Here is a 142,999-nt window from a genome sequence, read left to right as displayed (position 1 = left end):
ATGCAACTTCACAGGCTCTTTGAACACTTTGAAAAAAAAAAGTTGGAAATGCCTTTTTCATTGTAACTTACAGTAGAGGCATCTGTTTTGGATCAACCTTGTTGTAGATGATGCTTGACATCCTTCCGGATCAAATGCAACAAGAATAATCCAAATCGGTTCAGTTTAGCAAATTATTGAAAAACACCTCTTTTTTCGTATGTTCAAAAATGAAAGGGGTCGTACCGCCCCTCCGTCACGAGATAAAAAAAAACGAACCTCGGATTTGTGATTAGTGACAAAAGTTACCCCTTAGGATAAATGTCATTTTATTATCCCGTTTCCCGGGAAGTTCAATACCCGGGAAAATTGGACGCCCTAAATTTAATCTTGAACAACGCAAATTTGACAATGATACCAATGAACAAGTTTCCCAACTTGCGTTGCCCTGCTGCTATTTGATGCTTTAAAAAACATTTTGAAATCCAAATTCATCTAAATTCTTGCTTGCTGTCATTTGTGAAATATCACCAGTCGCTGCCGGGGAAGCTCTAAATGCATTGTGATGCTGCTAAAAATGATGCCAGTTTGAAAAAAACGGCACATAAAGAATGACCATAAAACATTAGGGATTACCAATTTGTCGACAAATTTATTACGCTTTTTTGTGCGAGTGGATGAGGAGAAAAGTGAGACAAAGGTATAATCTCGCCAAAAGCGTTTGCTGCAGCAAATACGGAATCGGCAGACGTTTTAGCAGAACGATTTTTTGTTCATAGCTTAATTTTCCTTACAAACTACAAAAACTTTGACAAAAATAGGTGGGTCAAAAGATAAATTTGCAATAACTTGTTCGGAAAAGTAATACATTTCAATGTTGGTTCAATTTGAAAGGTGATTGCTTTAAAATCCTGTTTAGTACACGGAGAAAGAAAAGAACGAAATGTTTAAATCCCATGGTACATTTTTGGAAATCGTACCATGGGATTTGAACACTTTGTTCGTGGTTCCCATCAGGGGGGCGACATCTATATCTCACTACAGGCAGCTCGCCCGCAGCCAACACAAGTTGTCAACTTCGGCACCAGAACAAAAGGGAAATGTCAACTTCGGCTCCAGCACAAAAGAACAGCTGTTCGTTACGGAACCAAAACAAAGCAACTGCGCACTGTAAAAAAAGTGCAAAAACTGCAGGCATAAAATAGAAATAAAGTAATTATTGTTTCTATGTAAAATGTTACCGCAATGCACGTTTAAGAGTTAGTGTATGTATGTGAGGTGATTTTTATCATTTTTTTTTGCAAAATAAACTACTAAAGTTGGGATTATTAAGCACACATCGGGCCGATGACCTCATTTAAAGTTGTACTTTTATCACATGAAACGTTTAACTTAACTACTGTGTAATTTGACTTTTACTAAAGTAATTCTTATAACAAAAATTGAATTATTAAAAAAAAGAAATATTTTTGTTTTCACTGTGCGCAGTTTGCGCGCGTTATCAATCTCAATCACCCAAGATGGCTGCCGTTAGCATCCCCCTGGTTCCCATTTTCATGAACACTTATTCACGATTTTGGGAGCTTTTTTTTCTCCGTGGAGAAAAATGTTATTTTTAAGAATGTGTCAAAGTTGTAAAGCAGACTATTTAAAAAAATAAATGCATCTGCATAAAGGCTTGTAACAATAACGAGTTATCACCATTTAAAAAAGGTTAAAATCCATTTCTGCGCTTCTGTATTTTTTATCGTTCTCGTCGTTAGGATGAATTGAACGGCTATGATCGACAACGTCCAAAATTTTTGAATCTTTTTTTTTTTTAGAATCGTTATAGTTTCGTAAACCTCTTAGCAATTCGTCACCGCCATGCTAACTTGTCGTACGTGCATTTTGAGCCAAATTGAGTTAAGAACGCCATTTTGCGCAGCTTCACAAATCCCCAAAATTCGATTTCAATCCTGAGATATTCAACGAAATCCGAAAAAACTCCGTGCATTTTTGTCACTTCACATATGAAAGTAGTTTCAATCTTGTGCTATGTTTTCACTCCCTGAAAATTGAAGTAAGTGCACCAACTGGCCAAAGGGATTTCAGGTCAGAACGCGTTTGACGCACGTACAAGTAAGACTACCGTAAACATTTGTAATTATAACTTGGGACTTCAGCAACCAACTTCAACCAAACTTCGAGACAATGCACATAATGGTCAGTCAAACAAAACGGGTTTATTATTGTTTACATTGCGTGCTCTCGTATTTGTTTATTTAAGGTCAAACATTAAAACATCGAAATGGCGGGTGCGACAAGATAGCACGACGACGTTCAATTCCTCCCTAAAACAGCATCGGGTCAAAATTGGACAGCGGGTTGTCTGATAGAAATAATTAGACTCGTATTTTTTGTTGTTAGGGTGACCTACGCCTTGTTAGGGTGGTCAAAAAATATCGGCATCATTTTAAGCGATTTTAGCTGTCTTGAAGTTTTAGAAATGAAAAATCTAACCTAACATTTGATGATTTCGAATGAAACTTCTAAATGCCGTTTTGACTGTATCTGAACTCCAGAGCCTAGTCTGAAAATATTTTTATCGGAAAAAATATTAAAGATAACAAAAATATTTTTAGACATAGGCTGTCTGGTCCAAACAAAATCAAAACGGTGTTCTAAAGTGATGCTGGATTTTTCATTCATAAAACATCAAGATAGCTAAAATCGGCTAAAATGGCGCGGGGATATAATTTTATGGAAAATGAGTTTTGAAACCGCCTTTTTTGAACCACTCTAACACGGCGTAGGTCACCCTAAAGGCCAAACAAAAAATACGGCCAAAGAACCTGCAGTCCAATTTTGAAACCGATCTGAGCACTTTTGTATTCTGATGTGTCGTTTTTGTCGGGAATTGTTGTATACATCATTTTATTAGAATTGACTGACCAACAGCATTGTAGAGCATTAATACAGTCTCAGATAATAAGCCTTCAAAGTTACAGAAAAACACAAAAGTTTCAAATAAAAAAGAAAATGAATAAAACAATTCTACAACAAGGTCCGCCCATAACTTACAGTTTATTCATTGTGTCTGAATCACAATAAATTATCGTGGCAGCTCCCTACAACCCCCTACATACTTTTCAAAGCTGATTGACTTCAATGCGAACAATCTTAAAAGATCGTCTCAATCCAGCTGTGTAAACATCAATCAAACGGAGCATTCTCATCATCATCGTCCCCGGACCTAGTCCGTACCAGCAAGTTATCCAATATTCCCCAACACACCATCATCGATTATGAATCCTCACGCTTATTCCGCTTCGAGTGAGCCAACTCCGGTGTACACAACGTCAATCAATCGTCCTTATTGCTCTCTCCCTGTGATACCTCGGGTCGGTCCCCGGACGGCAGGTCTGACCAGCAGGTCGGCAGGTCCACCCCCATAGCGAAAGAAGGAAAAAAAACGGGCACGTAAATCTTGTGCGACCTTTTCTACCGATACCGATACCTACTTTGCTTCCAAATTGGCATCACAATTATTCGAATCGTTCCACCAGATGCCATCTCCCCAGCTCCTGGTTCCCCAGGTCCGATTCCCGGTGCCGGCGGACGCATAGCAAAACGTAGAGCGAACGGTAGCTTCCTCCGGAGGGGCTTGGACCTGGAAACAAGCTAATTCCAAAGTGTATCGTCCAAGGGGGCCTCAGTACACCGTATTCTGTTGTGCCTCCCAGTATATTTTTTTATTTTTTTCTTCTACTAGAGCGCACGCTTCATCCTCTTGTCTGCAATAAAATTCAATTACGCTTGAAATCACTGATTTAAATATTCCTTTCATGCTGCTGCCACTGGCTCGAAGCTGGATGCTGCGGGTTGGCCATGGCCACTGGATATCAGAGTGCTGGTTGGTCCCTATCAGGGGGGCGACATCTATATCTCACTACAGGCAGCTCGCCCGCAGCCAACACAAGTTGTCAACTTCGGCACCAGAACAAAAGGGAAATGTCAACTTCGGCTCCAGCACAAAAGAACAGCTGTTCGTTACGGAACCAAAACAAAGCAACTGCGCACTGTAAAAAAAGTGCAAAAACTGCAGGCATAAAATAGAAATAAAGTAATTATTGTTTCTATGTAAAATGTTACCGCAATGCACGTTTAAGAGTTAGTGTATGTATGTGAGGTGATTTTTATCATTTTTTTTTGCAAAATAAACTACTAAAGTTGGGATTATTAAGCACACATCGGGCCGATGACCTCATTTAAAGTTGTACTTTTATCACATGAAACGTTTAACTTAACTACTGTGTAATTTGACTTTTACTAAAGTAATTCTTATAACAAAAATTGAATTATTAAAAAAAAGAAATATTTTTGTTTTCACTGTGCGCAGTTTGCGCGCGTTATCAATCTCAATCACCCAAGATGGCTGCCGTTAGCATCCCCCTGGTCCCTATGGCGCTGATCTTGCTTTTTTTACCACAACATTTTGCTCTGCAATATCTGTCGTTTACAAAAGAATCAACAATGAGCTTGTTATCGAATATGCCAAGCGACAAAATTTGCATGATTGAATTACAACATACAACAGCTTTTTCTGTCTTGGTAAAACATCAAACCTCATTGTTTTTGTATAATTTTCTAAAACTGATACTGGTTTCTAATACTGATGGGCTAAATAGTTCTAATTGCAATATTACATAAAATTTTCTGAAATAATGCAAAATCTATTTTTGCAATTCCGTCGTGAAACTACTTACTTTTCCTGTCATTCTTTTTTTTCGGTTCGGTTTTATTTGTGAATAATCAAGTTACAATGAGTTCATTTAGGTACATAACAGAGTTTTGGTGTTCCTTTCAGCTGTGTTTTACATCGTAATTCAATCGAAAAATTATTACTTATAACTATGGAATAGACAAGAGTAAGAAAAAGTTTTCAAAAAAAACTTACAGAAAGAGCAATGGGAAAAGGATAGATAGAGAGAAAGCTTAAAACTAGATCACAGACAAAAATAATCAATTATAGATGTGCTTGATCATCAGCTCCCCGAGGGCCAGAAATTGCTCTGCCTTGTTACGGCAGTTCCGAAACCACGTCATCATCTCCCCCGTGAGAGCAAAGAACTCCGGCAGGGTAAAGAGATCTTCCCCGGTGACTCCTTGCTGGGCCGCATCGCCACTACCGCCAGCGACCACGCTGGCAAACGAATGCCCCCATCCAGGAGAGATCGCTGGGTTGCGCGACGCATCTGCGGTAATTGCCGGTATGGTTGCCGTCACAGTTCGCGCACTTTACGCGCGGCTTGGTTTGGTCTGTCTTGTCCCCCAAGTCCGCCTTTCGTGGTAGTGCGCACGCCTCCGAGAGGTGTGACTCACCGCACTTCACGCAACGGGGCCGGAGGTTGCAGTTCCGCGAGCCGTGGCCGAATTTCTGGCAACGGTGGCATTGCGCTACGTCCGTCGGGTTTTTGGTGTAAAACCGCCAGTTTACCCAAAAACCGTCCAACGTCTTAGTCCGCCGCAGGTCTTGGATCTTGACGGTGCCGCAGTCGAAATACAACAGGTACAGGGTGTGTGTACCTGTGACTGCAAGACGACCTTAATAGGGGGCTTCTCTGGGTCATATGTGTAAAAGTTGAAGTTGCTACGCTTCATTTCTTCAAGCACCAGGTCGAAATCTTTTCTTTTCAGTGTGATCACTTGCACTGCCGACTTATTGGGGGTGGTCTTCGTTCCGTTGGAAAATTGTTCTTTTTTGACGTCGGCACTTTTTCCGTGCACGACCATCATTGTCGTCGTCGTCGTCGGTGTTTTGTTGTTGTTGTTTTCTTCGTCGTCGCTCAGCATCTGGAACTTGTTCCTGATGGGGATGTTGGCGGATGTTGATGTGCCACTGGTCGTGGCACCGGAAGTACCGGAACGGGTTCGCACTGGTGATCTCGGAACGTATCCGGGATGTAGGTATCGATTCCATCTGCGCTCACGCTCCCCTGCGCGATGGCGGCCGACGAGGCATTGGTTTGTTTACCTTTTAGCACATGGCCGGTAGACGAACTTTGCGGGTTTTTCGAGGCCGCACTCGAACTGCCACGGCCACGGCCGGCCTTTGGCATGCTGCAGGAGCAAACTCGCGGCTAATCACGGTAAACTACGGCGAAAAAAATCGAAAAAAACGATGGAGCACTGGGCACTTGACTGCTGCTTGCTCTCGTGCGTACACGGAGGTCTTTCCTGTCATTCTTGAACGACGAAATAGCCTACTTTTCTGTACCAAAAATAACAGAATCGAATAGCAACACTATTCAAAATAAATTCTGAAAAGTTCTACTTTTCAGCACTCAAATGGGTGCTGAAAAGTTGAACTTTTCAGCACTTGTTTCGAAAAGTAACACTTTTCAACATTTTTTTTCACTCAGTGTGTGTTTTTTTGGAATTGCAAAAAATGTGGTATGGAACTCGTTGCAAAACTTAATTTTTCCAGCACTCTTCGTATTTATCCAACTCGGTGAACCTCGTTGGATAAATGTACGACTAGTGCTGAAAATATCCTCTTTTTACAACTTGTTGCATAAACTACTACACGCACTATAATTACTACTTTTTTGTGCTATGTGTAAATATTTTTCTCAAGACACAAATTTCAAAAACCAACGTGATTGCGACCGTCATTATACCGGTATTTTTGGAAATTAAATTCAAACATGTTTGATGAAATAATCAAAAAATAACACTGACATTCGTGTCGCTAAAACTTATAGATTTAAATGTTTAAATTTTTAAAATAAATTTTAATATTTTTTTCAATAAGCTCACTGACGTTTGAGCGTTTTACGATTGTAGATTGAATCATGCAAACGAGAGTCGTATTTTATAAGTGCATTATTTCACCAGTAAATCTCGTTGATGAATCATATAAAAAAATCTCTCTTGATTCAGAATAACGAAACCTTCAGTAACATCAATATATAGCGCTTCTAAAAAAGTTAGCAAATAAAAACTTCCAAGTGTGCAAATAATATTTCCAACTTCTAAATCTTTCACAAAACTTTTACGTTTTAAACATGGACCTCAATCAGATTGTAGTCCATCAGAAAAGAAGAACAAACTAAACATCGTGGCAAAAAAGTGCAACAAAAACAGCTCCTCTTCCGAAACCCAATAAGCCAGCAAGTTATAGACTAAGTTTCCGCGATCTTATCGGGCATAGTTGTTAAGGGTAGTCGACAAGTACGTTTGCCACCAATCTCTCCACCCCTCCTATAGGGTGGAAAAATAAATCGCTGACAAAGATGGAAATCTGCTTCCCGGATAAACAACCGTGTCAACGGTGGATCCCCTCGTGCAAGCCAAAAAAGAAAAACGCAAACGAGAATTTTCGCGCGCGCAAAACTGTCATTTGCACTGCCTGAGAGACAGCATAAATCCACTAAAAATGTGCTAACACCGATGCCAGAAGTGTACTTTCCACTTCATTACATTAATTTTCCGTTCCGCTTCCGCTTCGTCTCAACTTGCGAGGCTTTTTCGCTTTCCAGCCAAAACTGAGGAGAGGAGGTTTGCTTGTTCGATGTTCGACGACAACCAACAACGTCTCGGGGCGCTCCCCCTCACCCTCTTTGGGGAGTTTTTGTTTTCCGTTTCTGCGTAAGAGATTCATTTTGTTTTTGGCCTGAGTCTTGTTAATTTAAAAAGTTTTCCTTGTTTGCACAATAATGGGAAACGGACGACCGTATTTATGGTGAAAGATTTTCTACGGAAGGTACTTTATGCGACAGTCAGCATGTTAGAGGCATCAAACGATGTGTTTTGTTTCTCCGTAAGTCTTAAGTTTGAGGTTAAACTGACCACAAAACAAAAAAGGCAAACGATTCAAGTACTTTGTTGAAGCTTAGTCACCTCGATACAATTTACTGTAAATTGGTTAAACCAATCTTCATGAAACTCCCGTTGAACAAATAAAGTCGTTATAAAAAGAGATCCTCGGAAGATGAGAATATATATCAGAGTTTTCTGGATTTGTGAAATGATTGATATAAGAACTTTTCAACTCCTTTTTTTTAATCACGACAAAAAGCTATAAAGTTGGAACGGTCGTGTAAGTAATTGTGGTATTTTTAACTGATATTTTATGTGAAATTTTCTCTCACAAACATGTAACCTATTTGCAGTGTTGCAAATGAGTGATAAAAAAGCTATCAAATGATTATCTCTGCACCAAAAATATCCGAGAGTAAAGCGACCGTCACAGAGCTTGTGAGATCTCTTCTTGTGTCTTGTGATTCCTAGTGATGGCATTCTCTCTCTATCACTCCTTCCCTTTTCATCGATTTTGCGCTCTCACCGCTGAGTCTCTCAATCTCTCCGAAAACTGCAATAAAAGAACGCGAGATAGCGATTAGAAACCGACCACGCATGACGTCCCGTTAAACTGCGTTTGCAAAATTGGTTTTGTGGCGGCTTTTGTGATTAAACGCTGTTGCGGTAGCATGATCGTGGAAGCGGGAATGAGAGAGAAAAGGAAAATGTCAATCGCGAGCGAGTAAACATGAAAACGTGTTCGGCTATGTTCGGCGCTGAGAGTTTCAATGAAGAGAAAAGAGCAGTTGTATTTGAGGCATGAATATTCAGGCGGGATAGTTGTAATTGCTGAGAGCTGATATTTTGATATTTTAACAACCCTGCCTTGCAAATATATTTTGAAGATTATGTCCCTCGCCTTTGACCAATTTCGAGGGCGGGGGAAAAAATAAAAAAGTTAAAAATTGAATTTACGAGCCAACATTTGAATGATGTGTTTGAAAATGCATTATACACATGTCCAGTTGTTTTGCAATCATTAGTTTTCAAAATATCAAAATATTAATAAACATAATCTTATGAACAACTATAGAAATAAGTGAGTTAATACCCTTGTTCAATTATTAACATAGGGTAACTGATTTTTGATGATTTTGTGGTCGGCGTGAAATTAGTGAAATTTATCAATTTTCTCAAATCATGTTTGTTTTTAAATATTTCATCCATACAGACCATTTAGGCAAATTTTATTAGTTTTCAATTGAAAAGCTTGATATAAAACATTTGAAGAATTGTTCAAATTTTCCAGTGTTTTTAGAAACTTAGTAAGTAATATTTTCATTCACTGAATAACAATTTTACGGCTATTTTTTTGAAAGGTTTAGTTTGAAAAAAAAATTAAAAGAATCGTGATTTGTTTTATTAATAATAAAATGAAAGCTTTGAAATCAACTTTTAAAAACTTGACAGATTTTTTCTGAGTCCTATTGAATTTTAGCGATATTTGATTCTTTGGTTGGATAATTCCCGTGGAAGTAAAAAAAAATACTACTTTTTTTGTTTTCATTGTTGTATAAAAATTTTGATTTCGTTACAAATTATATTATTTTTTACTTTTGATTTAAAATTTAAATTTTGTAGAGGGAGATAATAAAAAATGTTAATTTGCTAAATGTCGCAAAAAATTCAAATGATTTCACTCATTTTTGTTGGACAAGATTGTTAAATCTTGCTTTGATATGAAATTCAATAAAATGAAGCAAATCAGCGAAAACTTTTTAACATGCCCTACATTTTATTTCAAAAAATATTTAGAGCCTATCCATAAACTAGGTGGAATCTTTTTGAAAATTAGGAGATATTTTTTTATGTCACGTTCAAATTTATGAAAGATATTTTTGTTTATTGAAGAATAATATATAATGAAGCATGAAAAGTAGTTTCAGTGATTCAAACATAAGATTTTCAGAGTTATTTTCACATTTTTCACGTTCCGCGAAATCTGCGTGAAATGTTGTGTTTTGAAATTGAGGTCTCCATGAAATTTGCAATTTTCGAGCGTGAAAAATCACTAATCCTATTTATTACCTGATGAAGATCAATTCAGTTGTGTTGATTTCGACACCGTCCGAACAATAATCTTGTTTTGTTTGTCAATCAATTCGAAATCTTGGAAAACGATACAGCTGCTGTCCACATGTATCAGAAGTGTATGGTTATGTTTTTGAAATTTAATGTACCAGAATTGAAAAAAATCATCAATTATTCAGATGAAACACAATATAAAAATCGGTTTAATATTATAAATCTTTCAAACCGTAAGGCAGATTTTGGGGTTTTGCTGAATGGCACTTTTTTGCTTCCGCACAGAGCAAAAGCATGAGAAATATTTCATCTACTACAACCAGCTCTATATTTGTTCTCGCTTTAAATAAAAGAAGAAATAAAAGAAATAATTTGATAAAGTGAGAAGAAATGTGGAATCAGGAAAAAAACAAAACTTTAAATTTCGATATCTCTGGAACGAAACATATTCCTTACTGTCGATAAGTGATTCTTATGTAAAATTAGCCGGGAAATACGATGGTGAGGTCAAATTTAAAAAATAAATAGGGCTGTTTTGAGATACGGCAATTTAAAGTTTTCAATTGCGCAATACAGGTAGATAAACTATTTTAATCTAAATTTTGATCAAGGAACTGGATTCTACGTTCAATTTCCTTTAAAATTGAGTATAGGACCGACCCTCTAAATTTGTGGTTCCTGAGTTATCGTCGTTTGAAGATAAGGGTTTCGCTTAAAAATCTCCGAAAAGTAGTTTTTTTTGGGAGGGTACAAAAATGGAGGGGGTGTTTGGATGAAATTCGGGATTTTTGCTCTGGCAAATTTGAGCAGAATCGGAGATGGTAATTTTCAAATGCTGTTCCGCTTCAGATGGAATGACCCGTATACCAAAAGATGCGCAAAAATCTGGCCTACACGCCAGTGATATTTTTGGTAAACGCATTGGTGGCCAAAGTGCCTCAAAAATAGACATTTAAAAAAAAAATTACGGGTTAAAACCCATTTTAAATTGAAGGGCGGAGAGCCAGACCCTGTTACGTCCAATCAAGCTCATATTTGGGATTTGGGCTCAGTATGCCCACCGGAACAAACCCCTGAATGCCCGCCAAAAAGTCAATTTTGTTTCACTCTAATGATTATCAATGCATTTTAGATTGTTTTCAGTTGATTTAACTTCTATTTTCGTTAAAATTTTGAAGTTTTATGAAAAAATATTTTTTTCCCTCTGATTTTTCGGACAAATTTTGAAGGACAAAATTTGGACAAATTTTGAAGGGGGGGGGGACATAAACTTTGAAAAATATTTGCAACGGCCTTACCAGTGGTTTAAATTAATATTTTAAACACTAAGATTGTAAAATGCCCATTAGATGAACATAAATGTTTTGCAAGGAAAGTCACCTATTAGCAAACAGAAGGACGACCCTTTCTCATTTCAAATGAGAAGCCCCAAGAAGACCCAAGGCTCTCATAAACGATCAACTGAGGACGCTTCCACACACAATTGTGGTCTGACAATTGGAAAGATAAATCTTCCAATTCAAATATGCTGCCAGTTATTCAAATTGTTTCTGTAATCTCACAATCCGTCATTGACTTCCGCCTGTGTGTAGACAACCACTTTGCCCACAGCAAAAGACAAAATTTATGCTACTTTACACAAAGCCATTAAGCAAATATTATTGCACACATGCTCATCTCCACACACACTAGAGCCTCTGGGAAAACTCGTGTGGTAGCCGAGCAATCTGTTATCTGTGCGAGATTCTCGAGTTTCTCGAGCCAAATAAGAGGGATCCCTGGGAAGGATAATGGTGGTGTGATGCAGGATAATCGTACCAAGAATGTCGTAATTACTGTTTCCACATTGGAAGAATATGAAGCCTATGAAGGCGTTCCTGGCTTTCCATGCTAAGCCGAAGCTATGCTGGGACATCATCGCATATAGGCCCGCACCTCCACGACGATCGAATAATGGTCGCTTGAGCGACGAAGATTACGGGCTGTTGGGGTACAGTTGAACTCAAGTAGGAAGGAGAAATAATATACTCTATTCAGGATTGTTGAATGTTTTCATAATTGAAAGAGTATGTTTACAAAAAAATACCCCGAAAAGGTTTGAATACTATGTGACTAGTCCTTCTTTTTAAAGCAGAAATGTTACAAAAAAGTAGAACAAGCGAAGATATAAAAAAAACCAGCATTCAGATTGGAACTAACTTTATACCCATCTTACTAAACCCACAAAAATCAAGCAATATTTTGCAGAGCCGCAGCCGATTTACGGTCTCTACCGCGCAAGTGTCGAACTAGCATTCTTATCCCTTCCCCGCGATCTTACCAGTGGTCGTGGCCGACGCCGGTATTGATTAGTATTATAAGGGTGCGAAGAGGTGATTATTGTTCCCAACTTTTCATCTGTGGTCCATGGAGCAATTTTTGGAGGTCTTTTAACTCTAACCTACCCTAAACCAGAGGGGCTAACCTCTTTCTGAATGGATGATGAATGCTCCCGACGACGATTTCCCATTCGGTTGAGGGTGTGATGATGGTGGTGGTGAATTCTGTTCGCAAACAAACCCCCCTTTGCAGTGCACAGCCAAGAAGTCTCGAGCCTGGAACAATTAAAATGGATTCATTTTCCGATCAATTGTGCTGCGGCAGCAAATAATCGTTGCACACGTTGGGCACAAGTGGGTGCCGTTTTCCGACGACGACAATTTTCCACATTTTTTGCATAACTTTTACCCAGCCATAAATTACACCGTAAAAGAGCATTGTCAGACCTTTTTCTCACAATCTGATACCGGCGACGTCGACTCTTTCGAATCGCTTGGTGGTTATGACAACCGACGATGATCATCATGGCGTAGCGGTGAAAAGTCGGCGTGGAAAATTTGCACATGCACCACAGACAAAGCTCAGGAACATATTGGACACCATGATGTGGGCAGGAAAAGCTAGCGTAAGAGCACGAATTAAGTCATCATTCAACCGGATTAATCCTTTATGTATGTTTTGCATAATTAAACTATCATTAGTGTAGCCATATTTTCATGAAATTTAATGTTTTATTCAACTTTTATGAGATTATTGTCGCCGGACCGAACAGTGAAGCGGACCGTACCGGATGTTCCCCCAATTCCAGGAGGCCCAGATCGACGGCTGGGACATTCCGGGAGGGGATTGGTCGTCGGTGGTTTGGTTCGGTTTGGCAGCATGCCTTATTTTAATCATCATGCCCGGCATGCTCGCGGTATTCGCCATCGAACGGAATTTAAACGAGTCCAGCAATGGGGGTATGAAAAGCCGCTGCCACCCACCGCACGTCGGTCCACACATAAGCCAAAGGCGATTGCATGACAGCGATGAACATTGTTTGCACGGTAGAAAAAAATTCGTGTAGTTTGAATTTTCATAAATTTTCATTAATGATCATTCGTAGGCCAATGCAAATTTCACTTCAAGTTGTCTTTTTTTAATTTATTTTCAAACTTTTTTGATATTTTGCAAATTTGTGGCAGTAGTATAACTGAAATTATGCATTAAGATTTTTTGATATTTTTTACTGTATTTTTTTTTAATTGGGCCTAAAATTTAGTAAAAAGATTGAAGATTTGACAACCCCTCAAGAGTTATGATCACTTTTAAGTGCAAAAAAGCAGACTGAACAAACTCCGCTGGACGTGTCCTACCGTGATGTCAACAGTTCGTCGCCCGAAGAGTCAGCCAGTTTTTTTGCTGATTTCTTCAAATCTGTATATAACACAAACTCTACGGTGTACCCGGACAGCCACCTGGAGGGGGCTCCTACCTCTAACATCTCAATCCCTCGCCCAACCCTTGCAGATGATGACATCCTCAAGGTTCTTTCGAGCGTCGATCCTAGCAAAGGTCCTGGTCCCGATGGTCTCGCACCAGTATTCGTGAAAAGCTGTGCAAACTCGCTTGTTGTGCCGGTCTCGGTGATCTTCAACAAATCGCTGGAACATGCAATCTTCCCCGACATCTGGAAACTTGCGTCGATTAGTCCAATCCATAAATCCGGTAACGTAAGCAAGGTCGAAAACTACCGGCCTATTTCTATCCTAAGCTGTTTAGCAAAAGTGCTAGAAAAGGTCGTTTACGACAGGCTGTTCCCAGCAGTGCGACGGATTATCTCGGCAAACCAACACGGGTTCATGCGGAACCGGTCAACTACCACGAACCTTCTTTCCTTCGTCTCACCTACCATCAACGTGTTGGAGAGTGGAGGCCAGGTGGACGCAGTGTATATCGATTTCGAGAAGGCGTTCGACAAGGTGCCGCACACGCTGACCATCAAGAAGCTGAAAAAACTGGGCCTCCCGGACTGGATCGTCGCTTGGCTTCACTCCTATTTGACGAGCAGGAAGGCTTTCGTTAATCTCCGGGTAACTCGTTCCGATATCTTCGATATACCTTCTGGCGTCCCGCAAGGTAGCCACCTGGGGCCGCTCATTTTCATACTGTTTGTGAATGAGCTCAACACTTTGACGGGTTCAAGTACGCTTATGTACGCCGACGATCTTAAACTCTACCGAACTGTAAAATCTCACGTCGACTGCCTCGCTCTACAAGCAGATGTGGACATCTTGCTGCACTGGTGCGACCGGAACGGGATGACAGCGCACGCAAAAAAGTGTAAGGTTCTGTCATTCAGCCGTTCGAGGAACCCTATAATCTCGGACTACAGCATGAATGGACAACAACTCGATCGTGTGGACACCTTCAAGGACCTGGGAGTAGTTGTTGACAGTAAGTTGAGGTTCAACCAGCACATTGCCCTAACGACCGCCAAAGCTTTTGCCATGTTGGGCTTCCTGAAAAGGAGTACCAAGCACTTCGACGATCCTTACTCGCTAAAATCGCTGTTTTGCTCGTTAGTAAGAAGTGTTTTGGAGTACGCAGTCGTTGTATGGGCCCCGTTCCACGAAACTCAAGTCACCAGAATCGAAAGAGTACAGCGGGCTTTCGTACGGTACGCCTTCCGGAAACTTCGCTGGAACGATCCCCTGCGGTTGCCACCGTATGAGCAACGTTGTGCGCTGTTCAACCTGCCTACGCTCGCCCGCCGCCGTGTTTTTATCCAGCGTCTACTGGTCTTCGACGTTCTTAGGGACAACATTGACTGTAGCAGCATCCGTGAACTGGTCCATTTCTACGTTCCAGCACGTCAAGGACTCAGGAACAACCCACCACTGCTTAGTGTCCCGTGGCACCGAACGGTTTATGGACATCACAACCCGTTAGATGTTTGTTTGAGAAAGTTTAATGACGTTCATTCATGTTTTGATTTTATTGTGTCTAAAAATGTGTTTAAATCTAGAATTAGTTCATAGTTTTTTAAGAAAGTAGCCTGTGCATCATATTGATGGAGGTGTCGACAAATAAATAAATAAATAAAAAGTGTTAATACATACATTAGGCTACAAACAGTTACTGTACAGATTTTTTCCTTGCCACACGGATTTTCGACCCTCTTCGCGGATTGTTATACTGATTTTTTTTTTCATATATTTATATTTTTCTAAAAAAAAATCAAACAATCCACATTAACGACCCCCAAGTCTTTTGTGGTCTCTATTGCAAGTTTCTGCTCGAACCTAGGAGTCCGAAGGCTTGAATGGGGAGAGCACCCAAACCTCTTTCTACTCCAAGGAACCTTCCACCCCAGTGTTTGAACTAACGACCTTCAGATTGCGAGTCCAACCGTCGCCAGCGATTCCACCGGAGTAGGTTTGGTTTGGTGTGTTGTTTGTACTTATGGCATGGAGACGACACTCCTACACCTGGAATGACTTAACGGCCTAACAACCAAGGCCGGGACCGACATTTTACTTCCTCATCCGATGGAAGGTTGCAGCAGATGGGAATCGAACCCAGAATCATCCGCTTACAAAGCGGACAGCGTAACCATTCGGCCACGCACTGCCATTTTCCTATATAAGATGTTAATACGACACAGTTGATTTATTTTTAAGTTACAAATTCCTAATTTATCTAAATAATTCCTCAACAGTTGTTGTTATACCATGAGGTCATAACGTCATGATTCGAATTCCCGGACGCTTCGAAACCCGGACACCTCATCTTATTTTATCAATTATTTAGATATAAGTTCTCATTATGAATAGGGTAGAGGACCCAGAAATCGCCCACTTTATAGTGGCAATCTAGGAAATTTGATGAGTATTTAATGACAATTTATGGTATTTGGTTCTATATGTTGTAGAACGTTGATAAACTATTTGATTTTAAGTTTCCACAAAGTTTTCATCATTTACATGTTCATTTTTGATGAAATTTTGCGTTTTAATAAAGTGCTCTGAAGAGCCTATTTTCGCCCCCCTAAATCCAATTTTCGCCCATCCTTGGAACCAGTTTTCGCCCACGACAAAAATCAAGATACCATATGAAGTTATGACACAAAGCTAAGCAAATATGGTCTCCTATTGATACACAACATGTTCCCGAAGCGCAATTTCATTGATTTGCACATATTTTGTCGTAAAATAAATTGAAGTTCAAAAAACCCTAGGAGCTTTCTATACAGATGTCCTAATATTTTTTAGGTTCTTTGTATATTCTAACTAAAACCAAAACATGTTCTCACTCTCACTAAAAAAAATATGACTAAATCAAAATTTGTGATAGAACTCATGTGTCCCTATTCACCCTAGATAAGAGCACACAGTTACAATTAGCTCCATGTTGTTGTTGATTTTGTTAGGGAGCTTTAACCCTATGGGGCATTCGCTCCCGAATTGACTCAATATAAAACTTCGAGTACCTCTTAATAAAAATATTAAAGCACATGTGTAACTACTTTCCCATCCTCTGCTTAATTTGTTTTCCTCTGTACCAGTAAACTTTTACTACATTTGAACTAGGTGTCCCATATCTTAGCTTAGGTCAATTTTTGAACTGATGTTTATACCAAAACCCCCTAATGAATGAAACTAATTAAAATGATTATTTAACCTATAAAAATAATCTAGAATGTTCCAAATATATTTTCAAGCACATTTCGCTGCGATTAGATAAGTTTTTATGGTAAACGAAAACTGGTTCTAGATAAAATCTGAAAACACAATAAAAGATTTCGCCCTGGACGAAAATTGGATCGCATGTTTTTCATGACCCCAGAAATCGCCCTCTTTATTTTATTGAAATAACCTTTGGAAAACGTTTAAAACAGGTAAATCACTAGATTTTCATGAAATTCACACATACAGTGAACTAATGAATTATTCATTTACATAATTTTCGGACAAAATGAGTTGTTTTCCTCATTAACATTATTACCCGCTGTAGTCTAAATTGACAAAAATATGGCGGCTGCAGTAAGGCTTTTTTGAAAAGCTTATAAAAACTTAATAAACAATAGAAATTCATAAGAAAAGTTTCAATTAGTACTAGAAATGAATGAATATGTAAACCTGCATAGTAAATTCAACCAAAAAATGGTATAAGTTTGCTAAATACAGATTAAATCCAGTAGGTGGGCGAAAACTGGAGCAGGGCGAAAACTGGGTCCTCTACCCTACCAAAACTGTGTTATTTGATGAATTCTAACATCAACTTTCATTTAAAGATTGTTTAAACGCTGTAGTTAATGCCAAAACAATTATATAAAATAAAATTATAAATTCAACAATTTTTTTTAAACATTTCACCGAAATATTTCATAGGCGTCCGATGCACCAGGAATTGTGGTTTTGATTTCCTTAAATTCCAGCAAATTTTTATAAAAAAAAATTCGATTGTTTTGATGTTAACAGCTTATTTGAGACCTAAAGAATGCCATTCACAAAGATTTCCGTCCAAATTTGTGCGGTTCTTAAGAAAAATCGAGTGTCCGGAATTCGAATCAGTTTTTATCAGTGTCCGGGATTCGATGCACAACAAGTTAATTTAATTTTAAAATTCTGATGAAAAATTGGTAGAAAAGACATATTTTGCATGCATTATCTTTAAACTGACTGAAATTTCTACATTTCCAACTTGTTACATAATTTTTGCCAGCAATAACACAACCCAAGTAGCAAGACAAATGCTTTGATTCTTAAGCATTTTTATAATAGTTTTATTAAATGCAATAAAGATTTGTTACATCTTTCACCAAATCCAACAGGTTTTACCATTCCACAAACTTAAACATATTTTAAAGAAGTTTTCAAGATATCATGAAGAATTTTGTTTAGAAGTTTTAATTAAGCTTTCAACTCTACACTTTAAGTACGCCTGAAGAATTCTTGATATAGCTTGATTAACTTAACAAATGCTGCTTTAAATCTGTTAAGTCTTCCGTAAGCATTTTATCAATCTTGTTAGATTTGTACTTTCACTTTGACATATTCAGTTGTACGTGAACAGCGCAGTGAAATACATTGAGAGGCGAGCTGATTTTTTGAAAAACGCTTCTGGGCATAATTACTAGTGAATTTTCGGTTAAAGTTTTAAAGTTACATATGACTTAATAACTATGTGTTGATAATAATAAAATATTTTTTAATTGGTGGTTTTTTATCGTGTTTGAATTGTGATAGAATTGTGAGAAATCGGAACATTTCACTGAACCAGAAATTCTTTTGCTTTGCAATTGTTGCATGTACTAGTGCTGTGCATTATCATTATTGTGTCAAAGTGGGTGTACCTCATGTTATTTTGCAATTTTGCGTTACTAAACGAGGCATTTTATCAAATTGTTTTCGTTTTAGTGTTCTTCGTCCTGCCCCTTTTATCAAAGCCTTTCAGCCTTGATTTGAACTTCTTTAAATACATATGGTTTTCGAAAAGTAGTTGATAAAACTTTTCATCCTTAGAGTTACCTTGTTCAAAACTATCAAGATTTTATTATCTGTATTGCTACGCGCTGTCATTTACAGTTTTGCTTGTGCTGATTGCAGCGGTTTTTTGTTCACTAATATGTTTAATTTGAAAAGAGAGTGATAATCGTTTTAAAATATCATTGTTTGTGGTGCGCAGTCTATATTGTGGTGGAGTTAAAGATTGTAATAGCAACAGAAGGTAAAAATAGTGAAAGTAGCTGCTTTTTAAGGCAGTGTCCAACCCACCTTCTCTGTTTAAAGTTTGGTCATTGAACTGTGTTGAGTGACCGAGTTTGTGCTTTTTTAGTTCTTATATAATAAATAAACCCCATGCAAACTAACAAAAATGTGTTTTTTATTGAATTATTGCCAAATTCAAATCCGTTGTCCAAGTCGATCTATTTGCAGTTGATGAAGCCCGCATGCGCTACGTTCCCAGCCGAGTGTAATTTAATCTTGGTTAAGACCACGATAAAGCATTGTGAGCCTGTTTTAAACCCTAATAAATCCTTTTTAAATCAAGTTATTCCTAGCGAGTTTTGGGAAAGAGTCTTTGAAGAAGCATTGAATTTGAAATAGACTTACAAAAGAATTTCAATATTTATAAATTTTCGCCATATTGCCAAACAAATCGAGGTGCTGGAAATCGTAGCCATGTTGAATTTTGGAGCAACAACCGGCGAAAAAGATTTTTTTTTCGATAAAAGTTTAGTTTTTTGTGATAATTTTAAAGGCGCGTTCTATTTTTTCGAGCTATCTTGAAAAAATGTTCGGTAATTTTTTTTTGGCACTACTGTAACGGTACATTTCATTGGAGAAATGCAAGTGCTTAAATATATTTATACAATTATTATCAAATGAATAATCAACTACCATAAGCCTTTTAGAATTCCATTTCGCATAAGAATATTTGTTTTTAATCAAGTAAATCAGCATGCTGTTCCCTTTTTGTACAGGCTTTTGGTTCTCTTTGAGAGAATATTCATAAATGCTTCGTGCTTTGTTATAACCTTTAGGAGTTCCTACAGGTTGCCACAAAAATCTTTTCTAAACTAGAAAGTTTTATTCGAGCATTGAAGAGCTTTATAAAGTATTTATTAGGTACACAATAAAATTATAATGTCTTATGATACTCTTAATTTTTACTCTGGCTAACCTCCTAAAGTAGTCCATTTTAGCTTTATTGCTGATTTAACACTTATTTAACACAGCATGTGGGACTAAAAGGCATCTCGCATACATTTTCTCAGGAATTCTACATAACTTCTCCAAAACTACAGTAAAACTAAAATTGTTACTTGGGAAATGATAGGCTACTTAGTATCCGGATTCAAATCATAACGTTATCGCAAATTGTACGGATTAATTGAGAAATTCTCTGAGATTTCGGTCATTCGATTGTTTTTTTTTTGTGTCTTTGGTATGGCCAAAGAAGCCATTTTACATCATTAGTTTGTCCATATAATTTTCCATACAAATTTGGCAGCTGTCCATACAAAAATGGTATATTAAAATAAAAAAATATGTATCTTTTGAAGAAATTTTTTGAGAGTCGTGTGGTGTTCGTTGGATCGATCAGAGGTGTGAATCGGCGCGCGAGAACCCGTTAAAAAGTGGTAGACAGGTCTAGAAATCATTGAAAAAAGGGGTCGCGGTGTGGTCAGAGACGTTGGACGGAGTGTGGATCGACGCGTAAGACCCGCGAGACGTAGTAGAAGTTTCGTGAATTCATTGAAATAGAGATTCGCATCGTCGTTTGTGAGATTAATTTCTGCTTACGAGCCGGTTGTTTGCGCTCTTGTCGGGAAAATTCGTCGTGAAGTTTTGTTTATTGAGCAGCACTATTTGACATTTTCATGATATTATAGTTTTTAAATTGTACGTCACCGAATAATACGTCAATTCAAATTTTAATTCGGTTTGAAAGCCCTTCCCAAAGCATCGTTGCTCGGATGGCACGCCGGCGGTAAGAAGTAAAAATACGCGATTGATAAGTCCTTCTCATAGCGTCGTAGCTCGGAAGGCAACGATTGTTTCACTTTCTGGTCATATCATCTACCAAGATGAATCCTGACCTTCCCTTTCCTTCCCCTACTAACACAATTCCCCCACTTCCCGTGATGCTTGAAGGAGATGCTGTGGATTCAACGGTCTCATGCGGTGTCAACAGGTATAAAGCGACAAATTCTATGTCTGATGAGTCTGCATGTCTGCAACTTCAACTATCGGACTAACATTCCTACCTTTGTTGAACTGCAACCTTGGGGGGGCGCCGGTATTGACTTAAAGCAGAGATCTTCAGGGGTTATACAGTGAGGATGATTAGCTCCCACTATTCATCTGTTGGTTCATTGTGTAACTTCAGCTGATCCGTCAATAACGGAGTAGCAGCTCATTGGCAGTCAACCATGCTCATGCTCATGCTCATCTTTTGAAGAAATTTTTTGATCGATTTAGTGTCTTTGTCAAAGTTGTAGGTATGACTAAGGACTACACTGAAAAAAATATACGCGAACAAAATTGGTGATTTTAATTTAATTTTTGTCACAAAAACTTGATTTGCAAAAAAAAACACTTGACACATTCTCCGGCAATGTACACCTTAGGATGAAATTTTGAAAAGCGTGTATGAGCTATTTGGATATTTTTCCTCGATTCTAGACTACTTGAAGCTTCAAAAATCATGGTTTTCATTAATTGATCATTTGAATATCATTTTGTACAAGTTGGTTAGGTTATGCATCAATTCGTGATAAAATCATCGTTTTAAAACATTTTTCTAAAAACTCCTGGTTTTCAGCGAAATAAAATCCAAAAATTTTCTTTTGATTGCATTTTGTAGGTTTTTAGTTGTACTAAACGGAAATGTCATGGGTTTGCAGTTTATTTTAAGTTAAGTATTTTTTCAAACTAGTGTAAGTTTACCATTTTATTGCGTTGCAACGTCACGAAAAAGGGACATTTGTTTATGTCAACAAAAAACTAAACATTCAATCATTTTGATATTTCGGATGCTCTTTGTACTTGGAAAGAGCTTTCAAATGCAATCTAGAGCGACTTAATTGGTTGTCTAGATCCAAAGTTACAACAGGTTTAAGTTTGCGTTGCAACGTCACGAAATTTTAAATCATATTGGTCAAATGGCAAAAAAGGTGTATGCGTAGTTGGTTGTTGAAGATAAAAGGGTACTAAATATTATATATTTGTTATATAATGTTTCCGAGCATATTTACAGAAGAATTTACATGGGTTATTCACAAATTCCGTCATTTAAGTTTGATGCAACCCGAAAAAAAAAGTATTTTATGAAACTTGTTGAACAAATCAAAATAGACCGATGTTCAGATGGGGGAAAAATGCTAAAACTTTCAAAAAAGTAATCACGTGGTTACTGGATGGCCCCTTTATGAACTGATTTACGTGAGGGTTCATTCTAATACAACGCAATGATTTTTTTTTATCCCACACCCTTATGTAAATCAAATAACAGTGAAATTCACTAAACAATAAAAATCACGTGATTCGATTGTTTTTTTTTCACAAACTTTTGTCACTCTGTTGTTGGACGAACCCTTACTTAAATAAGTTGTATGCAACGTTTTGTTGTTCACAATTAAAAATGTTATGTTGCGCAGTTAAACAGTTATATTATTTCCTCAAATTTAATTTAAAAAGCACAAAAGTCAACTAAATAAGTTACGTTGTTTGCAGATCACCCCTTAGGGGCCATGAACAAACGATATGGGCACTTTATTTATAAATTCAAAATAAGCCCTCCTGAAAACTTGAAGCTCCTCACCTCCCTTCTAAAACTTCCACGTGTTTTGTAAGTTGCCCAAAACCATTAAAATATTAAGGGAGCGTTCTTGCATTACGTAACAAAACATTTATATTTTTAGACCCCCTCCACCCCCTGGAAATACATTTCCGATACAGTTTTTTTGTATAAATCCTCGAACCCTCCTCCATCCCCCTTGATATTACGCCGTTACGTAATGCATGGACGTCCCGTTATATGGATAGAGGATGGGAGAGGGGGGGGGGGCTTTCCTTCGTGATAATGGAATAACACAAAAAAATATTTTGAAAACCCTTTGGAAAACTTTGTAAATCGTACTGCAACTGTGAAAGCAGAATAGGGGGAGGGGGTCTAACATGGGCAGGCCAATCAATTCACATGTCCTTGTACTGTCTATTAATGTCTTATAATCAAATCTTAACCTACAGTTGTTCAGCCTAACAAAAACTATGATTTATTTTGAAACTATAATTTCGTGACGTTGCAACGCAACGAAAAACCCTGTTTTCAAAAACAGAGCGTTGCAACGTCACGAAATGTAAGCGGTCTTCAAAAATCGAGGTTTAATTTTTTCGAAAAACTAACGATTGCATTCGATTTGTTGGCTAATTTTACACTAAAAATGGAAGAAGAACTCCAAATTTGCCGTTTAACAGAGCAGAGTTAATGGCGAAACATGAATTGGGTCAGGATTGAGAAAAAGTCACGCGTTGCAACGTCACGCTACATATCCCCCTCTCAAAAATAGAATATTCGCTTAAAATAATGTTTCAGCATTGGCTTAAAGGAAATTTAATGTACTTTCCGAATATGTAATAAAATATGTACCTTTTCAATGTAATTTTTGAGTTACAGCCGAGATACTGAAAAAAGAAAAGTCAAAGCGTTGCAACGTCACGGCGGAATGTGTCACTTATTTTAATTTTTATTATTTTCTGATAGGTTTGAGGGGACATCAAATGCCAACTTTTCTGAAATTTGCAGAATGTGCAAAAAATCTTTGACCTAGTTATGAATTTTTGGATCAGTTTTTTTTTCAAAAAATCGAAATATTTGTCGCAAAAAAAAATTCAGCTGCGTTTTTCGATGTAAAATTGAATTAGCAATCAAAAAGTACTTAAGTGAAATTTTGATAAAGTGAACCGTTTTCAAGTTAAGGCCATTTTTAGGATACTTTCTTGAAAATAGTCGCAGTTATTCATTTTTTAAATGTGTGCCCATGTTTGCACATTTTTGAAAAAATATTTTTGAAAGGCTGAAAAAATTCTCTATATTTTGCATTTTTGAACTTTGTTGATACGACCATTAGTTGCTTAGATATTGCCATGCAAAGATTCAAAAACACGAATATTTATGTTTTCTCACCCAAACAACCCACCACTTTCTAATGTCGATATCTCAGCAACTAATGGTCCGCTTTTCATTGTTTTAATGTAAAACATTTGTGAAATTTTCCAATCCTTTCGAAAACAATATTTGACATTTTTTTTAAATCAAGTCTAACATTTCAAAGGGCGTAATATTCAATGTTTGTTTCAACCAGATAAAAAATACAAAAATTAAAAAAAAAGACCGGTTTCATGAGACTAATCACGTTGGATGTGTAATCGAAAGATCTTTTTAATTATATGAATGTGAGAAAGGCATCAACCAACTAAAGGTGGATTAAGTAACGTTTTTTATTGTTGGCCTCCCCCTCGACCTTGACTGTAGCACTTCGTTCTTGGCCTTGGCGTTTTCGATTGCGAGATTCCTACTCGACACTAGATGTTGTAAGGCTTGATTGTTGAGGCAATAGCAAACCTCGTTTTACACCTGAGCTTCCATTCATCCCCGGGATTCGAACAGACGACCTTTGGATTGCCTACCAGCGACTCCACCGAGACAGGACCCAGGGAGACGACTCCTACCCCTGGACTGAGCTAACGACCTAACCTCTAAGTTAGGCCGGGGCAAACATTTACTTCCACGTCCGACGGAAGCTTAACCAGATAAATCCCGTCTCAAAAATGCCAGCGGGACCTTCTGGGATCGAACCCAGGCCGAAAAATAATTGAAATGAAAAATTGAATTTGTTCTGGAAATCAAAAAAATGGAAATGTTCTGGAGGTTGCATCGAAGCGCCCCGATTTGGATGAATGGCTTCTTTTGACGGGATTTGCAGGACTAGTTAATCTGAAATAAAAAAATATAATTTAATATTTAAATAAAAATATTCAGACATTTTTTACGAGTGCTTGTTTGTTCACCACGTGCAATCAATGAACACTGGCGAATTGTTGTTCAGCTGCCTGCATTCTATACGTACAAAGCCGCACACATATTTGAACCTTTCTGATCTTATGGAGTACATACGCACTTAAACACACACACACACCGTATAACATATGCATTTGATGCCAGCAATAAAGTCCGCCGAACAGCCGCATGAAAATGCGATCCGGTGATGTTGAAATAGTAATTAAAATCTCCTAATTATTATTTAATAGCACAATCAGGATTAAAACTCATGGCTTCCGAAACGGAGTCAGTTTACATGCAGTTTGCTCGAGGGTAACAATGCTATCGTTGGTAAATGAACTTGATTCTCATTCAAATGACCTACCTAAATGGAGATAAAATTTGATAACCAGCGAAACTGGTCTACGACACTCAGATTATTGAAAATAATATTTGAAAAAATATAATTTTCAATTAACGTGCTTCGTGTTCTGTCAACTACTCAAAAGAAATTGAATTACCTTTCAAATTATTTTATCAAGTTGCATGCTTCAACTGCCTCGAACGTCAATTAACCACACAAACAAAGAACCGGAAGTCTACCTTCGCGGCAGTGTGGCTGAGCAGTTGCGTTCAACAATTTCCATTCAGGCGACTCGGCACCTCCTGTTGCATTGTTCCGTTAACTGATAACATCAGGCTGAGAATTTCCCCGCTACGCTACACACATTCAACACGTTTGCACTAATTGAACAATTTAATTTCATAAAGTGGAGTACAATAGCAGATGGATTTTGTACTAATCCGTTCTCTTTTTAAACTTTTTTTGAAATTTGCAAACTTATTAAACACTCTAGCAAAATAGTAATTTTCAATCGTTCAATCAGTGTGAAATTTAATTGCTCCCTTTTCTACGAATCAGGTGATACTAAAAATATCAATCAAAGCTCCATTCGGTATACCCTCATTAGTAAAATGCCGTAAGCGCAAACAGAAAAAGTATCTTCAAATCAATGATAATCAAAAACCACCAAACGAAAAAAATATCCATAGCCGAAAGTCATATTACATCAGAAAAGGGCCCGTTCTCTGTTTGAGGATTAACAACATTTTTTTCGCGATACAAATTGGTCGCATCGTGGCTTTGAACATCAATTTCCAATTATAAATCAATCAACCTCCAGCGATCCTCTTATCATCACGACGCGTACATAAATCCACGTGCCAGTGGAATGGACGAAAGTCTTCAAGTCCAGTCGAAAGTCCGGGATACTAATTTACCTCATCGATTGGCTCCACCGGTACAGCTTTCGGCACAATTTGGGCATGCCGTACAGCATAGGCATTGGAAAAATATGAAAAGTCAATAAAAAGTAATGATGATCAAAAAGTTTTCCTGGACCGGGCGGGCCACCATCATCTCCAACCAAACCCGAAACGAGCACTTAGGTCATACGCTTCTTTTTGAGGGTGCTTCAACAAAGTTTGAGAAAAGGTATTGCGATGACGGTTATCTCGTATATTTTTTTTTTCTATATTTTCGCAGATATATGAAAATTACACATATTTAAATAAATTTTTAAAAGCCAAGTTTTCTTTAGGTTCAGTTGGTCAGAAGTTCTAAAACCCAGTTTTTAGCGTTAGAGGTAAATATTAACTCAATGCATGAATTAAAATTTTGGCGAAGTAGCCGGGGTTTAAGAGTATGTTTATCCCGGGGGGATGACAACCCTATTCTGACCAAAGCAAACCGACAGCAGTCAACATTTGCTCGGTTGTCAAATGAGAGCCCACAACAAAAGCACTAGCTGTCACATCAATGTTTGGGTTTTTAATTTTCAAATTTTTCGCATCTTAAACGATAAATTCCTAAAAAAAAAAAACCCGTGAATTTTGTTGCTGATGGCAAATTCTGTCATACTAGTGGAGATTCCATCCCAATATTGGCTGAAAATTCATTTCGAAAACAGTGATTTTTCTGTTTACCTTATTTTTGCTTTTTTTTCTTTTGGTTGGTCAAACAGTGCGCCGTGCACTGAGAATCGGCATTACACTTTTTTAATTTTGCTTTTACACATTTGCATGGGACTTTTGAGTTCAACCAGGATAACACACATCGTGTTACCATAGTAATGTGTATAATACTGATTCTCAGTTTTTGTTATCTAAACTTCCAAGATGGCGGCTTCTTCGATACCCCCTGGTTTATCTATAACGTCATGATTCGAAATCCGGACTCTTAGTACCATATTATTTTTGTTAAAGCTGGCAAAAAATCATGTACTTAGTTGGAAATGTAGAAATATCATCAGGATTTAATATAAACAGTCAGTTTTAAGCAGGGTTGCGAATGAGCGAGCGAGCCAGAATCCGTGCTCGCTCATTCATGAGCATGAGGACTTAACAGGTAGCTCGTGCTCGCTCATGCTCAACGCATGCGCTCGCGCTCAATGAGCGCTCATCAGCAAATCAGGTAGATTTTTAGTATTGTTTATGAATCTGGCCCAGGCCAATTGGATTGTCACTTTTGAAGATAATTTCATCGCGAAAAAGGGACATGAACTCATCAAAGTTGCATTGGTAATTTAATATTGGTTAACCGCGGTAAATTCATCAAATTATTCGTTGGCGTCGAACTGTCAAAAATTGATCGCGGTGGATTGCGGGGGATTACTTTTCTGGTAAATTTATGAAACTTTAATGTTGTCAGCCTATCGAGGTTTTTAAGCGAAGATGGCGTTCGAATGGTGAACGCCCGAAATGTCAAAATCACGCAATGGTACCAACATTACGGAAAAAGTGTGCCATGGCATGACAGCTACTTTTTTCTTACTAATTTTGGTGCTACTGCGCGAATTTGACATTTCGGGCGTTCACCATTCGAACGCCATTTTCGCTTAAAAACCTGGATATATTTTTTATTCAGAGTTTGATAATTTAGAAAACTAGTTTTGATTAATTTCCCGATAAATGAAAAATGGCTGACACACAAGTAAAATGTCTTAATTTGCTAAGAATACCAGACACTCTTTTGAGCTTATTTCACTTTCAAATTTATAGTAAACTGTCAAGGAACGGAATTTTGAGGTCTTAAATAAGCTGTAAATAGGATGGTAATCGATTTTTTTTATATTAAAACATGATTTTACTTGTGAGCACAATCATTTCTCATTTATTTATTTGGATCGACTCCAGCATATAAATAAGATAATTGATGTGAAAATTATCCAAGACACAGATTTGACATTTATTATGCAAAATTATTTACAAATAATTGACTAAACAAGATGAGGTGCCCAAGAATAAAAACATGACTAAACGGATTACCAAGAAAACATATTTGTATTCCTTAAAAGATACTTTTCAGCTTTATTAAATAGTTCACTTTCACGTGTCACTCTATTATCAACTTTTTTTTATTAATCGAATTATTTCTACACAGTAAAAAAGTGTACACTTGGAAGTTGTAATTTTGTAAGGTTGAATATTACCTCTTGAATGTTATAATTTTACCTCGATTTAGACTGAAAAAGTTGCATTACACTAGAAAAGTTACAAAATTACACATTTTCAGAAGTAAAATTACGCATTTTTCTAACATAAAAGACGTACTTCCCAGATGTAATATTTCTATGTTTTTTTTACTGTATACAGATCTTAATGTAACACCTTAACCCCTTAACTCTGACTCCAAAAGTTTCAAAACAATAAAAATAAGACAAATAATTTCATCCAATATTATTAAGATTAGCCTATTCAAGCCTCCATTAAAAAAACAACCTCGAAGCTCTGCTGAAAAAAAAAGTTATTATCGTTTACCAGTTACAGGTAAAAAAATACCGCTCATTTTGCTCAATGAGCAAAAATGAGCGCGAGCGCGAGCAATGAGCATTTTCGCTCATAAAATAAATGAGCAAACACGAGCACGAGCAAATGTGAGCTAGCTCGCGTCGCGCTCCTCCTCACGAATGAGCGAAAAATGCTCGCTCATGAGCGGATGAGCGCTCAAAATCGCAACACTGGTTTTAAGTGAATGCATGCAAAATATGTCTTTTCTATCAATTTTTCATCAGAATTTTAAAATTAAAATGATACTGACACTGATAAAAGCTGATTTGAAATCCGGACACTTTTGCTTCGAATTCCGGACACTCGATTTTGCTTATGAATCGCACAAATTTGGACTGACATGTTAGTGAATGGCATTCTTTAGGTCGCAAATAAGCTGTTAACATCAAAACGATCGATATTTTATAAAAAAAAAATACTAGAATTTAAGGAAATTAAAACCATAACTTCCTGCTCGACCTTCCCGGTGCTTCGGACGCCTATGAAATATTTCCATTGCAATGTTTCGTATTTTTGGTAAACTTATAATTTTATTTTATTTAATTGTTTTGGCATTAACTACAGCGTTCAAACAATTTTTAAATGAAAGTTGATGTTAGAATTCATCAAAAAACACAGTTTTGACATTCATAATGCGAACTTATATCCAAATAATTGATAAAACAAGTTGAAGTGTCCGGGTTTCGAAGCGTCCGGGAATTCGAATCATGACGTTAGTATCTCATGACAGTGTTGCTAATCGCCAAACATTTTAATTCATGCATTTTCAGCAGTTTATAATGCATTTTGGTAAAAATAATGTAAACTTTCATTATACGTACAATGGACACATTTTCCGGGGTGGTACACCAGTTGGATAATTTTGATTTGATTTCATGGCAAAATGGAATAAATTAAAAAAATAAACCTTTTAGATAGCGATTACATTGAGAAAATTTAATTTAAAAACCTTACTTAACCCACCCTTAGGTGGTTGGTGACTTCCTCACATTTAGAGGTAAATGCTATCCAAAATAGATACAAAAGGCATGATAGATCCGGACAACGTTTTCATCAAATTATCTGAGATCCTGCTTCTAAAAAGTTCATAAATAACACTTAAATGCTTATAACTTTCGATAGGTTTGTCAGATCTGCAATCTATTGAACTCGTTGGAAAGGCCTTTTAATTACCTATCCAAAGACATGTCGCATGATAGATCCGGACAACGTTTTCATCAAGTTATCTGAGATCCGGCCTCTAAAAAGTTCATAAATAGCACTTAAGTGCTTATAACTTTTGATAGGGTCGTCTGTTCTTCAATCTTTTGAACTCGTTGAAAAGGTCTTTCGAATACCTTTCTAAAAATATATAACATGACGGGTTTTCTTACAAAAACCACCCTTTTACAATCTTCCGGACTTTTTGTTAAAATCGTGTTTTTAGCCTAACTTTTGAAGTACTAAACTAAACTTTATAATTTTCAAACCGACTTATAGGACCCCAAGACGGATCAAATGAGACCAAAACAGTCTAAATCGGTCCAGCCACTACCGAGATAATCCAGTGCAATTTTTTTTTATCAACTTCCCACCACACACACAGACATTTGCTCAGAATTTGATTCTGAGTCGATAGGTATACGTGGACCCACCAGGAGGTCAAATTAAGAATTTCGTTTTTCGAGTGATTTTATAGCCTTTCCTCAATAAGGTGAGGAAGGCAAAAATCCGGAGAGAGTTCTATCTTGCTCCTATGAAAAGACACACACTGAAAAAATCGATTCCCATATTCGTGAATTGTTGTTCATGAATTGTTTCGTATAGTTCTCATTTTCATGAACACACAAATTACTATTTCGGGAATTGACTTTTTTCCTTGCAGCGTCCTTAAAACTGAATTAGGGACTATCCATAAACCACCTGTACCGAAGACACACAAAACAAAATCAGATTGTTGAAAAAAAAACTATTTTGCTTGGGTCAAGAATGGAATGGAATACCGATTCAGCATCAGGGATCAATGTTTTTCCCCAAAAAAACTCATACAGGGAAGGGTTCAGGTAGGACGCTCCAACCAGCTAAGTGAATTAAGCCATTTTTTTATTCAGTTGTTACCATTTCCATGATTGCCCCTATGTTTTATGCCTCTATTACGCACAACGAATTTGAACTTTTTTGTTATTCGCGGCGATTTTCGCTTTACATAATCTCGCTTCGGCGCATCCACCTTGAGCCCTTGGTCACGGATCGTGGTGGCCCTCAAGACGGACGGACCTTGTGGAAAGGGCGGGAGAGGGGGGGGGGGGGGAGAATCCTCTTCCTAATCCTTGGTAAATATTTACACGGCAGGAACCCGAAACTGTACACATCCAATAATAAAAACCCGGTCCACAACGGGGTGTTTGCAGAGGCTCTTTTGTCCGCCTGGTTGAGGTTTAACGAACCTTCCGCCAACTCACCAAACCTCGTCTTTTTTCCCGGTAGTGCTAGCCCCTCCGGTTGATAAGCAAACTCCGATACAATTTTCCAGAGTTTCCCACTGGGCAGTCACACGTGTGCACGTCTGTGAGTGTGTGTGTGTGTTGGTCCATCGGTCAACATAGCCGAACGTCATACACCTAATATGGTCTCTCTGACGAAATTTGAATATATGATTGCGAGAGGAACGCAAAAAGGCACTCTGTAAATATTTGAGTTTTGTTCTACAATCAAAACGCCACGCGAGCCTACAATTATTAGGAGAATTATTTTGCATTCGTGCATGAATAAACTCATTGAATAAACATATGCATAAACAATCCACGCAAATCGTGTTTAATTAGAAAGGACAGAAAAATAAATTTGATGTGACCAAAATCAGGTCAATATCTGCAATAAAACGTGGAAAAGTTCTAAATGTGTTTACATTTGTTGTGAAAAAAAAATCTACAAATTATTAAAAACACGGTAACATTAATTATAAAACCATTCTTGTGTAAAAAGAGGTTTGCAATTGCCTCAACAATCAAGCCTACACAGCAAAAAATATTTAAATTTGGAAGGTTTCATTTTAGAAGTCACGTAGTGGTAACGCTTCCGCCTCGTAAGCGGTGGATCGGGGTACAAATCCCGGCTCGGACCAACACAACTGGTGATCGTTTCTCTTCTTCACAAGCTGGACCTTACACGGAGAAAAAAAGAGCTCCCAAAATCGTGAACAAGCGTTGATGAAAATGTGGTGGTTCCCATTTTCATGAACGCTTGTTCACGATTTTGGGAACTCTTTTTTTTCGTGTAAAAATGATGCCTTAGTAAGACAACCAATGGAATGTTAACATTAAGTTGCCGGCAGACATGCATCGGCACTATGAGCTCTTTCTAACGGCACTCAGCTTGTTCTAGATGGCATTTTCGTTTAAAGCAATGTTATGCTTGTTGCTAGGTAAAAATCTCTTGGTTTTGGCTTGAATAATGTATAGAAAACATTGGTTCATTGGAAAACCCGATTTTAGCTATATTGTCATGTAACTGTTCTCTTAAGCTCTCAAGAAGAACTTCTTAAAAGCTCTTTGAGTGCAATTAAGAGTTCTTAACCTATATCTCAGTTGGGTTTCAAAATAATCTCTCAGGGTCTTCGAGAGCCTTGAAGACAAGCGTAATTAGCGTATTCTAATCACTGGCACAACATGCTGGGTATCTTCTAAGTGAAATGCCAAACAAGTTCTTCTAAAAGAGGAGTTAGAGCGGATGCATGTCTGGTTGCCGGCCCCGATACTCTTCAAGGATGTCCTCCTCAGGAACTGGGCGAGGAATTTGTTTCCCGTCTCCGTGCCTTCCGAGTGACAACGTTAGTGGAAGGACTTATTTAAGTGATAAGGGGATTTAAAATTATTTTTTTATTTCATCACTTGTACACTAGTTACTTTCAGCATATTTTTTAAATTTAGTAAATTTTGAAATAAATTCACCTCTAAAGTGAACAGAACAAGTTTTTCCTACTCTCCAGCTGCTTGCGCAGTGTACTGGCCGGAACGGTTTGCGAGTGCGTTGCAAACGGAACCAGCGGAATCTGGTCGATTTCTCCAAATAGAGCTAACAATGTTTTCAAATCGATTACATCGATCATTTCCCTGGAAGCTGTGGGTAATTGGCTGTTAAACAAATTGATTTCACGGTAATTAAAAGCTGGTACTTACCGTTTGACAAATATGGATTCCAGGAATAGAAAAATCGGTCACTGCATTTCAAACGCTTGAACTCCAAACAAGTTGACTGTGCCACCAGGTTTGGCAGTTGGGATCCTGGTGGATTTTGATTTTCAAAAATTGAAAACAGCAGATCAATGTCCTCGGGTGTTTCGTAATATGCTTTGAGGACTGCTATCAACTGATTGAGGGGGGAAAAATAAATATAAAATGTAGGTGAAGATTGTTATATCGACTACTTACCTGAGGATCAAACATATCGTCTAAATCTTCGAAATATCTGTAACACTTTCTTGATTTTATTCCATTTAGTTTGTCCATGTAATGTTTGTAGGAAAGCAATGGGCATGTCCCGGCATCTCTACCTCTCTCCAAATCTAGACATGGCAGGCAGTGACCACGTACTCCGTCTTTCGAGTAGAAAACGTTCATGATCTACAATTGGGAGGATTGTTACATTGCTTTATGATTCTGACTTTTAGAAGCTTACGCTGTCTGACAATCCCACAGTTCGGATAGGATCATTCAGGACACCTGCAAGCGCATTTGAACACACAAAATTCTCATATTCCTCAAAAAATTCAAACAACGGCTTTTGATAAGCTCTTCCATTCGCTACGTAGGTTAAATTCTCAGGAATCCAAATATGCTGGAATCGACCAGGTCCGTTGATATACGATGACGACACGACAGACTCCAGCGTTGGATCATACTCGCAGTTGAAATTACATTGCTCGTAGAATGAACTGCCAAACAGAATCGGCAACAATTCTTCGTAGATTATACGCTGATAAACGCCAATCGTTAGGGCACGACACTTTTCGACAGCATTCTCCAGCAGATCGTCCTGGCCACATGTCATAACCTGATCGACGCAATAGTTGTGAAGTTGCGAGAACAATCCTCCCACTATCAGAAACTGCAGTGCAACGACATGCAATTTAGCTGTCTTCACAGATGCTCCACAGTGTCCCGTCTGCAACTTGCCATGCTTATCAAACTTTCCATCCCCGTACACATGGGACAGGTCCAAATAGCTGGTCGCGGTATTTCGCTTCCTCGAGTAAGTCACCTCGCAGAAATCATTCGCACTCTCGATAGGATTGAAGTTCAAACACTCCACCCCCTGGGGACCGTAATTCGGATCGGCCCGTGAAATCGCCAACGGTTCGGTCAGCGCCGATTTGTGCCGACTAACGCCACGGCCATCAGCTCGGCACCCGCGGAGTCCCTCCGTGGCCGTACGAACCCGTTTCATCACCCGGCCCAGCATGTCTCCGTTGATGAACTCACAGAAAAATACTCCGAACATGTTGAACAGGCCCGGTGGGGGGGCTTCCGCACCCACGTTGACGTTCAGCGCTCCCTGCACCTGGGCCATTAGCTCGCGATTTTCGGGCAACGCTCTGCCGGATGCACTTCGTCGGTCCTTGCCGATGTAGTCATCGTAGCATGGGGCCATTTCAGATTTTAGGGGACTTCCCGGTTGTCCCCACTCAGCGTGCTGCAGATTGTTGCAAATGCCGTTGTACGAGCGGTACCTGTGGCGGAGTGTGAATGTTACTTTTCGATGCAGGCGTGAAAACTTCATGAAATATGAACATAATAGACTAGGGGAGAGTGGGGAGACTTGATCCCCGGGGACACTTGATCCCAAGCCTGTATCTCGTCAGCATGTGGGTAAAACAATTAGCTTTGTTCTAGAAAGTTGTGCGGAATTGACTAAAATTCATTGTAGAAATCAAAGAAAAAAAATAAAAAATGTTTAGATTGCGTTACACACATATTTCTAAAAAGTGCTGCAAAAAACTTCCAAGAGATCTTTTTTCTTTGTTTTGATAAGTATTGAAAACACTCAAAAATTATTAAAAAAAATATTTTTTTTATAGATGACATGTTTGATTAACTTTTTAACTCCAAAACCCTTACGCATTTGACGTTAAATTTATCGTCATACTATTTTTACAATCAATTGTCTAAAAAAGTGCGTTTAGGGAGACTTGATCCCTGCATTTTTACAGTCACTGGAATCAGCCTCAAGATTAAATAATTGGGCTGGGTTTTCGTACATAGTTTCCTTTAGTATAGTTGTACATAACTTACTGCAGTTTGAAACATTTTTCAAAAGTTTTGTAAATAAAAATTACCAGCTTTTGTAAATATGCTGAATTCTGGACTAAAAAAGAAAATTTTAAGTTTTTAAATATTTTGCATGCTAAACTTGTTATATTTTGAACACAAACGTACAGGTTTAATGTGAAATTGCTGTAACTTATAGAAAATTAAAAGTTTGGATGAATAAGAAACATTGTGCTTGAGATTTCTTCAAAATGTGGAAAGGGGTATCAAATTACCCCCAACATTTTGAAAATGCTGGTTTAAAATATTTTTTTAAAACGCTTGGCATGATTCGAAGAGTTTATCTGGTGAAATACCCTTATCAGCCAAACATAGTTGAATGTTTAAGCTTTCAAATTTATGCAAAAAGTTCATAGTTTTGTGAGAAATTGACAGAGTTATGTGCGATACAAAAAAAAGGGATCAAGTCTCCCCACTCTCCCCTAATAATAAATTGTTCAGTTTATTGTGGGCTAACAAAGAACTCCCCGCGAACTCAAGAAAAAAGTTTTTTTTTCATACAGAGTTGTTAAGGACACCACATAGAATTTTAAAATAGTTGTGTTCAATAAATTTGAACAACTTTTTTTTTCATGCAATCATATTACACCTTAATAGAAGGTGACAGAGAGTAAGGGACCAACACGTGGACACTTTTTTTTTTAGATCTCGACCCCTCCCCCCCTTGTCGTGGACATTGGAGCGTGGTCAACCGCCAATCTCCTGTAAGTCACTTTTATTAATTTTGGATTTTAACCGAAACAACATATTTTTGTGTGTTTTGGTTATAAAATGTACCTTTTTCATTATATTTTTACATTCTTATTAGTCTTATTTAAACTCACAGGAGATCTCATACTTATTTTGAGGTCACATGGTAATATTGTAATTAAAAAGAATAATTATTTTTGGTTTTGTTTGCCAAAACAATTTATTGTATTTTTCATTATTTCAAATATGGATGCCAGACTTTTTTACACATGTTCAGCTCAATTATTTGAGCTTAAATTAAAATTTTTAAATACATTTAAATGTTTTACTGATTTTTACACAACAGACCCCGTGGCGCGGTGGTTAGCGGCTTCGGCTGCCGATCCCTCATGTGTGCTAAGGGGCCCGGGTTCGATTCCCGCCCATCTCCTCTGGGTGTTCTGTGTTTGTCCCGTTTAGTTAGTAAATTCAGTCTGAAAAGACGGTGTGATGTCTATTATTATTAACATTTATGCAATAACTAATAATTGCAACTTCAACTTTGTAGTTTCAATAAAAATAATATAGTCCAAATGGATGTAACAAAAGCCAAAGAAATAGAAACCCTGTGATTGTATTTAAACTGCAGATCTCAATAAGATAAAAAAATATCATGTGGACCATGTACTCACAACAAAAAAAAGTGAAAAAATAATGAAAACGGTACATTTTATAACCAAAACACACAAAAATATGTTGATTCGTTCAAAATCCAAAATTAATAAAAGTGACTTAAAGTTAAGCATAAGCATGCAGTTGCTACTCCGTTATTGACCAGGACCTCCAGAAGTTACATCCACGAGCCGTGGAAGATGAGTGGGTGCTATCTTTCCTCGCTTCGCAACTTCTCAAAGGCCCCTATCATGCTGATCAATACCGGCGCCGGCCACGACCAGTGGTAGAGTCACGGGGAAGTGGATGGCAATGTTAGTCCGATACTTGAGTGATAGAGACCGCCCAATCGACTGCTTCTCCGACAAAGTTTCACATGAGTTTTGAGGGGGTTAGTAGATGGGTATGAGGTCAGGATTCACGAGTGGCAGTGATGTGACCATGAGCATTTTGTTTATCGGTTGAATTTTTTAAATCTTAGGCAGCCGGCTGCGGAAAGATAAATTAGTGATGATTTAGAAAGTTTTTTTAATCGAACGCGTGCCAACCGAGCATAAGTGCTATGGGCTGGACTTATCAGTATATTTTTACTGTTTCTACAATTTAGATAACGCGAGCAAATTTCAAATCTCTTCGCAGCACACAATACACGACAAAAATGCGAAACAAAAGGCACACACAAAAAAATCACTTTTCACTCTGAATATTTTTACGACCACGCGCTCCCTTTGTCAATTATGCACTCTAATAAAAGTGACTTAAAGTTGAGCATAAACCCAACCAATTACACTTTTCTGCAGTGATTTGTATACTCAATGGGCCCAGAAACATTTCTCAAAAAAAATTCAACAAAATAACGATCTGAATATTAAAAACATTGCGGTTTTGTGAAACTTTTTTCTCTTATTTCCAATCAATTTGCGTGCTTCAGGAAAAGTGTTCCCTGTATCATTTCGCATAAGAAAATACATATATGATCTGAACCATTAGTCATGTCCATGTGGGCTTATAGCAGTAATACATTGAAATAGGCGAAATTATGTCCCATAGGAAATATGTTCAAAAACTTCAAACGAGGACAACCTAAATTTTCCCCGACCAAAAATTTTCGTTCACCCCGCAAATGAACGGGGATGTTCCATACTTTCATATGTGTATGATAGTGTGGTTGCTATTTAAAAATATTTCGTCGATGAGTCTAGAGCAACTATTTTCAAGATTTTTTTCAATTTTATAGGATTATTATTCACTAAAATCGCTTAAAATCGATGGATTCATAGGTATATCTATCAAATTTCTTCTGGATAAACCTTATGAGCTATGATTACCAAAAGGGTGTAATGACCAAATTCCTGGACAACTTACAAAAAAATCCGGCAATTCGGAAGTAATTTGCAACGAATAATGTAAGGATTTTGTAGAACTGTTTTGTGTTGAAATAATTTCTGACAATGAATTTAAATAGTTGCTTTTAAATGGAAAATATATTTATTTATAACTAGGCTGTTCCATATATTTTGCAAAGTCTCCCACCTTCAAAATCGGCCTGAAAAATCAGGGGGCAAAATATATTTATTCAAAAAACTTAAAAATGAGCAATTATCTACCAAAACCGGAAATGGATTTTATTTGTATTTTTTTATTTGACTTAAACTTTGTGGGGCCGTCCCTATGACCAAATAAGCTATTTTGTGTGATTGGTTCATCCATACAAGTCTCCATACAATTTTGGCTGCTGTCCATACAAAAATGCTATGTAAATATTCAAGCAGCTGTAACTTTTGAGTAAATTTTATGATCAAGTTGTAGGTATTGTTGAGGACTTTTGAGAAAAAAATAGGTACACGGAAAAAAAATAATCAGATTTTTTAATCAACTTTTTTTCACTAAAACTCAATTTCCCAAAATATGTAATTTTTGATTTTCGAGATTTTTTTTAGATGTTTTAGGGGACAAAAATCCGCAACTTTTGAACCATAGAGAAACATGGTCAAAAAATCTGCCGCCGAGTTATGATTTTTTGAAAAAAAATAGTGATTTTAGGAAATAATCGAAGTTTTATGCAAAAACAAGTTTGACATTATTTTTTAATGCAAAATAATTGAATTTGCAATCGAAAAGTACTTTACAGATTTTTTGATAAAGGGCTCCGTTTTCAAGATATAGCCACCGAAAGTTTGATTTTAGCGAAATATTTCCAGTTTTTCAATTTTAAAAAATAGTGACCATGAGTGACCGTTTCTAAAAATATTTTTTTTAAGTTCAGAAAATTTGCTATGAAATTGTCTAAGAGACATTGAAGATTGGACCTCGGGTTGCTGAGATAGAGCCGCTTTAAGAAAAAGAAACACGAAAATTGAAGTTTTAAAATCTCACCAAAACAACCCACTATTTTCTAATGACCATATCTCAGCAAATAATGGTCCGATTTTTAATTTTAATACATGAAAAATTCGTGAAATTTTCCGATCCTTTTGAAAAAAATATTTTTTTTAAATTAAGACTAGCATTTTTAAATGGGCGTAATATTCAATTTTTGGCCCCTTTTGTTTCTCTTTGGCTCAAAAGTTGCGGATTTTTGTCCCCTAAAACATATCAAAAAATCTTGAAAGTCAAAAAATATGTATTTTGGGAAATTGAGTTTTAGTGAAAAAAAGTTAACTAAAAAATCTGCAATTTTTTCCGTATACCTATGTTTTTTCTCAAAAGTCCTCAACAATACCTACAACTTTGCCGAAGACACCAAATTGATCAGAAAATTCACTCAAAAGTTACAGCTGTTTGAATATTTACATACCATTTTTGTATGGACAGCAGCCAAAATTGTATGGAGACTTGTATGGGTTAACCAATGACGCAAAATAGCTTACTTGATCATAGGGAAGGCCCCAACAAAGTTTAAGTCAAATCAAAAAATACAAAAAATAAAAATGGTCGAAAACGGCCGATTTCGTAGAGAGTTGCTCAAATGTATAAATTCAAATTTCCTAGCTCAAATCATTTTTGCCCTAGCTGATGGCATTTATTGTCTCCTAATTATATCAATAAATAAAAAAAAAACCCCAAAAAAGAGAGAGCAAAAAATAATTATTGACTGAAATTTACATTTTATTGAAACAACTTGTAAAATCGATTGTAAGTTTATTAGAACACATTGGATAACCCTTTTATGCATTAAAATAAAAAAAAACTCTTTAATCTTTCAAAAAAAATTGAATTTTGGGACCACAAATCGTAACAAAACGCTAAAGTTCATGGGAAAAAAAGTATTTGCATAAATTCATTGATATTTTGAGAACTTCTGTATGTAGTTTATTTGTAATGAAGTGTAAAGCATTTTGTGATTCTGTTTGAAATTTTGAAAATCAGGCCTTGGTTTATATGCCAACTAATCAAACCAATTTGATATTATTTTAATAATTTAAAGGGTAGGTCAGTTTAAACATTGAAAATCGGAACATAAAAAATCGTTAATCTATTTTTTAATGGTAGCGTCAACAGGAGCGACAGACCCAATCTTACACATGATGACGGTACTAAATTTTGTATACTCACGGATAGTTCGGATTACACTTGTAGAATTTTCTCCGTTTACACTGCTCTAACGAAAGAGACTGGTTGACAGAGCATCGACCTTCCAAGAAGTTTTTAACAGCACACGTTCCTTGGTACGATAACTCTTCCAGGAAAATTTCCGTTGTTCTCGTGTTTTTGACTGCAATCTCCCCGTCACTATCCAAAGCTTCGGTGAAAAACATTTCAAAATCAAACTCTCCCTCCTGAATGAGGTGGCATTTATCCCTAGCCTGAGCCGAATTATCCTCAAATTCTATGCTCGCCATGACCTGAGCCGTCCGTTCCAGCTCCGACCAAGCGTGAACCCTCGGACACTTGGAATATCCGGCACACCTAACCGGAAGTCCGCACTGTTTTTGGTAGCCATCATATTGCACTGGAAAATCTGGCAACCGCAATTGATCTGCAATTAACACACTAGATAATTACGATTTGCGAACACTTTTGATTCGTGAGCGGTACCATTAAGGGCTGCCACCAAAGAAATCACCAATGTAACGAGCAACACTAGCATGTTGTGACTGCTGCGGCTAACGACCATGTTCTTTCATTAGACTTGTTGGACCGGATTGTTAGGGCTTTGATTGTTTATACGGCAACGAACAATAGTAAACAAAACTTGATAAGACCATGCAGACCTGTTTTTAAATGGAAAATTGCACGTGCTTAGTTTTACAAATATTTTAGGAAACTTAATGGAGTAAGTCGTTTAAAAGATAACAAAATGCGTTGGGACAATTTATAAACACACACAAAGTGGAGTTGAAAATTTGGTTTAGTCGTTATTTTAGTTTTTTTTATACAAATAAAAATGCACAAAAAAAATAGGCAATGGCATTGGGCAGAAATTTTCGTCACTTCTCGTCTTACTTTTTGATTTTTTTTTTTAACCAATTAGCTCAATTTTAAAACATTACCTCTGAAAAGAGTGAAGTATTTTTGATTGAATTTAAATTATTTGAATAGCAACACATGGGCAGTAGGGTGCGCCACAAAAGCAAAAAGTTGAGCTAGATTAGATAGGCGGGCAGAATATCATAGTTTTATATCCCTAGAAGCTCTCGTGAAAATTTCAGCCAATTCGGTTAAGAATTCGAGGTGCCCACTCGATTTCAATTTTGTATTGGATTTTGGATCCGTTAGTATGGGGAAAACGACACTTTTTACACTTTATTGTCCTAAAATTCCAAAATTGAACCAAATAAAATTCTGTGCGAGCTGTTTATAGATTTTTTTTATGGGGAACAACTTTGTAGAACATCGCGAAACGATCTGAGCAGAACTGGCTTAGTTATAAGTGGTTTAAGTCAAGTGGTTTTTCCAGGGTTAACCTCAGGATTAAAGTATAGCCTTTTTATCAAAACGGTCACTATGATCAAAGAAACAAAACTGTCTGACAGGTGAAAAACTTGTTTTCATTTGTTGGAAACACAAACTAAATTCGTGTCGAAATTGAGGTAAGTGTCGATAATTTCCGGAGGATTTTCAACGTTTTGACCATCAGTTCCTTCCTTCCTTTCTTTCTAGCCACGGTTATCACAGCAGGAACTTATGGAAATGGAACAGAGTGCCAATTTAGGAGCGGGTTGGCAGTATGGCGGGAGAGGAGATTCGTTTGAAACCAACCTGGGCGAAGGTTAGCCAAGACAACCGGTTCGCGAATACCGTTGGGGGCAAACAGATCAAACCATCTCCACACAATATGGGATCCGTGGCCCAAACTCAGAAATGTAACTCGGACAAATTTAGAGAAAAATCAGTAGTCAGGCAACTTTCAACGGATGTTCAATATGACCAATACGAACCCGACCCGAAGCCTCGAACTAACCGTGACCAACATCGAAGAAGCTCACGGGAACGAAGCCGTGATGGAACCGTGCGTTAATGACAGCAATCCTGTTTCATTTCGGTTTAGAGTTAAATACTCTTATTGTATTTGAAACTAAAAAAGAAATAAATAATTTTTTTCTCAGGTTGTGGTCATTTTTTTTAACAAATAAATATATGCAGCTTTAACCTTTTTTAATAAATAAATCTTATGCGAGGGCTTTCCGTTTTGTATTTTGCCAATTTTTCTGGATAAACACATATTTTTTGCAAACTTAAGCAAACTGGGCCCAGATATCGACAAAATACAAAGCGTGACGCCATCGCATTGTAAAAGTTTAATTTTAACATCTGGATCAAGGGGAAAACCACTCTGCTCATTGCCCTCGAGTAGGCTGTGCCCTGAAGTTGCCCAAACGTGCCCGAAGGTGCCCGAGTGAGCCCTGAAGCCAAGAAAAAAACTGGACGGTGCGTAGCAACCGTGTTACTTTGTTTGTTTATAAAGTTTGAACAATTCTGTCAGTGTGGGATTCGCTTAGATTAAATTAATTTTCAGTTTTGATTCACTGGAATAATTCTAATGTTGTAAAGTTTGCTCACTTCTTTTTTGGTAAGAAGCATTTAGTAAGCTATAGAATGTCATTTGATCAGATCTTTGCTCTTCCAGGAAAAAACTGAAGGAAATAATTCTAAACAAACCACTAAGAAGTGGTCCCGCCCAGCTCATTTTGTTGATGCGTATTTCAGCGATGACCCGAAGCTGGTTCCAGAACTGAACAGTTCGTGGTCGAACGTGGCCGAAAAGCTGTGTTTCGACAAAATCACCATCAGTTCAATAAAATTTAACGAAACATAAAGAAAAACGTTTTTAATTAGAGATAAAAAGGACATTGGATGAGTTTTACTTGAAACAACAGGTTGATTTTTCACCTTTTTGTAATGTTCAAGTGATAAAATATTGCAATCATCGGGGTTACATCTATTCCAACAACAACCACATCGAAAGCTTCCAAATGTACATAAATCAACGATCTCTTATGGCGTCATCCATAAAGTATGTCACGCTAAAATCGGCCAAAATTGACCCCGCCCTTCCCCCTATGACACACTTTGTCACGCTGGCTCCGACTCCCCTCGAAAAGTACGTCACATGTTGTAGCCCCTCCCCCCCTCACAATCTTGTTTTTTTGTACAATTGTTTCATGATTTACTCTGTTTCTTGAAGCCTTGTATCGTATTTGATTTCTGACTAAAGTTTATCAAACATTATGCCCCCCCCTCTAGTCACACTATGTCACGCTATGAAACGATTGACTCATACAAAACTATATTTTACACCTTACACCTCTTTAGAACATAGTTTGTTTTTTTTTATTTTGTACAATTGAAATACATTATAAAATATTGAAAAAATCAAGCCTTTCCCAAAGCCGGATTTGATTATTTTTATATTTTGCTTCACCAAATTCATCCTAGGAACGAGTTTTTCTTTCGACATCTAGAAAACAAAAGTGGGTTGAATATTTATAAAGTTATGATTAAGGAGCTACTTTCCATCTCACTTGAAAACAATTGGTTTCTATGGCTGGCCTATAAATTGAATTTTTATTGGTTACAAATCAGTTTAATTGAGTGCATTTTCGCAACCAGAAACAATTCTTCGTAGCAGTTAAAATGTCAGAGAAAGAAACTTGATTACTTTGATATTTTGAAATATGTTTTTCAATTGTCAAAGTCAGAAAGAAAGGTGCCCGAGCTTGTGCCTGAAGGTGCCTGAAGGTGCCCAGACGTGCCCCAGAACGTGCCCGATGGTGCCCAGGGCACTTTGATCAGAGTGGTTTTCCCCTTGATCTGGATTAATTAAAAATCAAAAGAGCTGTAGCAGAAAAAAAATTACATGAGCTTTGCTTTTTTTTTTTTTTCTACAAAGTTGTTCCCCATAAAAAAATCTATAAACAGCTCGCACAGAATTTTATTTGGTTCAATTTTGGAATTTTAGGACAATAAAGTGTAAAAAGTGTCGTTTTCCCCATACTAACGGATCCAAAATCCAATACAAAATTGAAATCGAGTGGGCACCTCGAATTCTTAACCGAATTGGCTGAAATTTTCAGGAGAGCTTCTAGGGATATAAAACTATGATATTCTGCCCGCCTATCTAATCTAGCTCAACTTTTTGCTTTTGTGGCGCACCCTATTGGGCAGTCAAGATTGCAGTGAGGACAAGTGTTTTGAATATTAACACGTGACGCTCACATAGCGTTTGTTTCGCACACATGCGTTATGCATCAGTCGTTCGATAAAGCCATTCCAGGAACATCTTAGGGAAGCAAGAATCTCACGTATTTGAAAATTATGCGTAAAGAATTTTATTCATTTATGAGTAAAATCGTAACTGTTGGAATTACACAAAAACAGTGTGTGTCTTTAATTACCATTTGAAACTCTTGGAAATTTTGGAGTATACTTTTAGAGTTTTTAAATTTTCCTAGCTCAAAGCGTTTTCAAAAACACTCATTTTGTTTATTGGACCTCTTCAAAAAAATCTAGATTTCATCAATAATGTAACACCTTTCCATTCCACCTTCTTGAGCAACCCCTATAAAACGATAACGGCCAAGGTGTAGTAAAGATCTCTAATGTTTCGTATGCTTTCTTTTGACAAATTTCCCCCCATCACATCAAGCTTTCGTCATCCACTTAACCGCCACCAGTCGAAAAATTCCTCAACTGAACCGCAGCTGCCGGGGTCTAACAGAAATACATTATTCATAAAGCAGGTGTGCGGTGTGTTTCGCAAAAATGAATTTAATAAAAAAAATATAACTTTTTTCAATTTCAACAATTGCTGCAGCCGCCATCCCGTTTACGACTTTCGCAAAGCACCAAGTTGAACGGGGTGTTCTTAATGGCGTTTTTTTTTTCTGGGGACAAACCTTAGTGTTTCGATGCCTGATGGTGGAGGCGAACTTATTTGCCGGGTGCGAAAAAAATGTTTGGTTCGAGAACACAATAAAGCTTATTAAAAATGACTGCCCGTTGTTGATATCTCAAGCAATTAGTTTTTTACATTGTTACCTTCAATTAGATCATATCTATGAAAAAACTAAATAAAGCTTGTCAGGATATTGATAGGGTACAAAATTATGCTATGTTCTAAAAGGTTGTGTAGAATTAACTTATCGGTCATTATTAAACCCAAAAAAAAAATCAAATATTGTGAGACACATTTTGACACAAGGTTCTTGCTTTAAAAAAACAAATTTCACAACATTGCACGTGACTTTCGAACGAAAGAACATTTCGTTGCGCTTGCAATTTCAATCATGAAATTGATTGTAGCTCATATACCGAACAGGTTCATCACGAACACAATGGTAGATCCAATTCCGGTGATGACCATCGGCATCGCTCTCCATCCCAAAATCAACAACCCAGCACGTGCTTCCATATGAAAGGTAATTTCATAACGCTTTTGCCACCGTGCTGCAACACTCTTCAAATTGTGCTGTGTGTTTGGCCACAAAAGAGCCTATTTACCTGGTCAGTTTAGCAGCCGGCCACTACTACGTGATTGGCAAAGAGCTAGCTTGGTACACAACAAACAGGTGAGAAGTAATCTGGAGCGAAGAAATCACCTCACGTTCTAAATATCTTTTCATTCGTGGGAAGGTTTTGGACTAAGAAGCATGCATTACTTGCAGTAAACCCCGTTGGAACACTTGTGTGACAGTTTAGTAAAAATATAAAAATAAAAACATTTAAGCCAAACATTATTAATTGCTCCAAAATGGTTTCATTCATATTAAATCGAGCCCGGTTGTTGCAAGTAACTCATCGTCAATATTTTTATTTATGGTGTTACATACGTCGCAGTTACAGCTGGTGCACGCGTAACAACATTGATAGGGTACAGGCAACATGGCTTGTTTTTTGCTTAAATTTCATTTGGATGGATTTATATTCCATTTTATTTGCTGTGGAATTTCGAATTGATTTATGAGCACATGGACACACACATTCTCCATTTAAGAAGAATACAACGCATATTCATTGCATGTACAACAACAACAGCGAAAAAAATGCAGTCCGCGTTGTTTTCAAACGCGGCGAATAAAACAAATTTGAATTCAAATTAAGGTATTTCGCGTTATTTTTATTGTCCGGCACTTGGCCATTTGTTCCGTTCGATTGGCTGCGGCGTGAACATGGAGTGCGTTTTCGATTTGGTTGTCAATTTACTGTTCTAGCCATTCCCACGCGACAATGATTTCCGATTCGCCGGTCAAATTTTTAACTAACATATGAGATTTTTTACAAGGCCCTATGAACTTGTTGCGATCCAATTTTCATGTGATATCTGTGATTGATTCGTAGCTCGCTAGCATAGGAAAATATGAGGGTATATTTTTTAAAATTAGGGTGTCCATGGAAGTGTCTTTTCAACTGAGGAGACAATAATGAAAGAAGACATTTTAAAGTTTAATTCATAACCCGAAAAATTACCTTCAGAAAGATTTACAACATAGTCTGACTTTTTACATTTAAATTGTTCTAGGATTGGGTCCATAAATGCAATAATTTCCTAAGTTTACACTTATAAGATAAATTTAACACTGTTTAGAGGTAAAGTTAAAACTTTTTGTCACGAAATTTGTCCATTTTTATTGTTCAAACATTAGTTTTGAACAGTGTAGGGTAATGTAAATGTTTGAATTAAAAAATCATATAAAAATGAGGATGGGATAATCCATAAACCACGTGGGCAATTATTTTGGATATCACAACTAAATTTCCCTAAAACATGTATTTTTGTTTATTTTCGAGATTTTTTGATATGTTTTAAATTTTTTAATGTAAAACTGAATTTTCAATCGAAAGGTACTTTACATTTTTTTGTTTAGGGCCCCGTTTTCAAGATATAGCCACCGAGAGTTGGGTTTCAACGAAATATTTGCAGTTTTTTTTTCAAAAAGTTCAAAAAAAATTGCTATAAAATTGTATAAGAGACATTTAAAAGTGGACCTCTGGTTGCTGAAATACAGCGGCTTAAATAAAAATAAACAGGAAAATTGGAAAATCATCGAAACAATCCTCCATTTTCTAATGTCGATATCTCCGCAACTGATGGTCCGATTTTCAATGTTAAAATATGAAACATTCGTGAAATTTTCCGATTTTTTCGGAAACATTTTTTTATTATTTTTTTCATTTATTTTTAAATCAAGACTAACATTTTAAAATGGCTTAATATTGAATGTTTGGACCTTTTGAAATGATACACTCAGCAATCAAAAGCCCAAAATGTCTCTTAGACAATTTTATATCAAATTTCAAAAAACTGCAAATATTTCGCTGAAATCCAACTTTCGGTGGCTAATAAAAAAAAATGTAAAGTACTTTTCGATTGAAAATTGATTGTGTTTTGTTTATTCAAAGTCAAACATTGAAACTTATTTGTCTTGTCAACGTGCGACAAGATAGTACGACAACGTTGAAATGTAATACCATATTAAGCTCTTTGCTTCAAAATATTAAAGATAGTTTTTTACTGCCTTTTAAAGAAAAAATAATTCAGTTTCTCATAATTCAAAAATACTGAACAAAGCAAAAGCTCCCCTCCCAGAAATATTTTCTAATTGCTGAGAAAATGTTCCACAAATTTTTATTTTTACATTAGGTCTTTTTCCGTACTTGCAGAATTGCAGAATTTCTGCAGAATTCTTCAGCAAACATAAGTCACTTTTTTGTAGCACTTTCCCGTACTTTTCAGCACGCTCTCTTCATCTCTCTCTCTCTTTTGCAGAAGTTCTGCAAGGAGAGAAGCGGCAAAACTTTTGCCTGGGTAGCACGTTCCAGTACTTTTTCTGCAATATTGTACACAGTTGAGTGTGTTTACTCAAATTGGGTATTAAAGTTTTTCATGTATTTCAAAATATAAAAAAAGGATAATTGAATGAAGTTAACCTCTAGAACGGGGGCAGCACAAAATTTTATTTAAAAAAATCAAGGATATATTATTTATTGAGTTACTAGAAATCAATTATGAAAAGGTAAAAATTATATATTAGAAACAACACAAAATTTTTATATGAAGTAGATAATTTTACAAATGTGAGTGGCAGGTACTGCCACTGCCATCTGACTTAAAAATGACAAACAAAGGTTTTATATAGAAGGGACCATAAATACATGTTTTAATAGCATAATCTTGCAAACGATTACTCGGGATAACATAAATAAATTATGACTGGATGTCACATGAAAGAACAATAGTGATGCAGCAAAATTGACAAATTTTAAAAAATAATCACAAACTCAAAAAAAATTAAACACGTTAATTAAGAAATGTGGAAATGAAAAAATTTATAAATAAAAATATAAAAAATAATATTTCAAATTGAGAAACATTAAAAAAATTAGATATTTGAAAAATTTAAAAATGCAAATATTTATAACAGAAAAAAAAAATAAATCACAAATTCAAAGCTTGCGGAATTGAAATAATTAAAAACTTTTTGTTTCAAAATGTTCAAAATTTTAAAAAATCAAAATTAAAAAATTTAAAGTTGAAGAAAAATCGAAATAAAAAAACAACAATTTTGATATTTATGAGTTCAAAACACCAAAAATTCAAAAGCTACAGTAAAAAATAATAATATAGAAAATTCAAGAAATTGTAATTCGAAAATAATTAAAATAAAAAAAAAATAAAAAATTTCAAAACTAAAATATAAAAAAAAATACAAACAGTCAAAATTCCCAATTTCTAAATCCTCTAAATTTGAGTTTCTAACCTAAAATATGACTCCAAAAAATGTGTTTTTTTTTATGATTCAAAATGGCACAGAAATTAAAAGTTCTTGAATTCAAGAATTTAAGAATTCAACAATTTAAGAATTCAGGAATTTAAAAATTTAATAGTTTCAGAGTTTGAGAATTTCGTCAAAATTACATTTTTTGTGGTTTATATAAGAATACAAATTGGTAGCACCGTTGAAGGTACAATTATTTTTTTGCCAATTAAATTTACCTATTATTTAAAAAAACATATTTAGTATATTCCGAGGTATATTAAAAAACTAACTTAATCCACCTATGTGGTTGTTGCCTTCCTCACTTTTCACCAACATTTGGTGATATGATGGGTTTGGACACAATTTCTATCTATCTTCTATCTATATATATAAAAAATTTCGACGGTTTTGTTCGAACGCGAATCAATTCAACACGGAACGTCGGATCGAGGTGATATTTGTTGCGTTGGGTTCGTATAAGTCCAAGATAGGTTCTTACGCCAAAAAGTTATAACTTTGGCCACTCTGGAACCGATTCCGGAAAATCTGCAGATTATATGGAGAAAGTTACGTAAAATCAAATTTAGATCACAGGAGGCTGAAGAAGCAAAAACGTTAAAAACGTCAACAAACGAAAAAAAGGCAGAACGAAGTTTTCGGGTAAGGCTTGTTTCTCAATAAAGAAATACACAAATCGACGGTAACATTTCAAAAGGCATCATGTACATTTTGACACTTTCTGAGTTATTGCATATTCTGCAAGTACTCCTAATAAGCTACCTCTCCACCAAAAATGAGCAAATGTTACTTCAGTAAAGTCTGTTAAATCATGATTTTAAATAAAGTAACATAAACAAAATCTCTGCCATCAGCAGTCCCTGTTTATATAGCCCTGTCAACCTGTCAAACAAAAGACTACATGAACCTCGTGACGAAAAAAAAGCAACATGAACAAAGCGCCATGTACATTCGGCGAAGAAAAACGAATCATAACAAAGCGTCCCCCTCAATGACAGCAGGGTGATATAGACGTTGGTGATTTCAAAAGAAGTTATGTTTGTTTTTCTCAAATAAAATTACGGAAATAATGTTTTATTGAATTTGGATGATCAAGTATCAATAAAAGCAACGTTTTTCATCGTTTGTTATCATTAGAACATCTTATTTTGCTTTTATATTAAAATGGGAATTGAAAATGGATGTTCAACATTCAAATGCGTTTTTCTCAAAACGCATGGTTTGTACATGACGCTTTTTGAAATGTTGGCGTCGAAATGTTACTTAAGCGGTCATAACTTGAGACTGAGCGTAGTCAGATCTTCAATGTTTTGGACTCATTAGAAAGTTCTTTTGATTACATAACCAACGATGGGTCGGATGATGGATCCGGACATTGTTTACATGCATTTAAGTGAGATCCGGCATCAAAAAAGTACATAAATATCACTTAAGTGATCATAACTTGAGACAGGGTTGCCAGATCTTCAATGTATTGGACTCATTGGAAAGGTCTTTCGATTACCTATCCAACGATGGGTTGGATGATGGATCCGGACATAGTTTACATACATTTAAGTGAGATCCGGCTTCAAAAAAGTATATAAATATCACTTAAGTGGTCATAACTTGAGACAGGGTTGCCAGATCTTCAATGTTTTGGACTCATTGGAAAGGTCTTTTGATGATCTATCCAACGATGGGTTGGATAGTGGAGCCGGACATAGTTTACATACATTTAATTGAGATCCGGCATCAAAAAAGTACATAAATATCACTTAAGTGGTCATAACTCGAGACAGGGTTGCCAGATCTTCAATGTATTGGACTCATTGGAAAATCTTTTGATTACCTATCCAACGATGCGTTGAGATGATGGATCCGGACATAGTTTACATACATTTAAGTGAGATCCGGCTTCAAAAAAGTACATAAATATCACTTATGTGGTCATAACTCGAGACAGGGTTGCCAGATCTTCAATGTTTTGGATTCATTGGAAAGGTCTTTTGATGATCTATCCAACGATGGGTTGGATGATGGATCCGGATATAGTTTACATACATTTAAGTGAGATCCGGCTTCAAAAAAGTACATAAATATCACTTATGTGGTCATAACTCGAGACAGGGTTGCCAGATCTTCAATGTTTTGGATTCATTGGAAAGGTCTTTTGATGATCTATCCAACGATGGGTTGGATGATGGATCCGGATATAGTTTACATACATTTAAGTGAGATCCGGCATCAAAAAAGTACATAAATATCTCTTAAGTGGTCATAACTCGAGACAGGGTTGCCAGATCTTCAATGTATTGGACTCATTGGAAAGGTCTTTCGATTACCTATCCAACGATGGGTTGGATGATGGATCCGGACATAGTTTACATACATTTAAGTGAGATCCGGCATCTAAAAAGTACATAAATATCACTTAAGTGGTCATAACTTGAGACAGGAATGCCAGATCTTCAATGTTTTGGACTCGTTGGATAGGTCTTTCGATTACCTATCCAACGATGGGTTGGATGATGGATCCGGACATAGTTTACATACATTTAAGTGAGATCCGGCTTCAAAAAAGTACATAAATATCACTTATGTGGTCATAACTCGAGACAGGGTTGCCAGATCTTCAATGTTTTGGATTCATTGGAAAGGTCTTTTGATGATCTATCCAACGATGGGTTGGATGATGGATCCGGATATAGTTTACATACATTTAAGTAAGATCCGGCATCAAAAAGTACATAAATATCTCTTAAGTGGTCATAACTCGAGACAGGGTTGCCAGATCTTCAATGTATTGGACTCATTGGAAAGGTCTTTCGATTACCTATCCAACGATGGGTTGGATGATGGATCCGGACATAGTTTACATACATTTAAGTGAGATCCGGCTTCAAAAAAGTACATAAATATCACTTATGTGGTCATAACTCGAGACAGGGTTGCCAGATCTTCAATGTATTGGACTCATTGGAAAGGTCTTTCGATTACCTATCCAACGATGGGTTGGATGATGGATCCGGACATAGTTTACATACATTTAAGTGAGATCCGGCTTCAAAAAAGTACATAAATATCACTTATGTGGTCATAACTCGAGACAGGGTTGCCAGATCTTCAATGTATTGGACTCATTGGAAAGGTCTTTCGATTACCTATCCAACGATGGGTTGGATGATGGATCCGGACATAGTTTACATACATTTAAGTGAGATCCGGCTTCAAAAAAGTACATAAATATCACTTATGTGGTCATAACTCGAGACAGGGTTGCCAGATCTTCAATGTTTTGGATTCATTGGAAAGGTCTTTTGATGATCCATCCAACGATGGGTTGGATGATGGATCCGGACATAGTTTACATACATTTAAGTGAGATCCGGCTTCAAAAAAGTACATAAATATCACTTATGTGGTCATAACTCGAGACAGGGTTGCCAGATCTTCAATGTTTTGGATTCATTGGAAAGGTCTTTTGATGATCTATCCAACGATGGGTTGGATGATGGATCCGGATATAGTTTACATACATTTAAGTAAGATCCGGCATCAAAAAAGTACATAAATATCTCTTAAGTGGTCATAACTCGAGACAGGGTTGCCAGATCTTCAATGTTTTGAACTCATTGGAAAGGTCTTTTGATGATCTATCCAACGATGGGTTGGATGATGGATCCGGATATAGTTTACATACATTTAAGTAAGATCCGGCATCAAAAAAGTACATAAATATCTCTTAAGTGGTCATAACTCGAGACAGGGTTGCCAGATCTTCAATGTATTGGACTCATTGGAAAGGTCTTTCGATTACCTATCCAACGATGGGTTGGATGATGGATCCGGACATAGTTTACATACATTTAAGTGAGATCCGGCTTCAAAAAAGTACATAAATATCACTTATGTGGTCATAACTCGAGACAGGGTTGCCAGATCTTCAATGTATTGGACTCATTGGAAAGGTCTTTCGATTACCTATCCAACGATGGGTTGGATGATGGATCCGGACATAGTTTACATACATTTAAGTGAGATCCGGCTTCAAAAAAGTACATAAATATCACTTATGTGGTCATAACTCGAGACAGGGTTGCCAGATCTTCAATGTTTTGGATTCATTGGAAAGGTCTTTTGATGATCCATCCAACGATGGGTTGGATGATGGATCCGGACATAGTTTACATACATTTAAGTGAGATCCGGCTTCAAAAAAGTACATAAATATCACTTATGTGGTCATAACTCGAGACAGGGTTGCCAGATCTTCAATGTTTTGGATTCATTGGAAAGGTCTTTTGATGATCTATCCAACGATGGGTTGGATGATGGATCCGGATATAGTTTACATACATTTAAGTAAGATCCGGCATCAAAAAAGTACATAAATATCTCTTAAGTGGTCATAACTCGAGACAGGGTTGCCAGATCTTCAATGTATTGGACTCATTGGAAAGGTCTTTCGATTACCTATCCAACGATGGGTTGGATGATGGATCCGGACATAGTTTACATACATTTAAGTGAGATCCGGCATCTAAAAGTACATAAATATCACTTAAGTGGTCATAACTTGAGACAGGGTTGCCAGATCTTCAATGTTTTGGACTCGTTGGATAGGTCTTTTGATAATCTAACCAACGATGGGTCGGGTGATGGGTCTGGACAAAGTTTACATGCATTTATGTGAGATCCGATTCGCAACTCTGGCACTTTTTATACGTAACTTTTGAACTACTTATCGGATCTTCAAACAATTCAATAGTGCAGTATGGGGCACCAAACCGGATCGAATGCAACTAGATTGGCTCAAATCGGATCAGCCAGGGCCGAGAAAACTTGGCAAGAATTTTGAGCACCAAGGGGAATACGCACACACATACACACACACACACAGACATTTGTTCAGTTTTCGATTCTGAGTCGATAGGTATACATGAATATAGGTCTACGAGCTGTTTTTCAAAAGTTCATTTTTCGAGCAGGATTATAGCCTTACCTCAGTGAGGAAGGCAAAACAATTGAAGATCAAAGATTATTCCTGAACAAATATTTATTTGAAATTATTAAACTCAAAAGAAATATGTCTTTTAAAAGTGTTTAAAAACAATTTTTTTAGCAGTACTTTTTTTTGTTGGGGTACTTGCCGTGCCTAAGTTATTAATTTTTTATCAGGTAAAAATATTAACACTAAAAAAATCGCTTTATCATTTACATGAATGAACTATGCCTGAAATCGTTAACATAGAAAAAAAATCGTTCTCAATAAAACCAGACATAAAAAAAACTACCCTACAATCATTTAATATTACAACTAATAATACAATGCTTGATTTCACCCAACTTGCAAATTTTATGTACCTAAGCGTGTACTCAACATCCATCACACCAAATTGCAGTAACTTTTCAACAAGAAAGAGAAGAGAGAGCTTGCAGAAAAGTACGGGAACGGGTTTGCTGCAACTTCTACCTCTCTCACTGCAAAAGTTCTGCCTGAGAAAAAAGTAACTTTTGTTGCAGAAAAGTACGGGAACTCTCTTCTGCCGTTTTGTGCAGAATTGCAGAATTCTGCAGTACGGAAATAGACCTATTGTTGACTGGATTGCTTGTTTCTGAGATACAGCCTCTTAAAATGTAGATTGAAAAAAGAGTTTTTCTCAGTGTCAACTGTTTGCCCTGATATTAGGCAAGTTTTGGAAATTTGATCCAACTTAAAGGTTGGATTAACTAATTTATAGTTTTTCAATTATTATTTTATTTTTTTTTGAATTTTTTTTTTTCATATGTACATAACTTTTCGTAATAAAAAATCAAATATCAAGGGAAGTCCTAATCATAAACTATAATTTTGCCGAAAACTCAAAATCGATCTGAAAACAACCCCTCCTCAAGATACACATTTTCGCCTATTTTGTATGACCAACCCTCAAAATTGATAAAGCTATTTATGGAAGTTTAATTATGCTAAATGGCTTCTTTTGAAATAGGGAATCCTTTGACAAAATGTCTTCCAAATAAAAAAAATACAAAATTAATCTTGATTTTTTTGTAAAACTCTAAAGAGTACTCTTATTGAATTTATTGATCAAACTAAAAGTACCATACTTATTTATAGAAACAAGTTCCCAGCATATTTTGCTTTAGACAAATGATCGATTACATAACATTACATTACATCGAAGTAGAAATTATATCAAACCGTCAAATTTTCTACCATTAAAAACATTTCTTTTTATTGTATATGAAAACCAATGCAGGTTGAGCTAAATTTAAAAAAAATATGTATGGTTGCAGAGAAAAACTAGGGGGAACTATGAGCATTAGAGAAGCTTAAAAGCTAAGATTGGAAGCACATGTGTCCATGGGTTCATTATACACACCAAAAAAAAGTAAGTTGCATTTTTCAATATCCGAGAACTAACTAAACAGGAAGTCACATTTTGTTCATTTTTAATAACTACTGATATCTAATCTAACACAAACTCAGCCTGTCCGATGAAAGCATGCTGGAAAGTCTTGTGATTAGATTACGCCCCAAGCACTTTGCTTGTTAATATTAATAATTGCAGTACATCCGAGAACACCCAAAAATGTATTACAAAAATTAAAGCGGCCAGCCCTACTGCGTTGTGTTTACTGCAGAAAGGATTCAGAGATCGGATCACATTTCATAGAATCTACAGGGAAGAGTGTAGGGCCTACACTAAAAAAAATTGAATACTTAGTTAAACCGGCTCGTTCATTGTGTTTAGTTTTATCATCTCTCTTATAGAAATAATCGCTTGTATAATATATAATCATCTGATTCTAATCCTGCAACGTGCACCTTCGCTTTACCTTGACCATTTCGTAGTTAATACAGCTTCGCACTAATTTCTCAAAGCAGCATTTTAATTAGTACCGCCATGGAATTTTTCGGCAAATGGAAATAAATGGCCCCAAATATGCAAATTATAAATTCATAAACTTCGGGTTACGGACCCTCTCCCTGTGGATATCTTCGACGGCCGTGGTGGCGGCGGTGGTGATGAGTTTACCGACCCGGTGAGGTTTTGTTACCTTTTCCATTTGGGTGCCCCACCGTTGAGACGTGTTGTTCAGCTCTGTATGTGTGTGTGCGCGTGTTTTGACATTTAATCCACGACGCACACTCACAAAACCAAACAAACTGTGAGAGTGTTTAATTAATCTTGAATGAAAAGTGACGGAGGCGTAAACAACATAAAACAATACCCGCGTAGCCACCCACACCAAGGCGCCACGTGGTCCCATCATGGTGCTTTCCTTTTTTTCCGGGATTGTTTGTGTGCGTCGGTGGGTTGAAAGCTTTCCATGCCTATCAAAATAAAATTCAAAAAGGCTTATAGTTTTCACTGTAATTTTAGAAATTTGCCGAAAAACAACTAGTTTAAAATTAGTTCGCCTAACAATTGTAGCTATCAACCAAAATTTAAAAAAATAGCGATTATAATTATGCTTTCAACCCTTTTGTTTTGTTGCACCCACAAGTGAAGCTTTTTTGGGGGTGCTCCTTGGCCGCCCGTTGACACTCGTTTTTAGGAGGTGGGAGAGAGGCTTTTTCCAAGCATTTTCCGGGACAAACCCGAGCAAGATTCATAGTCGCTCTAACGAGGCGCACCACCTGCGTCGGCAGGGCGAGCTGGCCTGCGGCATCCAACGGCATTAATTACAATTACCTAAAACATTAATTATGTCTCCTCCCTGCTCGAGCGCCCATTGCGACGGAAATCATAGTCCCTTTCGACGATATCAGATGTTTTCGCGCGAAAAATGTCGAGCTGCTATCAGCATGGACAAAGCTGGTTGATTGAGTGATGATTTTGTGGTTGGTGAATTTTTTTGTGGAATTTAGTATCATGAAATTTAAAAGCTAAATTGAATTTGTTAGATATTTTTTCAGAGAATCGCTGAATATCAATTACTTTTAATATATCTATGATTGGAAAAAAACTAAAACAAATGTTCAATTCCTGAATGATATTTCTGATAATATTTTTCAGGATGACAAAATTTGAGTAAAAGAACATTTAACTTTTAATTGATCATGCGTCTCCAACTCCATCCATCAATAATATTAGACAAACGCTCATCCTATTCCGAAAAAAAATAAAAGATTGTCAAGTCAATTCCAATTCGATTTACCGCCACACACCGGTGGATGCTCAATCGACAGTTGATAGACGCAAAACGTCAATCATTGTGTAAGCCAGAACAAAATGTTCTCCTGCTGCCGGCGCTATCTGGTTGGTTGATTTCCCTTATTGTGAAAAATTTGAATTTCTCAAGTGTCAAAAAGTCAGAGAATCCCACCACCAACACCCGACCCTCCCCGTCAGCTTCCGCTGGCTTGAAATGAATTTTTCCCTTTTCACGGCGACGTGCGGATGTCACTTCTTCCGACTTTCGTTACCTATCCAAATTCAGGGGCTTGGAGAGCGGCGTGCCGCAATCGCTCCCCATCAGCTTGACACAGGTCGGCAGCGGAACAAAACACATTCAATTGCTCCGAAAATCGTGGAAATTGATTTTATTCAAATCCATTTTCCGCTCGTTCCAGTTGACAGAAGCTTCCAGCATGATTTTTGTTGAGGTTTTTCCTGCCTGCCGCTTCAATCACAGATTGTCGCCACCTTTACCTGAACGTTATCTTTTGGGCATCAGTAAAAATATATTTCTAAATTGTCATCACTGTCATATTGTTTGGGAAATTTGTTTTGTCAGAAGTGTCAATCATTGCAAGTATTTTTTGTCTTAGAACAGATTGTAATTTATTTTCACACGACATTTTTAAAAAATGCAGCTAAAAATAGAAAATTATTTACTTTTAGAAAAATCTAAACCATAGGTCAAATAACCCTTTTCAAAATAATACTGTACTCAACTGCACTGGCCAACTACATCGTCGATTTTTTACAAACACTGACGCCTTCTAACACGGAAAAAGAAATGACACCCTCGAAAAGGGCAGTGAGTGGTACAAATAATTTATGTATAACTCCAAAAATTTCTTCAATGAAACAACATAATGCTAATTAAATTCTTATTTATTGTCAGAATTTCAATCGCATGAACTTACCAAATGCTGAAACAAATCTTTAGAGTGAGTCCACGAGCAAAGCATACCCATCTCGCATCAACCTCACCAATCTGTCTGAAATTTTTAGGAGTTGTTTGTACATATAAAACTAGCATCTGGTCAAAATATGAGCACGCTATGTCAACGGGTTTATGTTTTAAGTTTCATGACAAAGTTTTATGGCTTAAAAAGGTCATTTTTTCAAAAAGCTGTAACTTAAGCAAACCTTTACTAAATTTCAAAATTCAAAAAAAAAACGCAATTTCCAAACTCAAATAAAAAAAAGTGTTCCATCCAGATATCAACTCGATTCGAACTGGAGCTTGTAGGGGACATCAGGGACTACCATCTGTGACTGATAACTCGTTGGGTATGGCAGTTTTACATATGAATTTTGCTTAAGTTATAGCCTTCTTAAGATTTTTAACGTTTTTGAACCATAAAACTTTGTGTCCCGATTTGCTCCACTTCCCGTTGGACTAGAGTGCTCATATTTTGGTCAGATGCTAGTTTTAAATGTACAAAAAATCCCTGAAAATTTCAGGCAGATTGGTGAGGTCCAAATGACGTCCCATACAAAGGGGTATGTCCTGTTCGTGGACTCGCTCTTAAACTTACTTAATCCTTGGAACTGAATCTAACTGGGACGAAAGCGAAAGCGATTTTTTGGAAATAATTACATTGTATTCCTAGGCAATCCTTATTTAAGTCTAAGTCACCAAAAGTCAAGAAGCGGCATCCTCTTAGCCATCAAAGGCAATCTTAATCAAAAAGAAATTAATACCGAAAAATACTTCCAATTAGAACAAGTCAGGGCAAAACACATTTTTTCATCAGTCAAAACAAAGTAGAAGTCAAATGTAATGTTACAACAAAAATGGAACCGGAAGTAGAACTTCATATTTATGGCGATTTTAACAAAAGCATAGTTGAACACGGCGTGTTTTCTAGAGCAAACATTTCAAGAAAAAATAGTCATCGCTACTGTCAAATGTGTCTTATAGGAAATTTTCTCAGCTTCCCAATGCTTCTTAGAGCGAAATGTTTCGTCGGGAAATTTATGAGATATCTAATTTTTAAGTATTTTGTTTTAAATTTCTGTATTATTTATTTTAAACTTTGTAATAACTATTCTGGAAACTTGTCAAATGGTGTTTTTCATGTGTCATTAACTCATCAAAATGTGCAAAATAAGGCAAGAAACAACTTTGGATAAGGTTGTAAATCGCTAAATATTTTTAAAAATAAGTTTAACCGAGTTTTTGAATATACGAGATTTATTCAGAAATGAAAATCATAAAACCGTATTAAAAATATTTTTTTGCAATAATTAAAAGATAATAACATGATTTTTGTTTACGAATATCACATTTATGCTCGGATTTAGCTCGAATTAAGCTGATAAAACCAAATTTTTTATTAGTTAGGATATCACTAGATTTTTATGAAAAAAAAACAATCATATTTCCTTAACCAAACATTAATCAATTGCATTGATACAAAATATGTTATATACTCAAAATTGAACTATAAATTACTGTGGCGAGCTTCAGGAGAAAAACTTTTCATGAGTATGAAATGATTTTTATAATTTTTATATTGCATGAAATGATCAAGGAATCAGCAATATTATGGAAGTCTTATCTTGAGCAGTTCTCTAGGATTTCGGTCATTCGATTTTTTTTTGTATTTTTTAATCCGACTGAAACTTTTTTGGTGCCTTCGGTATGCCCAAAGAAGCCATTTTGCATCATTAGTTTGCCATATAATTTTCCATACAAATTTGGCAGCTGCCCATACAAAAATGATGTAAAACAATTCAAAAATCTGTATCTTTTGAAGGAATTTTTTGATCGATTTGGTGTCTTCGGCAAAGTTGTAGGTATGGATACGGACTACACTGGAAAAAAAAAATACACGGTAAAAAAAATTTGGTGATTTTTATATTTAACTTTTTAACACTAAAACTTGATTTGCAAAAAAAACACTATTTTTATTTTTTTTTTTTTTTTGATATGTTTTAGAGGACATAAAATGCCAACTTTTCAGAAATTTCCAGGTTGTGCAAAAAATCATTGACCGAGTTATGAATTTTTTAATCAATACTGATTTTTTCAAAAAATCGAAATTTTGGTCGCAAAAATTTTTCAACTTCATTTTTAGATGTAAAATCAAATTTGCAATCAAAAAGTACTTTAGTGAAATTTTGATAAAGTGCACCGTTTTCAAGTTATAGCCATTTTTATGTATCTTTTTTCAAAATAGTCGCAGTTTTTAATTTTTTTAAATTAGTGCACATGTTTGCCCACTTTTAAAAAAATATTTTTGAAAAGCTGAGAAAATTCTCTATATTTTGCTTATTCGGGCTTTTGTTGATACGACCTTTAGTTGCTGAGATATTGCCATGCAAAGGTTCAAAAAGAGTAGGTGAATGTTTCCAGCAATCAACGCTGTGAAGTGCGAAATTCGGTTTAAAAAAAAAAAAAAAAAAGGTTTGAAAACAGGAAAATTGATGTTTTCTAAGTCTCACCCAAACAGCCCACCATTTTTTAATGTCGATATCTCAGCAACTTATGGTTCGATTTTCAATGTTATAATATGAAACATTTGTGAAATTTTCCGATCTTTTCGAAAACAATATTTTCAAAATTTTCAAATCAAGACTAACATTTCAAAAAGGCCAAACATTCAATATTACGCTCTTTTAAAATGTTAGTCTTGATTTGAAAATTTCGAAAATATTTTTTTTGAAAAGATCGGAAAATTTCACAAATGTTTCATATTTCAACATTGAATATCGGACCATTAGTTGCTGAGATATCGACATTAAAAAATGGTGGGCTGTTTGGGTGAGACTTAGAAAACATCAATTTTCCTGTTTTTAAACCTTTGCATTGCAATATCTCAGCAACTTAAGGTCGTATCAACAAAGTCCGATGAAGCAAAATATAGAAAATTTTCTCAGCTTTTCTAAAATATTTTTTTCAATAGTAGACAAACATGTGCACTAATATTAAAAAATGAAAAACTGCGACTATTTCGAAAAAAGTTACATAAAAATGGCTATAACTTGAAAACGGTGCACTTTATCAAAATTTCACTAAAGTACTTTTTGATTGCAAATTCAATTTTACATCGAAAAATGAAGTTGAAAAATTTTTGCGACCAAAATTTCGATTTTTTGAAAAAATCAGTATTGATTAAAAAAATCATAACTCGGTCAATGATTTTTTGCACAACCTGGAAATTTCTGAGAAGTTGGCATTTTATGTCCTATAAAACATATCAAAAATTAAAAAAAATTAAAAATAGTGTTTTTTTGCAAATCAAGTTTTAGTGTTAAAAAGTTAAATAAAAAAATCACCAAATTTTTTTTACCGTGTATTATTTTTTTCCAGTGTAGTCCGTATCCATACCTACAACTTTGCCCAAGACACCAAATCGATCAAAAAATTCCTTCAAAAGATACAGATTTTTGAATTTTCATACAACATTTTTGTATGGACAGCTGCCAAATTTGTATGGAAAATTATATGGACAAACAAATGATGCAAAATGGCTTCTTTGGGCATACCGAAGGCACCAAAAAAGTTACAGTCGGATTAAAAAATACAAAAAAAAATCGAATGACCGAAATCCTAGAGAACTGCTCAAGATAAGACTTCCATAATATTGCTGATTCCTTGATCATTTCATGCAATATAAAAATTATAAAAATCATTTCATACTCATGAAAAGTTTTTCTCCTGAAGCTCGCCACAGTAATTTATAGTTCAATTTTGAGTATATAACATATTTTGTATCAATGCAATTGATTAATGTTTGGTTAAGTATTAAAATTAAAGAAAAAAGACCGATTTCGTAGAGAATTACTCTCTTATCTTTTTAAAACGTTTTAAAAATACTTTGATTTTTGTTTAAATAGTTAGTTTAAATAGACTCTGTTTGAATTTTTTTTGTTTAATAATATTTTATTTTTGTTTAAACCAAAAAATGTATGTGGCAGTGTTTTCAACATTCAGAGTTAAAACACACAAATTTTACTTCTACATTTAAATGCATTTTCAACAGTAATTTTTTATTGTTATTTCATACACATGGGAATATGACTTTTGAACCTTGCAACAGTAATTGGTACTACATTTTCGATGTTAAATCATCTTTTGGATCCATGTTCCCGGTTCATGTATGCTTTAAGAAGTATCATATTTATTCATAAAAATCCAATCGATTGTATCAGCTCAATAAGAGCAGACGCGTGTAATTTGTACACAAAAATTGTGTAGTTATCTTTTAATTCTTGTAAATAATATTTTTAAGACGGTTTTATGATTTTCATTTTTGAATAAATCCCATATATTCAAAAAAACTCGGTTTAAAAAATGTTTAGCGATTGGCAACCTTCTCCAAAGTTGTTTCTTCCCGAATAAAATTATATGATGATTTGTATTGTCAAAACCATGAAGTTACAATAAATATTATAATATTTATGGTAAGTTTATGGTTGATTTTTTTTAACTTCATTGGAATGACGATAAAGTTATCGTAGATTTCATGGTTACAGCAAATTTCATGGTTTTGTTATTGGAAATGTTATAAATTGAAACAATAAAAGTACTGTACCTTTCATGAATACAGCAAATATTATGGTTTTGTTATTGGAAATCTCATAACGCATTTTTTCCAATTTTTTGTTACAGTAAGTTTCATTGTAATGTTATAGTTGCATAGTGTGAACTTTTTTGAACGATTTTTTAAATAATGCGAATCATGTAATAAAAGTATTGAAAATATAAAAATATTAAAATACTAAAATATTAAAATACTAAAATATTAAAATATTAAAATATTAAAATATTAAAATATTAAAATATTAAAATATTAAAATATTAAAATATTAAAATATTAAAATATTAAAATATTAAAATATTAAAATATTAAAATATTAAAATATTAAAATATTAAAATATTAAAATATTAAAATATTAAAATATTAAAATATTAAAATATTAAAATATTAAAATATTAAAATATTAAAATATTAAAATATTAAAATATTAAAATATTAAAATATTAAAATATTAAAATATTAAAATATTAAAATATTAAAATATTAAAATATTAAAATATTAAAATATTAAAATATTAAAATATTAAAATATTAAAATATTAAAATATTAAAATATTAAAATATTAAAATATTAAAATATTAAAATATTAAAATATTAAAATATTAAAATATTAAATATTAAAATATTAAAATATTGAAATATTAAAATATTAAAATATTAAAATATTAAAACATTAAGGCTTTATCCCAAATCCCCAAATCCCGCTTTCACTAATCCCATATCCCCGATTAATCATTTCCCCGAAAATTCCACTACACTCAACCCCCGGTGGTTGGTCACTTTTTCGTTTGACACTTTTTTAGTTTGTACCCCGTTGGTTGGTCAAAGTCAAACTAAAAAGTGACGAACTGTCAATTTTACACGGCGCTCACGAACACTATCAAAACGAGCGTTTGGTAGTGTGTGTGAGATCCGTGTAAAAGGGGTGTCAAACTAAAAAGTGACCCCGTTTGTTTGACAACAGTTAGTGTCAAACCATCGGGGTTTGAGTGTACCCCGAAAATCATTCTCCCGCAAATTCCATATCCCCGAATGTCATTTACCCGAATGGCCATTTTACTGAACGGTTTAAACATTTAAACATTTAAACATTTAAACATTTAAACATTTAAACATTTAAACATTTAAACATTTAAACATTTAAACATTTAAACATTTAAACATTTAAACATTTAAACATTTAAACATTTAAACATTTAAACATTTAAACATTTAAACATTTAAACATTTAAATATTTAAACATTTAAACATTTAAACATTTAAACATTTAAATATTTAAACATTTAAACATTTAAACATTTAAACATTTAAACATTTAAACATTTAAACATTTAAACATTTAAACATTTAAACATTTAAACATTTAAACATTTAAACATTTAAACATTTAAACATTTAAACATTTAAACATTTAAACATTTAAACATTTAAACATTTAAACATTTAAACATTTAAACATTTAAACATTTAAACATTTAAACATTTAAACATTTAAACATTTAAACATTTAAACATTTAAACATTTAAACATTTAAACATTTAAACATTTAAACATTTAAACATTTAAACATTTAAACATTTAAACATTTAAACATTTAAACATTTAAACATTTAAACATTTAAACATTTAAACATTTAAACATTTAAACATTTAAACATTTAAACATTTAAACATTTAAACATTTAAACATTTAAACATTTAAACATTTAAACATTTAAACATTTAAACATTTAAACATTTAAACATTTAAACATTTAAACATTTAAACATTTAAACATTTAAACATTTAAACATTTAAACATTTAAACATTTAAACATTTAAACATTTAAACATTTAAACATTTAAACATTTAAACATTTAAACATTTAAACATTTAAACATTTAAACATTTAAACATTTAAACATTTAAACATTTAAACATTTAAACATTTAAACATTTAAACATTTAAACATTTAAACATTTAAACATTTAAACATTTAAACATTTAAACATTTAAACATTTAAACATTTAAACATTTAAACATTTAAACATTTAAACATTTAAACATTTAAACATTTAAACATTTAAACATTTAAACATTTAAACATTTAAACATTTAAACATTTAAACATTTAAACATTTAAACATTTAAACATTTAAACATTTAAACATTTAAACATTTAAACATTTAAACATTTAAACATTTAAACATTTAAACATTTAAACATTTAAACATTTAAACATTTAAACATTTAAACATTTAAACATTTAAACATTTAAACATTTAAACATTTAAACATTTAAACATTTAAACATTTAAACATTTAAACATTTAAACATTTAAACATTTAAACATTTAAACATTTAAACATTTAAACATTTAAACATTTAAATATTTAAACTTTTAAACATTTAAACATTTAAACATTTAAACATTTAAACATTTAAACATTTAAACATTTAAACTTTTAAACATTTAAACATTTAAACATTAAAACATTTAAACATTTAAACATTTAAACATTTAAACATTTAAACATTTAAACATTTAAACATTTAAACATTTAAACATTTAAACATTTAAACATTTAAACATTTTTATTCAATAATAGAAACGGCAAAAAATATTAAGGATCACAAAACGAACACGACGCTCCCCTAACGAACGCACCATGACACCTAATCTGGGCGACGCTCCCCTAACGAACACACCATAGTTGATCGAGCTGTCATCAAGGCTGTCATTTTTTTTTCACCCGCGCGCGTGTTTGATCCTGTTTGTGTGGCGCAGTTGAAATCAAAAATTCTCAAGTCGAATCGCGTGTGCTCGTGAAGGAACAACATCCGGCGTTCGGAACAAATACACCGGGTGACCGAATCGGAACGGCTCTGGGATGGCGGAATTTTCGCATATTTGGGTGAGTATTTGGAGTTTTGTTGAACTTGGAGAGGGCGGAATCGCACCCGCAACAGCAGCAGGCATTTTCAGGCAAATTTCCCAAGCTATTGGCTGATGCACAAAGTGATTTGTTTACCTTTTTTTGGTACCCTCCGCAAACTTCAAGCCATACAAAATTGTTGCCGGATCTTTTACGGGAGAGATCCGGAGAAAGATCCGGCAGCAATTTGTTTTGATTTGACGTTTGCTGAGGGTGCGGACAAGTTTGGTTATGTTCAAAAGAGAATGGTCAAGGTCAAGTTTGCGAGAACAGTGGTCTGAACAAACTGTGTGTGTTCCTCTTTTACAGGGACTTCTTCTACCAGGCCCGGCGCCTGCTGCGGACACTTCCGGCCGGATTTGTTCAGGATGGTCGTTTCGTCTGGAGGCGAAAATCGTTAGGTAAGTTGTGTGTTAATGCTCAACGGTGAACGTTCAAACAACGGTCAAGGAAAAGGTCACGAAAAGAATTGTGTTGAGTGGTACGCAACTGAAAATAACAGAAACAGAAAGTAGCGTTTGACGTTTATTGACACGGTGCCTGTGTTAAATTTGTTTTGATGAATAAATAAAATAATAGAATTTGCAAATTTGAATGCCACTGATAATTACAAATGTTTATATAATTTTGTTTTTAATGTAAACATATAGAGCTGCTCATCAGACCGAATCTCAAAATGCTGAATCTTGGAAGGAAATTAGGCAATTAGGATATTAGGAAATTAGGAAATTAGGGAATAAGAAAATTTGGAAATTAAAAATTAGGAAATAAGGAAATAAAGAAATTATGAAATAAGGAAATTTGGAAATATGGAAATTAGGCAATTAGGAAATTCGGAAATTAGGCAATTCGGAAATAAGGCAATTCGGAAATTAGGAAATTCGGAAATAAGGAAATTTGGAAATTAGGAAATTAGGAAATTCGGAAATCAGGAAATTAGGCAATTAGGAAATTAGGAAATTAGGAAATTAGGAAATTAGGAAATTAGGAAATTAGGCAATTAGGAAATTAGGGAAATAAGAAATTTGGAAATTTGGAAATTAGGAAATCAGGAAATTAGGAAATTAAGAAATTAAAAAAAATAACAATTAAGAAATTACAAAATTAGTAAATTCGGATACCAGAAAATTCAGAAATTCGGAAATTAGGCAATTAGGAAATTAGGAAATTAGGAAATTAGGAAATTAGGAAATAAGGAAATTAGAAAATCAGGAAATTAGGAAATTAGGAAATTAGGAAATTAGGAAATTAGGAAATTAGGAAATTAGGAAATTAGGAAATTAGGAAATTAGGAAATTAGGAAATTAGGAAATAAGGAAATTAGGAAATTAGGAAATTAGGCAATTAGGAAATTAGGAAATTAGGAAATCAGGAAATTAGGCAATTAGGTAATTAGGAAATTAGGAAATTAGGAAATTAGGAAATTAGGGAAATAAGAAATTTGGAAATTAGGAAATTTGGAAATTAGGAAATCAGGAAATTAGGAAATTAGGAAATTAAAAAATTAAAAACATAAAAAAAATAACAATTAAGAAATTCCAAATTAGTAAATTCGGATACTAGGAAATTCAGAAATTCGGAAATCAGGCAATTAGGAAATTAGGAAATTAGGAAATTAGGAAATTAGGAAATTAGGAAATTAGGAAATTAGGAAACTAGGAAATTAGGAAATTAGGAAATTAGGAAATTAGGAATTAAGGAAATTAGGAAATTAGGAAACTAGGAAATTAGGAAATTAGGAAATTAGGAAATTAGGAAATTAGGAAATTAGGCAATTAGGATATTAGGAAGTTCGGAAATTCGGAAATAAGAAAATTGAGATATAAAGAATTTTGTAATTTTGTAATTTTGTAATTTTAAAATTTTAGAATTTTAGAATTTTAGAATTTTAGAATTTTAGAATTTTAGAATTTTAGAATTTTAGAATTTTAGAATTTTAGAATTTTAGAATTTTAGAATTTTAGAATTTTAGAATTTTAGAATTTTAGAATTTTAGAATTTTAGAATTTTAGAATTTTAGAATTTTAGAATTTTAGAATTTTAGAATTTTAGAATTTTAGAATTTTAGAATTTTAGAATTTTAGAATTTTAGAATTTTAGAATTTAGAATTTTAGAATTTTAGAATTTTAGAATTTTAGAATTTTAGAATTTTAGAATTTTAGAATTTTAGAATTTTAGAATTTTAGAATTTTAGAATTTTAGAATTTTAGAATTTTAGAATTTTAGAATTTTAGAATTTTAGAATTTTAGAATTTTAGAATTTTAGAATTTTAGAATTTTAGAATTTTAGAATTTTAGAATTTTAGAATTTTAGAATTTTAGAATTTTAAATTTTAGAATTTTAGAATTTTAAATTTTAGAATTTTAGAATTTTAGAATTTTAGAATTTTAGAATTTTAGAATTTTAGAATTTTAGAATTTTAGAATTTTAGAATTTTAAATTTTAGAATTTTAGAATTTTAGAATTTTAGAATTTTAGAATTTTAGAATTTTAGAATTTTAGAATTTTAGAATTTTAGAATTTTAGAATTTTAGAATTTTAGAATTTTAGAATTTTAGAATTTTAGAATTTGAGAATTTGAGAATTTGAGAATTTGAGAATTTGAGAATTTGAGAATTTGAGAATTTGAGAATTTGAGAATTTGAGAATTTGAGAATTTGAGAATTTGAGAATTTGAGAATTTGAGAATTTGAGAATTTGAGAATTTTAGAATTTTAGAATTTTAGAATTTTAGAATTTTAGAATTTTAGAATTTTAGAATTTTAGAATTTTAGAATTTTAGAATTTTAAATTTTAGAATTTTAGAATTTTAGAATTTTAGAATTTTAGAATTTTAGAATTTTAGAATTTTAAATTTTAGAATTTTAGAATTTTAGAATTTTAGAATTTTAGAATTTTAGAATTTTAGAATTTTAGAATTTTAATTTTAGAATTTTAGAATTTTAGAATTTTAGAATTTTAGAATTTTAGAATTTTAGAATTTTAGAATTTTAGAATTTTAGAATTTTAGAATTTTAGAATTTTAGAATTTTAAATTTTAGAATTTTAGAATTTTAGAATTTTAGAATTTTAGAATTTTAGAATTTTAGAATTTTAAATTTTAGAATTTTAGAATTTTAAATTTTAGAATTTTAGAATTTTAGAATTTTAGAATTTTAAATTTTAGAATTTTAGAATTTTAGAATTTTAGAATTTTAGAATTTTAGAATTTTAGAATTTTAGAATTTTAGAATTTTAGAATTTTAGAATTTTAGAATTTTAGAATTTTAGAATTTTAGAATTTTAGAATTTTAGAATTTTAGAATTTTAGAATTTTAGAATTTTAGAATTTTAGAATTTTAGAATTTGAGAATTTGAGAATTTGAGAATTTGAGAATTTGAGAATTTGAGAATTTGAGAATTTGAGAATTTGAGAATTTGAGAATTTGAGAATTTTAGAATTTCAGAATTTCAGAATTTTAGAATTTTAGAATTTTAGAATTTTAGAATTTTAGAATTTTAGAATTTTAGAATTTTAGAATTTTAGAATTTTAGAATTTTAGAATTTTAGAATTTTAGAATTTTAGAATTTTAGAATTTTAGAATTTTAGAATTTTAGAATTTTAGAATTTTAGAATTTTACAATTTTAGAATTTTAGAATTTTAGAATTTTAGAATTTTAGAATTTTAGAATTTTAGAAACAGCTAATTTAATAGCATTTGTACCGAAACAAACATATGAAAATATTCCCTATGTCTAATTTAGTGTGTTTCTCTTTTACAGGGCCTATTCCACTGAGGATTGTGCTTCATAAATACGCGAGAGTTCATCCCAAGTACGAAGCAGTAGTTCTGGCACCGGCTACAAACATTTCGAACAACGTCAGAAAGTTCGGATTGAAGCAGAATATTAAAAGAAAACGACGCGGAAAAAAAGTACTATTTTTTTAAATCTGCGAAAAACTATAAAAATACAATAAAACTTACCATATTGACCATTAATTTTAATGTATAAATATATGTTTTACAGTACAATTTAGTGGAGAGAAAACAATAAATACAATGCAAATACAATGAATCATACTGTAGTTATTATTTATTTCAATGTACGAATATAGTTTAAACCGTACTATTTAGTATGGAAAAATCCATGAAGAACTGTGAATTTACTGTGCAAACCATTGTAATGGTTACTGTTTTTATTATAAATGTATGATGTTTTCTATGGTCAGGGTAATTTTTGGACGGAAAAGGCATCAATGAAAATACGATAGAATGTATAGTTTTTGGTTTTTTTTTGTATGGGGAAAAGTCGAAATTTTTATGGTGACTGTGCCTAACAATACCCCTTTTTTATAGTAAATTCCCGAATTAGGATATATTCTATGGTGAAAAAACATAAAGGCTACAGTAGAATCATGGTTAAAATAACCATAGAATTTATCGTGTGATAACCATAAAATCTACTGTTGGTTTATAGTAAATCTTTATGCGGGTTGCCTTATTTTGTACATTTTTATGAGTAAATGAAACATAAAAAACATAATTTGACAAGTTTCCAGAATAGTTATTAGAACGTTTATAATTAAAAATAAAGGAATTTAGAACAAAAAACTCAAAAATTAGATATCTCAGAAATTTCCCGACGAAACATTTCGCTCTAAGAAGCATTGGAAAGCTGAGAAAATTTCCTATAAGACACATTTGACAGTAGCGATGACTATTTTTTCTCCTTAAGGTTGCCCAGAAAACACGCCGTTTTGAAGTTATATCGGACCAAGAAAATGAAGAAATTGTTCAATTCTTTCATTGGGGAAAATGAACTTTGCCTTTTCTCTTTGATAACATTGCAAATTATGGACTTTTCCAAATCAATCACGTAAAAACCTGGGTGATGAATAGAGAGATTGCGTAACGTGATTTTCGAATGATCCCACTTTATTTACATCTACAAAGTAGGAGGCTGCTCAAGCACAAGAATGACTTTTTTCTTACTGGCTAATGAGCTGTATTAAAATCAGTAGTATTTGTTTTATTTTGTCTAGTTTTTGTCATCTTTTGCTGGAAAATTGTGTGTGTTTTGAGGTTTAGATCGGTTTGAAGATTATTTTCTTTTTTACGGGTGACAAGAACTGCGGTCATTCTGCAAAGTCGTGGATAAATTCCCTGGCTAATTTTGGAATCCTGCTGCTCTTCCTGGTCCAGCGAAAAAGTTCGCTAATTCTAGCGAAGCTTATCCAACAAACAGAGCAGATTTTCACTAAATCAGCAGGTTTTCAAATGGAATCAAACAATAAAGACAGCTTCTGGATGGATACAAGCTTTGGCCAGAGTCGAGGGACATAAACTTCAAAAAATATTTGCAACGGCCTAATATTTATTTAAAAAATACGATCTCGCCTACAATCTTCAATTCAAACTTTTTTCATTCTTGCAAAAAAAAAAAAAACAATTTTTAATGATCGATAACAATACTACCTAATTTTGGCGAACAGTAAATTGGTTCCACTTTGACAGTTCAAAATTGAGGCCGTTTTGCGAACGACTATTCAGCACCCAGGTAAAAACCAAAGAAATTCATTCTTAAACCTATATTGAAGACTTTCATATGCTTCATTCTCTGCCAACTCACACAACAGTTGCCCCGACCCCTCTTCGATTTTAGTGAAACTTTGCTCTAAGGGTCACGAATCCGAGGTCCATTTTCCAATTTAGTGTCTAAGGAACTTTTATGTAAAATTGAACGCCCAATTTGATATCGTACTCAGAATTTCGAAAAAAAAAATCATCGAAATGAGTTTCAAAAACTAGTTTTAAAATCGCGGCCATTTCCCATAACTCAACTGTACAACATCGTGAGACATGTCATTTTATGAGAAATTTAGTGTAAATTTCGAATCTGAAATAACCCAGACGGATAATTTATTCATTTAGAACACAAATTTTTATTTATGTTAAAATATGTGTTAAATATAGGTCAACAGAAAACATTATTTGCTGTTTTTTTAGATTTTGGGGCCATAGAGCCTTTTTAAAAATGTGTATAGGGACAGGGGCGGAATGGCCCGCCTAAGGAAAGTGCTTGCGCACATAGGGCTTCATCCATAAAGTACGTCACGCTAAAATCAGCCAAAATTTACCTTTGTCACGCTTTTCCTATACTTACAACACGCAATGTCACACTTGCTCAGACCCCCCCTCCCCCCTAGAGCGTGACATACTTTATGGATGACGCCTAGAAAGCATAGAAAAATATACAAATTTATGAATTCAGTGTAGTAGGCTTATGCTTTCGGATGTTTCCTTTGATGTTGTCTACTTGGTTGATGATTTTGAAGTTAAAAACTATTTTTGATGTAATTTAAAATCTTTTTTTTTTCGACTATTTTTCCAGGGTGCGGGCCAGAATGCACTATGGGGTATTTCCATATAAGCGAGCGGCCAAAAATATTTTTTTGCTTTTCTGTGACTTTTTTGTGTTGTTTGTACTTAGTATAATGAAAACAAATGAAATTTGATATTTTTCCAAAAAAAAGTTTAATTTTCGATTTTTTCATATGTTTGAGGCCACATGCCTTAAAGTGGTGAATTTTAATATTCTTGCTCTGTCTATTTGATGCATGGAATGGCGGTTTATGCTATGTTAAAGTTTCTGATTTACGTTCAATCTCCCTCCCCTTTGTCTTGAGTTAAAATCCACCTCTCTTTGAAGAACACAACAACGAACTGATATGAATATTCGACAAATCGTTTCTGTAAAATACTTAGAATAGGAATTTCTAATTTTATTAAACGTACCTAAGTACCAACAAAGTCATGAATATCAAATCAATTTCAAAACATACATAGCAGGTATGTCATTTCTGCCTCCGCAGGTAAATAATGTGATTTTAACCAAGCGTATACGCGAAATCATTAATTTCCTTGCATGAATCAAAATGTTCAAAATGGCATAACTCAAAAAGTGCACATAAGTGCACTTTGAAATTTGGAGACAAGTTAGGACATGGTTCAAGTTTTAAGCTGCAAAATTTTCAGATCGCACAAATGCACACAAAAAAAGTACTCCATTAACAAAGTTGAAAAAACTAAATTTTTGAATAAAAATCCATCTTTTTTGATTTTTATTATTTTTTTTAGCCTGTGTGTTTTGTAAAATATTATTGAAAAGTTGAATCAATTACCTTTCCAAACCAAAAAAATAATTAGAGTATGTCGGTTTTTCGATTTATGGCCGCCTGAAACCCCATAGTGGAATGGGCCACCTTAGAAAACAAGCCATTTCACCTAATACAACGTTGAAGGGAGATAAAAAGTGATCTAAGGGACCTTTCTAACATAGTTTCCACTTTTATAAAAATAGTCACTTACCAAAACTTAGTGTTAATATGTTGTAATAAGAACTATTTTTACAAATAAGCATCAAAACAAGTAAAAATCAACTAATGTTGCATTAAACGTGATTTGTGAAGCTACCAGGAGTGAAATAATCCATTTAGCTCAAATTTCGTAACTTTTGGTTGTTTTTATAAGACAGGAAAAAGGGTGGTCCATTCTGTCCCCAGGTGGATTTTAATTTAACACTTCCACCACCAAGCCTCTTAATGATTTGAAAGTTCCGTGGCTGTTTCTTTACCTTGGTAATAACATCTAGTAACTTTTCAGAAAGCTTATTTAAAAACCTCGAAATAAACAGCATTTACGTGGTTTTGTCAATAAATTTACATTTTTGCTCATAACTCTAAAAATACAATGAATTCAAACGTGGTTTTCGGTTTGGTGATGTTATTTGACGTCCATTCTAAAGCCCAAAACCAAGGGTGGCCCATTCTGCCCCCTGCCCCTATTCGTTTACAGGATTCCGAGGAGTATTTTTGTGAAAATAATTCATCGGATTTGAACATATAAACTAACTTGAAGCACCATGATTCTCCACTAAAATATGCACGCAATACATTTTGGTGGATTCGACATTTAACTTGTTTTCTGGTAAAAATGTTCATGCTCCTTTGAAGCCATATTTTCAGGTTAAAAGCAAAATGTCAAATAAGTGTCACGAATTTGTGAAATTCATGTAATGTTTTTCATCAAGATTTGTTAGGGGCCATCCATAAACCTCGTAGACACAAGATATGTCATTTTATGGAAAATTTAATGTACTTACCGAATCTGAAATAACCCAGAAGGAAAAAAAATCATTTTAAAATTACGTGTTTTTTTGTAGCTTTGCAGTTTTATTATTCAGAGTGTAACAATGTTCTAAAACAGTCGTAGAGCAGACAAAAACAATAATTTTGATATTTAAACATAAGGGTTTGTATGTATTTTACAAAAAAGGTTTTTGAAAAAGTCATAATATTGACCATATTTGACTAGTTTTTCAAATTTTTTAACCCCTTAAAAATCAATCGTGTCCTTTTGAAAGTATTTTTATCGAAAAGTTCTGCTTATTGTGCATAAGAATAACCCTTTGGACGATTGTTGTGCACAGAAAAAAAATGTAATAATCATCAGGTAATGATGAAAAATTGCTGAACTTTCCGAAAAAAAAACATTTAAAGGCACATGATTGAGTTTTAAGGGTTAAAAAATCAAAAACTGGTCAAAATCATAACTTAAAAAAAAAACATTCTGATATTGCGTAAAGAATGCATACATGTTTTTATATCTTATGTTTAGGGGAGAGTGGGGAGACTTGATCCCCGGGGACACTTGATCCCAAGCCTGTATCTCGTCAGCATGTGGGTAAAACAATTAGCTTTGTTCTAGAAAGTTGTGCGAAATTAACTAAAACTCATTGTAGAAAACAAAGAAAAAAATTAAAAAATGTTTAGATTGAGTTACACACATTTTTCTAAAACGAGCTGTAAAAAACTTCCAAGAGATCTTTTTTTCTTTTTCTGATATGCATAAAAAACACTAAAAAAATATTCAAAAAAATATTTTTTGTATATGAATTGTTTGATAAACTTATCAACTTCAAAACCCTTACGCATTTGATGTTAAATTTATCGTCATACTATTTTTACAATCAATTGTTTAAAAAGTGCGTTTAGGAGACTTGATCCCTGCATTTTGCAGTCACTGGAATCAGCCTCAAGATTAATTAATTGGGCTGGGATTTCATACTTAGTTTCCTTTAGTATAGTTGTACATAACTCACTGCAGTTTGAACCTTTTTTCAAAAGTTTTGTAAACAAAAATTTCCAGCTTTTGTAAACATGCTTAATTTTGATCTAAAAAATAATATTTTAAGTTTTTAAATATTTTACATACTAAACTTGTTAAATTTTGAACAAAAACGTACAGGTTTTATGTGAAATTGCTGTAATTAATAGAAAATTTAAAGTTTGCATGAATAAGAAACATTTTGCTTAAGATTTCTTCAAAATGTTGAAAGGGGGATCAAGTTACCCCTAACATTTTAAAAATGCCGGTTTAAAATATTTTTTTAAAACGCTTGGCTAGATTCGAAGAGTTTATCTGATGATATATCCTTATTAGGCAAACATACATGAATGTTTAAGCTTTCAATTCATGCAAAAAGATCATAGTTTTGTGAGTAATTGACAGAGTTATGTGCGATACAAAAAAAGGGGATCAAGTCTCCCCACTCTCCCCTATATATCTTTTTTTTTGTTTTTTTTTTTTTTTGCTCTGCGACTTTGTAGAACATTGTTACACTATGAAAAATAACCCTGCAAAGCTACAAAAAAACACGTAATTATAAAACGATTTGTTTCTATGACCCTTCTGGGTTATTTCAGATTTAAAAAATACATGAAATTGCCCTTAAAATGACATGTCTCACGATTTTTGGCCAACTTTCTCGATTTCGCGTGAGTGGCGGAGAATTACTCTTATACCAAATAAAAACGTTTTTGTATGGAGCGTGAACAATCGCCACTTATTAAATATTTTTTGGTGCATTTTATTGTTTGCTAATCTTATAAACTACAAAACCCTTACGCACTTGATGCCAGATTCATCGATATACCTTTTTTACAATTAATTTTCATACATGGATGGTTGAAATTGACCTAATGTTAAAATGATTTGTAAACAAAACTTATCAGCTTTTGTAGAAAATTCCCAGTTTTAAAATATGATTACCGTCACCTGTATAAAACATGTGATATATTTTGAACAAAACCGTATCGGTTTTATGTGAAATTACTGTTGTTGTTGTTGTTAATTCATATATTTCTGGCTGATTTAACCTTCTTGAAGAGTGAAGCTTATCCTTATCTCTAAATTTTGAAAAATTTGAAACCAGTGCGGTTCAGAGTAATTCAAATTTCAAACTTTTGCAATATCATTGATCCGATCTTGCGGCCTCAGTAAGACTCACTTGCCAAAGAAGAACAAACTGAACCACTTCAAAAACTCAATATTAACACGCATCTTATCGCGCTGGAACCCGTTGCAGCTGCCATATGTTACCGGCTGCATATCGAAGTTGAAAGTTGGTCCATAGATCGAAAATAAACTTTTTTCGGTCCGCATGTACACAATCCATCACCGCAAAAAGAACTCTTCAAAACTGCCACCAACCGGTTCAGTTCATCGGAAACCAAACCGCACCACATTGTAAAGTGCATCCTCGTTTTTCTCCAAGGAAAAAGTTGTTTTGGGATGAACAAAAAAAAGTTTTCCACAGTTGAGGGGTATATCTGTGCAGGGGGAAATGTATCGAAAGTAACGCAAAGAAAGACAAAACAGCCGGCCTGGATTCTCACCCAGCAGACGAAAAGTGGTTATATTTATGGAAAAACTTCTTTCAACAGTATCACTCTCGGAAATCGAATAAAAGTTTTATAAACTTTCGTGCACGACCTGGGTTGGAACCCACCAACCATGGCCGCAAGAACCAGTGATAAACCCGAAGTTGCTTATTTCGGCACGTCGAAGAATGATGCCTCCCCAGGGTGGTTCTGTGATCGATTCCATAATTTGTAGACGGTATTGAAAATAACTTAAAAATGTATTATCATGATATGTGAACACGATAATATTATCATGATCATCCCATGTAAATTATCCTTAAAAAAATCCATTGCCTTTTTTTTCAAATTAAGGAAAGAAGCTGTATTTACATCGAAAACCTAATGTTGACTCATTAGCACTTATACATTCGATTAAAGCTTTTAAACTGAAATAAAGTAATGAATAGAAAATTGGGCATGCAAGTTTATCTTTAAAGTTATGCAAAATAATTTGTGAACGGTGACAAATCTTCAAAGCAAAAAAATATATATAAAGAAGAAAAATAATAAAATAAACAATATGAAATAATCAAATTCAACCTTCCCCGATCCGTTTTATTTGCAATAATTTCAAATCTGTCCAGTAACGATATTTAAACAGGAAAAAAAGAATTCCAAGTTGGAAGAAACTGTAAAAAAAAAAGATGAGATGCTCTCAACAAATCATCCGTGCCAGCAATTCATTTAGCTGCACTTTATCGGTGAGTGCATTTGAGCGCCATTCTCTGGTGTGCTACTGGCTGATGCACCGTACTGCACCTTAGGCTACCGATAGAGAATCTGTCACCCGGAATGCTTGTCCTCGTCGCATCGCTGGCTAAGCTAGCTGGATCGTAAAATTCTTGTCATATTTGCAGATAACGGGTGGCGTTTACCCGGAGGCCCTCAGTGGTTTAGCCAGCAGCAAATTCAACTATCCGTGAAAGCATGTTTCGCCAAAGGTGACCGATTCAATTTCACCTGCAATGCAGCCGCTCGAAGCAATTTGCGTTATTTTAATAGTCAAAAAATAGGTTATGAACAGGTTAGCATACATGTGCTACTGCCATAAAGCACATAAATGTTTACAAATTTTTAGGTTGTGCTAATTTCTATTTTTTGGTTTATTGTTTATTCGTCAAGCTTATGTAGCTTATGACACTTGTTGGAGATTTATTGATTCAACTAACGAATGAACTCATTTGTTATGATGGTGTGAGTTGGTACCATTATTCTATCGATTTTGGCAATGAGCCCTCAATAAATTTTGAGAGAACGATTATCTCGATTCTGAATTTTGGGTGTACACCCAAAATTCAGAATCAATTGAATCAATAAATCTCCAACAAGTGTCATACATCGACTTCTGACTTCTCCATGGTCACCAAGCTGTGGTGGCCGAGGCAGCTAAGTCATTGGATTGGTTTGTCAAAGGTCTCTGGTTCGATTCCCGTTGTCGACACTTTTGGTTTTTTGTTTGACGGATGAACTTTTTTTGCAAATGAACCTCGAGAGAATAGTTCTATCGCCCATCTCGAGCTGTGTTCTCTGCGTCCGTGAATGGTACCACTATTCTCTCGAATCGAGACCATCATTCTCTCGGACTAGCGCTGCCAGTTTTGGGTGTAGATATTATTTCTATTGTACAATTTTTTTTCGTAGCTCCGGTTTAGACATGTCGAAATGTATGTACTGTGAATTTTCATTATAAAAGCGCATCATTTGATTTAATGGCGATTTTTTAAATAATTTGTCGTGTATGCAGTTATTCTAATAAGTGGTGAATGTCTAAGAGTACGGCTTGGTTCATGAATTCTATTGCGTATTTCTGAAAATAATGCTGCTGACTGTATGCGTTGAGAAATAATGTCGTTGATAATGTCGTCACTCTCATTTTTATTCATTCATTCAATTTGCCTTCCTCATCTTACTGAGGAAAGGCTATAAAATCACTCGAAAAACGAAATTCTTCATTTGACCTCCTAGACCCACCTTCGTGTATACTTATCGACTCAGAATCACATTCTGAGCAAATGTCTGTGTGTGTGGTGGGATGTTGATCAAAAAAATTGCACTGGATTATCTCGGCACTGGCTGAACCGATTTGGACCGTATTGGTCTCATTCGATCCGTCTTGGGGTCCCATAAGTTGCTATTGAAAATTATAAGGTTTAGTAAAGTACTTCAAAAGTTATGCTGAAAAAAACGATTCTAACAAAAGTCCGGAAGATTGTAAAAAGGGTGGTTTTTGTAAGAAACCCCGTCATGTTATACATTGTTAGAAAGGTATTCAAAAGACCTTTCCAACGAGTTCAAAAGTTTGAAGATCTGACAACCCTATCAAAAGTTATGCGCACTTAAGTGTTATTTATGCACTTTTTAAAGGCCGGATCTCACATATTTCGATGAAAACGTTGTCCGGATCTATCATGCGACCTGTCGATGGATAGGTGATCAAAAGACCTTTCCAACAAGTTCAAAAGATTGAAGATCTGACAACCCTATCAAAAGTTGTGCGCACTTAAGCGTTATTTATGAACCTTTTAGAGACTTGATCTCATATATTTCGATGAAAACGTTGTCCGGATTTATCATGCAGCCTGTCGTTGGATAGGTAACCAAAGACTTTTCCAACTAGTTCAATAGTTATAAGCACATAAGTGCTCTGAATTATGAAGATCTGACTACCCAATCTGATGGCATGAATAATAAATCAAGCTTTGTTAAAATAATAATTCCGCGAAGGAAAAAACTTGGTGATAAAATTATGCGTAGAAATTCAACGATGAGACAAACAGACTAAGTGTTATTTTTGATGAATTTCCTAACCAATTACTAGATTTTATGTGTTTCATTTTTGTGTATATGGAGCCAATAGTACTCGAGAATAACATTTGAGAAGGGCGTAAGTTATTTAAATATTTTAGTATTTTGCAATTTAAAAATTACTGTATCTCGAAGCCGTTGCATGCATCGTATCAAAATGTGGTCAAAGACAAACTTGTAGGAAATTGGACGGGCTTTCTGAAAAAAATACACTGAAACAAAAATACACGCCACTTTTATGTCATTTTTCAATTTTTAAGTTTAAAAGTTAAATTTGAAGGTGATGTCACGATTTTTTTTTCGCTCAAAATTTTTGAGGAAATACCCTAAGATGTTACCAAAAGACTGACGAAAAATGCAGAATGGTATGTCTCTCCTAAAAAAAACAAAAATCATTTACTAAAACTGTTTTTTTGAAAAGTGGTCTAAACGTCAAAATTTTTAAAAACCGGTAGTGGGAATCGATTTCCCAGATAATTTCACATAAAAGTCTCCATATTGACCATTGTCCTACAATTGTCCTATGTCCAATCCTTGGGAAGATACAGCGGTTTTAAAAATAAAAATGTTGAAAAAACGGGATTTTTGGTGGTTTTTGGCATTTTCTATAAGACAGACTTGGTTTTTCAGTCTAGTAAATATTTTTACCGGAAAGCTCGTCCAATTTCCCATAAGTTTGCCTTTGACTGAGAAAATGTTTGAACTTTGTTGATACGACCCTTAGTTACTGAGATATTGCCATGCAATCTGTTTAAAAACAGGAAAATTGATGTTTTCAACTCACCTTTTTCTAACGTCGATATCTCAGCAACTAATGGTCCGATTTTCAATGTTAAAATATGAAACATTCGTGAAATTTTCTGATCTTTTCGAAAAAAAACTTTCAATTTTTTTTAATCAAGACTAACATTTCAAAAGGGAGATTCAAGTCTTATCTGACGGGACGTTCACTTATGGTACGTTCGTTTGAACAGCCAGTGCGGCACTGAGTGCCAGACTCGTCGGTGCCAGTTTTGGTTCAAACGAGCATTCTTTTTAAGTGTGCATGGAACTCGCATGAAACTGAAAAAATATCGAGTGCGGCACTAGAGTTTCAGTTCCAAGATGGCGGCGAAACTCGTGCGGAACTAGCGCGAGTTTCTTCAAACAAACACTTTGACAGCTCTGAGTGCGGCACTCAGTGCGGAACTAGCCCACAAACGAACGTACCATTAGGGTGAGAATCGGAGACGCACTTTCCGATATCATCGACGCCACATCGATCCGCTGGTATTCCCGGTCTACTTTAACGGCGTTAACTACACCGTCACTGGACCTCGTCTGGTTTACGCGGATGACCTCAAGCTTTTTGCTCGAATTGACAACTCGAACGACGCGCGATTTTGACAGGTTTGCACATACATGAAATTCGACTAAAGTACCATGTTTTATACATCAATCGACGCGGCAGAATGTTCTCTTTAAGACACTGTCATTGAATTTGCAAAAAAACTTTTTCTAAAAAAATAGTTAACTGAAAATAATTGTCCGTACCCATAATAAAAGTACAAACTCTGATCGATTCAAGTGAATTCATTTATGAAATGTTGTTTCCGTGTCAAATACTATTACCTCTAGCCAGTTTGTGACAACTTTGAACTTTTGATAACTTTGTTTAGCTAGTTTGTATTAAAAATTGGTTTGAATTTAGTTTTTAAGTAAAACTTATCAAAACATTAATTTATAAACAACTATTTTTATAAAATTGGTGGGAGGTGGGCAAAAAAGAGCAAGCCGCTCAAAGAGTCGGTTCACTGAAAAGAGCAAACGAACCGTGGCTCACAAAAAAGAACCGCGGTTCTTTTTAAAACTCCGGTCTTTTGACAGAACCGTTTCAAGATGGCATGATTTTTGTTAAAAAATCTACTGAATCGTTCCGAGATTTTGGAAAAAAAAATCGTTTAAACTTTAGCGTTTATAGACTTTCTCGATTAAATAAGAATGTAGAAAAGAGTTCACAGAATATTTTCTCCAAATAAAATATTAACATTAGTTCAATTCTTGCAGAAATAAACGCAATTTTCAAATTAATAGCATTTTTTTCCAGCATCCTAAATTTAAGTGTGGATGCCATTCAATTACTCGGATGTTTAGGTTTGAATGACCGAGCCACATAGCCCAGTGGTAACGCTTCCGCCTCGTAAGCGGTAGATCGGGGTTCAAATCCCGGCTCGGACCAACACAACTGGTGACCTTTTCCCTTCTGGAATCGATTGCTTAGTAAAGGGAAGGTAGTGTATCGTCACAAACTGGACCTTATCACGACACCTTAGGGAGGCGACCTATGGAATGTTATCATTAACCCTAACATGTTAACATTAAGTTGAGAATGAAACTGCCACTGAATCCGCTTTGTAAATGCCGGCCCCGATGCTCTTCAAGGGTGTGTTCCCCTCAAGAACTGGGAAAGATTTACTTTTTTTTTAGGTTTGAGTAGAAATCATGACATAGAGACCAACAAGACCTATGAGAGCAATTCTCTACAAAACCGGCCGATTTCGACCATTTTTATTTTTTGTATTTTTTGATTTGGCTCAAACTTTGTGGGGGCCTTCCCTATGACCAAAGAAGCCATTTTGCATCATTAGTTTGTCCATTTAAATTTCCATACAAATTTGGCAGCTGTTCATACAAAAATGGTACGTAAATATTCGAAAATCTGTAACTTTTGAAGGAATTTTTTGATCAATTTGGTGTCTTCGGCAAAGTTGTAGGTATTGTTAAGGACTATTTAGAAGAAAATAGGTACACGGAAAAAAAAATTTCCCGATTTTTTTATTAAATTTTTTTTCACAAAAACTCAAATTCCCAAAATACGTATTTTTTGATTTTCGTGATTTTTTGATATGTTTTAGGGGACTAAAATCCGCAACTTTTGAGCTATAGAGAAACATGGTCAAAAAATCTGCCGCCGAGTTATGATTTTTTGAAAAACTTGTGATTTTTGGAAAAAATTGAAATTTCATACATAAAATTTTTTTGACCTCATTTTTTTATGCAAAACTGAATTTGCAATCGAAAATTACTTTACAGATTTTTTGATAAAGAGCCCCGTTTTCAAGATATAGCCACCGAAAGTTTGATTTCAGCGAAATATTTGCAGTTTTTCGATTTTTAAAATAGTGACCATGAGTGACCATTTCTAAAATATTTTTTGAAAAGTTCAGAAAATTTGCTATAAAATTGTCTAAGAGACACCGAAGATTGGACCTCTGGTTGTTGAGATACAGCGGCTTAAAGAAAAAACACGAAAATTGAAGTTTTCTAAGTCTCACCCAAACAGCCCACGATTTTCTAATGACGATATCTCAGCAACTAATGGTTCAATTTTCAATGTTAATACATAAAACATTCGTGAAATTTTCCGATCTTTTCGAAAAAAATATTTTGAAAAAAATTAAATCAAGACTAACATTTTAAAAGGGCCAAACATTGAATATTATGCCCATTTGAAATGTTAGTCTTGATTTAAAAATTTTCAAAATATTTTTTTCGAAAAGATCGGAAAATTTCACGAATGTTTCATGTATTAACATTGAAAATTGAACCATTAATTGCTGAGATATCGTCATTAGAAAATCGTGGGCTGTTTGGGTGAGACTTAGAAAACTTCAATTTTCGTGTTTCTTTTTCTTTAAGCCGCTGTATCTCAACAACCAGAGGTCAAATCTTCGATGTCTCTTAGACAATTTTATAGAAAATTTTCTGAACTTTTCAAAAAAAATATTTTAGGATGGTCACTCATGGTCACTATTTTAAAAATCGAAAACTGCAAATATTTCGCTGAAATCAAACTTTCGGTGGCTATATCTTGAAAACGGGGCCATTTATCAAAAATCTGTAAAGTAATTTTCGATTGCAAATTCAATTTTGCATAAAAATGAGGTCAAAAATTTTATGTATGAAATTTCGATTTTTTCCAAAATCACCAGTTTTTCAAAAATCATAACTCGGCGGCAGATTTTGACCATGTTTCTCTATAGCTCAAAAGTTGCGGATTTTAGTCCCCTAAAACATATCAAAAATCTCGAAAATCAAAAATACGTATTTTGGGAATTTGAGTTTTTGTGAAAAAGTTAATAAAAAATCGGGAAATTTTTTTCCGTGTACCTATTTTTCTAAATAGTCCTTAACAATACCTACAACTTTGCCGAAGACACCAAATTGATCAAAAATTCCTTCAAAAGTTACAGATTTTCGAATATTTACGTACCATTTTTGTATGAACAGCTGCCAAATTTGTATGGAAATTTATATGGACAAACTAATGATGCAAAATGGCTTCTTTGGTCATAGGGAAGGCCCCCACAAAGTTTGAGCCAAATCAAAAAATACAAATAAAATCCATTTCCGGTTTTGGTAGAGAATTGCTCCTATGAGTTTCAAGGGCATCTTCTCGCTTTCAGTTTTAATTTTTTTTTTACCAAATAATTTATAAAAGTCCAATAGGAAATAACTTATAAAATCACAAGATTCTAAGAAAAAACGTTACTTAATCCACCCTTAGGTGGTTGGTGCCTTCCTCTCATTCAAAGGGTAATGCTATCCAAAATAGACACGCTCGTGGGAAGGTCTTTAAATTACCTATCCAAAGATAGGTCGCATGATATATTTGGAATACGTTTTCATCTAAATATCTCAGAACTAGCCTCCAAAAAGTGTATAAATAACTCTTAAGTGCTTATAACTTTTGATAGGGTTGTCAGATCTTCAATGTATTGGTCGCGTTGGAAAGGTCTTTTAAATACCTTTCTAAAAATGTATAACATGCTGGGGTTTCTTACAAAAACCACCCTTTTTACAATCTTCCGGACTTTAGTCAAAATCGTTTTTTTAGCATAACTTTTGAAGTACTTTACTAAACTTCATAATTTTCAATAGGGACTTATGGGACCCCAAGACGAATCGAATGAGACCAAAACGGTCCAAATCGGTTAAGCCAGTGCTGAGATAATCGAGTGCATATTTTTTGGTGCACATGCCCACATCCCTACACACACACAGACATTTGCTCAGAATTCGATTCTGAGTCGATAGGTATACATGAAGGTGGGTCTAGGAGGTCTAATTGAGAAGTTCAGTTTTCGAGTGATTTTATAGCCTTTCCTCAGTAAGGTGAGGAAGGCAAAACCTTTTCATCAAATTTTGAAAAAGAGCGAAAGAGCCGTTCAAAAGACCGGATCTTTTTAATACGCGAACGAAAATGAGCGGCTCCTAAAAAAGAGTGGTTTTGCACACCTCTTCCCTAACTGGCTCAATCGGCCTTGCCATCAAGGAGCCGAGCGTCTATTTATAGATCCGCGATGTATTGTTCTTTATCTTGATGGATGTTGATGATCTCCTGGGGGTCCTGTTGGAAGAGTCTTCCTTCCTTCCCTTCACGCGTTGTGGTTTGGTTGGTTGGTCATCTTCCCGTCCATTCCCCACTCATCCACCGCTAATTATTGTAGTGGGGGGAGCGGCATGTGTGTGTGTGCGGTAATTAATTACCGAGTATCAAGTTGCCACCGAAAAATCTGTGGCGAGGTGACCGGCCGAAATTCGATCCCTGATCGTCTGCTTGAAAGGCAGATCGCTTAACCATTCGGCTAAGTACCTGGACCCCATGTTAGTGACTAACCAACAACAATTCTGTTCAGATTGTTGTTAATACATTTTCTAACATAAGATGGACTTTCTCAACACTTTCATCACACAAGAACACAAACGGATTGATTCCACTGTATCAACATTTATTCGAATTAACTAGAAGATGATTAGCTTACTTTGCAGTGAAGCAAATTGGAGTAGCAGCAAGTCTTGAACGAATGCCCCCTCTGTACGTCGCGCGCCCGCCAGCAAAAAAAAAGTCAGCAAGTCCCCGAAACCGGCCTGGTGGCACTCCGCTTCTCTCACTCGAAATCAATTAAAAGCGCGCTGTTTAATTGGGCACGTCGGCGCGATCGCACCCATTACGCGACAAGATTATTATTTTTAATAACTGCGTTTGCTTCACCGCCAATGTCCGGTTGTTGTGGATTGCGTGGCGTGTGTTGGGCCGGGATGGGTGTCGGTGCAACATATTGATTGAATTTTCAATAATACGCCCGGCGGGGATTATTCTGCGTTTGGTGGAAAAGGGGGCAGAGAGAGAAGGATGGAATTAACGCGTGGGAACTGACGTGTGTGTGTGTGCGTTCAGCAAGACTTACCAACGGATTTGGTCGAAATCTGTACGCAAGCATCATACGTTTGCGATATTGGTCGTACTCGTTATCGTCTACCTCGGGATTATCTCCGGCGGCCACGCCCAGGCCCTGGTTGTTATCACGCTGGGATGCTCTGAAAGGGGGGTGGATGAGGGGGGGGTAGAGAGAAGGGAGGGAAAAGGGACGAGACGTGAGATTAGTCAAACACATTATCGATGACATCTCGCCGCGTGGTAAATCCGCGCGGAATTTACTTGTTAATTGGATCGACGATGCCGCTGCCATCTGCGCCCAGTCCTTGGCCCTCCTTCCAGCCGAGTTTTTGCAGCATCTGGAAGCCGACGTTGTCCTCCTTTAGCTTGTATTCCTTGTAGTCGCTGAGGTTGGGCTGGCGGTTGTTTTTTTGTGCGTCGTATTTCTCCATGAACTTGCGCAGCTCCTCCGGGGGCAAAAAGTCGCCGATGTGGTGCTTTCCCTCGGACTTTTTCGTCAGCTCGTTCGCCCACAGCTGGGTCGCTTCCATTTCTTGCGAGCGCAGTTTGTGCTCCCAGGTTCCGCCCGTTACGTCCTCGTCCGAGTCGTACTCGTACTTGAACTTGCCACTGGCGGCCAACCGGTCAATCTCCTGGCGCTTCCGCAGCATGTCCTGGTACAGCAGGTTGATTTTGTAGTGGTCCTCGGCCTTTTTCCAGTCCTCTTCCGAGAGGTTGGTGGAGCCAAAGTTTTGCCGCACGTAAGCCAGCAGCGCCGGATCGGTACGGTTGTTAACGGCCATCAGCTTCGGCGTGCTGGAAGAGGAGGACGCGGCAGGTTGGTTGGTCGCCGCCGCCGGATTTGGCATGGTCTTGATCGGCACTTGATCTCCCCAGCGGCTTTTACGTCGTTTGGCGTGATCGTTCATCAATTGGCCGGCTGCGTTTTGCTGCGCCGTCGAATCCGACGAACTGTATTCGCCGCGTGAAGTCGTCGACACGATTTTGGCCTGCTCTAGTTTGAACTTTTTGTACTCCTCAAAGTTTGGAAAGCGATCGTTCTCGTTGGTTTGAAACTTGTCCAAAAAGCTCTCAAACTCGTCGCGCATAAGAAAGTCTCGCAGGTTGGACGGCTGGCAGCGCTCGTACAGCTTGGTAATCTCGTTGATCCACAACAGCACAGCTTTCATCTTGTCCGTATTCATGCGACGATCCTCCTCCACATCGACCGGACCTCCGTTGGGATCGTTCATCAACCGATTGCTCGTGTACCGCTCGTGCCGCTGAATCTTATCGGACATGTCCTCGTACAGCAGTCGAATCCGGAAGTGCTCCTCGGCAAGCTTCCACGCCTCGGGGCTCACCTCAACGGTGCCGTAGTTTTGGAACACGAACTGAAGAAACCCCGGGTTCGATCGCGAACTCTGGTGAAACAACTGCTGCTGTTCGTCCTGCATGCCGCCACAACCTCCGTCCTCTGTAAATCCCTGACCTTCCCCCGTCATGTCGGTCGTTTCCACGCTCTCCGACTGATCTCCCCAGCGGGACTTTTTGCGCTGCTTCTGCCTTCCGCCCCGTCCTCCGCTCCCACTTCCGTTTCCCTTGTCCCCATCCCCACCTGCACCTCCGCCGGCGCCTCCCCCACGCCCCTCCGACTTGCTGTCTGGCGAGTCACGAAAGTCATCGTCAGAGTCGGAACTGCTCTGGTCCTCGCGCGCATTCCCCGCGTTCATCGTTTTGTGCTTCAGATTCTTCAAGTTGCGCTTGCGAGCCTCCCGCACGTACTCCGTGTCGGAATCGGTCTCCGTCGTCGACTTGTCGTCGTAAAAGTGACGCTCGTCCCCATAATAGTTGGGCTGCATCTGGATGGGCTCGCCGTCGTTGAACTGCTGCTGCTGGTCCGGGTTCTGGTGCTGATCCTCCAGCTCGTTGGTATCGTCCAGCACGTCGGCCGGGTCGTACTTGGAGTCATCCGACGCCGCCGGCTGCTGAATCGATGGCAGCTCGTGACCCACCAGGCCCGCCGTCTTGAACAACTTGGCTACGATCATGTGCCGATAGTTTCTGTAAGCGTCGGACTGTTTCTCAAACAAGAACCTGCACGCAACCAACGAAAAGAAGGAACGGAATAGTTATGAAAACAAAACTCATTCTCCCAACTACAACACACACAGAGAGAGAGAAACACAGTTTAGATTGAAGGTGATTACAAAGCATCGGAAGAACACGGAGAGGCGAGCGCGCGCGCACGCTTGGTTCAGCCGTTTTGCGCGTTATCAGTTTTAAAACTATAATTCAAAATCCAACACGCAAAACAACCAAACCGCTCGTCTCACGCCGTTTGCTTCGTCTGCTGAACCCCGCGTGTGTATCATCTCTTCTTCTTCTTCTTCTTCGTCATTTGTTCGTGATATCCTGCGAACCGGTCGCCGGGGTGCCTCTTCCAGCCGTTGTAGCGCGGTAGTAGTAGTAGTTGAGATCATACATGGAAGAGTGTAGGGTAGTAGTGAGTAATGAGTAGGATAAGTAAAACAATTACCAAAGCGATGGATGCAACTCATTTTTACGTGAACTTAATTTTTCTTCATAAACATCACCGATATCGGCAACCAATTCAACTAACTCTTCAACTGTTGTTGGTAATTTATCATTCTCTGAAAGTACTATACAAAAATTATAACTAAAAGAACATAGACCTTGCGTCGTGTGAGAGGGCGTGGCGATAGGCGGAACGGGCACTGGAGTGGACCTCTGTTATATTAGCGAAACTTAGAATTTAGCAAACTTTCAAACATCATCCAAGAGGTCAACTCCAGGCGCGTCGCTATCCCAAGAGCGATTCTACTAAGGGGTTACTAACCTTTACAGTTGGCCCCGACTTCGGGCACCTGTTCCAGCACGGGCGGTTGCGGTGGCGGAGGTGGCAGTGACGACGACGGTCCCGGATAGCTTTGCTGCTGCTGCTGCTGCTGTTCGACGGCCATCATTGGCGGTTGAACTTGCACGGCCATCATGTCCGGCTGGTAGGCCATCATATGCGGCGGTTGCCCGTAGGCGGCGTACGCTGACGTCGGTGCCATCATTGGCACCGACGGGGGAGGCAGAGGCGGTGGAGGAGGGGGCAGTATCGCCACGGCGGTGGCTTCGTCTGGTTTGAACTTTTTCTCGCTGGAAAGGGGGAGAAAGTAATGTTAGTTTGCATATTGCCAAAGTTTTACGCCACAACAGTACCTAGTGGAAGCGGCCTCCTCCTCGGCCGCCCGCTTCGTCGTTCCATCTTCGGAGGTTTTGGCAAACTTTTCGCTCAGCTTCTTAAAGTTCTCCAGAAAGGAACCATCGTTGGAAAACGGCAACTTGAGCGCACCCGAACTGTCCGCGCCCTGTTCTTCCTCGGCGCCGCTGAAAGTTACAAAACAAGACAGTAAACAAAAGCCTCAATTACATAAGCTGACGATGCAATCTCTGCGTGGTGCCGAAGAACAACAGCTTACGTGGGAGCGCTGGCCTTACTGGCCTCGGCCGCGATCTGCTTGGCCATCTGCAGGGTGCGTTGCTTTTCCAGAATCTGCTGCCGCTTCTGGGCGATAATCTGCTCCTGCTTGCTCATCTGCGCTATCCGGTCCGTGCGGGTAAAGTTTACCCGAGGCATCCTGTGTCCTAGTTTGTTTTCCTGTCGGTCCAGCTTAGCCAAGTTGCGCCACGCGGGCGGCACTGCACACACGCGATCCGGTTCCGGCAGGGTGCGGTCAAGCTGACCCGCGGTAAATGCAGCTGGGGAAGGCGGTTTTAAACACTCAAAATTGAGGAAAAATCGGCCAGATTTTACACAAGCGATGACACGGACGACTTGAAGAATCGAAAAACTTTGACAGCTGCTGCTCCCACCGTTGCAGTTGCGCTTTTGGCCGCACCTGACAGGCGATGATGATGATGATGATGACAGAAGTGCAGTTTGTTGTTGCCGGGCGAGGGGTTGGTGGATGGACCGATAAAGAAATGTAATCAGGGATAGGGTAAATTTTACTTGTTTGGTCAAAAAGACAATTTTCCAATACACTCAAACCCCGATGGTTTGACACCAACTGTTGTCAAACGAACGGGGTCACGTTTAAGTTTGACACCCCTTTTACACGGAGTTCACACACACTACCAAACTTTTGTTTTGAAAGTGTGCGTGAGCGCCGTGTAAAAAGTGACAGTTCGTCACTTTTTAGTTTGACTTTGACCAACTAACGGGGTACAAACTAAAAAACTGTCAAACGAAAAAGTGACCAACCACCGGGGGTTGAGTGTAACAATCTTTGAAAATATATTTTTGAGCTCAAATCAACTAGTAAATGATTCAAATAAGCGAATCCAAATACGCTTATAAGGCTTTCTAGCCCGATGAAAAAAAAATTAACCCATGAATGACGAACTCCTCATCACAGTGTCCTAATGCAAACAACCCAGTGAGAATTTTGGCTCGAGCTTCGAGTCGATTTGGCACGAGATCGATCCTAAATCGACTCGAGGCTCTAGCCGAAATTCTCACTGTGAATGATCGAGCTCGAGCTGCCACACCCCCACGAAATATGTAGGCCGACAAATTCGAATTTGAATTTATTTACTTTTTTACGGGCAGTCAGTCAAAAAAAACAAAGATGGAAGTCGCACGACAAAAAACTTTCGCTAGAAAGAGGTAGAAAAACTGATGCAAACAAACTCCCAAAATATACTTTGAATGTGTTGGTAAATTTCTGACTAGAAAGCTGTTGTATCGGAGAAAATTCGCATAGTTTGGCTACCGGAGAAGGAAGTAAAAGGACCAGGTAGTTAACAAACGATACGAATTAGACTGTATTGTACGAGTTCACAAATCCAAATGACACCAGAAAACTGGGATGCTGACGTAGGCTTGTTGATGCTGTTGACGTCGGATCTCTTGTCAAGCACGCTGACAGTAGTGAGCCTCCAGGTTGGTACCGGTTCTGTTGCTGGTAAATGCCAAGCTTCCCAGTCTCAACAAAAGTCGACGGCGGCCCTTTAATCTGTCAAACAATCATATTCGAAAATTGGGTCCTAAATGAAGCTTGAATTTGTGATATTATTGTTTAAAACGATAAAGCTTATTTTTCTACAAAAAAAAAGTTATCAGAAACAGTTTTTAATTGTTTTTAATCGTGTTTTTAACGGTGTAAATAAAAAATTACATAGGGCTTTACTGCCCATAATTGAAAATTCGGCTATTATGCCAAATCAAGTATTCCGAGAAAAACGCGTTTTAGTGTTTGTCACAAAATCTGCGTCAAGGCGATTTCCCATAGGAGTGGCATATTAGCCGATTGGTTTTTCGCATCGGCAGCCAAGTCCAAACACTATTTCAGCAAAATTCAAGTTCCAGAAGATGCGTTGGAACATCCTATATCACCTGGTGCTAATATCTCGTTTTTGTCAAAAGTGGATATTAGCCGTTTTTTCAATGGTGGGCAGTTTAGGACCATATTACCGAACAGTGGAGTTAAGAAGTCAACATTAATTTTACAATTGATTTTGACGGTTCAGTGATTTTTAATTCGAATACGAATAAGCGATCATTCGAATTAGTGGACATTCAAAGTAGCAAGTGGGTCTCGTGGCGCAGGGGTAGCGGCTTCGGCTGCCGATCCCGATGATACTATGAGACGCGGGTTCGATTCCCGCCTTATCCACTGAGCTTCTATCGGATGGTGAAGTAAAACGTCGGTCCCGGTTTCTCCTGTCTCGTCAGAGGCGCTGGAGCAGAAATCCTACGTTAGAGGAAGGCCATGCCCCGGGGGGCGTAGTGCCAATAGTTTCGTTTTTTCAAAGTAGCAAATTCGAATTAACGAATCCGCTCTGTACCTTTTTTTCTAAAATTGTAATGCACGATTACGAACTGATTCACCATCCGTGTACCCCTCGGCGTTTTGTTTGCTCCTCGCGTAACGTCAAATCAAAACAAACCGAACGTTGAAAAATCGTTGCACGTTCCAGTGGTAAATTACATTTTTAAACGGTCTTAGACGTCAACTGACACCGCAAAGAAATTACATTTTTAGTTCATTATATTTCAAAAAAAAAATCTCTCAATTATGAACGACACAAAATTATCTCAGAGCCACATTGATTTGAACGCTTCCTACTCGGAAGAGCTTAAAAATGAGCTACTGAAGCTGTACAAAACCGATCTTATTGTAAACATTCTAAAGTACCAAAATGCGCCACTTTCCGTTGAAAACCGTGCCCTGCTCAGTCTTTACCAGTTCGATGGACCGTTGCCTTTGGGTGAGTTGTTGCATTTTCATCAGAAGATTCCGCTATTCAATCAACTTCCAAACCCAGGTCTGGACCACCTCCGCCACGTCGAACTGACCTACCACGACCGAGTGGCGCTGAACCGGTTCGTCGAGTCCAAAATCGTGGAACTGGCCCAGCCGGCGATCCAAAAGCTGCGCAAACTGACCGACAACAATCTGGACGCCGCCGCCCTCGGAGCGGCCCCGTACAAGCAGCACAGCGAGGTGCTCGAACTGGAAGCCGAGAAGCGGGCGCTCTCGGAGAAGCTGCTGAAGCTCAAGAACCGCAAGATTCACTTTATGAACCTGTGCGCCGAGATGCGAACAGGGCCGTACCAGCGCAACAACGTCGAGACGAAGAACGCGGAGAGCAAGGCGCTCCAGATTAAGGCTGAGTAAGATGGGATTTATTGATCAAGTTGTAAATGCTATTAAAAAAAAACTATTGCTTTCTTCTTCTCATAGAACGATTCAAAAAGTGATGATTCACGAAGTCATCACCAGCACGGCACACGCGGTCAAGGCAGTGAAGGAGGTCGAAGCCAACATCGACAGTTTGCTTAGCCTGAAATAATGTAAGTTTTAGTTGATAAGTTGTCCGAGAGTGCGTTAGAGCACCGCTCACTTTAGTCAGTAATTAGCGTAACCAGAGCTGTTCCGCGCAAGATCCAATAGTCCTGCGGCTTCCGCGTGTCCAGCAGAACGGACAGCACAAAGTTGGTTGAATGGCCCGTGGTGGACAGGACGCCGGCTCGGACGCTAGTCTTGTAGAGGGGCGCCTCGTAGCGACGTCCTTGCTCCAACTCTACGCACGGCTTCAACCAAACCACCGGAAGTCGCGAAATCAGCTCGCCCACCTTCGGGTCACACAGGCCGCCCTCACGCAGGTCCCAACGGCCAGCTTCGATGAACAGGCCGTGGATCAGTATTCCGTAGTCCGGTACCTTTAGGTCTTCAAACAGCGAGTTGCTCTGTGATTGTGAGGAAAAAATATAGCATTAGGAGTTTTTTAATCTGAAGCGTTTCTAAACCGATGACATCCCCACCTTTTGGCCGCGAATTCTTCGCTCGTAGATGACCTGCTGGTTTAGTGTGCAGTTCATAATGTCAAAGTCGAACCGCAGCGTGTCGATGGGAATGTTGTTCTTTCGCGAGTACGTCTGTAGCGTGCCGGTGAGGAAGGATTGCGGGAAAAAGAGACCGCAAAGCCAGGACGAAATCGGAAGTCCGTCGTTGAACCAAGATTGGACGTACTCGATGCGTTGCTGAAAATCAAAGATCCAACTGCCCAAAGACTTGGTCGACAGGAAGCCTTTGCTGTGCCATAGCTGGGGGACCTGATTGTTGATGAACGCACGATAGATCGTTTCCAAGCTCTCCGACATGACCACAAAGCCCTGGATGGCCTTCTCCAAGTCGTTCAGATTGCTGTGAATGACGGCAAGCAGCTTGTCGAAACGATCGATTTCCTGCAGCAGGACCGTCGTTAGAGAAGGGATTCGGTTGCGACTGTCTCGCTTCATCAAGTCCGGGTAAGGGTTATCGCTGTCAATGTTCCGCACGATCGCTGCTCGAATGCTCTGAATCTTGTCCAAACACAGTTTATCCATGGCCGCCAACGCTGCCTCGCCCATCGCGTCTCCACCGCTCATGCTGTTTAGCAGCGTGTCCACAAAGAATCTGGTCTCGTTCCGGTTGAAAATAATGTTGGCGTTCTCGTGCATTCCAAACACCTCGGGCGGATCGTGGATCGACAAAGTGTTTGCGTACCCTTTGTAATCTTCCAGCGATCGTGACTGCGGACAATAGTACCGGCCACTTTCGCTGTACTGGTAGTCCGCCGACAGGACCGCTTCCGACGAAAAGAGCTTCAAAATGGATCTCAAACAGCGCTGATCCCAGCTGTCCGTCACCCGTCCTCCGTACGTAATCTCACCGTTGATATATTCCAGCGCATCCCACGGAATCGCCCCGGGAGACTCCCGATCGCAGTAAATGTCCAACGTTTTCAGTGCGCACGCTCGATCGCTCTCGTTAAACTCGTACGAAATGTTCCACCCGAGCGGTCCAAACTTGCGTCGCTCCAGAATGATCCCGTGGAACATGCACAACCCAAAGATCATGCTTCGCCACTGCTGGCCAAGCACGTGAAACTCGAAACTGCCCACGTCGAGATCGTTCAGCGAGCGGACCAAGTTGGCGCGCAATCCTTTCGGCGGTTCGTTCGTCACCTTGACCGAGTTCTGCAGCACGCTTATCGGGAACGTCTTGACCGGCATCGAGGACAAAAACAGCCGGAAACCTTCGTGGGTCGACTCAACGCCCATGGCTATGTTGTTCACAATCTTCTCCATCGATTCCATCCAGGACGTGGCGAGGTGACAGTTTTGCAGAAAGATCCAGTGGCCATGTTTAGTTCCGCTCTTGATGAGGGCTTCCGCGGCCGGACCTTGTCCCTGTCCGAGCGAGATTGAGTGCAGCTTTTCCGCGTACTCTTTGTCCTGGGCAAATTTGATCAGCGCCGTCATCGGGTCCGAACCCGGAGACAGGACAAAGACGAGAGGAGTCGTTGCGGAAATGTCCTCGTACAGCGATGGCAGCGTGGTGTTCTTGGGTGGTTCCGTAAACTGTTTGCCCAGCTTGAGCCGAATGAACTCGGTCACTCCAATGACGAGACTCTCCTCCTTTAGTGCCGCTATCAACATCAGCTTCTCCGATGCACTGAGCAGCTGGTTCCAGCTCTTTGATGATCCAACCGGTTTCGGAGCGGGTGACAAATCTTCCTTGTAGTCTTGAATCTCAACGTCGATCGATTCGCGCAAACTCGCGGACAACTTGGCAAAACAAGGGAAATGCTCCTCTAGAAACCGACAGCTGTACCACTGGTTATCCGTCGCGTACGCTGGTTTGTCTTCCAGCGAAAAGTTCCTACTGCTCGGGCCCTTCAGGATAAAGTTCAGCTGATCGTCGTTTATCTCATCGCACTCCTTACAAATCGCCACCGCCAGCAAGAAGCCATAAATCAGCTTGTGCTTCTCCAGCAAGCCCCGCGAAATGTTCGAAAACACCGTAAACGTCACGTCCTCCTGCAGCGTGGCCAACCGCTCCGGAAGTTCCATCTTGGCGTGCGGTTTCGCAATCACCGAGCAGTACACGTGCGAAAAGTACCGCAAGCTGAACTGATACATGGGATCGATTTCCGCCAGCGATGACACCACAAAGTACAACACTGCGCCACGTGACGCGAGTACGCGGTATTTTTCGCGCGTTGCGGCGATCGCCATTTCCGTCTTCTCCGTCTCGATCAACCGATCGGCGATGATGATCGACGTTTCCTTGGACTCGTTCAGCGCATCCACCAGCTCTTCGTCGTCCAGAATGTTTCCCTTGGAGCTGTACAGCAGCTTGAGAACCTTGTCCTCGAGCAGCAGCAGCTGCTGCTTGTCTGCGTTGATGCGGACGATCAGATCGCTGCGTTGCTTCTCCATCTCGGGCAGCTCGATTTTGATAATGTCCCTGTGAAATTACAAGTGTTCTATCAAAACATCTACAACGAGCAGAAGCAATCACTTACGCGAGAAGCTGATCCTCCAGCCCGCTACGAGACACCTGGAAGTTGACCAAGCTAACCTGGATGCAGATTTCCGGCAGAAAGTGCGGATTCGCCAGCTTCGTGGTCATGTACAGCCGGAAGTTGGTGTCGTAATCGACGTCCACGTCGCCCAGCTTGATCATGAGGCGACCGTTCTGGATGAAGACGCGCTTCAGCAGAACCGATTCCAGCACCGGGTCGAGCGTTTCCTGCAGATCCTCGATGAGCATCGGGGTGCCCTGTCGGATGCTGGAAACAAAAATGGTCTTAAAAATGTCTTTGTACTAGCGTAATTTGAACTCACCAAATCTCCAATATCCGCATCATGTTGGCATCGGTCAGCTTTATGATCCGCAGCTCGTTCGCGGCCTCCATGCTTCTCACCCACCGGTTCGCCTGCTCCTGGGGATCAATCATCAACGGCCACCGGCCGCCCTGCGTCGAAATAATCGCATTCTCAATGGAAATCTCGTCCCGCGGCAGTCCAAACATGTTCCACTCCCTAATCTGGAATGAATCGCCCAGGATCTTCATCAAATTGAAGCTCTCGCTGCTGGGAATGTTCAAGCTGCGGCACTTTTCCACCCACATCTCGGACAACTCCCGCCGATAGCTCATCGGGAAGGCGCCCAAATACGCCACGTACGCCGACGCCACCAGCACGTCACCGGAAACGGCAAACTGTTCCGCGGTCAGCTCCTGGACCGTGTCGCGCCAACGAATCTCCTCGTCCGCGAGGGCCGACGTCAGCCGACCTGCTCGGTTGAGCCGAGCCGCCGTCAGATCGTTGTGATCCTGAAGAACCTTCATCTCGCGCTTCTTTTCGTCCAGGTTGGACATCAGGATCAAAATTTTCGCCTCGATTTCGGCCAGTTCGTTCTGCTTTGACTTTAGCAGCTTCATCACCTGATTCAGCTCGTCCTCGGCGGCTTTTTGGCGCAATATCTTGGGCTCGACAACGCGGTACACTTTGGCAAATCGCTCCACGGCAATCACCCAGAGACACATTGATTTCGCCACTTTGGACACCTTTTCGATGGTCTGAAATAGATGGGAAGTCAATATTAAAACGGCCTACCTTTTGCTGGATCCTTTTTGTACCGCAGGTTGGAAATCCTTGTGCTCGACGTAAGTCTTTAGTTTCTTCAACATTGCATCCGAAATGTGCTCTTTATCGTAGTCTTCAAGCTTCTTCAGGAAATTTACGTCTGCCATGACGACCTTTGCCGAATTCCAGTCGGTTCTGAAATTCAAAATTGTTCGTAGGAATAAGCTTTGCTACGATCCTTCAGATACTCACTTGGCGCCCAGTAGAATCAGCACGGCTTCCATCACAAACTGCACCAGCTTAGGAGGTTTCTGAAACACACGCAACTCGTTGATGTCGTTTTTGTTGAGCGCCTTCAGAGCGTCCTGTGCCGCTTGCAGCGTTGGCATCACAATCTCCAAATCTTTAGCCGCCTCGTCGGCAATCTCCTGCGTTTCTGCGGCTTTGACTTTGGCCTCGGCTTCGTCTTTGCCTACGCTTCGTTTAACGCCCTCGGCGATCACGTTGTCCTTGTCCAGCTTTGTCAGCAGGTCCTTCATGTTTCTCGACTTCTCCTCCAGGATGGGAACAAACTGCTTCAGCTCTTCGCCCATTTCCGCCACAACCAGGTTCGTCTCCAGGATCTTGCTCAGTCCGTTCGCGATGCGATCCTTCTTCTGAAGAATGATCTCGATTCGCTTGTTGACCAGGACACGGTACTGATTCAACAGCTGCAGGTAGCTGCTTGGAGTGGTGTAGTAATGGCGTCGCATTTCCCTGTAGAATCTCTCCGAAATACTTTCGACACTCTCGTGCATCAGCACACAGGTCTGGGCCAAATGTTTGCACTGAACATCGTTCTCGGCGACTTCCTTCAGCGATCCCATTGCTACCGAGAGCAGCGCTTCGGCAGGCCACTTGACGAACCAATCGATCGTGCAGCAGTTCACCAACGACGGAAACATCCGGCATCGTCTTCGGAACGTATCTCCCACCGGGCTCATACAAAGAACCACGTGCAGATTGGCGCGGACACGTTTGATGAAAAACTCAAAAATTCCATCCCGAGTCGTATCGGCGTAACCACTTTCGATGCAAGCCTGCCGTGCGTTCAGAATGATCTTCTCGTACTCATCAGCCTCAAATAGGTTGGGAACCTCCCCCGAGTTCAGAATGTTGTTGATGTCCTCCATAAACTCTTCGCGCACAATCTGCGTGTCGGTTATAAGAAACACGATCGGTTTGTTCAGAATTCCCGCTACCCAGTAAATTTTGCGCAGATCTTCGTGGAAGCAAGCATGATCGTATCCTCGTCTCAAGGCGATCTGATTGCACTGATACCCGTTGATGTGTGCCGCCAGTCGGGACAGACTCTGCTTGCCCATGCCGGACACTCCGACCAGCAGTCCGTTACTCCGCTCCGAGCGAAGCAACCGCGCCAGCCGGACAATGTGCTCGATTGCATCCGTAAAGAACACCAGGTTCATCTCCTTGCTGCCCATCGAGTTGTAGTCCTCGAGGTAGTCCACCAGGATGTTCTTAAGCTTTTTGGAGTCTTTGATCTCTTCGTACACGCGATCTTCCGACGGTTGACCAAATATCATAAAGTCTCCAAACAAAACCGTCTCATCCTGGTGAACCACCGTCGTTTCAAAGTACTTCTCGCAGCAGTCCTGCAGCAGCTGCTTGAAGTAAGACTTGTCCTCTTGGCACACCAAGCGATCGTAGAAAATTCTCGACGACTCGTGGTAAAACAGTCGCAACATCTGTATCGGATTCACGTAGGACGAAGCGTCCGCCTGCAGCACACCCTGAATGCACTTTGAAAGATCGCGCAGGTTGAACACGTAATGCGACTTTTTCGGAGTCGGGAGCAACTCCTCCGAGATGCGCTCGTAAACGGCCACAGCGGCCTCGATGATGGGATCCGCCAGCGGACGTATCGCCATGCTAAAGTCAGCCAAGAATCCCGTCAGTATCGCTTTGAAGATCGTCTTCAGCGTGTCACTGTTCGGAGTCGGCAACGAAAGCAGCGCAAAGTGACGGATGAATCGAGGCGTCAGCGTGTTCCGGCCACCACCGGGTGGGGCACAAGCAGCTCCCAGCGTGACATCGACGATACTCTTCCAGTACATTTTGTCCCGATCGTACACACCCTGAAAGTCCAGGAACTGCCGCAACAGCTCAATCGGCGGCTGACTGCCGTACACGTCCAGCTTGGGCATGTTGACGTCGTCTGGAAGCAGAGATCGAGTAAGTGCTTAGAGAAAGCGAAAAGAAGTAGCACGTTTACACTCACCAACAAAAATAATAATCTTCTTGTTGATCGGAGCCCCGAGCAGGGTCTTCTTTCGACGTTCCAGTCTAGATTCGATGATTTCCTGCGTCCGGATGCTCTCGGATTGGGCGGAAAAGTTAACAAAGATCGGAATCACATTCTCTTTCATCAGTTTCTTTAGAATATCTCGCGCCAAAACAGATTTACCAACGCCGGTGTCACCGGTGAACAGAACCGGGTACTGGTCCCGGAACAACATTTCCGCAACGTAACCGTACTTGGTAGTGTCTAGCGTTGGCACGAGCAGGTCAAAGTACGCAATGTTCGGATTGTAGTCAAACTGCGGGTGAATCGCAGCCCATTTCTCCCAATTTTTTGCCGCCGTATTGATCCGGTAGTCCCAGAGGGAACCTTCGGGTAGTCTGGAATCGTTTACTAGTCAGTTCATACAGCGATCTTACACAAAACCAATACTCACAGTGCCGTATCGCTTTCGCTGAATATTGACCGCATAAACTTCTCGAATCCAACCTTCGACTCGTCCAGTAAGTTCCCACCGAAAGACCACAAAATGCACCACGTGAACAGCTTACAAATGTAGCTTTTGGCGTCTCCACGTTCCATCAGGTTGATACTTTGGCTAGATTTCAGCAGCAGCACCATCAACCGGGTCATCATCGTCAGCTTGCTGATGTTCACCTGGTGAATGCTCCAGCGACACTTTCGGTTGATGTACTTGATCATGTCGTCGTAGTACTGCTTGAAGAGTAGCTCAATGTGCTCCTTCAGGTCCAGATCCAGATACTGCTCCTCGACGCTTTCCAGCCACGACGCTATCAACGGAGACCACCCCAGATGGAGTGGATCGAGGTAAACCATTCCGCAGCGGGAAACCGTCGCTGGAGAGGCTTGGGCCAGATCCTGCACTTCGAAAACCATGTGCACCCAGCTGGTCAGCTTGATGCGTTCCGAGTTGGCCAGACACAGCATCTTGTTGTCATCTAGCACGGTGTTGAGATTCTCGATCCAGACGGCATCCACCGGACCGTCGCATACAATCCATTGGTGTTCTTCCTCTGTATGGGGATGAAATTATGTTAATCTTCAGATCCTGACCAGTAACGGCGCCTGCCTTGTCGGCATGTAGATTTCGAGCATCAAAACTAATACCAAAACAAACAAAAAACAAAGTCTTACCCAGCACGTTCACAGCCGCTCGGATGGCGAGCCCCAGCAGACCGTCCTTCCACTCCATCGTGGCCAGGTTCACAAACCCGTACAGTTCATCCAGGCTGATTGCCTTCGGGTTCAGTGTTTGGATGTTGACCGGCCTGTAGTACGGTCCCTCGACCATGTCCTGATACAGTTTCTCCAGCGCGCAAGCCAACGTGTGAAGTACGCTGGTCTTGCCACTGCCGGTAGGACCGACCAGCATCACACCCCACCGTACGACCATTGTTTCGTAAAGTTGGAGGGTTTTAAGCACCAGTTCCGGCACGGTTTGCAGGTTGTTTTGTCTCAGACATGTTTCAATCGCAGTTTGCAGATTTCCGCGCTCGGGCTCTGGCAGCTCGACACCCGGGAAAAGGTCGCCGAGGATTCCTTTGAACAGAATGGCGTCGTTGGCCAGGAATTTGGGCAAGTTTGAGTCACGCAAGGCACAGATCAGCGTAATATCTTCCGATTGGTTTGGAGAGGCACGTTTGAGAGCTCCGGCCATCACCAACACACTTTTTACCGCGCGCATTCCAAAGTCGTAGTGATCTTGCTGGCTGAGCTGTTCACTGCACAGCTTGTACATCTGAACCATCTTTTTGGCAAGTACCTTGGACGCTTCAAACCCTTCCGAGTAGAGAATGACCTCCGCAATCAACGCATAGTCGGGAACCATCATCGAAATGGGACGGAAAAGAGCTTTCAGATTGTCCGGTAGTTCCGTTCTTCCCGCGTAACCGGGATTCATTGTGATGAACGCTGCACAGGACGGTTTTAGAAGAATTTCACGACCCTCAAACAGGAACCGCTTCATTTTCATCGCCTTGGCGTTCCGGATCGTGATCAGCTGTTGCGCAATTACGGACAGCACTTCAATGTCGATTCGGTTGAACTCGTCAAAGCAGCACCACGCGCCCGACTGTGCTAGACCGGTGAAGAACCGACCCATCATCTTGTAGTCCAAACCGTCGGAACAGTTGAACACCACGCACTGAATAGCGAGAGCTTTGGCCAGGTCTTTGGTTGTTTCCGTTTTCCCCGTTCCTGCCGGTCCTGCGGGTGCTCCACCCAGGTCCATCTGCAGAGCTCCCATCAAACAGAGATAGCAACGGTCTGTCAGCGGCGTGATCACCAGAACTCCACCAGCTCCAAGGTATTCGTAAAAGTAGGGTAGATTAGCAGACGCCATCTTGGTTTCCACCGTGTCGTTTTCAGCGATCCAGTAGTACCGAAGCATCTTTAACCACTCAAAGTCGGTGCTGAAAGTGATTCAAGTTAAAGGTTGATGTTACAATCTAATCTAATCTAGGGGAAATCTACCCTTTCCAATCAAAAACCTATCTTCGTCATATGGAGAGTTTGATGCTCGATTAAAGCTCCAAAAATACTATTTGGGCTATAAACTTACCAGCAACAGCACCGCCTCGAGTAAGCACGCAAATGTATGCCACTTACTGGCCAAAAAGATCACATTTAATGCACTTTTGATCATAATTTGTATTTTGCGAGACCACTTCTCATCATTTTGTTGGCACACACAGTGACACACACGAGAATCCCTCAAACGCTTAATGAATATCGCCAAAATTAACTTTTCACTTTCGCTTACTTTTTCACGGCGCTTAAGATATGAAATTGCTTCCAACTACCGGCAACATGTTCTTTTGATCATTATTAAGGCACTCAATTGAAGAATAATCCCGAAAAATGTAATAAATTAGCCAGCGCCATCAAAAAAACAAACGCGCCAAGTCGTTTGACGTTTCAATTTTCATTTTGCATTCCACTCGAAGGCTGAAGAAAACCGAGCGAGAGACGAAGGCAAATAAGAACAAAGGCTGGCCGTCAACACCACCAGCAGCACAGCCAGCGATGCCAGGAAACTTTCCCTATAAATGCCACTTTTCGTGAGTGTTCGTTTGAACTGTCAGCGCAAATGGCAACACTCGACAGAGTGTTGGAAGAAAAAAGAACTAAGCCGATATTAGACAAATGGGCGTGGCCCAATGCTTGGTAAAGAAATAGAATAACTTTTAGTGAAAGTGAAAATAAACAGAAATGTTCACAAAAACTTGCTCTACTCGTTGGTGTACTTGGTTTTAGTAAAATTCAAGGGAGACTCTAGATTATCCAGCATCATTCAAACACGACCGCTTATTAGGATTAAAATGGGTAGATTTCCCCTAATTGGTATTTGTGTTTACCGCAGAGAGGATTCTGAGAACGGATCACATTTCACAGGGGAGAAAGGATGCGTGGACTTACCGTACCAAACGCTCCAAGTTAAAGGTTGATGTTACAAAAAGAGAAAAAAAAAGTTGACTTACGCTGAGGTTATCTTCTTGTCAACCAGCTGGCAAATCGAATCCATAGCGTGGACATCGATCGTAATCAGAGCGCACAGAACCTTACGGACCAGCTTTGAGATGTTGGTTCTTGCAATCGAAGCCAATATTGACAGATTCTTCATCAGTTTGTCCCTGTACTCCTTCATCTTCTTGGTGATGTTCTTCTTACCCCCGAATACGGCATGGACATCGGCGCACCACTGCTGCTGAGAAACGGTCAGCACGATCTGGTTGGGATGTTCCTGCATCCAGAAGGAGCGATCCTTCGTAGGGTAGCAGCGATACCCGAGTCGCATGTATCTCTTGACCGCGAGGAACATTGCCTCTTCGACCTTCGACAGCCAATCTTCGACGGCTCCTCTGGCCTTTAGTCCGACGCCGAACGTGAGTCGCTCACCTTCCGGCGATATCATTGCGATGATGTCGTTCGTCATGATGGACTCTCCGTTTTCGTTCTTCTTCTTGCCAAACTCGATCCGCGCGATCGCGTCGAAGCACTTCCTCAAGTGTGGCTGCACTGCATGCGGATTCTTGGTCTGGGCCAAGATCTCGAGCAGTTCGTCATTCGACAGAAAGTAGAATCTAGGGAACGCCATTCGTTTCACTTCGAGATAAGCCTCCAAACAACGCGTAACCTTCTCCAGCAGAACGTTACTGATCTGGAGCTGTTCGAGTACTCCTTCCGCGGTCACCGCACTCAACGCCATAGGGGACTTTTGGGTACGTCGCATTAGATCCTTCCAGCTTTTGTCGACCTGCAGAAACATTTGCGTCTCGTGCGGTAGCTGGCGTTGAATGTCTGGAGCAGAGAAGATTGCTTCCAGGTAGATCCACGACTGTTGACAGAGCATCCACTCGTCCAGAGTACGAGAAAATAGGTCCAGCTGTCGGGCCCAATCCTCGACCTTCGGTTTGATCGGTCCAACGTGTCTCGAAGCAGCTATCGTGCTGACATTTATGCTCGACTCGTCCAGCACGGTTTGGATGTCGTCAATGCCGGCCAGTATGAACACATCACGTGCATCCCTGTGACTTACGACAGTCAGCTCGAGCTCCTTCCATGCATTCTCGACCTTACTCAACAGGGTTTCCAGGCCGGCTTCGGCACTGGCCATGTTAGCGACTTCCATCAGTTCGTTTGCATTTTCCTCTTCGAATGCGTTCACATCCTCGAACGTATGCAGAAAGATGTCTTCTTCACCTGTGATTCTCTTGTTTAAAATCTGCTCAATCTTGATCCAATGACGAGTTTTCAGAGCTGGATTTCTTAAATAAGTCAACACAGGGATCTTCTCCTTAAACTCTTCAGCATCGAGCTTCAGTTTGGGTATGATTTCGTTCTTGGGCAAATTCTTATCGAGCATCGCGCAGTTCTTCAGCACTTTGGTGTTCATCGCCTCAACCTCCTCCACGTTGAGCTCGTAAAACTTGATCTCGTTCCACAGCTCGACACTTTCCTTCCACTGCTGGACACTGTCCCAGAGAGTCTGCCGTAACTTGACCTCGTTAATGACAAGCGTCAGCTTATCAAATCGGGTCACCTCAAGGCGGAACTCTTTCTGGTATTTTCTGTACTCTTGAGCTTTGCGCTGGCACGAAGTGAGGCGTTCCGATAGGTCTATTAGACAGTCGCGAACCTGCACCGGATCGGAATTCGCATCCAGCAGCCACTCGTTGAGAACCAGCTCGCTGATGTCTTCGATTTCGGTGAAGATCTTGGCAATGTCGGTCTGCAAGCACAGATCAAACTTGTTGATAAGCTCCTGCTTCTGCGATCGCTTGTTGGTCATAATGTCCTTGATCTGAACCATGAGTTCCTCCATATCTGCAAGAAAGGTCTCGTTATTTAGTGTGGAACTCGAAAGATGGCAACCATTCAACCAAGATATTTGTCCTTGTCCTCGTCGCTGAACGGCACCTTATGGATCTTCATTATTTTCAACGCCTCGTACGCGTAGTTCAACTCCTTCTCCAAGTTCTCCACGTGCTCATGACAGATCTCGAGAAAGTTAAAGTAGTAAATGTACTGACTGGTCTCCTCCGGTACGATCAGCAGTTTGGTCGAAATTTCTTCGCCCTTCTGCTCGACGTAGTTGATCTTCTGCATGGCAAGTCTGGAAAAAGAAACAATCGTGAACAACAACTCTTCGTTATCAACCTGTTACAAACTTTGGCAGCGTTTCGTCCAGCACCGACAGCAGCTCTTGGCAAACCGGAATGATTTCCTCGCGGAACGTGGCCTGCTTGACCTGCAGCAAACCGAGCCGTTTGGACTCTTGGATGTTTTCCAGCTCGGCCATCTCGGCGTTGTAACGCTCGCAAAATGCCTTCAGCTTGTTCAGGTTCGTCTCGTCGCGAATCAAGTTCCGGTCCATTTGCAGCGCTTGCTGGTAATTCTCCCGAATCTTGTCAAACTGCACGATGTACTGTTCCACCGCGTCGAACGCTTCGTTGATGCTCAGGTGGATGAACTCGCTGTTTTGGGAGTGTTAGCTTGAGCTTTGGGATGACATAGTTGAGATGCTCTACTTACATGTTTCTCGATAGATCTAAATCGTTATCAATGATAAAGTTGAAGCTCGGTGGATTTCCGCACAAGCGATCCTCTTTCCGCCCCATGATCACTGGTCTACAAACTAGTCAGTTAGTAATGTTAAGTCCCCACGATCTTTTGTTACCTACTCTGTAAAAATTGTAAAGTACGGATCACTCTGGAACCGCTCAACGCCCCGCGTGCACTCCACGACCATCGAACAGATTTGCACCAGAAACGAGGCGGCAATATCCCTGGACGGATCAACCCCGATCGTATTCGGCTGGAGCAGCAACTCGATTGTCATGAACGGTGTCTTGTCCTGCGTTGGATCCTGACTAAACCCACGAAATACGTTGGACAGATTCCAGAAAGATTCGCTCAAGATTTGGTGCAGCAGGTTGATTAGCATATGGTCGGCATAGCCCAGGAATCGGGACAACAGAGCGCACAGCTTGCGTTTGTTGGCCCGTTCCGTGAAGCTCATAATGTCCTTTAGCTTCTTCTTGTTGGGACAGCTCAACGCTTCGTCCTGAGGTGAATACCCACGATCGATGAGAGTATTGGAGCATGCATCAACTAGAATGGGACACGTAACATCTTACGACAAGCTTCGAAGGACCACAACCCGCCAATACTTACACAGCACCTCCCGCATCTTTTTCGTCAAATTGATCAGCAAATCCCGAACCTGCTCGAAAGTGGTCATCTGCGTCTCCACAAAGTACGGCAAGTGCCAATTCTCCGCGACGGACACGTCAAAGAACCGAAAGTTCACCAGCCCCACGTACTGCTCGCGCATGTACAACAGCGCTTTGGCCAACCGTGGCATGACCAGGAACAAACTGCCCGCCAACGTCTGCCGGGCGTTCTCGTACTTGGTCCACTGGATGTTCCGGCGCCACAGGCGGAACGCTTTAGCGCACCGAAAGTTGCGGAAGAAACTCAACTGCAGCAGCGTTTTGTACTTTCCATAGTCGGCCAACCAGTCGTTCAGCTGGCTAAAGTGATTTTCCGTATCGCTCCAGTAGGTGATCCCATGGCGACTGGCCGTGAAGTATTCATGTTTGTCGACCTTGCTGAACGGGACCTCGCTAGAATCAGAAAAAAACCCCAACTCAAGTCATGCTATAATCTCAAGGTACAGTTACCTTACAGAAAGAGGTACGGCCCGAAGCGTTCGCTGCTCCTCGGGTACGCGTAGGTCAAGAACACGAAGCTGTTGTCCTTGAAATTCTTAACCCGGTTCTCGATGAGCTCCTCGACGTCCACCGGCGTCGTCTTGTTCAGCTTCTGGGTGCGAGCCGCAATTCGTTTCTTGCGTTCACTAAAACGCGTGAACCCGGTAAATTTTCGGTTGAATCCACCCACCAAACTCATACTCACTCGTTGAGATTGCCGCTGGACCTTAGGATAACCTTTGGTTTGGCGAAATTCACCTTGACCCGCTTATCCTGTAGCTTTTCCATCTCGTCTCGTGTTTAAAATGCCGATTTTTTCGCCGATGGGGACGCGTTTGGCAAAACTAACAAAAGACGGCCTAACGACAGCGCCAGTGGCAACGGCTTGCTATGTTACGCCGCCACGTGTGAGCAAATACGTAGCGTGAGAAGGCTTGTATTAAAGGTGCGTGCAACACGTGGTGACCTGTTGATCATCGCCAACGGTTACGTGGTGATCTGTTGCGTGCGCTGATAACCTGTTGCACTATTTGTTTTTTTTTTTATTGTTTTTTTTTTCGTATCTACGAATATTAGATGTGCACTCAGTCGCCAACCAGCGACAAGTTAAGACGTGTTTTGCTCGTGTTGTCATCTCGCGTGCTTGGAAGTTTATGACAGATGGAGGTGGAGGAATCCTCCGATGAGGAAGATTTTCGTCCCGTCCGCGGGAATCGGAAGCGGAAGAAGTCCAGCGAGGTCAATGGAATCGGCATCGAAGGAGAAAAAGTTGAGAAGACCCTGCTCAACAACAACAAGTTCAGCCCGCTAGCGGATAACAAAAACAACAACAATGCCAGCCCAGCAGGAGGAGGAGACGCCCCGGCGGTTCCACCACCCGGCCAGTCGGCAGGTAAACAAAAGCAACCACCTTTGGCGGTGAAGAACACCACGGATTTTTACAAGCTCGTGGCAATAGTGGAAAGTTGTAAATTTGGTTTCAACCCGATTTACAAACTAACCCGATTTGGAACCAAGGTGACCTGCTTCTCTGTCAAAGATTTTGACAAGTTGCAAGAGCTCCTCAAGAAGAAGAAGAAAGTGGAATTCTACACCCACGAACGGCGGAGCGAACGAAATCATCGGGTAGTTCTTTGTGGTTTACCTGATGAACTGAAACCGGACGAGGTCAAGTACCGGCTGAAGAGGGATCTGAAGCTGGACGCGCTGGCGGTGCATGTCATCAAGCGGAAGGAAAAGTCTACCGTGGACGAAACTCCGTACATTGTGGTCTTCCCCAAGGGATACACCAATCTGAAAAAGCTCTCTGCAGTGAAAGTTGTGGCAAGCACTATCATCCGGTGGGAGGCGTACCGGAACAAGCGGCCGAACGTGACCCAGTGCAGGAACTGTTTGCAGCTGGGTCATGGGACCAGAAACTGCCACTGAAAGGCAGGTGCAACAACTGTGGGGGTCCCCACAAGACGGACGAGTGCAAAGTCCAAGAAGCCGAGCCGAAGCGGTGTGCCAACTGCTCTGGAGCCCACGAAGCCACGGACCGCAGCTGCCCCAAGCGTGCGGACTTTATCCGGAGGCGCCAGCAGGCGTCGAAACCGAAACCGCCGGCAAGGAAGGCGGAGAAGCAGAGTCCAGCAGTTCCGGCGTTTACGCCGGCGGAGTTCTCTCCGCTGCCGGGCGCAGTTCCGGATGGAAAATCCAAGGATCGCCCTCGACCCGCAGGAAGCAGCCAAGGCGGCCCCCGAGACGGTGGAGCCACGGAGAAGGAAGCCGGGGAGGTACTCTACAGTTCGGCTGAGCTGTGAGGGATTTTCTCCGAATACATCGGCAGGTTCAAGACCTGCAAGACCCGCTTGGACCAAGTAACCCTCGTCAGTTACATGATCTCCAAGTATGGAATTAAGGAGTTTTTTTTTGTTATTATATAATGTTTTACTGATCCTCGGTCCCAACCTGGTCACAGCACCTAAAAGGACCTAATAAAAATAAGTTAAGAAAAAAAAAATAATGGAATATCTCGTCACAGGCTCAACCGATTTTGGCCGGAATAGTTTTTCTTGTTAAAATCATATTTAAGATAACAATTTATTAAGTAGATTAAGAAATTAACACAGGTTAATAAATAAAGGTATCAAACAAGCTAAGATTGTTTTAAGGGTAATTTAAAGGGCAGATGAAAAATTATTCGAATATGTATATAAAGAAAAGGCACATGACAAACAAAATTGACATCGCTGCCAAATTAAGGAAAAAACAGACAGTTTGTTACAGCAGCATGAATTAGTAAAATAGAGTGGAAAAGCGTGGAGAGATAAGAGAATCAAAAAGTAAAATCGAAATCAAATGGACGATAGTAAACAGATGCGTGTTAGAGAATCAGTGAAACAAAATAAACAGAAGATAGATGGTAGATAAAAATGGAAAGAAGAGAAACCCCGTTCTTGCGATGTTCAGGTACATCCACAGCTTCAGTTGACTCAACATACTGCGAATCAAAACAATACCGTCTACAATCACAAATTACTTCCCTTTCCCACATTGGCATGCCCTTTTCTTTTAGCCGTCTCGACTCTAACCCTCGCTGGTCAAAGCTTTACGAGCCGTTTCCACATCCCACCAGCAAGGTAACACTTTGTCATGATGACGAAACCAAGCCAACGTAGAGGTAAGAAAATAGGACACTTGCAAGGAACCAGAGCTATACTGTCTTGATCTAAGCTCATCAATCAAGACTTACCGGCATCGAATGTCTCTGCTTGGTGAGCAGCGTCTGAACCGTGGACAGATCCCGGCCGAACTCCTCCGACTTGACGTGGTTCTCCTTGTCGGCGATCCAGCTCTCGACGACGTCGGCCTTCCACATACGTCGCGGATGTCCGAGCAGCGGTCCCGGTGGGCGGCAAAGTCCGTCTCGAAGGCGTCGTGCTTCTTCAGCAGACCCTGGACGGCGGCCATCGAATCACCTTAGACCTCAACCGACAGTAGCAGCTGCTTCTCGCTGATCCAGGCCTCCTCTTCTTCGACCTTGAGCATGAGCATGAGCATGAGCATGGTTGACTGCCAATGAGCTGCTACTCCGTTATTGACGGATCAGCTGAAGTTACACAATGAACCAACAGATGAGTAGTGGGAGCTAATCATCCTCACTGTATAACCCCTGAAGATCTCTGCTTTGAGTCAATACCGGCGCCCCCCCAAGGAGATGCAGTTCAACAAAGGTAGGAATGTTAGTCCGATAGTTGAAGTTGCAGACTCATCAGACACAGAGTTTGTCGCTCTATACCTGTTGACACCGCATGAGACCGTTGAATCCACAGCATCTCCTTCAAGCATCACGGGAAGTGGGGAATTGTGTTAGTAGGGAAGGAAAGGAAAGGTCAGGATTCATCTTGGTAGATGATATGACCAGAAAGTGAAACAATCGTTGCCTTCCGAGCTACGACGCTATGAGAAGGTCTTATCAATCGCGTATTTTTTACTTCTTACCGCCGGCGTGCCATCCGAGCAACGATGCTTTGGGAAGGACTTTCAAAACGAAATGAATTTTGAATTAACGTATTATTCCGTGATGTACAATTTTTATGTTTAACTTCTTACCGCCGGCCTGCCATCCGAGCAACGATGCTATGGGATGGGCTTTCAAAACGAAATGAAAATATAATATATAATTCAACGATGCGAATCTCTATTTCAATTCTTTTCCGATCTACTTCTCGCGGGTTCGCGCGTCTATTCACACTTCGATCGATCCAACGCAATGTCCGTATATTTAACAGGTCCGGCTGAAAACGCTTGGGTTTAGTGTTAGTAGGCAAAAAAGTGTCAACATTCGCGATGCCTCTGATGATGACGTCATACCGTTCTTGCTACTATAGGATGATATACAAAATTAATGAAAAACTAATTTAATTGTATGTTTTATGCATTGCTAGAAAACTTTTATTAGTCAACAAATTAATCAAAAGCATGTTTTGCATGAAAATAGTGTTTTGGAAAAGTATCGAAAGATTTTACCGAGAATTTTATTTATTTTATTGAAACCCCGGACAATAGGCGACAGTGGATTTACAATGATTTTCGGAACCACATTTTTTGCTGATGAACCAGCAACGTTTTTACAGTAATTTTCCTTGTCTTTCAACGTTTTCCATTGTCAAAAGGGTTGTGGTTAAAAGTATTGACAACAAAGTTTTTTGTATGGGAAACAGTGGATTTTGTGGTAATATCAATGTTAAATTTCTAGAATCCAAACGACGTTTTACAATGCTTTGATTTATTTTAATTGATTTTTACTATCAAAAAAAAAATGTTGTTGGATACTGAAGTTTCATTTCTCTTTAGAATGAATAAATACAAGCAATTTTATGCATAATAATATATTTAAAAGCAGGGTTGTTAAAATATCAAAATATCAGCTCTCAAAAACTACAATTATCCCGCCTGAATATTCATGCCTCAAATATAACTGCTCTTCTCTCTTCATTGAAACTCTCAGCGCCGAACATAGCCGAACACGTTTTCGTGTTTACACACTCGCGATTGACATTTTCCTTTTCTCTCTCATTCCCGCTTCCACGATCATCCTACCGCAACAGCGTTTAACCACAAAAGCCGCCACAAAACCAATTTCGCAAACGCAGTTTAACGGGACGTCATGCGTGGTCGGCTTCTAATCGCCATCTCGCGTTCTCTCATTGCAGTTTTCGGAGAGCTTGAGAGACTCAGCGGTGAGAGTGCATAGTCGAGGAAAAGGGGAAGAGTGATAGAGAGAGAATGACATCGCTGGGAATCATGAGACACAAGAAGAGATCTCACAAGCTATCGTGACGGCCGCTATACTCTCGGATATTTTTGGTGCAGAGATAATCTATTGATAGCTTTTTTATCACTCATTTGCAACACTGTTTAAAAGCAATTTTCACAACTTTATTACTAGCATTCCATGTCCGCCTCGTCCAGCACGGGGAATCGAATGTTATACGTTCCAGGATGGAAGCAAAGGTCCAACTCGCCCATCTGATCCTGGATTTTGTTACTAGCGTACAAGACGCTCGGACGCGATAGCAGAACTTCTTTGACTTTTCAAAGATTTGCTTGGCCAACGAGTCGGAGCCAGCACGAGTTCCGAAGGGTACTGCTCAAGGTGGTTGGAGTAAAGATGCTTGTACATTTGTTTCTGAATCGGAACGGAGATCGGAACCAGGAAAGCAGCCGTCTTGCCGGAACCCGTCTGGGCGCAGGACATCCCGTCGCGCACGCTCAAGATCAGAATTGCTTACTTCTGGACCGGTGTCGGTACGTTTTAAATCGATTTAATCGATAGTGTTGCAGCGGTGCGGAACAATCTCGCCCGTCGCCTCCACGGGCTTGCTGCTTGCTTAAATTGATCGTTTAGTAACCAGCCGCGACGAGCGTACAGGCTTCTTGACGGGTACTAGCTCCTTGACCTCGCGCAGGTGTTCGAATTTTTCTTCGAGGAATCTGGCATTTCGAAAAGAACATCAGAAATCCGATCAACGAAGTAAAAAAATGGAACTCACTTAAATATGTACCGCTTGTCCTCGGTGCAGTGATCCTTGGTGAGGGCGTGCACCGACAGCCCGCGTGTCACCCAAATACTATTCGACTTCGGATCCTGCTCGCCTCCTCATCCTACTCCATCTTGAGCTTCTTCGGGTTCTTGAACAAGATCCAGTGCAAAATTAGCCCCAGCGAAATGTCCCAAAGCGGGTCGCCGTAATGACTGAGCGGCGCGTTTGTTGATGATGGCCTGCGCAAAATTCTGCACCGTTGGGTGGCGTACCTGGCGCCGGCATGCTCCGCCGAGCGTTAGAACGGGTCGTAGCGCGTCAGGCGACTGTTGTTCTCCGACTTGACCTACGTCATCTTCGGGAGTTTGCACGGAGGACGTCGTCACATTCTTCTTCCTGGATTTATCCGTATTGGGTGAGATGTTCTTCCGGCGGAACTTGCTGAAGACGATCGGGACTCCGCAGGCACACGCTGCCACCAGGAGCAGCCGTTTGATGAAGGGACGTCGTATTAACCGACAGGAACGCCGCTACCACCGTTCCAATTGTTGTAGTGATCTCAGTGATACCCAACCCGTTCCGAATTGCGTCCCCCACAATTTTCCCATGTCCGCCGCTGCTCGGTTCGACGTTGTCGGGGGACGTCAAACTCGCGGCTTCTAGACTATCAACATTGAACCAGATGCCGTTAATTGGTGCAGCCCATGTTGACTGAAAAAAGGGAAAAATGTTTGTAAGGCTTATTAATTTTTACATAAGATACAGCTTTTTAGCTGAAAAGGATTGAACTCTTGACAACCCCGTCACCCGCAAAAACCGGTGAACCGTTTAAAACCATCCGGAGAGCCAGAAAGCATGCTCTCTCTGGCACAAGGAATCCTTCCGGATGGCCACGGGACCGGCACGGTACACTGCGGCAAATGCTGGGTGTTTTTCCTTACACTCGTGGTACTTCTGACGCCGCTGCTGTTGCGCCAGCTCCCGGCTGGCCCGGAATAGACTGCTTCTGAAGGGGTTGATGCTGAACGTGGTCGCCGCCACTGTACGGCGACCGGGTCCAGAACATCGCGCACAGGAACGGATCGCCACCGGCTACTGCCGAATGCTTGGCCAAACCATCTTGGTCTGACTCTTCCGGGTCACAACTAGTTGAAACAGCTGCGTATAAAAATATAAGTATAAAATTAATGTAATTAAACTTTAAGATTTGTCAACCGATTTGTTTACCTTCTGCAGATCGTTATCCGGGTTATCCAAACGATTGGAGGACATAAGCGCGGCTCAGGTGCCACGAAATCCACGAAAAACTTAAAAAGAAATATAATTTTCCTTGCATACGCTACCAAAACAAACGGTATGACGTCACAACGCTCTGCTCTGACAGTGCACGGAGAGAAAAATTACATAAAATTACATTTCGTAGCTAAACTTGACAATTTTTTTTTTCTCTGCGTTCTCACACTAATACAGCTATAGAAACATAGCCGTACCTTTAAAGGATGGATTACCTTGGATCCAACGAACACCACACGACTGATGGCCCAACTTCTCTGGGCAAACCGCGACCCCTTTTTCAATGATTTCGAGAACTTTCTACCACTTTCCCGCGGATTCGCGCGCGTTGATTCACTCTCCGATCGATCCAACGAACACCACACGACTGATGGCCCAACATCTCTGGGCGCACCGCGACCTTTTTTTCAATGATTTCGAGAACATTCCACCACTTTCCCGCGGATTCGCGCGCGTCGATTCACTCTCCGATCGATCCAACGAACACCACACGACTGATGGCCCAACATCTCTGGGCAAACCGCGACCCCTTTTTCAATGATTTCGAGAACTTTCTACCACTTTCCCGCGGATTCGCGCGCGTCGATTCACTCTCCGATCGATCCAACGAACACCACACGACTGATGGCCCAACATCTCTGGGCGCACCGCGACCTTTTTTTCAATGATTTCGAGAACTTTCCACCACTTTCCCGCGGATTCGCGCTCGTCGATTCACTCTCCGATCGATCCAACGAACACCACACGACTGATGGCCCAACATCTCTGGGCAAACCGCGACCCCTTTTTCAATGATTTCGAGAACTTTCTACCACTTTCCCGCGGATTCGCGCGCGTCGATTCACTCTCCGATCGATCCAACGAACACCACACGACTGATGGCCCAACATCTCTGGGCGCACCGCGACCTTTTTGCCTTCCTCACCTCACTGAGGCAAGGCTATAAAATCACTCAAAAATTGAACTTTTTAAATAAGCCTCCCAGATATACCTTTACGTATACATATCGACTCAGAATCAAATTCTGAACAAATGTCTGTGCGTGTGGATGGACGTAGAATTTTTTTTCTCACTCACTTTTCTCGGAACTGGCTCGACCAATTTTGTCCGGATCTATGTTTTTGGATTTGCCTTCAGGTTCTTTAAGTCTTTTTTAAATTTCATCCGGCTTGGTGCAGTACTTTAAAAGATATGTTCGAAAAACTGTTTTGGTTGATACTAAAAAGGATCATTATTTACATAATTTGAAAGCTCCGGCGGATAGCTGTCGGAACTTTACGCTCAGTGCACGCACACAAACACTGCAGTGCTTTCAAATGGTTCATTAAATTTATCATACCTAGATGGCAGCACTCAGATGTATAGTGTCTTTACTAAGTAAGCGTTAGTCAAAGCTTTCGTAGTGTGTGGTTGCAAGGCTTTTAGGAGGAAGGCAGCAACCACCTTCCTGTGGATTAAGTAACGTTTTTTTCAATGATTTCGAGAACATTCCACCACTTTCCCGCGGATTCGCGCGCGTCGATTCACTCTCCGATCGATCCAACGAACACCACACGACTGATGGCCCAACATCTCTGGGCAAACCGCGACCCCTTTTTCAATGATTTCGAGAACTTTCTACCACTTTCCCGCGGATTCGCGCGCGTCGATTCACTCTCCGATCGATCCAACGAACACCACACGACTGATGGCCCAACATCTCTGGGCAAACCGCGACCCCTTTTTCAATGATTTCGAGAACTTTCTACCACTTTCCCGCGGATTCGCGCGCGTCGATTCACTCTCCGATCGATCCAACGAACACCACACGACTAGGCCTCCTCTTCTTCGACCTTGGCCAAAAACTGCTGGTAGATCAGGGATTCGTCCAACTTTTGGCCACGAGTAGCGGCAAGACCCTCTAGTTCAGCCAAGCTTGGTTGAGGGCCTTCAGGCGCTGCTCAATCTCCGGAACGCCGAGGTTCGACACGTCCTTCAGCTTCTCGCCGGCCTCCTAGACAGCCTGGATGGATTTTTTGCGGCCACTTCTACTGTTTGCGCAACCGACGGCGCTTCTTCTCGATCCACAGCTCGTGTTGTTCCCGCCACGTGGGTAGCTGTGGGTGCTGCAGTCTGTGGAGTTTTTTTGCAATTAGAAATTTTAGCGAGTTGAACAAATGGTCCAGAATACTCACTGGTCGCGCATGCTCAAGCCGGCTAGGAAGGCAACGGCGTTAAAATCCCTGCCGTTGACGGATGTGATTTCTGCCAAGAACTCAACCCCCACGGTATCCCGCGCCTTGGTCCACAGATGCTCCATAGTTATTTGGTAGTCATCCGGGAACAGTTTGCCCGCCGGGGGTAAGTTCTCCAGGCAGATGACCGTTGCGTGCCACTCTTCGCTGTACCTGACCAGCCGCATGCGGTACAGCTTACTTAATAGATGGCCGTTGCGTGCCACTCTTCGCCGTACCTGACCAGCCGCATGCGGTACAGCTTACTTGGTAGATGGCCGTTGCGTGCCACTCTTCGCCGTACCTGACCAGCCGCATGCGGTACAGCTTACATGGTAGGAAGATGGTACGACATGCCGTTATCTGCGACGGACTTTTACGAAATTGTCCGCCACAGATCCCGGTCATGACCACTACCCTCCTACCTTCAGCGCAGCGTTTGTCCGTTTTCTCCATCTATGCCCACGGGCCTAATTTCACCTTCCCATTCATCTGTGTTAAGTATCCCTCGTTTAGCTGGTCTAGATCATTGTAGTTGTATCTTGAATATCTCTAATTATATTGCAAGTGTGTTGTATTTCTAGTACCTAAGCTATTTCCTGTACGACCCTATAAAAACCCATGTTACACTATTGTATTCCTCTTTCCCGATCCAGCAGTTGAAGAATAAAGTTCGAAGGTAAAAGTGAAACCGTCTTTTAATCCGCACCGAAAAGACATTGGCGACGAAGGAAAATAGCAACGAGGTTGCTGGTAACGCGTGGAGTAGTCGAGTAAGTAGAGTGATCGGAAGGGAGAAGTTTGCCGTGGACGCCAAAAACCACGTGCTGTGTGATCGTAGTGCTCGAGGTCAGTGCCATGACGAAGCCGGAAGAAGAAGAGAAGAACGCCGGCGCGGCGGAACACGCGATGAAGCTGATTGGAACGCTGGAGAATTTCGTTCCCAGTGCGGATTTCGACGACTACCTGGAGAGAGCCGAGAACTTCTTCGAGCTCAACTGCATTACGGATGACGAGTTTAAGCGGAAGCTGATCGTCCATTTTATTGGCTTGCCCGCGCTGAAGAAGCTGCAGCAGTTGCTGTACCCGAAAACCCACAAGCAGTCGACGTACAAGGAGGTTACCGACAAGCTGAAGTCGTACTTCAGTCCCCAGAAGAACCGGATCGCCCAGTCCGTGGAGTTCTTCAAGCGAAGCCAGCACGAGTACGAGAAGGTCGCGGATTTCGCGGTCGAGCTGCAAGCCCTGTCGAAACACTGTGTCTTCGAACAGTTCCTCGACGCAGCCCTGCGCGACAAATTCATCGCCGGTCTACGGAACGCCAAAATCCAGGCCGAGCTGATGAACAGCCCGGACAACACGAAGTTCGATGAAGCCGTCACGAAAGCCAAGAATCTGGAGCAGATCGAGGAAGACCAGCAGAAGATGAAGGCCAAGCAGCAGTACGCCAACCGAGTCAATGGCGGAAACTTCAACCGACGAAACCGTTCGCAGTCCCGGAAGCCGGAGCAGTCCGAGAGAGGCCAGCGCAGCAGTTCGCGAGGCAGACCCAGCTCGCGAGGAGGACCACGTGGCCGCAAGGATTTCCGTTGCTACGCTTGCGGAAAGAAGGGCCACATGGCGCGGTCGTGCTGGAGCAACAAGGCGAACGTGGTGAACCGCAGCGACGACGACAGCGTGGTCGACTCTGACGACGAGGTCAACCACGTGGTGAACGTTCCACTGTTCAAAAAGTTGTGACTAGACGGTAAGTGGCTGGAATTCGAAATCGACTCTGGGGCATCCTATACTATCATCAGTGTGCACGATTACAAAGAAAATTTTGCGCGCTTGAAGCTGCAGAAGTGTGAAGTGAGGTTAAGGGTTATTTCGGGCACGATGTTGAACATTGCGGGGTCAATACGAGTGAGAGTGAAGTGCGATGGCCGATCGTACACGATGACCTTGATCGTGATCGATGGGAAAAGTACGTTCCATCCGTTGCTCGGGCGAGACTGGTTAGATGTGCTGTACCCGGAGTGGAGGCAATTTTTTGAGAACGAGGTCGCAGAGGTCGATCAAAGTGAGGTTAAGTTGGACAGTACTCGCGCCACGTTGCTTTCTAACCTCAACGCACGCTATCACGACTTGTTCACCAAGAACTTGGAAGAACCAATCGAGACTTTTGAAGCTAGTGTGGTTCTGAAGGAGGACGCCAGGCCGATCTTCTACCGGCCGTACGAAGTTCCGTTTGCCCTGAAGGAGAAAGTGTCCAGTGAACTGGATAGGTTAGTGCGTGAGAAGATTTTGGTTCCGGTCAAGCACAGTGAGTGGGCATCGCCGATCGTGGTTGTGCCGAAAGCAGACGGTAGTGTACGGATTTGTATGGATTGCAAAGTGACCGTGAACAAGGCGATCTGTACCGAACATTATCCTTTGCCTAACATAAGTGATGTTTTTGCGAACCTAAGTGGTTACCGGTACTTTGCGAAGATCGATCTGCAAGGGGCGTACATGCAGGTTAGAGTGTCGGAGGATTCCCAGAAGTATCTGGTGATCAACACGCACAAGGGACTTTTTGCCTACCAGAGACTACCCTTCGGGATCTCAAACGCGGCCTCCGCGTTCCAGTTTATCATGACTGAGGGCATTTTGAAGGGGGTAGAAGGAGTCCAGTGTTATCTAGACGACATTTTGTTGGGAAATGAGACCGTTGAGGGGTTAGTGGACAAAATTCACGAGGTTCTGGGACGACTGAAAGAGTTCAAGGTCAAGGTGAACCTTGAGAAGAGCGAGTTCTTGGTCAAGAAAATCGCATATCTTGGGCATCAGGTTTCTGAGAAGGGTCTCAGTCCGTCGGAGGAGAAGGTCAAAGCGATCGTAGATGCACCAAGGCCGAAAGATGTGTCCCAGCTGAAATCGTTCCTCGGAATGATCAACTACTACTCCAAGTTTGTCCCCAATCTGTCCGTGAAGTTGTGTCCCCTGTACGCGCTGTTGAAGAAGAACGTTCAGTTTAAGTGGTCTGCTGAGTGTGAAAGTGCGTTCGACAAGTGCAAGAAGCTCCTGTTGAGTCACCGACTCCTAGAGCTGTACAACCCTGATCTACCGATCGTGGTCGTGTGCGACGCGAGCTTGAATGGCGTGGGAGCCGTTCTGTGCCACAGGGTTGGTGACGTGGAAAAGCCCGTTTTCTACGCGTCGAGCACTTTGTCCGCTGCTGAACGAAACTACCCGAATCTGCATCGAGAAGCTCTTGCCGTGGTCTTTGCCCTGACGAAGTTCTTCAAGTACATCTACGGTAAGCAGTTTACGGTTGTCACCGACAACAAGCCGTTAGCAGCCATTTTGGACCAGAAGAGAGGTCTGCCGCCGTTGGCCGCGGCGCGGTTGCAGAAATACGTGTATTTGCTTTCGATTTTCGAATTTGGGATCGTGTATCGCAAGGGGTCGAAGATTCCAAATGCGGACGCTTTGAGTAGACTACCGGTTTCTGGTACCACCGGGGTCGACTCGGAGATTGCTGAGCTGTTGAGCGTGACCGAGGAGTCAGCCATGATCGATCTGGAGGTCATAGGCCGGGAAACTCAGAGAGATTCTCTGCTGAGTACGCTTTTCCAGCTGGTGCAAAGTGGGTGGGACGAGAGTAACGTACCCGCCGACCTGAAGTTTTACTTCGCAAACCAGAGTTGTCTGTCGTTGTTTAACGATTGCGTACTTTATTCGGAAAAAGTTATTGTTCCGAGGTCTTGCCAAAAACGTGTTCTAGAGCTGATGCATGGTTGTCATCTTGGAGTGATCCGGATGAAACAAGAAGCTCGACGGTACGTTTACTGGCCGGGGTTGGACAAGGACATCGAAGAATTCGTACAGCGGTGTGAGGTTTGCAGTAAGACCGGAAGAATGCCGAAGAAGGTTTACTCGAAGTGGCCGGAGGCAAGTAGACCGTTCGAGAGAGTCCATCTGGATTTCTTTCACTTCGCTGGAAAAACATTTTTGATTGTCGTTGACGCCTACTCGAAGTGGATCGACGTGAGGTTGATGAGTAGAACCGATTCAGATTCGCTGATTAACGCTTTGAACTCTGTGTTCCGTATTTTTGGGAAAAGCGATCTGATCGTCAGCGATAACGGACCACCGTTTAACAGTCAAGCATTTGTGGACTACGCGAGACAGATGAGGATTGAGCTGAAGAAGAGTCCGGCGTATTCGCCCGAAAGTAATGGTCTTGCGGAAAGGGGGGTCCAGACAGCCAAGAGCGGTTTGAAGAAACTGATGGCTGATCCAAAGTACGGTAGCTGTAAGATTCCGGAACTGGTCGAGGTTTTCCTGTTTAGTTACCGGAACAGTTACTGCCAGGCGCTAGGGTGTTCGCCTGCGAGCAAAATCTTTTCTTTTGTGCCAAAAACCGAGTTGGACAGCAATTTGAAGCCGAAGCAAGAAAAGGTTAAGAAAAGGGTTAGATTTGATCTGAGGGTCAAAGAAAAGGTCATTGATAAGCGGGAAAGTGTCAATGAAAAGCCAAGGGTCAGGAAAAACGACGATTACGCTGTAGGAGATCTTGTGTGGTACCGTTGTGAGTACAAAACGATGAGATCTTGGTTGGAAGCTGTGATCGTGGGTGTTAACAGCAAGAATACGTACTACATTGAGGTGTCAGGTAATACCAAGTTGGCTAGCAGGAACCAACTTAAGAGAAGAGTTGTGGAGAAAAACGATTATATTTACCCAAAAGTTGAGCCCAATGTAATTGTAACACCTAAGAAGAGATACAAACGAAGGAGAGAGAAGAGTTCACCTCTCAAGACACCTGAACGACCTGCGAAGTTGCGTAGGAGTAAGCGTGTCAGGAGAAGACCAGAGAGATACGAAGTTTATAGATTTCACAAAATGTAATTTTGAATTTAAGCGGGGAAGTGTTAAGTATCCCTCGTTTAGCTGGTCTAGATCATTGTAGTTGTATCTTGAATATCTCTAATTATATTGCAAGTGTGTTGTATTTCTAGTACCTAAGCTATTTCCTGTACGACCCTATAAAAACCCATGTTACACTATTGTATTCCTCTTTCCCGATCCAGCAGTTGAAGAATAAAGTTCGAAGGTAAAAGTGAAACCGTCTTTTAATCCGCACCGAAAAGACAATCTGCACACAGAACGTCAACACATCGGACACTGCGCGGTATGTTTCTTCTTCAAAGGCCATCCGCGACAGCATATGGCACCGATGCAAATCTTTGTCACGGCCAATGACTTCCACCGCCATAATTCTTTCGGCCCTGGACAGCCCCTTTTCGACCTTGGGGTTTGGGCGATAGTTGTTTGGTAGTCATCCGGGAACAGTTTGTTTGTCATTTTGCGCATGTTTTGCCTGTGATTTTACCCTCGGGTTTTTTGCTACGCTGGGTTGCTGGACTGGCTGGACATCGTACTTTGCTTTCCATATGCTACGAGTATCTTCGTTAACAATGATTTGGCACTTTTGTAGTTTGATGATCCGAGATCGCATCAAGGGATTGGTGGTGTCATAATCCGTCCCATAGTCCGCGTACTGCCGAAGTCCTGTTAATTGAAATATTGTGTTTCATTTGAATAGATAGCCTATTTAAAATAAAAAAAATATTGATATTGGATTTTTAAAAAAAAAAAAAAAAACCCCTGGTGGGATACCAGGGGTGAGATAGAGCCTTTCTTACTAAAGAATATAACTTCCAGGGTTGTTGCGGACGGCGCGGATCTGGCGCGGATTTGCTGGCTAATTTTTCTCAGGCGCGGATATCGCGCGGATGGAGATTTTGAAAATGTTTGTTTGTATTTTCTTAGTAGAGCAATTCTCTACGAAATCGGTCTTTTTTCTTCAATTTTAATTTTTGTATTTTTTAATCCGACTTAAACTTTTTTGGTGCCTTCGGTATGCCCAAAGAAGCCATTTTGCATCATTAGTTTGTCCATATAATTTTCCATACAAATTTCGCGGCTGTCCATACAAAAATGATGTATGAAAATTCAAATATCTGTATCTTTTGAAGGAATTTTTTGATCGATTTGGTGTCTTCGGCAAAGTTGTAGGTATGGATACGGACTACACTGGAAAAAAATGATACACGGTAAAAAAAATTGGTGATTTTTTTATTTAACTTTTTATCACTAAAATTTGATTTGCAAAAAAACACTATTTTTAATTTTTTTTATTTTTTGATATGTTTTAGAGGACATGAAATGCCAACTTTTCAGAAATTTTCAGGTTATGCAAAAAATCATTGACCGAGTTATGATTTTTTTTAATAAATACTGATTTTTTCAAAAAATCGAAATATTGGTCGCAAAATTTTTTTCAACTTCATTTTTCGATGTAAAATCAAATTTGCAATCAAAAAGTACTTTAGTAAAATTTTGATAAAGTGCACCGTTTTCAAGTTAAATCCATATTTAGTTGATTTTTTTGAAAATAGGGGAAATTCTCGTATGTTTGGCAGGTTAAGCACTTGCTCCTAACTCCATCCAATTTGCTGATTTTGACTATTTAAACAACTAATTTTGCAAAACTTTTAATAGAAACTTGCTTGCTCACTTCTTATTGAGCTATTTATCAATCGATTTCAGTTGAAAACGCTTTTAATTAGCTTTAATTGAATGTCAAAGTTCTGACCTGCCAACATTAGAGCAGGGTGACCACTCAAATCCCATTTTCAAATTCCCGACTTTTTCCCGACTTTTTCAAGACTTTTCCAGAATGCTCAAATAATACGCATTTCTTATCTAAAGAATGATTTCAAACAAAAAACTTTCTATAAGAAAAGTCAATATTAACCACAAAAAAAATAAATGAATTTAAAAATAATCCAAATACAGGCCTTTTTTGTAAATACACAAACTAAACAACAATTTAAAAAAAACTTCAAAAATGGAATTTTATTATTATGATTCAGAGTAGAAACACAAACAACTAGTCTTTGAAAAAAATATCGAAAGTTCAACAATACTTATAACTTCCTTGTATTTTTTTAAATTGGCAAAAGTATAGTTTTTGATACTTCGTTTCATCTGGAAATGACAAAAGATCAAAGATAATTGAACTTAAAATGTTGTTCCTATTTTTAAAACTTCATCATCATTTGAAATCAGAGAATGATTAAAACATAATTGCTGATACTATTCATTCAAAGGATTTAGAAATATGTCAAGGAATTTATAAAAAAATGTTTTTGCCATGTTCCCTTTTTAATTTTGTAATTTTTGATATATTTTTTTTTTCAATTTTAATTTGTATAGTGGTCAGTATTTAACTGTTTTTTTCAATGAACATTCAGTTTGATATGATTTTATGTTTACCACTTATTTCAAGCAAAATGTTTGAAGAGACAATTTTTTTAACAGTTTCGCAATAACTCCAACTTTTTTGGATTGTTTTTTTTTTTGCAATTTCAAAATTTTCTTTATGTTTTCAAAACGTAAAAAAAGTTTTTAAGTTTTGGATTTTTATTTAAACAATTAAAAATATTTGCCAAAAAAACCATTGCCAAACTCAAGTTGGAATCTGTTTTCAAATATTCAATCTATGTGACAAAATGAAATAGAATCATAACTCTAAGCTGGCCATTAAGCTCTATTTTTATATTAGTTTATCATTAACTTAACCTCTTGTTTGATAACCAAAAATTAATAGAGATCAAATGATTCATGAAAAATATTATGAAGATCTGTGTCAAAGACTCCAATACTAATTAAGATTTTGAATGTTTTAAACAGCTTTTCCATACTCAAATATATTGAAATAGTGAAAAGAACCTTAAATTATAAGTATGTTACTAAAGTAGAATTGAGCGAATTCAATTTGAAAATTGCACAGAATATTACAAAATAATTCAAGTTAAAAAAAAATTTTCAAACAAGTTTGCTTAGAATTCCCGACTTTTCCCGACTTTTTGACAAAAAAATCATAAATTCCCGGCTTTTTCCAGATTTTTTGCGGATTTTGGCGAATTCCCGACTTTTTCCCGACTTTCCCGATTTCCCGACTTGAGTGGCCACCCTGTTAGAGGCACGCTGGAATTAGATGCTGTTCCTCTAGTCGCAGTTTTTCATTTTTTTTTAAATTAGTGCACATGTTTGCCCACTTTTGAAAAAAATATTTTTGAAAAGCTGAGAAAATTCTCTATATTTTGCTTCTTCGGACTTTGTTGATACGACCTTTATTTGCTGAGATATTGCAATGCAAAGGTTTAAAAACAGGAAAATTGATGTTTTCTAAGTCTCACCCAAACAGCCCACCATTTTTTAATGTCGATATCTCAGCAACTAATGGTCCGATTTTCAATGTTAATATATGATACATTTGTGAAATTTTCCGATCTTTTCGAAAACAATATTTTCAAAATTTTCAAATCAAGACTAACATTTTAAAAGGGCGTAATATTGAATGTTTGGCCCTTTTGAAATGTTAGTCTTGATTTGAAAATTTTGAAAATATAGTTTTCGAAAAGATCGGAAAATTTCACAAATGTTTCATATATTAACATTGAAAATTGGACCATTAGTTGCTGAGATATCGACATTAAAAAATGGTGGGCTGTTTGGGTGAGACTTAGAAAACATCAATTTTCCTGTTTTTAAACCTTTGCATTGCAATATCTCAGCAAATAAAGGTCGTATCAACAAAGTCCGAAGAAGCAAAATATAGAGAATTTCCTCAGCTTTTCAAAAATATTTTTTTCAAAAAAGTGCAAACATGTGCACTAATTTAAAAAAATGAAAAACTGCGACTATTTCCAAAAAGTCACCTAAATATGGATTTTACTTGAAAACGGTGCACTTTATCAAAATTTTACTAAAGTACTTTTTGATTGCAAATTTGATTTTACATCGAAAAATGAAGTTGAAAAAATTTTGCTACCAATATTTCGATTTTTTGAAAAAATCAGTATTGATTAAAAAATTCATAACTCGGTCAATGATTTTTTGCACAACCTGGAAATTGCTAAGAAAGTTGGCATTTTATGTCCTCTAAAACATATCAAAAAATGAAAAAAATTAAAAATAGTGTTTTTTTGCAAATCAAATTTTAGTGATAAAAAGTTAAATAAAAAATCACCAATTTTTTTACCGTGTATCATTTTTTTCCAGTGTAGTCCGTATCCATACCTACAACTTTGCCGAAGACACCAACTCGATTATAAAATTCCTTCAAAAGATACAGATTTTTGAATTTTCATACATCATTTTTGTATGGACAGCTGCGAAATTTGTATGGAAAATTATATGGACAAACTAATGATGCAAAATGGCTTCTTTGGGCATACCGAAGGCACCAAAAAAGTTTCAGTCGGATTAAAAAATACAAAAAAAATCGAATGACCGAAATCCTAGAGAACTGCTCAGTACGAAACGTCGAAAAATGAAGATAAAGATTATCCCGAGCAGACGGAAATAACTTGGGAAGGTCAGTTTTTGATATTGTGAGAAGATCGAAATATGTTATTGGGATGATCGGATTAGTTGTTAAAATTACAAAAATCAATAACAAAGATTTGTTCGAAGAATAACTTAAACTGTTATTATGTTGTTATTGCAATAACAAACCAATAACACAGAAGGAATCATGAAGGAATAACAAGATTTGTTATTTTGTGCGGAGAGGTGGAGCAGCATAATAACAAAAATGTTATTGAACTGGTATGTCTCCATAACAAAAAAAGTTATTGTTTTGGTTTATTTGTAATTTGCAAATAAACCTGCAGTTGCCATAACTCCTCTGTACTAGTCAGGGCTGCAGAGTCGGGTACCTCCAAGCGACTTTGAATCCATACTTTGAAGACAACTCCGACTCTGGATGCAGGATATGACGTCAACGACAACTTCAGCTCTCCAGAAATACCCGACTTCACAGATTCCGACTCCAAGTAAAAGTTGCTGAAAATTTGCTGAATCCGATGCAGTCTCTGAGGTCTCACTCCAGCTCGAACTTCAACGTCAGCTCTAACTTCCTGGCTCTGTGAAAATAATAACAGTTTTTGTTATTCACACTTCAAAAATTCTCAATAAATAAGTCAATTCCGTTAGGGAATATAACTAAATTAAAAAAAATTGAACTCTCAAAAGTTAATTTTATCGGATTAATTTTAGCTTGAAACCCCATTTCATGGTGAAATAAATGACCCCGATGAAATTGGTCAAAATTATTTCATAGTTCTAGCCAATTTTAGCAAAGTCCCTTAGGGGGTATATCAAACAATTAAAAAAATCAACTTTCAAAATTTCAACTTTTTAGAATAATTTAAGCTTAAGGACTCCATTTCACGGCCAAAATAATGACCCTGACGAAATTGGTCAAAATTATCCCATAGTTCTTGCCAATTTTAGCTAAGTCCTTTAAGGGGTATATCAAATAATTAAAAAAAATCAACTTTCGAAATTTCAACTTTTTAGAATAATTTTATCTTAAGGACCTCATTTCATGGCCAAAATAATGACCCCGACGAAATTGGTCAAAATTATCCCATAGTTCTAGCCAATTTTAGCAAAGTCCCTTAGGGGGTATATCAAATAATTAAAAAAAACATTTTTCAAAATTTTAACTTTTTAGAATAATTTTAGCTTAAGGACCCCATTTCATGGCCAAAATAATGACCCCGACGAAATTGGTTTAAATTATCCCATAGTTCTAGCCAATTTCAGCAAAGTCCCTTAGGGGGTATATCAAATAATTAAAAAAATCAACTTTCAAAATTTCAACTTTTTAGAATAATTTAAGCTGAAGGACGCCATTTAATGGCCAAAATAATGACCCCGACGAGATTAGACAAAATTATCCCAAAGATCTTAACATATTTAACAAAAGAAAAAATAATAAAAATAATAACAGATTGTGTTATGGACATTTCCTCATATTAGCGTGTTATTAAACATTTTCAATATAATATCACTTCAATACCAAATTTTGTTATTTTGTCAGAAACTGTTATTATTTTTTCTTCTTGAAGTTGAACTTCAGGATAAAATAATAACACTTTTTGTTATTTTAACAGGATTTGTTATTGAAATATTATTAATTTTGTTATTACCGTCTTTTGTCATTTCTTAACATCTCCGGCTCTGAATATTTAATTTCTTTTGAGTTTTGAGTAATGATTTTTAATTTTGTAAATCAAATATTACAAACTTTTTACGAAGATATATATCTTATATATATAGGCACTAGAATGTGTAACAAAAACTATTATTGGGGCTTGTTCTGGTGGGCGCCAAATATGAGCTTGATTGGACGTAACAGAAGCTGGAATTTAATCGGTAGAAATATTTTTTTTAATTTAAACATTCTTGGCGAAAATAAAAAGATAAGAACATTCCAAATTCAAAGCTTCAGAAATTAAAAAATTCGAAAAAAAATGTTTTAATAGTTTTTATACTAACAAAAAAAATCAAAATACATATTAATTATTTTTCGAAATTTCTAAAATCGTAATCGAAATTAAAAATTTTAGCAATCTGAAATTCAAAATACCAAAAATTTGGGTAATCGAAAATTTGAAGATTAAAAAAAATCAAAATTTAAAAACTAAAAAATATCAAATTCAAAACAATATTTAAAAAAAATCTCAAATCTAAAATGATTTTAGTATCCTTAACGAGCGGTTTTCCAATGATGGAAGACACAATTTTTTAAGAGCGGATACAGACATCGCTCAAGTATTTCAGAAAAAGAGCTTTCTAAAATCAGACTTTGAGTTCCGGGTTTTGGGCCAAAATTCAATCGAAAGAGCGCATTTAAACCTTCAATTTAGTACAGGGGTGACCAAAGTATGACCCGCGGGCCAAACGTGGCCTGCGAGGTGATTTTTTGTGGCCCGCGGGCCCATTTTGAATAATCATGTAAAATGGCCCTTTGATGCATTTGTAAGTGATTTTATAATTCCTAAAAACAAATGTTAAGTTTATGCATTTGTTTTGTCAACCTTTTTATGTTTTGTTAATATAAAACTAAATATTTTTCGAAACTTTGATCCTGATTATATGAAACAAATATTGTGTTGAAAAATCTATCTTATTGAAAGAATTTAGGTAACACGTTTCAATGTGATTGATTTTTTTTTTTAATTCAAGAAATTTTTTTTGGAAATGAGTTATAGAATTCGATTAAAACAGGGCACTGTAAAAATAGCTAAAATATAGGTATGTTATAATGCCAAAATCATTACGTACGATTTTTTATTGTGGGCCTCAAACTTATTTTGCACTAAAAACCTTCCAACTCGTGATTCGAACTCATAACGAGTGGGTTACGAATCTGATTACCTAGCATCTGATTAAGGCAGAATGATTTTTTTTATTTTATTTTTTGAAATTGGAGGAATATTTTTTGAAAAAATCAAGGCAAGAAAGTTGTAATGAAAAACAAATAAATAATATATGTGTTGCATATTTTTCATTTTCTGATTTAAATAAAATTTAATTAATTCATTGGGAGTTTTCTGTAAAAATCTATTTTAAAACAATATTTTTTATTTTCTAATATTTAAATGTCAAAAAAGTTCTGAAAATACCTAAAATTTAAAAAACTTATCCGGATAGTTGATTTTTTTCAGCTTTATAGATTTTTTTCTCGCTGGCCCGCAAGCTTATGTGAGCTTCAAATTTGGCCCGCCAATCAAAAACTTTGAGCACCCCTGAAGTAATAGGAATTTTTTGTGGGACGAATCCTCGCCGTGTACGATTTTTTTTTGGATTTCTGAGAAAGCGTTTTTCCAAAAGAAAACCTTAAACCTTTCTTTTTAAGAAAGGCAAAAAGCTTGAAACTATAGGTATTTTAAAGCTTTCGTTTATTTTTCCAAGAGTGATTATTTATGTTTTTACTCTGAATCAAATTATGCTTCCATTTATGAAGTGAAGTTGTTGTTACGTTTTTAAATAAAACTTTTTTTTTTCTTAAATTATTTTTATTAGGTCCTTTTAGGTGCTATGACCAAGTTGGGACCGAGGATCAGTAAAACAATATATAATAATAAAAAAAATCCTTAAATTCCATACTTGGAGATCATGTAACTGACGAGGGTTACTGGTCCAAGCGGGTCTTGCAGGTCTTGAACCTGTCGATGTACTCGGAGAAAATCCCCCACAGCTCAGCCGAACTGTAGAGTACCTCCCCGGCTTCCTTCTCCGTGGATCCACCGTCTCGGGGGCCACCTTGGCTGCTTCCTGCGGGTCGAGGGCGATCCTTGGATTTTCCGTCCGGAACTGCGCCCGGCAGCAGAGGGAACTCCGCCGGCGTGAAAGCCGGAACTGCTGGACTCTGCTTCTTTGCCTTCCTTGCCGGCGGTTTTGGTTTCGTAAATAAAACTTTCTGTACTTTGATTATTTTTTAGAAATTTTGTCCGTAAGGTTTATATTGACTTTTTTATAAAGATTTATAAAGAGTTTTTAAATTATTCTACAGGTAAAAAATGCTTATTTTTTATTAGGAACTGAAAAATTAGGGAATTTGAGCGGTCACCCTGCTTTAGAGTAGTTTAGGGATCAAGCTCAACAATCAAAAATAAAACAGCAACAACATTATTTTTAATGTGTGATTCGATTATCCTAAGTGAAATTTTGCCAAAGCCTTCGGATAATCGAGTCCGGACTGTACTTGGCTTGTCGTAGAGTTGCGCTAGCTCGTGGTTCATCCCTCTCCTCCATACATTGTTCCCACGCACGCCGCCAAAGATCGTTTTAAGCACTCGCCGGTCAAAAACTTTAAGCCCTTGTAGGTTCTCCTCAAGCATCGTCCACGTCTCGTGCCCTTAGGGGACCATCCATAAACCATGTGGACACATTAGGGGGGAGGGGGGTCAGTGGTTGTCCACGCTTCAGACAAAAAAGACGGAAATTGTCCACATGGTTTCTGAAATTGAGTATTTCTCATAAGAAAACGACGTTGATAGAAGACATTTGCAACGTTGATGCCAAACTGGGATTTCTTTGCCACGCACTACATACAAAAAAGGGTTAGCTTTTCGTTATTTTTATTTCTCCAAAATGGCGATGTATTAGCCATCGCCCTCAATAAAACATGTACTTAGGCGAAGCTTGCAAATTTGCTAGCCAACTCATCATAACAGGAATTTTAATTTCGACTCTTTACAATGCATCCTCACAATAGTATTTGTTAATTTGTAATATATATAAATATGCTACACACTATCACTCATTCGGTTACCGGTAACAGTACAAGCATCATTCCAGTTTTACTTTGCTTTGGATTTTTTTTTATTCTGTTTTGTTTATTTCTGTTAATATTTCTCTCCAGTAGAAATAAATACGGGGGTTTTTGTGTACGAAGTCTCTTCCCTGTGCAGGAAAAAGTCACACCTTTTGAACCATTCCATTCACTGCATTCAATTTTGCGGCTTTCGCCTCGATCGCACCGTGCTGCTGCTGCTGCTGCTGCTTCTAACGTTCTTCGGACGCGATCAAATCCTTTTATCCTGCGATGACTTGGAAAGATCCGCCGTCGGCGGTGGGGGCACAATACCGGGCGGAATATTCGTCGCCGTCGGACTGCTGGCGGTGCCGTTCTGCTGCTTCGACTCCTGGTCGGCTGCCGGTGTGCTGCTAATACTGGCCGACTGTTGCTGCTCCGCGGCTTTCCGTTCGGCGGCCTGCTGAAGAATGTACGCATCAAGAACTGAGTCATCCAGCTGGGACGAAAGAAAAGGTCAACTTTGGATTAGACACTGGGCGCGGGTCGATTTCGATTTTGATTTCTCGGTTTGGGGGGATGTGCAGTTTATGGAATGTATTTCAAGCAATGTTTTGACCTTCCTTACACAACAACATAGCGTCTCGCTGTCTAGAGACCGACCTTCGTTTCACCGGACTTTTTCGTCGGATCTTCCAGCGCGGTAAGATCTGTCGCCTTGTCCTCGATCTCGATCAGCTTCTCCTTTTCCTTGCTCTCGAGCTCCTTTTGCTTTTCCTTGGCCTCCTGGCTCTTGATGAGCGCCTTCTCGATCTTGGTCTCGGCCTCGAGCACCTCCTCCTTGTCCAGCATGTCGATCAGCTCGTCCACCTGCTTGGCGTTCAGCTGGATGTTCTCCTTGCCGATCGTTTCGATGACCTACGGTGAAGTAGAGAGAGAGAGGGAGAAAGCATGCAGTTAGCCACAAATGTTCTGGTGAAATGGGGGGAACTCTCGTTCGGAGTTGATGCGTTCGCGTACCTTCAGGACATCCTCAACCTTGATTTGCCCGTCATGATCGTCGTCGATTTTGCCGAGAATCTTGGAAATCTGGTCCAACCGAGAGTCGTCCGGAACTTGCTTGATCTGCGAGAGGGTTTGGAAATTTAGTAACAGCTCTACGAACTAGACTGTCGCAACAAACCTTCCGAATCGTCGACATCAGCTCGTCGATCCGCACCAGTTCCTCGCTGGCGCCACTCGCCCGCAGTGCTTCCTCTTCGGCGGCGGCGGCCTGTTTGCTCTCCTCGGTAGCGGCGGCGCTGACCTGCTCCTTGAGCAGCTTTTCCTTCTTCTCCAGATCGTCCAGCACGGTGTCCATCTTGCTGATCATCGAGTTGACCTTCTTGAACAGCAGCTTGGCGGCGCGCGACTCCTTGACCTGGGCTTCCGCCGGGGCCGCCGTGGTGACCTGTGGAGGGGGGAAACGGTTAGTAATGCGTTGATCTTGAGGGATTAAATAACTTACTTCGTGCAACTCCTGGACGTCCTCCTGGTAGTCGGCGATCTCCTCCTTCAGGTCCTTGATTTCCTCCTTCTCCACGAGCAGCGTCTTCTTGTCCTTGCTAAGCGTGCCGAGCGCATCGCCCAGCACTTCCAAGTCCTTGCTGGAGATTTCCTCCGAAGCGGCAATCACCGGAGCATCGACGACCGGTTTGACCAGCACGGCGGGTTCCTCCAGGTGGATAACCTTCTCCTCGGTGATGATGGGCGCCTTGTCGACCAGGATTTCGGCGATTTCCTTTTGCTTTTCCTTTTCCTCTTCCCGCTCTTCCTTGATCTTGCGCTCCTCCTCTTTGATGACTTCGATTTTGGTTTTGTTGTCGATTTTGCCCTCGCGCTCGCCGATGGCGGCCTTTGTAACGGTGGCCACCGAGTCGGGCAGGACGGAGATAGTGGCCTTGAGCTTGTCGCTGGTGGTGCCGTGCTCGGGAATCATGAGGGCGCGCGATAGCAGGAGCAGCGAGGGTGGGACCTTTTCGTTGAGGCTCAGGTTGATCCACTCCTGAAGTTGCGACTGGAGCCGTTCCTCGGTGGCGCCGTACGCTCGCATGCCACGCGCCCGACAAGCTGCCTGCAGCTCGGACAGATTGAGCGAGTCGACGCCCTCCTTCTGGATGGTGCGATCGTCCGCGGCAAGACTTCGCAGCTTCATCCGGAGCTGGAAGCGAAGCAACGTCGAGGTACCGATCGGGGACATTTCCAGCACCCGGCAGAGCGCCTGCAGCTGGGGCCGCGTCAGCGAGTCGAGCGTAATTTCGTCCTCGAACAGTTTTGAATATTTGATGATGTCCTCGTTGGTCACGGAGAACTCGTTTTCGGATTTACGAACTTTGGAGAAAAATTCACTAAAATCTTTAGCCGCCTGGGACCGGTGGTCCTTGCTCTGCACAGCCATGTCGTCCAAAGTTTTCTGCAGGAATTTGGCCATCTCAAGCTTGACCTTGAGGTTCTGCTTGATTTTGTCCTCGCGCTCCGTTGCCGTTTGGAACGTCGACGGCAGCATGCCCGGGAACAGCTTGATCGCCACCGGAAGCAACAGCTCCATGAAGGGCACGATGATAAACACCGAGAACGGCAACAGCCGGAACAGGTCACCGGTGGTTCGGACGAGCAGCCGGTGCTCGCGACGTGTCAGCGATTTGCCATTAAGTACTCGCCAGATGAGCTTCCGGCTCACGTTGAAATCGATAAACAGAAGCCGGAAGCCGTGATAGTAATGCAGCACTTCGGCCCATATCCGCTGCTTGAGGGTCTTTTTGACCGGTGCTGGCGTGGCCACCACTTGGCTCGCACTAGCCGACGCCGCCGATGCCGCTCCGGCTGCCATTTCAGGAGCTACCGGAGGTGCTGCAGCCGCTGCTGCCGCCGCAGTCTCACTCGTTTGCTGCTCCTTCTGTGTTTGCTTAATTTTTTGTACTGTAACTTCCACTTTGGACGACGGCTGGTCGTAGTGTATCGTACTCGTCGATATACACCTAATAGCACCACTATGACTGTAGCTGTACCCGAGCGCATCGAGCAGTGACGTCGTGTTGGCCGGCGAAACGGCCAGCACTGTGACGCCGCGGCCGCCATTCGACGTCGGGACGGTGCTGTAGCACTGCTGGTAGAACCCGGCCGTCCGCTTCGTCCGGTAGGTCACGAACCGGTTCCGAACACCCGCTGCAAAAAGGCGAGAAAACAAAACAAAAATAGAATTAGAACCACTCGCAATCGACACTTTGTAACGTCCTCCAACCCAAACTACCGGGCGCGGCAATGTGTCCCAGGACAATCAACACCTTCATCCTGGACCAAGTTCAAACCGGTTCGTTGGCCTGATTAGCGCGCGCGTGTGTTTGGCGTTTGTCGTGCAAATTTAAAATAAAACAACGCGCGCGTAGACTTGGCGACGCCAAGAAACGGAACGGAATTTTCCTTTGGCAAGCGCTAGTGCACACGTACACAAAGAAAGTTGGGGATTGGTACTGAATAGAGCAGTGTGGTGGCAGGTACGGGCGAGCGGTCATACTGAACTGAACGGTCTAAATCAAGGCTACCCGAACCAACCGACAGGTTCTGGGAAGAAAGGGCAAAAATAGGTCTCTAGCAAAAAGCGAGTGACAGCCGTCTACCAATACAGGCAATGGACAAGTGTATCGGCATCGTTGGTTGAATGCATACCAACCAATCAAAACAAACACTTTTACTAAACAACCTGCAGTGGGGTGTGTTTGTGCAAACCGGCTCAGGTGGGTACAAACACTTCTGCTATAATTAATTTTCCAGTGATATGTACATACTGGTGAGAAATGCTACTAAAAAAACTGAAATCGAACCTAGATCATCTCAATTACGGACTTCAACGTTAAGTATCGCGCTTTATGAGGTTAGAAACTCTAGCTTCTATCAATAGATGTACATGTCTAAAGCTGTTTAGAGATTGAATAGATGGATACTTGTACATGAATTCGGCTGGGATCTTGAAAAAAGAGACGTCACTAAACTAAGTAAAGCTATGTCAGCTACCTTTTTGTTTCAATGGTCTTAGTTAAGTTGCTCATCTTGCTTGCTATCGTTTGGTATTGGATCTCTAGTTGGATATCCCCTTGGTATCATCATCAAAGTTTTTGAAGTTATGTTTTGGGATGCTTTGGTTTGTTCTTCCACCTCCTTTTGCCACATCCAGTAAGGAATTGTCGCTCCACAAATAGAAGTCCTAAGATGTTTCAAAATTATCGAACATTGTGATGTTTTTATTGTGAGGCAATTTTTTGACAGATTGTTCCTTCCAATAAATAAACTTTGAAAAGCGTTTTATTTTCGATTTTAACTCTCGTTTCTCAAAGTTGAGCTTTCTCTGTTGTTCCTCTGAAGTCCGTATTAGAAGAGATTTGCCATGAGCGTCAATTTATAAACGAGGCATCATTATGCTAAGGATACAAAAATATCAATTGCAGAATTTGTTCTCCGATTTCTTTTCTTTCTTTTTAGACCACTATCACTAATATTGTCTTTCCATAACTTCAATGTAGTGAATAGCTGTAATTTGTCAAACATTTATCATTAAAACCACGAGTCCCACTCGAGGCTAACATCCATAAGCAAATCAACAATCAGCTGTTTATTCGCAAACCCGCACAAATACACCATCAACGATAATAAAGCAAGAAAAAAAAACATCTGATCGCCGGATCTCCACACACAACTACCAGCGCACCGCAGAACTGCACGACGCGAGACCTACATTTGCGGAGATTTTTTTTTTTTTTGGGTCAAACCTAATGTCGATGGTGACGCGTTCGCGGCGCAGATCACCGAATTATATTTAGCAAATTTTCCGCGACGACCGACTCACCGAAAACCGTGAGGAGCCGCAAGTGAGGAAAGGAGGCAAAGTTTGCAAATTTACCTTCAATGCATCGTATAGGTGTATGTGTGTGAGCGAAAAGGAAAAGTAGACACATCAAAAGGTTCGATGCATTCACGTACAAGGGTCAACCCGCGCGGGATCAGCCGCGTTGAGTGGCGCACGTGATTTACACATGAGTTAGTCATGCGAAAAGATGGGATTTTTGTTTCAATTTGAATGCGATTGCGAGGAAGCAGAAGAAATCGGAGAACGTATTCGCGACCTTCATCGTAACGCTTCGCGGCTTCCACGTATGTACAGTTTGAGTAATCAGCTGGTGATAAGAATGGTCAGATTTACCTCGGAGGCAGAAGTGAGTTTTCCAGTGGCTGGTCGGTGATTACGAGAATGGGAAACCTGTGTGATTTCTGGTTGGCAACATTCCTACAGGAACTCTTAAATTAACTTTGGTTTTTTTAAATTTAAAATTACTCTGCGAATTGTTGATTGTTATTCAATAATTCATCACAACATTTGTAGGTTAAAAACTTCCGTGGCTCAGAAAATTTTCCCAACTCTGATGATTTCACACCGAAGACAAAGGGGCACCACAAATGAGTAATCCCAGAGCTGTGAATCCAAACAGCAAACAAAATAAAGCCAAACCTTGCACGATTTCACAAGATTCTCTCTAATTGTCGCTTATATCGCGCAAGAAAGGTAATACCCCTTCAAACCAATCGCCTACAAATACACAAACCTGCTGAACCACACTGATCGTACGATTGCTCCCCGCGTGCGAAAGTCACGCGTGCCAAGAACTGGTTTTTTGCGGTACTTTTAAAACATTTAAGGATCTACACTGCAAGCAAGCTGGTAGAGAGAAGCAATGTGGATTCGGAGCTTAAGCGCATGTTAGTCCGATGTGCATATTGATCATATCCATAACCTATCCAATTATCGCCAGAGTGACGATGGTCGGTTCTCCCAGTAGCGCGTGCATTCGCCTCTCATTCTAAGCTGTACGTACTCCACCGTAGATCGCTCGTAGCCCCTTTCGTTCGAAAACTTCAAGGGTTCGTTCGTCCAGATCTCATGTCATCTGCAAAGGTAGTTAGACTGTCTTGTTGCATATCGTGCCTCTCGCCTGTCTGTACCCGCTCTTCGCACAACTCCCTCAAAGCCGATGTTAAATAGCGCATGGGATAAGCCGTCAGATTGTCGTAGCCCTTGGTGCGTCACATAGTCATTCAGAGCGAACAGTCCAAAGAAAATTCATTTCAGTTTTTGGCTCCATAAGGTTCCATTGTTTACTCTATATTCCGTTAGCTGTTCGCGGTCGACTGGATCGTGCTGAGTCATTGCTTGACCACGAATCTCCTTGCGTACGGTGTCAGTAGACGGCAAAGACTCCTTCTTTACCGTCTCCAGATCAGGCGACGGAAACTGTTCGTCAGCAGCGGTTGCGGCTATCAGCTTCATCGCATAAGCTGCTTTCTTCTGGTCAAGTAGCCGTTGGCACTCCTCGTCGAACCAACACTGTTTTCCGATTAGGACAGTACTACCTAGCGCACCTTCAGCGGCACTGCCGTATTCTGCTCCATCCATCGTTGAGCGAGACAGTCATTGGTGCAGCTTTGAGTGCGTGCTTGCACCAGGTGGTTCGAGTGGAAGTCTGCTTCGCGATACGTGCGGATATTCCGTATGTCCGAGAAGAATCGACCGTCGATGAGAACGTGAGAACGATTTGTTTTAGTTCGTTGGTTAGGTGATGTCCAGGTGACTTTTTAGAAGTCTTTTCGGGGGGAACTCTAAAAAGTTGATGCGGCGCTGGCCAGTGTTGTTTGTGACGATCTGGACTTCTGCTCCAGCTTCGCGTAGAACGCTTCCTTCACGGCATCGGATGATTCGTCGTGTGGGCAATGCACATTGAAGATGTGATAGTTAAAGAAACGGCATTTAATCCTCAATCTACACATCCGGTCCTTGATCGGCTCTCAATCTATCACATCTTGCCCAACACTATGACGCCGGTTCCCAGCTTGTATTCGGCTCCGCCACTCTGGTACATGGTGAGCTCCAAAGCATCATCCTCCCTCATCTTCGCTCCCTTCCAGCACATCTCCTGCAGTGCTACAACATCGAAGTTGCGGGGTTTGAGCTCGTTCAACTGAGCGTATTCATACCCATCGAAACGTAGCGATCTGCAGTTCCATGTTCCGAGTTTCCAATCGGTGTGCTTTTCGTGCCTAGGTCTATGCCGTTCGTTCCGGATCCTTATCTCTTCTTGATTGTTTGTAATACCATTTAAAATCCATGTTTCTGAACCGCGTACTGCACCTGGCCACGTTATGAACAACCAGAAGCCTTCTCCATCAGTCATTCCATTCCTTCAGTGTGTTTTCCTTCTAGTGGAACATAATCCTTTCCATCTTTGAAGGGAAAAATAACTGATCCATTGATTTTTTGTTAAACTCTGATTATTCTTTGCTAAAGTTATAAACACTTAGCACTTTTTAAATGCGGATTTTGATGAAATTTGATAAACCATTAAAAATTTTCGATTATATTATCAATGTAAATACGCCAAACTGGCGATCACACACCCGCCTTTATCGACAGCAGCACCACACTGCCTTCGCCTTGGCTTTCAATTTCACCGCAAGAGCAGCGGAATTACATCAGCAAGCAAGCCGCACACACCCGAATTGGCATAAATCTAACTCTGGGCGGCACACACATGGCAGTCTTCACGCCTTCTTCACTGACCATGTCCAAGGGTCGCCCCGAAACGGATTCAAGGGAATCGTTACGTAAAACCCCTGCCCTGCACTTTGCTTATCTATTTCCGCCTTCCCCCAGTTGGCCACGACCACGAGCAGCGAACGGATTGCTTCGATTGAAGGGACGGCGACGATGATGTTATTATTGTTACTCACAGCCAAAGCGATGGTACTGATGACCCAGCCCGAGCACCTGCCGGGGCGATCCTCGGAGAAATGCACTCATTCTGCGACGCAAACGGTTCCGGAACAATTACGTCGTTGTGGAGCTCGCTTTTTTAGCATCCAATCACAGCCGCCCCGGAAAAATGCAACCTTTTGCGACGATGTAATAACACGCTCACACACGCACACTTGGCCCTTTTTTTCCTTTTTAAAATTTCGATTTGTTTTCCCCGCCGCGGTAAATGCTCTCAGAAATCGCAATCGTCACAGTGGTTAAGTTTCGCTAGCAGTTTCCACACCGAACGGGACAAATTTTCCATGTCCGAGCAAAATTTGAAGCTCACACGCGAATTTTCTCCGGAGACGTCCGACGGGTCGCCGTCCGCACTTGCGATCTTACGATGATTGACTGACGGCTGATGTCATTCGGCGACGACCATGACAGAACATACATTAAAATTTTTGACGGAACATCGTACGATGCGCGGCCCGGTGCGAAAAGTGTGGCGATTGAGAAGCACAAAACAATCTTGCAGATGGCAACACTGCCCGCTCAAAGTCCGCCGCGGGGTTTTTGAAATCGAAAAGGCCTTTTCACTAGCTCGTTTGACAGTTTCAAAACGAAACGATGTCGGTTTGCCAGGGGCAGGTAAAAATAAAAACCGCACAATTTGCTGCCGTTTTCTGATTGAAATTGTATAGAAAATACGTAATTTGAATGTAAATTGAGTACAGTAGTTGTTCGGTAACTGGGCTGAGAACGTAGCCCAGTCACCGAATGTTGCTCGTTAACTGGGCTGAACAAAAAATAACGAGGGGACCACCGATGCATAATATTTTCCAGATGAAATATAAAAATAAAAGTTACTCAAATTTATTTACAATGCTTACTTTTCATATTTCTTTAGTTGTAACTTGAAATTAAACAAAAGTTTGAAAAAAGTTTTTTATTTATTGAATATGATAATTGCATCCATTAACCCCTCGGTCATTTTGGTTTGTTTTGGTTTTTTGACGTTTGTCTGCTTTTTAACTGGGCTACGGCCCAGTTATCGAGCGCCCAGTTAAAAAGCAGCCCAGTTAAACAACGCCCAGTTACCGAACAACTACTGTAGTTTCGTAAGCTGGGATTAAAATTTCCTTTCCGTCGTGCCTAATATGAGCCAATAATTGGAGCTTGTTATCATAAATCGATGCGATTTTGTTGCCCGAAATTCGGTTGATCGTTGGAAGTCAAAAACCAAAATGAAAACGAAGTTAACCAAAGTAGGCTGTGTGTAAAGAAAAGAAAAACAGGATCAAAACTCGGCAAGTTTGTGTGCAGCAGCAGCAGGTGCCAACTGCCCAGCAATGTTGTCCGATTCGGAGGAATCCATCCGGCTGGACCAGGAGATTGCGAATCGGCTGCAGAGCGAACATCCGGAGCAGTATGTCACCCTGGTCCGGATGCACCTGTCCTTCGAGCTGGACCTGAACACGGACACCGAGTAGGGTTGCTTTGGTTCGGTTTTTGACGGTTTAACGAAATTTGTTGTTGTTTTTTTTTTAGGAACGATCCAACGAGCATCGACAAGATCAAAAACAAGAAATGGAAAGGGTTCAACAAGAAGGCGAAAGGCTGCACTTCGACCAAGTCGACGTCACCGGAAGAGACCAAAACAAGTCTAACGAAGCAGAACATCCGAGATGTGAAGCAGCTGATCAACTTCCTGGTGCAGGAACAAAGTAGAGTGGAGTTGAGTTTGGTGTTGATTTGAAAGGTTTAACGTTTTAATTTTCTATTTCAGATATATCTCAGGAAGGTATCTTCCGAAAAACCGGTTCTCTGAGTCGGCAAAACGAACTGAAGACCGCTCTAGTCCAGGGCATTTCGATAAGCCTTGAGAAGGGTGATTTTACCGCGCACGATTGTGCCAGCGTGCTAAAGAGCTTTCTGGCGGACTTGTCGGAGCCGCTGCTCACGGAGCTGTACTATCCGGCGTACTGCCAGGTGGCCGAGTTCTGCCATTCCAAAGATTCGCTGGCGGTTCGCGAAGATCGGCTGCTGAACGCGATTCAGCTGCTGTTTTTGCTGCTTCCGAAGGAGAACAACATTCTGTTGAAATACCTGATTGAAATGTTGTACAAAACCATCCAGCACGAGACCACCAACAAAATGTCCGCGGACAACTTGGCGACGCTGTTCACGCCCCATCTCATCTGTCCGCGGAAGCTCTCACCCGAGGCGTTGCATGCGACCGCCCAGCAAATGTGCGGCATCATCAGCTTCATGATCAAAACCGGCTCGCGGCTGTTCCACATCCCGCCGAAGCTGGCCACCGACATCCGGGCGTTCTTCGTGGATCGAAAGCGCCGCCAAACCATGTCGCCCGAGCACATCCTGAACGAATCGATCACGTCGGACTCGGTGGCCAACACGGTGTACACGTTCGTCGATCGCAAAAAGACGGCCGAGGCGCACAAGGCGAACTCGACGGAAACGGAGCTGGCCCAGCTGTACGCCCACATCCAGAAGCTGCCGGAGTCGTCGCGGAAGAAAAAACTCATCAAACATTTCAACCGGCAAAACGGGCAGGGAACGCCGCTGCAGGTGCTGATGCTGCGCGAGAAAAACTCCGGGTCGGCAGCCAAGGGTTCGAAATCCATTGGGGACTCCATCAAGCGGCACATTTTCCACAAAAGTCTGATGTCCAAGACCCCGAAGCGGAACAGTCACACGCCGGTGGGCTTTCAGGTGAGTTGTTGAAGAAAAAGCATCTTGTTGTAACATCCAAAAATATCTATTCTTTTTCGCACGCCAATCATGTTGTGACTAACGCATGTGCCCTCATCACACGCTCCCCTCATTCGCTAACCCCTAAACCGCACGCAGACCCCCAACGGAACCATCTCCAGCGTTCCCAAGCAACGGGTGCTGTTCCAGAGTCCACTGTCGTCGTCGTCATCGGCCGGATCGAGCTCGTCGCCGATGCCGGGCGGAAAGCGGTGCTCCACGACATCGACCACTTCTTCGTCTTCTTCGGACAGCGGCGGCGATTCCGGATTGCGACCGGCCATGCGGAGAAGCGCCAGCAGTGTTTCGGCAGGGTCGTACCGCTGTGAGACGACGCGCCGGACGGTCGAATTTGCCGAAGCCATCGGTGAAGAGGAGGCGGTAGGTGGTGCAAAGAGGTGCCGACTGGAGGACGAAGAGCAGCACGAGGATGACGAGGATGTGCTTGAGCCGGTTGATGACGAAGATTTCGTTGAACAGGATGACGACGATATTGGGGAGGAGCTGCCGGGCGAGACGCTGAGCGACACCGAAGAAGACCGGTTCTGTAGCCCGGCGGCCTCGGCGGAGACCGGTCTCAGCGACAGTCGGTCCAAGTTCAAGTCGGAGCCCAATCTGAGCACGATCGTGCACGAGCAAACGCGCAAAGAAAAGAAGATCTCCTTCCTGAAGAACAAACTGATCAAGGGCGTTTCGATGGGGAACCTGCGGCTTCCGTTTGGCGCCGAAAGTCGCTCGGCAAAAAAGACCTGCTCGTCCGCGTCTTCGCTGCTCAAGTGTTGCTTCGAGGATAGCTTCAAGGATGTCGTCGGCGGGAAGAAGCCGTCAATCGCGTCGATAGCGTCCCCCGATTGTCGGTTGATTGCGGCGACATCGTCTTCGTCGTTGTACGGCGTTGTGCAAAAGTCGGAAGACTTTGACCAGATTAATCAGATGATGAACGAAAATCTGGACACCAACTGGAACGTGGGCTATCTCACCAGCACGCCGGCCATCAGCGGCCGGGACTCAATGTCCCCGATCACCAAGTCGACCCAGCGGATGCCCAAATCGATGCAGGTTTGTAACCGTAGAGTTGTGCAACGAAATTTCAAAATTATTTTTGCTCCGATAATCACGCGCGCATGGCTTTGATCATTGTAACGTAACAGCTTGAAATCCTTCCCGAAACCAAAACCACTAATCCATTCTCCCGCCACAGGAATCGATTATGACGCCCCGGTCTCGCAAACCGGTCATGTTGCTGGCCGGCATGAACGCCCTCGATCAGCACGCGACCTCGTACGCGCTCAGTCAGAGCAGCTTTTCCAGCTTGCGCGAGGAGGACGAAGAGGACTTCGCGGCCGCCGAAGGGGCCACCGTCAATCCCACGTGCCACTCTCAAGCCGCCGCACCGGTTGCGGCCGCCTCGTCTTCCGAATCATCTTCCACGACCAAGACCGGCCAGGGAACCGACGAAGAGGCCAGCTCGCTAACGAGCACGTTTAGGTAAGAGAAATCCACAAATTTTCCAACCAAACGTAACTGACTTCAACCCTTTCCAGAGAGTACCTGCTCAGCCGAAGCGTCATGACGGACAGCCCGGCAGATCTTTCCTTCTCCAGCCAGCCGGACGACTTCGACTCGAGCGGAGCCGACCGGATCGAGGACCTGAACGAGTCCAAGATGAGCGAAAGTTTGCTGTTTTGCCTGGACGGAAATCGACCCCCGACGGAAGATGACGACGACTCCCAGGTTACGCTGGTCAACGGCCGGAACGAGCAGGTGGGACTGCCCACGACCGAACTGGACGAAACCTCCCTCTGAATATTGGGGCGGTGAAGAATTTCAACCGGAAATTGGTCGAATCAATTTCCACCCAAACTTTTTCCCGCGCGCGCGCTCTCACGCAGTCAATCAAATTACGAAAGAGTTTTAACGGAAACGTTTTTTTTTTATTGTTGGGACAAAACTAACTTTTAAGCATTCGAACACGATACCAATATAGATTTTTATTAATTATTATTGTACGCAAACGATATTAAAATAAACGAACAAAAAAAACCTGTTCTCTCGATGAGAACGTATAATAAAATGCCTTCTTTCCCGCCCTCAAAACTCATCCTGCGTCAGCTCCGAGTTCACGTTCAGCCCTCGCTCCTTCAGCGCCTTCGAAATGAGCCGGTGCTTTTCCTGGCGCGCTTCCTGCTCCCGGCGTTGCGCGTCCAAAATATCGTCCACCGAGATCTCCTTCAGCGGCAGGTTGTTTTCCTTCTCGCGGTCGATCTCGCCCAGCAGCACCACGTTCTCGCCCCGGATGATGAACACGCCCCGCTGGATGTCCCCGTACTCGTTGCCCACGTGTATCCGCTCGATCGTGCGGTGCAGCACCAGGTTCGCGAACTGGTCCACGCTGCGCAGGTAGCCGATCAGCGTGCGCCCGTCCCGCAACAGGACCATTAGTTTTTCTGCGGAGAAAGGGGAGTTGGTTGAATGTTGTTCCGTTTGCCGGTCCATTCCCGAATGCTTACTGTCCACTTCGTCGAGCAGGTGAGCGGTGCCGAAGAGGGGGTTTTCCATTTTGCTCTTTAAATGCTTGTGCTTGGCGTTGTTGTCCTAATGTATCGAAAAGTTGAACTTATCCTAAATTATCGTAAAATACACGGAATAATTGAAACTTCTGAGTTAAAAAGTACAACAAAATTGTTGAGATTTTTCAAAGTTGGATAAACAACAAATCTGTTTGACAAGACCTGTCAAACATAGAGCGTAAACAAAAAAAGCCTTTTCGCCCCAGTGCACTGGAAAAAAGTCCAAATTATAGCTTAGGGTGATCCAAATTGATTACAGTCTGTTATGAAGTCGACGCCAACATTTCAAAAAGCATCAAGTACAAACCATGCAAGGGGTTGGAAACTCTTAGGGCTATAATTATTATGCTAACCAGTATATCAAAATATATGTTAGTATACTTATTATTTCCTTTACATACCGCCAGTATACTTACAAATATACTGAGAGTATCATAATATACTAACAGTTTATTGCTTTTCGGTTAGTATACTAACAAGTATACTGGAATATCGTTAGTATACTAAGTATTCCTAAGTAATATTAGAGTTTCCAGCCCCTTGAAACCATGCGTATGAATGTTGAGCATCATTTTAATATAAAAGCAAAAGAAGATGTCCTAAGATCAAATTCATCTTGGACGAGCAAGAGCTTTCCGCCATTTCTTGGCTGGGGAAATTGAACAGCGTGGCGATTGGCGAGCTGCAAGCTGCCATTAATAAAATGGAACCGACAGACATCTTGCCGAATCCGAAAGGGTTCAAATTTACGGCTATCGATCAGATGTGCTTGGACTGCATCGTCGAAGCAGTACAGCAGAAGGGGGTTCATTATTTTATCAAGATTGATGACGTGGTCCACCCTCAATCCCAGCAGTCAAGCGTATCGGGTTTCGTTGCTGATCCCACAGAACTGGAACGTCTCGTCGAAAAACTCGTCGCAAGCTTCAAGCCGTAAGTAGAAAAGATACATCTATTTTGAGTGTATTTCTTTTGCTCTGCTGTTTCTTTTCGTCAAATTCTGTTTCACAATACGACGATGTTAAATTTTGTTAACACTTTACATATTCTTACAATTTCAGGAAACAGTCCATCAATCTCGCCATCAATATTGATTGCAGTCAAGTTGTTGCTAGCTTGGCCAAAATGAGAATCAGAATCAGCAAAGAACCTAACGGAGACCAGCTAGCCGGAATCGAATGTTATGTTTGCAAAAGTATGCAAAAAGCAGTGCGTCGTCCGAGAGGCGGATGGGCTGTATCACTTCTCGAGACATGCTGCCATGGACTATGGTCATAGTTCACAGGACGCTGAACCCCCGCAGAAAATTGGTGAGTTTTTTTAAGCACCTATAGCGATTCCACGTCAAACCAGCAGGATTAAAATCAAAAGTGCTCCGATTTG

General features: G+C 39.6%; 9 protein-coding genes, 2 long non-coding RNA genes and 1 pseudogene across 15 annotated transcripts; 6 read left to right on the top strand and 6 right to left on the bottom strand.

Moving 5' to 3' along the window:
• Window positions 1-32,479: 32,479 nt before the first annotated feature.
• On the bottom strand, window positions 32,480-40,311 carry LOC6041575 (chorion peroxidase). The gene is made up of 6 exons (XM_038260866.1): window positions 40,233-40,311; window positions 39,750-40,173; window positions 33,205-34,255; window positions 32,958-33,149; window positions 32,706-32,895; window positions 32,480-32,646 (listed from the first exon to the last, which is right to left on the bottom strand). The coding sequence occupies exons 1-6, from the start codon at window positions 40,309-40,311 to the stop codon at window positions 32,480-32,482; spliced, it is 2,103 nt and encodes a 700-aa protein (XP_038116794.1).
• Window positions 40,312-40,844: 533 nt separating this feature from the next.
• LOC119770496 lies at window positions 40,845-41,473 on the top strand. Its single transcript, XR_005278855.1, has 2 exons — window positions 40,845-41,227; window positions 41,298-41,473. It is a non-coding gene; the product is annotated as an uncharacterized LOC119770496 (long non-coding RNA).
• A 23,367-nt stretch (window positions 41,474-64,840) lies between these two features.
• LOC119770778 lies at window positions 64,841-65,801 on the top strand. The gene is made up of 2 exons (XR_005278988.1): window positions 64,841-65,027; window positions 65,358-65,801. It is a non-coding gene; the product is annotated as an uncharacterized LOC119770778 (long non-coding RNA).
• Window positions 65,802-84,350: 18,549 nt separating this feature from the next.
• Window positions 84,351-88,703, bottom strand: LOC6041572 (SURP and G-patch domain-containing protein 1). Its single transcript, XM_038262246.1, has 7 exons — window positions 88,291-88,703; window positions 88,031-88,198; window positions 87,660-87,967; window positions 87,339-87,462; window positions 85,082-86,896; window positions 84,831-84,960; window positions 84,351-84,740 (listed from the first exon to the last, which is right to left on the bottom strand). Exons 1-7 carry the CDS (start codon window positions 88,446-88,448, stop codon window positions 84,714-84,716), a joined length of 2,730 nt encoding a protein of 909 aa, XP_038118174.1. The 5' UTR covers window positions 88,449-88,703; the 3' UTR covers window positions 84,351-84,713.
• A 2,053-nt stretch (window positions 88,704-90,756) lies between these two features.
• LOC6041571 lies at window positions 90,757-92,108 on the top strand. Of its 2 annotated transcripts, XM_038263409.1 has the most exons (4): window positions 90,757-90,804; window positions 90,851-91,084; window positions 91,142-91,490; window positions 91,561-92,108. In XM_038263409.1, the coding sequence occupies exons 2-4, from the start codon at window positions 90,892-90,894 to the stop codon at window positions 91,667-91,669; spliced, it is 651 nt and encodes a 216-aa protein (XP_038119337.1). In that variant the 5' UTR covers window positions 90,757-90,804; window positions 90,851-90,891; the 3' UTR covers window positions 91,670-92,108. The 2 variants fall into 2 exon arrangements, with proteins under 2 accessions (XP_038119337.1, XP_001850816.2); XM_001850764.2 differs by having other exon boundaries at window positions 90,762-91,084.
• LOC6041570 (dynein heavy chain 6, axonemal) lies at window positions 91,722-105,696 on the bottom strand. The gene is made up of 17 exons (XM_001850763.2): window positions 105,475-105,696; window positions 105,245-105,415; window positions 104,731-105,182; window positions 104,238-104,667; window positions 104,089-104,184; window positions 103,725-104,030; window positions 103,437-103,669; window positions 101,535-103,380; window positions 99,190-100,466; window positions 98,471-99,068; window positions 98,014-98,414; window positions 95,988-97,950; window positions 95,789-95,930; window positions 94,992-95,728; window positions 94,670-94,936; window positions 92,142-94,611; window positions 91,722-92,066 (listed from the first exon to the last, which is right to left on the bottom strand). The coding sequence occupies exons 1-17, from the start codon at window positions 105,555-105,557 to the stop codon at window positions 91,722-91,724; spliced, it is 11,817 nt and encodes a 3,938-aa protein (XP_001850815.2). The 5' UTR covers window positions 105,558-105,696.
• Window positions 105,697-107,992: 2,296 nt separating this feature from the next.
• Window positions 107,993-114,491, bottom strand: LOC119768996 (annotated as a pseudogene).
• Window positions 114,492-115,161: 670 nt separating this feature from the next.
• LOC119768995 (paraneoplastic antigen Ma3 homolog) lies at window positions 115,162-116,043 on the top strand. The gene has a single exon (XM_038260865.1). The coding sequence runs from the start codon at window positions 115,162-115,164 to the stop codon at window positions 116,041-116,043; it is 882 nt and encodes a 293-aa protein (XP_038116793.1).
• A 138-nt stretch (window positions 116,044-116,181) lies between these two features.
• On the top strand, window positions 116,182-119,374 carry LOC119768994 (uncharacterized protein K02A2.6-like). Its single transcript, XM_038260864.1, has 2 exons — window positions 116,182-118,942; window positions 119,364-119,374. Exons 1-2 carry the CDS (start codon window positions 116,182-116,184, stop codon window positions 119,372-119,374), a joined length of 2,772 nt encoding a protein of 923 aa, XP_038116792.1.
• Window positions 119,375-128,259: 8,885 nt separating this feature from the next.
• Window positions 128,260-136,700, bottom strand: LOC6041568 (mitochondrial proton/calcium exchanger protein). Of its 4 annotated transcripts, none has more exons than XM_038259142.1 (6): window positions 136,265-136,700; window positions 129,960-131,656; window positions 129,636-129,902; window positions 129,473-129,577; window positions 129,116-129,370; window positions 128,260-128,951 (listed from the first exon to the last, which is right to left on the bottom strand). In XM_038259142.1, exons 1-6 carry the CDS (start codon window positions 136,332-136,334, stop codon window positions 128,724-128,726), a joined length of 2,622 nt encoding a protein of 873 aa, XP_038115070.1. In that variant the 5' UTR covers window positions 136,335-136,700; the 3' UTR covers window positions 128,260-128,723. The 4 variants fall into 4 exon arrangements, with proteins under 4 accessions (XP_038115070.1, XP_038115073.1, XP_038115074.1 ...); XM_038259145.1 differs by having other exon boundaries at window positions 128,260-128,915; XM_038259146.1 differs by having other exon boundaries at window positions 128,260-128,912.
• Window positions 136,701-137,301: 601 nt separating this feature from the next.
• LOC6042260 (serine-rich adhesin for platelets) lies at window positions 137,302-140,887 on the top strand. The gene is made up of 6 exons (XM_001851346.2): window positions 137,302-137,760; window positions 137,823-137,998; window positions 138,061-139,007; window positions 139,146-140,105; window positions 140,248-140,534; window positions 140,591-140,887. The coding sequence occupies exons 1-6, from the start codon at window positions 137,624-137,626 to the stop codon at window positions 140,850-140,852; spliced, it is 2,769 nt and encodes a 922-aa protein (XP_001851398.2). The 5' UTR covers window positions 137,302-137,623; the 3' UTR covers window positions 140,853-140,887.
• A 115-nt stretch (window positions 140,888-141,002) lies between these two features.
• On the bottom strand, window positions 141,003-141,782 carry LOC6042261 (U6 snRNA-associated Sm-like protein LSm1). The gene is made up of 2 exons (XM_001851347.2): window positions 141,557-141,782; window positions 141,003-141,493 (listed from the first exon to the last, which is right to left on the bottom strand). The coding sequence occupies exons 1-2, from the start codon at window positions 141,603-141,605 to the stop codon at window positions 141,138-141,140; spliced, it is 405 nt and encodes a 134-aa protein (XP_001851399.1). The 5' UTR covers window positions 141,606-141,782; the 3' UTR covers window positions 141,003-141,137.
• Between the last annotated feature and the right edge of the window lie 1,217 nt (window positions 141,783-142,999).

This window comes from Culex quinquefasciatus, chromosome 3 (genome assembly GCF_015732765.1).
Source record: "Culex quinquefasciatus strain JHB chromosome 3, VPISU_Cqui_1.0_pri_paternal, whole genome shotgun sequence".
NCBI lineage: Eukaryota > Metazoa > Arthropoda > Insecta > Diptera > Culicidae > Culex > Culex quinquefasciatus.
Note: the sequence above shows the minus strand (reverse complement) of the source record. Positions and strands in the feature narration are given on the sequence as shown.

What these genes read in the sequence shown, in the direction of transcription:
- LOC6041575 (XM_038260866.1), bottom strand. Translation starts at nt 40,311, where the DNA reads ATGGTCGTTAGCCGCAGCAGTCACAACATGCTAGTGTTGCTCGTTACA. An exon ending in AAGTGTAATCCGAACTATCC is followed by an intron (nt 34,256 to 39,749) that starts GTGAGTATACAA and finishes ACTCCGCCACAG; the next exon opens with GTACCGCTCGTACAACGGCA. An exon ending in ACGATATGTTTGATCCTCAG is followed by an intron (nt 32,896 to 32,957) that starts GTAAGTAGTCGA and finishes CCCCTCAATCAG; the next exon opens with TTGATAGCAGTCCTCAAAGC.
- LOC6041572 (XM_038262246.1), bottom strand. Translation starts at nt 88,448, where the DNA reads ATGCCTCGGGTAAACTTTACCCGCACGGACCGGATAGCGCAGATGAGC. An exon ending in GAGGAGGCCGCTTCCACTAG is followed by an intron (nt 87,968 to 88,030) that starts GTACTGTTGTGG and finishes CCCCCTTTCCAG; the next exon opens with CGAGAAAAAGTTCAAACCAG. An exon ending in ATCGTCGATCCAATTAACAA is followed by an intron (nt 84,961 to 85,081) that starts GTAAATTCCGCG and finishes CCCCCCTTTCAG; the next exon opens with AGCATCCCAGCGTGATAACA.
- LOC6041571 (XM_038263409.1), top strand. Translation starts at nt 90,892, where the DNA reads ATGAACGACACAAAATTATCTCAGAGCCACATTGATTTGAACGCTTCC. An exon ending in CGATGGACCGTTGCCTTTGG is followed by an intron (nt 91,085 to 91,141) that starts GTGAGTTGTTGC and finishes TTCCAAACCCAG; the next exon opens with GTCTGGACCACCTCCGCCAC. An exon ending in GCGCTCCAGATTAAGGCTGA is followed by an intron (nt 91,491 to 91,560) that starts GTAAGATGGGAT and finishes TTCTTCTCATAG; the next exon opens with AACGATTCAAAAAGTGATGA.
- LOC6041570 (XM_001850763.2), bottom strand. Translation starts at nt 105,557, where the DNA reads ATGGAAAAGCTACAGGATAAGCGGGTCAAGGTGAATTTCGCCAAACCA. An exon ending in TTCGGGCCGTACCTCTTTCT is followed by an intron (nt 105,183 to 105,244) that starts GTAAGGTAACTG and finishes TTCTGATTCTAG; the next exon opens with CGAGGTCCCGTTCAGCAAGG. An exon ending in AGCGGCTGTGAACGTGCTGG is followed by an intron (nt 99,069 to 99,189) that starts GTAAGACTTTGT and finishes ATCCCCATACAG; the next exon opens with AGGAAGAACACCAATGGATT.
- LOC119768995 (XM_038260865.1), top strand. Translation starts at nt 115,162, where the DNA reads ATGACGAAGCCGGAAGAAGAAGAGAAGAACGCCGGCGCGGCGGAACAC.
- LOC119768994 (XM_038260864.1), top strand. Translation starts at nt 116,182, where the DNA reads ATGTTGAACATTGCGGGGTCAATACGAGTGAGAGTGAAGTGCGATGGC.
- LOC6041568 (XM_038259142.1), bottom strand. Translation starts at nt 136,334, where the DNA reads ATGAGTGCATTTCTCCGAGGATCGCCCCGGCAGGTGCTCGGGCTGGGT. An exon ending in TGATGTCGACGATTCGGAAG is followed by an intron (nt 129,578 to 129,635) that starts GTTTGTTGCGAC and finishes ACCCTCTCGCAG; the next exon opens with ATCAAGCAAGTTCCGGACGA. An exon ending in AAAAGTCCGGTGAAACGAAG is followed by an intron (nt 128,952 to 129,115) that starts GTCGGTCTCTAG and finishes CTTTCGTCCCAG; the next exon opens with CTGGATGACTCAGTTCTTGA.
- LOC6042260 (XM_001851346.2), top strand. Translation starts at nt 137,624, where the DNA reads ATGTTGTCCGATTCGGAGGAATCCATCCGGCTGGACCAGGAGATTGCG. An exon ending in ACACGCCGGTGGGCTTTCAG is followed by an intron (nt 139,008 to 139,145) that starts GTGAGTTGTTGA and finishes AACCGCACGCAG; the next exon opens with ACCCCCAACGGAACCATCTC. An exon ending in GGATGCCCAAATCGATGCAG is followed by an intron (nt 140,106 to 140,247) that starts GTTTGTAACCGT and finishes CTCCCGCCACAG; the next exon opens with GAATCGATTATGACGCCCCG.
- LOC6042261 (XM_001851347.2), bottom strand. Translation starts at nt 141,605, where the DNA reads ATGGAAAACCCCCTCTTCGGCACCGCTCACCTGCTCGACGAAGTGGAC. An exon ending in CCTGCTCGACGAAGTGGACA is followed by an intron (nt 141,494 to 141,556) that starts GTAAGCATTCGG and finishes CTTTCTCCGCAG; the next exon opens with AAAAACTAATGGTCCTGTTG.